This window comes from Microcaecilia unicolor, chromosome 11 (assembly GCF_901765095.1).
Source record: "Microcaecilia unicolor chromosome 11, aMicUni1.1, whole genome shotgun sequence".
Lineage (NCBI taxonomy): Eukaryota > Metazoa > Chordata > Amphibia > Gymnophiona > Siphonopidae > Microcaecilia > Microcaecilia unicolor.
This window is the reverse complement of record NC_044041.1, coordinates 199,464,446-199,589,450: the sequence shown is the minus strand read 5'-3', so window position 1 is coordinate 199,589,450 and position 125,005 is coordinate 199,464,446. Positions and strand designations below refer to the sequence as shown.

General features: G+C 43.6%; 3 protein-coding genes across 4 annotated transcripts; 2 read left to right on the top strand and 1 right to left on the bottom strand.

Moving 5' to 3' along the window:
* The first annotated feature begins 16,182 nt into the window (after positions 1–16,182).
* Positions 16,183–41,572, top strand: GNL2 (G protein nucleolar 2). Its single transcript, XM_030219313.1, has 16 exons — positions 16,183–16,379; positions 17,533–17,617; positions 20,289–20,383; positions 21,157–21,296; positions 25,361–25,545; positions 27,251–27,317; positions 29,530–29,688; positions 30,761–30,874; positions 31,013–31,141; positions 32,253–32,357; positions 34,316–34,474; positions 35,733–35,840; positions 37,795–38,252; positions 38,527–38,606; positions 39,503–39,594; positions 41,379–41,572. Exons 1-16 carry the CDS (start codon positions 16,316–16,318, stop codon positions 41,520–41,522), a joined length of 2,184 nt encoding a protein of 727 aa, XP_030075173.1. The 5' UTR covers positions 16,183–16,315; the 3' UTR covers positions 41,523–41,572.
* Positions 41,573–44,771: 3,199 nt separating this feature from the next.
* Positions 44,772–62,561, bottom strand: DNALI1 (dynein axonemal light intermediate chain 1). Its single transcript, XM_030218663.1, has 6 exons — positions 62,394–62,561; positions 55,860–55,990; positions 54,504–54,673; positions 53,485–53,663; positions 52,193–52,357; positions 44,772–45,107 (listed from the first exon to the last, which is right to left on the bottom strand). The coding sequence occupies exons 1-6, from the start codon at positions 62,472–62,474 to the stop codon at positions 45,072–45,074; spliced, it is 762 nt and encodes a 253-aa protein (XP_030074523.1). The 5' UTR covers positions 62,475–62,561; the 3' UTR covers positions 44,772–45,071.
* A 311-nt stretch (positions 62,562–62,872) lies between these two features.
* Positions 62,873–91,074, top strand: CDCA8 (cell division cycle associated 8). Of its 2 annotated transcripts, none has more exons than XM_030219103.1 (11): positions 62,873–62,949; positions 70,246–70,361; positions 75,175–75,303; positions 76,111–76,151; positions 76,521–76,587; positions 77,894–77,973; positions 78,271–78,356; positions 79,222–79,305; positions 89,060–89,183; positions 90,137–90,232; positions 90,768–91,074. In XM_030219103.1, exons 2-11 carry the CDS (start codon positions 70,262–70,264, stop codon positions 90,810–90,812), a joined length of 852 nt encoding a protein of 283 aa, XP_030074963.1. In that variant the 5' UTR covers positions 62,873–62,949; positions 70,246–70,261; the 3' UTR covers positions 90,813–91,074. The 2 variants fall into 2 exon arrangements, with proteins under 2 accessions (XP_030074963.1, XP_030074962.1); XM_030219102.1 differs by having other exon boundaries at positions 79,219–79,305.
* The last annotated feature ends 33,931 nt before the right edge of the window (positions 91,075–125,005 follow it).

The window sequence follows — 125,005 nt, the reverse complement described above, 5'->3', positions numbered from 1 at the left end:
CATAAGGGCAGTTTTATTACTGGGTCACCCACATTTACGCATCCCATGTGTACGTTAATGTACAGGATACCGGCTATTCTCTAAGGGCACGTGGCACAGTGCATAAATAAATGCACATGGGCGGGGGTTCCCCTTACACAGGGAACTTCCAGAACACTGAAACTTCCATGAGCTTTTCCCGCATTTAAGGCGCCCGTAGTTACGTCAGGTCTGCGGCTGGTGTAAATGTAATCACTCACCGCCATTCCTCATTCAGCCACGTATTTGTCATTTCTATAGTTCCTTAATTTGCACGTCTTAAACATTCCAAGTCTATTTAATACTTCAAAAATTCAAAACAGGCTTGCCAAAGGCCCGCTGGTCTTTTTAGCGCACGCTAAAAATTAGCATGTGCTAACCGTGTAGATGCCCACGATATTCCTATGGGAGTCTAGACAGCACGCGTTAAAACACTAGCGTGCCTTCGTAAACAGGGCCCTAAGTTTGTTTTGAATTTTTTGAAGTATTAAAATAGACTTGTACCCCTTGATATGCAAAGCTATTTAACTGCCCAGACACGGCCGCTGGCTGGTTAAATAGCACATTGGCACCTAACCACGGATACGGAGCGGGAGATAAGCGGTTATCTCCCGGTAAATATCCGTGGATAGTGGCTAGCTGGTTATGCATGGATATTCAGCGCTTAACCGGCTATGTTTAGCGGTTAAATAGGCTGCATAATTAGCAAGCCTATCTTTAACCGCTAAAACGTTAACCAGTTAGCGCTGAATATGGGCTTAACGGTTAACTTTTTAGCAGTTACATAAGATCATAAGTGTTGCCATACTGGGACAGACCGAAGGTCCATTAAGCTCAGAATCATGTTTCCAACAGTGGCCAATCCAGGTTACAAGTAGCTGCCAAGATCCCAAAACAGTACATTTTTATGCCGTTTATCCTAAAAATAAGCAGTGCATTTTCCCCAAGTCCATCTTAATAATGGCTTATGGACTTTTCTTCAAGAAGCTATTCAAACCTTTTTTTTTAAACCCCGCTGAGCTTACTGCTTTTACCACATTCTCTGGCAATGAATTCCAGGGTTTAAAACCCTGGATAATCAATGCTGGTCACCAGAAATGGCCTGGCATTGAATATCTGGATTTAATGCAGGCGGTGAACAGCAAATGCGCTGCCTGACACCAGCTGAATGTTGGGCCCAGAATGTTTAACATGTGCAAATTAAGAAATTATAAAATTTACCAAATCAATGGATCAATGAGGAATTGCAATGACAGCTTAGTGAGAAAACTGATTCAATTCGGCCTATCTTCTGATGATCCAATTTATAAAAAACTAAACCCCCTGTTTACTAAAGCCATGTGGCAATGCAGCATTAGCGCATGGCAGCCGCTAGCGTGGCTCAGGACTGCCGAGAGATGCCGCCAGGCCTGGGGCTGCCACTGCACCCCTGCCTGGTTCAATATTTCTCTTCTTTCCCTCTTCTCCTCAGCACTGTTCAATAAAGAAGGAACTTACCTCTGGCTGGCCTCCAAAGTGTTTTCTCTGCTATGTGTCTCACCTGTGCGGACACAGGAAGTTGTGTCAGAGGAGGCGGGACAAAGCAGAGGGAACACGTCTGAGGCCAGACGGAGGCAGGTTGCTTTCTTTTTTGATGCTGCCAGTAGCTTGCAGGAACACTGCCGAGGGGAGGACGCTCATGGCCGGGCCCCCCTTGGAGGTTGGGCCCAAGGGAATTTTGCCCCCTCCCCGCCCCCCTCTCAGCGGTCGTGGCACAGCTTAGTAAACAGGGTAATATAGAAAGGGGTTGTGTTTTTGTTACTTTGAAGAAGATCAATATACAACCTAAATAACTCATTGGTGTAAATGTTAGGCACAGCCTACACCGTGTTACACGAGTATTTGATACTGGAATCTGCACACTGTATGACAGTATAGAACAGGCTTTCACCATGCAGCACTGGGGTGCCTAAATGAAGGCCCCACTTAAAGAATTACCCTCATATTGTCCAGTTTATCCATATGAAGACTGCATGGGTGAAAAAGAACGAACGGAAACACACACAGTTGCCTATTATACGCTGTGTCTGGAAAAAAGTGAGCCCCCTAAACATTTTGCAATAACATGCTCGAACCTGCACCGAATTAATTAAAAATGTACATGCACAAAGTGACATCTATTTACATCACTGACGTCAAATTGCACAGGAATCCCTCGTCCCTTTTTTAATTTGTAGTCACAAATGTCAGTTTCCGACATGACTTAATTACTTACTCGCTGACATCATCCGTGATGTCATTGCGTGTTGATAAAACTGTTGTCAAAAGAAGATCGAGTTTTAATTAAAATACTCAAGAGTTGAAAAAGGATCAGATTTAAACATTCGGACTGTTCAGGTTGACATTAACTATGTTAGAAATTCTAATTTGGGGGCATTTATTTAAAATTTGACATCTCAGTAACGCTAAGCTGGATTTCTATGAAACCACACAATATTGTTTGAAATAGATGTAAATTGTGCATGTAAAACGTTAATTAATTCGGTGCAGGTTTGCGGCTGTAATTGCAAAATGTTTAGGGAGCTCACTTTTTTCCAGACACAGTGTATATAAAGGATAGCGCATATCTTTGGAGAGTAGCCATACTGGGTCAGTCCAATGGTCCATCTAGCCCAGTATCCTGTCTCCAACAGTGGCCAATCCAGGTCACAAGTACCGGGCAGAAACCCAAATCGTGGAAACATTCAATGCTACAAATCCCAGGGCAAACATTTTGCTTCCCCATGTCAGTGCTGCAGAGACAAATAAAAATAAAGTGTATTTGTAACAGACAACCAACAGGTTGTACAGGACATTGCCAGCAAAGAGATTTACTCTCTAAAAACAGGTCATGATGATGGAGCAGGAAGATTCAGGTGAATGATAGAGGCACAAGGCATATTTTCAAAGCACTTAGCCTTCCAAAGTTGAACTTGGGCAGTACTTTGGTCAGGGTTTCTTTTAGCACTTTGCCACTCTGCCCCTGGTGATTTTGCTGTGTGTTTGTGATAGTGAAATGTTTTTCAAAGAAGGTGGAAGCTTTGTACCTGAGAAGCAGAGGAGTGTGGTAGCCGTGTTAGTCCACTCTTAAGGTTATCAATAGAAATCAAACAAAATAAAACATGGAAAAGAAAATAAGATGAGACCTTTTTTATTGGACATAACTTAATACATTTCTTGATTAGCTTTCGAAGGTTGCCCTTCTTCCTCAGATCGGAAATAAGCAAATGTGCTAGCTGACAGTGTATATAAGTGAAAACCTTCAAGCATTACTATGACAGTAAAATAGATACTATTGGAGATTCTACATAGAATGTTGCTACTATTGGACATTCTACATGGAATGTTGCTATTCCACTAGCAACATTCCTGCGCAGGCTTCTGTTTCTGTGAGTCTGACGTCCTGCACATACGTGCAGGACGTCAGACTCACAGAAGCAGAAGCCTGCGCGGCCACATTGGTGATCTACAAGGGCCGACTTCTTCATGGAATGTTGCTAGTGGAATAGCAACATTCCATGTAGAATCTATAGAAATCAAACAAAATAAAACATGGAAAAGAAAATAAGATGATCCCTTTTTATTGGACATAACTTAATACATTTCTTGATTAGCTTTCGAAGGTTGCCCTTCTTCCTCAGATCGGAAATAAGCAAATGTGCTAGCTGACAGTGTATATAAGTGAAAACCTTCAAGCATTACTATGACAGTAAAATAGATACTATTGGAGATTCTACATAGAATGTTGCTACTATTGGACATTCTACATGGAATGTTGCTATTCCACTAGCAACATTCCTGCGCAGGCTTCTGTTTCTGTGAGTCTGACGTCCTGCACATACGTGCAGGACGTCAGACTCACAGAAGCAGAAGCCTGCGCGGCCACATTGGTGATCTACAAGGGCCGACTTCTTCATGGAATGTTGCTAGTGGAATAGCAACATTCCATGTAGAATCTATAGAAATCAAACAAAATAAAACATGGAAAAGAAAATAAGATGATCCCTTTTTTATTGGACATAACTTAATACATTTCTTGATTAGCTTTCGAAGGTTGCCCTTCTTCCTCAGATCGGAAATAAGCAAATGTGCTAGCTGACAGTGTATATAAGTGAAAACCTTCAAGCATTACTATGACAGTAAAATAGATACTATTGGAGATTCTACATAGAATGTTGCTACTATTGGACATTCTACATGGAATGTTGCTATTCCACTAGCAACATTCCTGCGCAGGCTTCTGTTTCTGTGAGTCTGACGTCCTGCACATACGTGCAGGACGTCAGACTCACAGAAGCAGAAGCCTGCGCGGCCACATTGGTGATCTACAAGGGACGACTTCTTCATGGAATGTTGCTAGTGGAATAGCAACATTCCATGTAGAATCTATAGAAATCAAACAAAATAAAACATGGAAAAGAAAATAAGATGATACCTTTTTTATTGGACATAACTTAATACATTTCTTGATTAGCTTTCGAAGGTTGCCCTTCTTCTTGGTCAGATCGGAAATAAGCAAATGTGGTAGCAGATAGTATATATAAGTGAAAACATTCAAGCATTGCTATGACAGTAAAATAGATACCGTTGGAGATTCTACATGGAATGTTGCCACTATCGGAGATTCTACATGGAATGTTGCCACTATTGGAGATTCTACATGGAATGTTGCTACTATTGGAGATTCTACATGGAATGTTGCTATTCCACTAGCAACATTCCATGTAGAAGGCTGCGCAGGCTTCTGTTTCTGTGAGTCTGACGTCCTGCACATACGTGCAGGACGTCAGACTCACAGAAGCAGAAGCCTGCGCGACCACATTGGTGATCTGCAAGGGCCGACTTCTACATGGAATGTTGCAAATGGAATAGCAACATTCCATGTAGAATCTATAGAAATCAAACAAAAGAAAACATGGAAAAGAAAATAAGATGATACCTTTTTTATTGGACATAACTTAATACATTTCTTGATTAGCTTTCGAAGGTTGCCCTTCTTCCTCAGATCGGAAATAAGCAAATGTGCTAGCTGACAGTGTATATCAGTGAAAACATTCAAGCATTACTATGACAGTCTGACAGGGTGGGAGGATGGGGGTGGGTCGGAGGTATGCATGGGGACATCAAAGCATATCATTGATATTCTAACAGGATGGGTGTGGGTAGGTGAGGGAAGAGGGAGATAAACATTTTTTATTTTGTTTGATTTCTATTGATGACCTCTAAAAGTGAACTAACACGGCTACCACACCTCTGTACTTAAGATCAACGACATGGGGAAATGTCAGCCATGTATCCGTGTCATTGCAAGTTATTATCAAACGAAAATGAGCAGGAAAAACACAAAAATTCATATTGTGCTGTTTGCTGATAATAGTGCGCACTCTTTCAAGAGAATGCGCATTATTTGCAATGAGAGTGCCCACTGTGGATGCGCAAGACACTACGCATGTGCTCATAATGTTCCCTCTTTCAGAAAGAGTGCACACTCATCCCCTAAGGTTAGGCACAAAACTGAGAATTTAGCCTAATATTCTACAATGGCAGGTTCCACATAGAAATGCCAGTATAGAATTCAAACTCAGCACGCAACGTTCCAGCGCCGAAATTTCAGAACCATTTGTTGAATTTACCCCTGAACAACTTTGTTCCTGGGATAAAAAATGGCCAAACGAAAATGAATAAAATGAACATTCCTGGAAAACAGCAGGAAACAAAATGTTTTGGCTGCCCCATTCCGCCTTGGCTCTACCCATTAAAATCAATGCTGCAGGACCCATAATGCATTAGGATGGGATTGTCAGAAATCCAGGACTGGCTTAAAATCTTCCCCCTGGAACTGGGCAATTTGGCAGCTCTAGTTGAAGGTTTAAATGTAACAAAAACAAACACATCAAAAGGTGACTGAAAATAATATCCAGACGATGTGAAAGTGAAAAATGTTCATTAGCATCCAAGACTCGACATGGGCCATGTTTCGGTCAGATGAGCCTGTATCAGGAGTCTTAAGGGAACGTTAGCTAAAAGATCTGTCTGGAATCAAACTTGTCAATAGTTGGAAACACACCGCACACAAGCTCTAGCGGTTAGAAAATCGAGAATACAGTGCAATCCGCTTAAGTGCAAGGGGGTCTGGGACCAAAGAAATACATGCAGTTAACCGGAGCGTGCACTTAACCGTTGTGACCCAAAGAAGCTTGACGTCTGATAAACATATGTACAGTACTGTTTATTATACGTACAGTATACAGTCTCCGTAAACTGACGTTATATAGTCTCCGTTAACTGACGTTAGGCTTACTTGAAGTAATCAGTCATAGTCCTCTGTACACTCTTGTGTCTGTGAGTTCCATAGACTACGTCTGCCAGATGGTAAAAACTGTCATAGCACTGACATCCAGTGGCCTCCAGATAGACCCGCACGGTGTTGAGACTCTCCAGCGCTCTTGCAAAAGTGACAGGAGGTTGCTGAATTTCGTCAGCGTGTGCCTCGCTGCTCATTTCATCATCTGCGGTCTTAAACCATGCATATAAGCGAATCTTTCACTTATCAGTGGTGCGCTAAACCGAAGTTTGTCCCCATAGAAATTGATGGCGCCAAAAACGGGACCGAAGTACGGCATGCAGTTAAACAGAGCATGCGCTTATCCACTTAAATGGAGTGCACTGTATTTTGCTTTACAGTACCTTTGAATATTGGATTCATCCTATAAACTGCCAGTCACCAAAACTTTAGTTTGTGTGGGGTGTGTTTCCAACTATTGAAACGTCTTATACTTTCTTATCATCCGGGTATTATTTTTAGTCGTCTTCGCTGTGTTTGTGTTTGCCTTGTTGACTGTGAAGGTTTCTTCTGTTTTCACGTCGAGGTTTAAACATAACCAATACCTAAATATTTGCCTTCTTTGAGGCTGTTATTTAAAAGCTTTGCCTGGCTAGCTTTGGGAGCTAAACAGACAAAAGTTAAGCGCTTGAAAACCTTCGCTCACCCTCCTCCCCCCATCCCCAACCAAGGGGTAAATATTCTTCGGGCTGCCCTCACAAAATGTACCTCTATCCAAAGAGTCAGCGGTGGAGGAATTTCCAAGCTGTAGTTCGATTCAATTCAAGTATACCGCTAATACCCCCTTTCCAGGGTTCAGTGCAATTTACAATCTAGGTGAGACAAAAGCAGGTAGTGTTAGTGTGAGGTTTGAGACCATTGGTGTAGTGCATGAGACTAAACTTTTATCAGCACTGACTGGCTAAAGTTAAGCAGTTAAGTCTGGTTAGGGAAAGAGACATCTGGAGAACAGAGTGGAGAAAAAGACTGCTTTACAATGAGGTTCTAAAGGGACACCTGAGATGCCCCAAATCCATGACCAGCTTCAAATCTCCCTCTTGGAACTGGGTAAGGCAGTAACTCAGCAGCTGTGCTGTTAAAGCTGACACGAGGCTTTCTGGGCCCATCCACTTTGCGTTAAACTAAATAGAGCACAGCTCTGTTCTGCCCTGTTTATATAACAGAGACCTCCAGTGGTTCTGTTAGTGTATTGCATGGTGACCCGTTTATACCCTTACAGTTTCCAGAACAAGGGAGGATCTTCTGATCAGGGAACTAAGGATAGGAGGAGACCTCATTTGCAGGGAAATTGGTGTACAATACTAAACCAAAGGAAATATGGGTCTTTGAGCTAGCTAAGCCATTGCACCAGGTTAGGCCTGTGTCCCTCCTCACCATTGCTGTTCAGTAGCTGGAGTACAAGGCCAGTGCTGGGCAGATTTCTATGGTCTGTGTCCTGAAAATGGTAAGGACAAATCAAGATCAGGTATACATACATAGTATCACATCATACCTTATCAAAAGAAAAAAAGCAGATCAAAAAAGACAAAAAAATAGAACAGGAGGGTAACAGAAGAAGTGGTTTATTACAAGTTACCCGACGTGGCCACGTTTCACCCTCAGGCTGCGTCAGGGGTAAAAATATCTACAAAATAAAAATACATGAGTAAAACATCACATTGTATATTTGATAATAAAACATATCTAAAAACACTATCACATCATATAAAATAAAAACAGATCAAATCTAAAAACATAATACAATAAAATATAATATCAAATCAATATCAGTTAAAAACATTCAGATTAAATATGCATGCAATAAAATAATAATTTGATATCAACACAAAATATAATAATATCAACACTAAATGCATATCAATAGAACTGCATCGGACAGATAGGTGGAGATATACAACACTAAAATAACTGAATGACCATACATACTAAATATCACCTACCTAATAGGGGTAAAAAGCAAAGTGAACCCCTAAAAGTAGTCCTACAACCACCTAAAAAATACAAAATGAAATAAATAAATAAAATCTCACAATGCTTGGCCTCAATTGCCGTCTTTTACACACATTCAATGATCTAAAGATATTGAAATTAATATTCACTTTGTTAAAAAGTAAGAATCAGTGGGTTTCCATGTTCTAATAGATAACAACTCAAATCAATAGAAATCGATACAAAGTACCTAAAAACATCATATTGTTCTATGACAATCACATGTATCCTGATGATGATATCATTAAAAAGAACTCCACAGTGGCCATGAAAAAACCTGATTACAACTCACAGGCAATCCAGCACCCATTACTGTTGTTTGAATGTACAAACATCAATTGAAATTGTGCTGTTGCAACGCACCAAACGTACTTACCCTGATACTTGTGTCATTAGAAAAAACTTTGCAGTGGATGTAGCAATACTGATTCAGAGGCGCTCAGCCAAACTCACAGGCAATCCAGTGCTCTATGCTGCTATTTGAATGCTCACACCTTTTTCATTAGTAGCTCAAGGTGAGTTACATTACTACTACTACTACTTAACATTTCTAGAGCGCTACTAGGGTTATGCAGCACTGTACAAATTAACAATTAAGGATGGTCCCTGCTCAGAAGAGCTTACAATCTAAAGGACGAAATGTCAAGTTGGGGTAGTTAAGATTTCCTGAGAAGAGGTGTAGTGATTAGGTGCCGAAGGTGACATTGAAGAGGTGGGCTTTGAGCATTGATTTGAAGATGGGTAGGTAGGGAGGGGGCATGGCGTATGGGCTCAGGGAGTTTGTTCCAGGCATGGGGTGAGGCGAGACAGAAAGGATGGAGCCTGGAGTTGGAGGTGGTGGAGAAGGGTACTGAAAGGAGGGATTTGTCTTGAGAGCGGAGGTTACGGGTAGGAGCGTAAGGGGAGATAAGGGTAGAGAGGTAAGGAGGGGCTGCAGATTGAGTGCATTTGTAGGTGAGTAAGAGAAGCTTGAACTGTATGCGGTATCTGATTGGGAGCCAGTGGAGTGACTTGAGGAGAGGGGTAATATGAGTATATCGGTTAAGGCGGAAGATAAGACGTGTGGCAGAGTTCTGGATGGACTGAAGGGGGGATAGATGGCTACCGTGGGACATTCAGGGACTCTGGATATTTCTCTGTCCCAGGAGGGCTCACAATCTAAGTTTGTACCTGAGGCAATGGAGGGTTAAGTGACTTGCCCAAGATCACAAGGAGCAGCAGTGGGATTTCAACCGGCCACCTCTGAATTGCAAGACCGGTGCTCTAACCACTAGGCCACTCCTCCACTATTTATGTAAAATCTGGTTCAGAAAAAAATCAAGTCTGGAACTTATTTTTGTGCAAGTGAAGGTACACAGAGAGAGTGAATCCAGCTGCCACAGGCCTCCTGGTATTACTAGTTCCAACCTGAATCTGTGAAAATCCCAGGGAACTAGACCTGCAAATTATAGCAATATCTCCCTGCACCCTACGCCTGGAATAAACTTCCTGAGCCCCTACGTCTTGCCCCTTCCTTGGCCACCTTTAAATCTAGACTGAAAGCCCACCTCTTTAACATTGCTTTTGACTCGTAACCACTTGTAACCACCTGCCTCCACCTACCCTCCTCCTTCCTGTACACAATAATTGATTTGATTACTTTATTTTTTGTCTATTAGATTGTAAGCTCTTTGAGCAGGGACTGTCTTTCTTCTATGTTTGTGCAGCGCTGCGTATGCCTTGTAGCGCTATAGAAATGCTAAATAGTAGTAGTAGTTATGCTACTGGTCCATCATACAGCAATTATAAAAAGCTGCTGTTTGGGACCCCAGACCGTCAGGGGTTACACTTTTAATAATGACTAACACAACAGGCAGAGAGGTAACGAGGAAGATGGCTCAGAAATAAAATCATTCTCTAAACTGTTTACAGTGTGAAATTTTATCCATGGCCTTTCTTTCGCAGCATATATCAACAATATAACATTTTTAAACACAATGCCAGTTTAACTTTTTCCTTCCTAACAGCGCCTCAGACTTGAACACCTACATTTTGCAGAATGAGAAGCAGTTGAGCTTTCAAAGTTTGAAAGTTCCAAGACATTTTAGTGAACCAAGGGAAGGTTTATCCTCAAATGACTTTGCACATGAGCTTTCGAGACCACACAGGTTTCTTAAATGGTCTCAAAGGCAGATGAAGGTCAGCTTTGAATAATTAACTTAATTTAATGTTAAAAACTTATAGTCTAGCTTTAGTAATCAATAGAACATCTAAAGCAGATTACCAAATCCCTTATATATGTGGTATATATCATTCAGTGTAAAAAATGTAACGAAGGATGCTATATTGGAGAAACAGGCCAGATGCTTAAGACAAGATTCAATTTACATAGACATCATATGAACAATACTGGTGCCAGCAGGGTTCCCACGCCTGTTGGTCAACATTTTACAGGACCAGGACACTGTACCAGTGACTTCACAGTGAGAATCCTCAAAGGTAACTTTAAAACCATACAAGAACGTAAGACCTTTCAGAATGATTGAATATTTTAACACCCAACAGAAAGGACTTAACAAGGATCTGGGGTTCCTAGCCCATTATAAACCATAAAGCTGTATGTCTCTGTTGATCACCCTCCCCTCACCTATCCACACCCATCCTGTTAGAATATCAATGATATGCTTTGATGTCCCCATGCATACCTCCGACCCACCCCCATCCTCCCACCCTGTCAGACTGTCATAGTAATGCTTGAATGTTTTCACTTATATACACTGTCAGCTAGCACATTTGCTTATTTCTCATCTCATTTTCTTTTCCATGTTTTATTTTGTTTGATTTCTATTGATAACCTTCCATCTTAAGTAGAGAGGAGTATGGTAGCCATGTCAGTCCACTCTTAAAGGTTATCAATAGAAATCAAACAAAAGAAAACATGGAAAAGAAAATAAGATGATACCTTTTTTATTGGACATTTAAAAAAAAGCTAATCAAGAAATGTATTAAGTTATGTCCAATAAAAAAGGTATCATCTTATTTTCTTTTCCATGTTTTATTTTGTTTGATTTCTATTCATAACCTTAAGAGTGGACTAACACGGCTACCACACTCCTCTACAAATCCCTTATACAATGCAATTATAATTCAGAATAAAAATATCAGATAAAATAAACTTTACAGCCCCCAAGAGGTCTCTACAGGATACATTCTTTAAATATGTTTTCAAACCACCATATTTAAAGCCATATAATTTTCTACCAATTTTAATTCCACAAGCGATTTTTATGCTGGCTCAACAGGTGTCCCCACCCGTAACCTCCGCTCTCTAGACAAATCCCTCCTTTCAGTACCCTTCTCCACCACCGCCAACTCTAGGCTTCGCCCTTTCTGCCTCACTTCACCCCATGCTTGGAACAAACTCCCTGAGCCCATACACCGGGCCCCCTCCCTACCCATCTTCAAATCAATGCTCAAAGCCCACCTCTTCAATGTCGCCTTCGGCACCTAATCACTACACCTCTTCTCAGGAAATCTTAACTACCCCAACCTGACATTTCGTCCTTTAGATTGTAAGCTCTTCTGAGCAGGGACTGTCCTTATTTGTTAATTTGTACAGCGCTGCGTAACCCTAGTAGCGCTCTAGAAATGTTAAGTAGTAGTAGTAGTGTTATTGCAAACTGTAACAAATGCAGTTTTTCCAGGATGTATGCAGCAACTAAGGACCATGTTTACTAAGCTGTGATAGAGGCCCGCTAGCATTTTTAGCGTGCACTAACCGTGTAGATGTCCATAATATTCTTATGGGCGTCTAGACAGCGCACTCTAATTTTTAGCACGCGCTAAAAATGCTAGCGCACCTTAGTAAACAGGGCCCTAGGTTTTCTGTACGCCTAAAGAAATAGTGAAATCGTGCGACAGCAACCTGAAATTGTCAAACCTCCCCCATGCTGTGAAAAGAAGGTGGTCATGCATGCTGTATGATAAGGCTTAAGCAACTTTGAATGGCAAAGACAGTGTCAGAGAGGCAAGTCGTGCCCCAGAGATTCTGAGCAGGTTACAAATTACAGGTCGGAATGAGTCAACAGTAGCCAAGGTCATAGTAGTTTAGTTAATAAAATAACCAGAGGCCTGGCTGGTGTTTTGTGCACTGAAACACTTCCCCGGCATCCCTATGGGATTTTCACAGCTACCATAAACTAAACACCAGCTGTAGTTTAACATCAGAGCAGAAGAGACGGTAATGGGAATACATTTGCACAGTGACCACCTGCTTCTCTTCTGTGCAAAACAGAAGGGGTAACGACCAAAGTGAATGTTATTAGGACTGACCACTGCCTTCCCAAACACAAGGGCAGTGCAGTGAAAATAAGGAAAGGGTGTGTTGTCATTACCTCATAATGGGACCTAAATTAAAATGTACCTCTCTTACCTATAAAGAACAATCCATTGTTTCCTCCAAGGATACCAGCAGTAACCTTAAAAAATTTAGAATCACTGGAGAGTTAGATATAAAAGAAATCTAAGGGTTAAAATTTAAACTCTGTGGCAGGGGCGTAGCTACGTGGGGCCATGGGGGCCTGGGCCCCTGTAGATTTGTCCTTGGACCCCCCTGCCGATGACCCGCTCGACCCTCCCACCGCCAACTCGTCGTCACCGTCTGCTACCTTTGCTTGCGGGGGACCCCAACCCCCACCAGCTGAGGTCCTCTTCTTCCTTTGTTCTGTTTCTGAGTCTGACGTCCTGCACCCCCCCCCCCCACCAGACCAGTGGTTAAATGATTACAATCAAAATTGGATGGACCGTGCAGGTCTTTTTCTGCCGTCATCTACTATGTTACTATATGTTACTATGTTAGCAAGCCAATCAACATTGTTAACAGCACTTAACAAGCAATAATGAGCATTAATTGGTAATAATTAGAATTTATAAGCATAAGTCGCTAAGCGTATTCTGTAATGAACTGCGCCTAAATTTTAAAGTACACAGTTCAAAATGGGCGTGGCTATTGCCGGGGAAATGGGCATTCCATGGGCATTCTCAAATTTATGCTTGTTACAGAATATGGGACACTGCACGTAAATCTACACGCAGGATTTATATCATGGTTTCGTTGGTGTAAATGGAGGCGCATAGTTTTAGGCGCTGGGATATCAACTAAGCGTATTTTATATACCGCGCCTAAATCTTATAAAATACGCCTAGGCGTAATTTTACTCAGTGCGGATTTTTCAGGCACCATATGTAGAATCTCCCCCTAACTGATGTTAATTGGTGATAGCCAGCGCTAATTTGTAATTACGTATAACTGTACTTAGGCGCTATTCTATGAAGTTAGAACTAGATGTACGCGTTGAACGCTATTCTATAAAGAATCCGTGCTCCAAGAGAGAATGATAATGTGCTTTTCTTTTTTATTTATATTCTTTATTAATTTCACTTTATACAAAGATAACTATCTTTGAAAAGATACAGCAATATTTGAATAACATCTACATCAAAAAAAGAAAGAAATATAATAATAAGTAATCATAAAAATATTGGTTTTAACAGTCCACTATATCGGAGAGAATCCAATTTATACCAAAGGAAGTTGGTCTTAGAAGAATCATTATAAAACAAAGAAAAAGAGCAGAAGGTTACCCCTTCAATTCAATTAACCATATCTATCAGTCAGTCTTTCTTGTTACCTTGCATATTTAAAATATTACGTAATTGTTCAGGTTCATAGAAAATAGATAATGTGCTTTTCTCTGAAGGAAAGATCTAAATCAATATTATCACTAAATCTGTCAGAGCTACATCATCGCTAACAGTAATTCATACCATGCAAATGGGAACAGAACATCTTGTCTGCCTTTCATATGGCAGCAACAGTCTTGTCTGCTGATCAGACTCCATCTGCAAGGTCCTTCCATCACATGCTCAGGTGCTCAAGCATCTCTCACTGTTACTGCAACAGATTTGTTCATTGCTCCTGGCATCAGGGAGTATTTACGACAATTAATTGACACTTATTTTCCTGTTCATCCATTACACGGTGTGGGTTCTTTGCTACGCCCACGTCTGAAAGACAATTCAATTATCTTCCCAGATGATGTAAAAACACAGGCAACTGCATCTTTCAGAAGGCTGTACCAAAACCAGATTCAAATGAATCTTTGAAAAGGTTGTATTAAAACCAGATTGAAATGGAAGGCTTGAGTCCATCAACATCGACAACTCAGGATCCCTCAGAATCCACATTCCCAGAAAGCATCACATCTGTGGAAAAGCCCTCCTCCAAAAGAATGAAAATGGATGTTAACAGTTTTTATGAGTGACTTTTATGGAACAACGCCTCCATTGAAACCTATTCTTAATGAATTGGGCAGTTACTTATGTTTGAATAATTTTTTTGGAAAAACAAGCAAAAATGCTGGCCAAAACTTGCACGGAGGATCTTGTGCATTCCTGCTACCAGCATCATGGCTTCTGAGAGGACATGTTCTATTGTGGGAAGGACTAGGACAGGTAGACTGAATCCTGAGATTGCTGATGACTTCTTATTCATCTACATATTTAAAATCATAACAGTGCTTCATAGGGCATATTTCTCCTTCACTAGGCAGACCGAGCGGGTTGTATTTTGTCCCCTTGGACATTTTAACAGGGTGGATTAGGGTTCCTTGAGGTAGTAGAAGTCATATATTATTGGGGTTGGAAGGATAGAGGATGACTGGGGGGAGAGGGTGTTATTTTGTTATTATTGTTTTCTATTTGTGATTTATAAACAACAGCTGTACACAAAATTGTTCCTTTTTATACTTTAATAAAAACATTTAAATATAAAATTGTAAGTGTTGAAGGGCTTGTGCAGATTAAGAGACAGCCCACGGGGATTGTCCCCATGTCATTCTACTACTACTACTACTTAACACTTCTAAAGCGCTACTAGGGTTACGCAGCGCTGTACAGTTTAACAAAGAAGGCCAGTCCCTGCTCAAAGGAGCTTACAATCTAATGGACAAAATGTGCAGTCAAACAAATTGGGGCAGTCTAGATTTCCTGATTAGAGGTATATTGTGCCGAAGTAGGCTTCCATTGCCTCTTCCCGTCAAGGGGTCTCTGCTGAGCAGGTGCATGTAGGAGAGTCACTCTTGCAGAAGGACCGTCACCCGGGAACTTTAATTTCTGGGGAGGACGAGGAGAGAAAGAAAAGATAAGGAGGAAGCAAAGAGAGAAGGGGACAGAGGCAGAGCTGCCAAGTTACTCATTCCAGGAGGGAGACTCTTTGGCCGGTCCTGGTTTTAAACTTACATCCCAAAGCAGTGTGGGACTTGTAGTCCATGATTCTATCCATTGAAATCAGTGCTGCAGGTACCATAATGCACCAGGATGAGGCTGGCAGAAATCCAGGACCGGCCAAACAGTCTCCCTCCTGGAATGGGGCAGCTCTGCGAAGGAATGCAGACGATGTCAAGTTGCGCAGTTCTAGGTGGAAGATTTGGGGGCATCCTGGACTTCTGACCACTGGCAGCACTGATTTCAATGGGCTGGATTCAGACACTACAAATCCCACACTGCTTTTAGGATGTAAGTTCAAAACCAGGACTGGCCAAGAAAAAAGTCTCCAGCCTGGACCTGGGTAAGCTGTCATTTCTGGGAAAACTGAGGGTGGGGGAGAAAGCAAAGAGGGAAGTGGGACAGAAAAAACTGAGGGGATAAGGGTTGCCTCAACTGGTGACACCTGACACCGCTGGGTACCACAGTAATGGCGGCATTTCACTGCCGATGACGTATGCAACGTGCGTCTCGCTCTGTCCGGTCGCGCTGCTGATGACGTAAGCGCCAGCCGGGCCCAACTCTTGTCTTCTTGTTACACGCGGCGCTGCTGCTGCGGCCTCGGGATCTCTGGTCTTCCAACTCCTTCCTCCCTGGATCCGCGTCTAGTCCCGGTCCTGGTTTCGACCCGTTCACAGCGACAAGATGGTGAAGCCGCGCTACAAAGGGAAGAGTACCATCAACCCGTCCAACTCCAGCAGCAACCCAGGTACCCCCCCCTCCAAATCATCCATAAACTCCCCTTGGAGCCCCCCCCCACCCCAGTACTGATAGGCATAGGAGACAGGTTTGTGGGTGCTTGAGCACCCCCCAATATTGAGAAAATTCCTTGTATTTGTCCAAAGAAGGATTATGTCCACTGGGCTTAGCACCCCCAATAATTTTGGAAAAGTTGGCTCTTATGCTGATAGGTGTTCCCCCCCCCCCCCCAATCTACTACCCCCACCTCTTCTGGCACTCCTGCACCTTCTGCTTTAATTTCCTGCCTGCAGCCTATATCAGAAACACAGAATGTGGTGGGTATGTGCGGAAGATAGAGCCATTGTGGGGGTTTTTTTGAGATTCTTGGTGCCAGAGCAGTTTCTGTATTACATACAGGTGTAGTAGTAGTTATGTATTTCACTGTTGTGGCTCTGCTCACAAACCTGCAGCTGAACATCCGGACACTGGCTCCAATTCATCCATAAATGACGGGGGTCGGTTTGGTCCTGGGTTTGTAGCACCACACGCATAGACTGGTATTTAATTGGATTTGGTCTGTTCATCTCCAGCCAGTAATCCCACCTAGATACCCTGACCCCCAACTTATCCATTAATTCTCCCAGCAAGTACTTCCCCTCAGGTAAAAGGAAAGGGGATGGGCTTACATATTATATACAGGTATTTATTTTGTACCGGGGACAATGGAGGGTTAAGTGATTTGTCCAGACTCACAAGGAGCTGCAGTGGGAATTGAACCCAATTCCCTTGGTTCTTAGGACGCTGCACTAACAGGCTACTCCCTTCACTCCACCAGGTATTGATACCCCCCCCCCCCATCCACTAATCTTTAGCCAATACTCCCACACCCTTTCCCCCACCCCACCAATTACTCATAATCTTCTGCAGCCATGGAAAGCACGTAACCTCAGGCTGTTCAGGTTAGTGTTGTCCTATGAGGTGCCTGCCCAGGTTATGACCCCAAATGTAGGTTTCTTGGCTCCATTTGCAGTCCCAACCCACAGTTTGGGAAGCTCTGTTATGGACCATCGCAGAAACATGTTGTCTTTTCGTCTCTCTACTGGGTAGAGTTTTCACTACAGTTCAATGCTCTGCCACCGTCTGTATATTTTAAGCTTCAGATGTGCTTTTTTTTTTTTTAGATCGTGTTAAGGGAGCTGGAGGCAACAACATGAGAGACCGGGCTACCATCAGGCGCCTTAACATGTACCGGCAGAAAGAGCGCAGGTAGGTGCCTGATCCTTTCGGACCTGGGCATGGAATCGAGCACAGAACATTGATTACATTAGCCACAGCCTTTTTACAAAGTTTGTCCCCGTGGGTTCTGTCTCCGTCCCCACCCTGTCCCTGCAGGTTCTGTCCCCGTTCTCGCCTCGTCCCCGTGGGCTCTGTCCTCATCTGCAGAAGCCTTGAACACTTATGATTTTATATTTAAATCTTTTTATTAAAGATAGAAAGGAACAATATGCTGTGCAACTGTTGTGTTTATAAACCACAAATAGAAAACAATAATAACAACGAACAACTATAATAGCCCGCACCCTCTACCCTTTCAACTGACTTCTACTACCCCAAGGAATCCTAATCCACCCTGTTAAAATGTCCAGGGGTACAAAATACAACCTGTTCTGTTTGCCCTAGTGGGGGAGAATTATGCCCTATGATGCACTGTTATGATTTTATTTATTTATTTGTTGCATTTGTATCCCACATTTTCCCACCTATTTGCAGGCTCAATGTGGCTTACAATTTTCCGTCATGACATTTCAGAGTACAGATACAATTGGTAATATATATATAGAACATGGATGATATAATAAAATTAGACGATATGATATAGGGAGAAAATAATCCGATGGCGAATTACGGTTCTAATTGTGAGTCATTATGGTATGTCATGTTAAAGAGATGTGTCTTCAGTGCTTTACGGAAGCTGATTAGGTTGTGAATTATTTTCAGGTCAAGTGGTAGAGAATTCCACAATTGCGAACTCAAATATGAAAAGCTGGACGCATATATTACTCTATATTTTAGACCGTTACAGCTGGGGAAATGAAGATTTAGGAACGTGCGAGCTGATCTTATAGCATTCCTGGGTGGTAGGTCAATGAGGTCTAACATGTAGGTTGGGACATCACCGTGAATTATTTTACGCACCAGAGGAAGCCAGTGTAAGTTTTCTCTTAGGGGCTTAGCACTTTTGTATTTTGGTTTTCCAAATGTAAGTCTAGCTGCGGTGTTTTGGGCAGTGTAAAGTTTTTTTTTTTTTTTTAATGATTTGTTCTTTACAGCCAGCAAGAAGACCATTGCAATAGTCTAAGTGATTGTACTAATCTGTGGATGAATAAGTAGTTTTCCACAGTCCTTCATGCAATAGAAGTTGTGCTGGTAGCAGGAATGTACAGGATCCCCCTCGTGCAAATTTCGCTAGCTGTGGCCAGCGTGTTTGCTTGTTTTTTCAAAAAAATCCAAATATTATCGTCTGCATTGCTTAAACATAAGCAGTCCATTTCATTAACGGACTTCAAAGCAGAAGATGGCACAGGGACATCGTTTGTCCCCGTCCCCGTCCCCGTGTCGTTCTCTATGGAAGATCAGAGAATGTGTAACAAAAGCCCTGCTCTGTTGCATACGGTCCAGCAATGAAAGACTTGTGCAGGTGCTAATGTGTGAACCAGAACGTTTCACTGGTGCGGTGGATTACCTGCACAAATTCAAACGGGGTTTTGAGGGCATGATATCAATTGGTGAGCTTTGTCAGTCCATCTGTGCGGACGAATAGATTGTTTCTGAACTTCCACCAATCCTACCGCATTTCATTCACCTCCGTCCATAGAAAGAGCCCCTTTAAGTGCTTGAATTTATAGGAGCGGAGATTCACTTTAGGGCACCCTCCGAGCCTGTAATTTCCCAGATTGTTTTAATTTGTTTACTGTGTGCTTGAGAGCCTCTGTTGTGTGGTAGCTGTTCGGAGAAGGTCCACGTCCTACAATTTCTGTTTTGACCTGTCCCACTAGCCATTCATGACGCAAAGTTGCTCATATCTTCTCCAGTGTCAACTAATGCTAACCCAAGTCTGAGTGTTAAGCTTCAGTCTGTTCTGTGGTTTCGCTGCTTATTGTTATAATGACTTATTTGTTTAACAAAGCCTACCCTGAAGTCAGCAATGCTGTTTAACCCTCTTATTCTTTTCCCGCTTTGTTTATCCGCTCTTTCCCCTCTGTCAGCTTCTCTTATCTTTGTACTTAATTTGCAAGCTCTTTTAGTGGATCAAATTCTTCTTTTTTTGCTGTTGTTAAATTGTACAGCGCTGCGTAACCCTAGTAGCGCTCTAAAAATGTTAAGTAGTAGTAGTAGTACTGTTGTATTTTGTATCTTACATAGTAACATATAGTAGATGAAGGCAGAAAAAGACCTGCACGGTCCATCCAGTCTGCCCAACAAGATGAACTCATATGTGCTACTTTTTGTGTATACCTTATCTTGATTTGTACCTGTCCTTTTCAGGGCACAGACCGTATAAGTCTGCCCAGCACTATCCCCGCCACACCGGCTCTGCCACCCAATCTCGGCTAAGCTCCTTAGGATCCTTTTCATCTGAACAGGATTCCTTTATGTTTATCCCACGCATGTTTGAATTCCGTTACCGTTTTCATTTCCACCACCTCCCTTTTTATGGTAACTTTGTTAGCCACATTGAGCCCGCATAAGCTGTGAAAATGTGGGATACAAGTGGACAAATAAATAAGTAATGTTATATTGTATGATGTTTATTGTTATAATATTACGATGTAAGTTGCATTGAACCAAACATGTTTTGGATAATGCGGGGGTACAAAACAACAAATAAATAAAAGGAAAAATGAAATTTGTTGCTAACAGGCTTTATCGATTTCAGAAACAGACGTGGGGCAGTCATTAAGACCCTGCAGTACCAGTCCTCTGTCGCTTCTGGCACCGTGGCCCGAGTGGAACCCAATATAAAATGGTTTGGTGAGTTGCTGTAATCCTCAGTGTTTTTGAAATCCCAGGGCAGGTTTAAATCATAAGGGACACTTTCCTGGGCCTTAATATTGCTGCACTCTTAGACGCCCTTTTACTAAAGGGTTGCCGCACGGCAACCCAGAACTTCCACCGGCCCAACGCGGGTGCCGCAGGTAGATTCGCCCCCAGTGCGCGCCAATTTCGGCGTTTACGGGAATATTGAAAAAAAATATTTCTGCAAGCTGGTTACCTGGTGGTAATTGGTCAGTGTTGTGTGTTTCCCGGTTACTGCCAGGTTAGCGCCTTTTTTTTAAACCCCGCTAAGCTAACCGCCTTTACCACATTCTCTGGCATTACATGTTGAGTGAAGAAAAAAATGTCTGATTACTTTTAAATTTACTACTTTGTAGCTTCATCGCACGCCCCCTAGTCCTAGTATTTTTGGAAAGCGTAAACAGACGCTTCACGTCTACCCATCCCACTCCGCTCATTATTTTATAGGCCTCTGTCATATCTCCCCTCAGCCGCCTTTTCTCCAAATCGCAGAAAAGGTACGCTAAGCGCACTTTCTACCGCTGCTTTATAAAAGCACAGCAGAGTGTATCATCATTAATTGCAGATAACTAGCAAGGCCTTGCTTTCAAGCGGGAATTTGGGTGGAAGCTGTTTGTAATACATTGTAGAGGGCTAGAGGCGTTTATATATATTTTTTTTCTTCCTATTGATGATGTGTCGGCGCATTTCACTTTCTGATTTCCTCCATCCCTTTTTCAAATAACCAGGAAACACGCGCGTGGTCAAGCAGTCCTCTCTGCAGAAGTTCCAGGAGGAAATGGAGACTGTCATGAAGGACCCCTACCGAGTCGTCATGAAGCAGAGCAAACTGCCGATGTCTCTCCTTCACGACCGCATCAGACCTCACGTGAGTGCAGCCGCTCATTTCAAGGCTCCATCTGTTAGCTGGGTAGAGAGTTGAATCTGAAGCCCTGAGGGCGCAGCCAGGCAGTTAACCCAGGTAGGACGACGGAGCTGGTTTTTTTGTCCACAGATAGAAAGGAATCGGAGAGCTGTGAAGTTAGTCAACTTTGAATCGCAGGGAGTTCCTCTTCCGTTAGTAACAGCAACAGAAAACAATCAAGTTTTAAATACAAATATTTAGCCTTTACTGAAAGTAATGAAAACCAGGGCTCGTGTCGAGCTTTAGAAATTGTGCTGTTTGAAAAATCTGTGAAAGTTTCGTGCGCTTAGCTGATGGATTGATTTCCTGTGGAGAAGTAGAAAGGGCCAGAAGTGGATTAATGAATTGCAGATGGCTCACTAATTGCCTGCGTTCAGTTCTTACTCTTCTGCATAACATTTAGCTCCCATAATTTTCTTAACTGGGCAAATTGGTCTTTATTTGCCATCATCTACTACAGTACGTTCTGTGCATCTCCTGACCAGATGGTCCCATCATGTGATTATAGGCCACTTGTGGCCAGTGAGGTAAAGTGGTCTTTCCCACCCACCACTCACCAGACAGCAAGCCTGGGATAGGCAAGCTCCGAGCTGTCTGACTTGGAATTGCAAAGTTAAGTCTTTTGGCGATGAAGTCTTTTGATGCTTCTGTTCTGAAAATAGGGCACAGTTGCCGTAGTAGTGACCCTTCCCAGGGTGCACAGGGCCTCACCTCCACAATGTGACAGAGCCCAGTTGTCCAGGAAGTGTAAACCAAGGCACAGTGCTGTGACCAAATCAAGATTTTAGTGTACACCAAGCGGACGCATGAATGTAGCACTGGTGGAGGAGTGTGAGTTATTCATTGCTACTTTCTAATGTTTGTTCATGATTTGGGTTAGGGCACTTCAGCTTGGGAAAAGAGATGCCTGAGAGGCTGATTGAGGTCTACAAAATCCAGAGTGGTGCAAAACGGGTGAAAGTGAATTGATGATTTTTTTTTCACTCTTTCAAAAGTACAAAGACTAGGGGACACTCGATGAAATTACGTGGAGGAAATATGGTTTCACTCAACAAATAGTTAAGCTCTGGAACTTGTTGCCAGAGGATGCGGTTAGCCTATCTGGGTTTTAAAAAAGGTTTGGACAAGTTCCTGGAAGAAAAGTCGATAGTCTGCATTTGCGATAGACAATTTGGGAAGCCACTGCTTGACCCGGGATTGGTAGCATGGAATGTTGCTACTTTTTGAGATTCTGTCAGGTACTTGTGACCTGGATTGGCCACTGTTGGAAGCACTGGGCTGGCTGAACCATTGGTCTGACCCAGTATGGCTATCCTTAGTTCTTATTTATTAAACTAGATTTATTTGGTGTACGGTTTCAGTTTTGTTTTGTTTTTTTACCTAGAATATTGTGTTCAGTGCTGGAAGTTGTACTTCTGAAAGGATAGCGACAGTCTACAAAAAACAGTAGAGCACACCGAGACTAAATATGTACATCCTATAGAAAAGATGGCGGGTATCTGAATGAGGGCGCCCCCGACATAATAGCCCTGACAAAACAGTGTTGTAACAAAATAACCTTTGACAAATCAGCCTCTAACAAAATAGCCCCCTAGAAAAAAAAAAAGCACATTACAAAAAAAGATGATAAACTACAAGTGAAATCTTCACTGATAAAGGCTCCAACCAGCATTACATAAGTGCATAAGTAATGCCACACTGGGAAAAGACCAAGAGTCCATCGAGCCCAGCATCCTGTCCACGACAGCGGCCAGTCCAGGCCAACGGCACCTGGCGAGCTTCCCAAACATACAGACATTCTATACATGTTATTCCTGGAATTGTGGATTTTTCCCAAGTCCATTTAGTAGCGGTTTATGGACTTGTCCTTTAGGAAACCGTCCAACCCCTTTTTAAACTCTGCTAAGCTAACTGCCTTCACCACGTTCTCCAGCAACGAATTCCAGAGTTTTTAATTATGCGTTGGGTGCATTGTATAAAGCATCTACTATAATAAAACTCACCCTCAACGTTCTGAGGACACTGACGTCAGTGAAGCCAAGCTCTGACTGCCTTCAAAAAGGTTCGAAGGTTCGTGGTGGTGAAGCCACCAAAATCGCTCCGGGCCCCGCCCTCGAGGGCGGAGCAATGGCAGAACAACGAAGGGGTTGGCAGGGAGGGAGGCGGGGGGTGGGAAATCGCTCCGGGCCCCGCCCTCGAGGCGGAGCAATGGCAGAATAACGAAGGGGTTGGCAGGGAGGGAGGTGGGGGGGTGGGGAATCGTTCTGGGCCACGCCCTCGCATCAAACATCATGACATTGGGGGCGGAGAAATGCCAGAACAACGAAGGGGTTGGCCAGGGAGGGAGGGATGGGGGTGTTGGCAACGAAAACCTTGCTAGGGCCCGTTTCATTTGCTCTGAAACGGGCCTCTTTTACTAGTATATAAATAAACAAGAGCTACCAACTGGTATTCATGATCTGTTCTGCTGTTTGAGGAAACTATTCTTCCATCAACATGCTAATTAATAAAAAAACAATATTGCCATCATTTTCATAGTCTTACCAACGTTATCTTGTTTGGCAAAGTAAGATTATTAGGGAAAAAAATGGAGTGTCATATTCTGGGTAGCCTGATCGGACCCTTTTGTCGGGGGGGGAGGGGGGGCTATATTGTGGGCAGGCTGTTTTTACAGTGGCTGTTATGTCAGGGAGCTTTTTTGTTTGGAGTCCTTTTGTCGGGCCCATTTCGACTGGGTACCCTGAATGAGACGTTCAGGTACCTCAGTGGTAGACAAATATTTATCAGAGGAAGTACTGCTGTAGTTCAGAGGTCATGGGATGAAGGTTCATGGGGTAAACTCGGGCTTCTTGCATCAGGAAAGAATGGAAGAAGCATGGAATGACCTCTGAATGGGGGATAAGAACAGAGGAGTCCTGGTTATAAAAAGAACTGAGGGCAGAGTCGGAATCAGGTCTCAGATATTGCACCGGAACTGAAGTTGGCCTAATGGCCTTTGTTTCCGTGATCCCTGCAGAACAGCGTAAACAGGCCAACTTGTCAATTCTTGATGGTGTCCCACGCCGTGGCTAATGTCTTTCATTCGTGGTCCAAAATTCCTGTAGTCGGTAAACGTCAAGGTTCATTTCTTTAATCACAAAGACTGGTATTTTAGGCATCCAGGCTCGACAGTTTTTTCATGTGCATTTAATAACTACGTTGTCTTGAGTTGAGCACAGTTATCTGGAAGTAAAAGGCATTTGTAGAGCAAGCCTGTCCTTCATCCGTGAAGAGAGTCCGCATCCAAAAGGGGGCTCAGCTTACAAAGAACTTGTGTTCAAAAACAGCCCCAGCCTCCCTCCCCCATGACAAATCTGTATGTTTGGCGGGGTTTGCGCCTTTATTGGCAAAACAAAGGAAGATGGAGAGCGAAGATAGTGAATTTGTTGTTGTTGGATGTCAGTGGCTGATAAAATAGACGGGGCACTGGGGTTTGGCAGGAGGCCCTTCTCTTGCTGTGGATTGTTTAGACTTTGTTGCCATGCTTTTTTGGATTTATGTGGCCGTTTCTTTTGGAAGTATTTCCCGGGTTTCTCAGCACTGACAGGAGAAATGCTTCTGGTGCGCTGAAAAGAGACAGCCCTGTCCACAGACTGAGCAGCTCAGTGATGGAAGAGAAATGGCTTCCTGGCTTCTTCCGGTGATCAGCGTTAAGTAGGAATCCACGCAGCCAGTGGCCTTGTGTTTTGCTGTGGCGCTGTGCTTGTGCTGTTTCTGCAAAATACCACAGTCATGGTCATTTAGGGGAAAAAAAATAGGCCTAACGTTAGGACGTGCAAGCATTTTTTGTGTTTAGGAAAGTGAAAACATCATTCCAGGCATCCAGATTTGAAAGTTATCCTCTTGTTAGAGAAAGTCAAAACAGTGACAGCTCATTTTGTTTGAATAAGGCACGAACAGTGTTGTGGGCGTTTTCTACTTTTTGTTGGTAAGTTCTGTAAAAATGAGAAACTTGTAAACTTGTTTTTTTTTCTTTTCTTTCTCCACAGAATGCCAAAGTGCATATCCTAGACACGGAGACTTTCGAAAACACATTTGGCCCGAAATCCCAGCGGAAGAGGCCTAACCTGACAGCGAGCGACCTCGTGGGCCTGGCCGAGCACGCCGAGGCGTCTGCAGAGGGTTACAGCCAGGAGAAAGATCGGGATCTGGTCACTGAGGACACGGGAGTCAGGTGCCGAGTCAGGAAAAGAGCGCGCACCCATACAGCGCAGCAGCTCTGAAGGGGCAATTCTGTAATGTACACACTGACGTTTATGCGCATAAATGTTTGCAATTCTAGCGTATTACGTGTATACGTGTACAGTTAACCATATATGCGCCAGCATGCCGCCTAAGCTGTATTCTGGGAATAGAAACAGAGAAACATGACAGTAGATAAAGGCCATAGGGCCCATGCTCCATAACCTCTAACTCTCTTCCTTTTCCTAAGGGATCCCACATGCCTGTCCCAGGCTTTCTTGAATTCTGACACGGTCCTCATCTCCACGACCTCCACCGGGAGGCCATTCCACGCATCCTCCACCCTTTCCGTAAACGATTACTTTCTTAAATTCCTCCTAAGCTTGTTTGCTCTTAACTCCATCCTATGCCTTCTCATTCCAGAGGGTTCCTTCATTTGAAAAAGGCTCTCCTCCTGTACGTTAATGCCCCGAGATATTTAACCATCTCTATCCTATCCCCTCTCTTCCAGTGTATGCATGTTGAGGTTCATAAGCCTGCCAGCTTAACGTATATAGCATATTGGCAAGGGGGTGTAAATATTGGTTAGAGGCCAACCAAAACCAAATCTGTGGCTAGAATTTGCTGCCGGATTGTGGCCAAAACCGAAACTGCCCCCTCCCCCCCCCAAAAAAAAAACAACAACACCCAGTCCCCCTCCCTGCAGCCATTCAGAGCCCCCCCCCCCCCCGGACCCTACCCATGAGCCAAGAAGGGGGGGCTCCTCCTGTTGGGGGAGGAGGGAGGGACGGCTCTTCAGGGAAGGACGGACAGGGCTCCTCCAGGGAGAGGGGGAGGGATACGGCCCCAAAAAAATGCACCAACATTTTTGGCTGGAATCAAAACGAGGCTGAATGTGGATTTTGGGCCTGAAATTCGGCCAACGTCTACACATCGATGGGGCATAGGCAAGGCTCTGGCTTATGTGCATAACGTACAGAATGCTGTTAAATCACTTGGGTACCAACCGCACTCATGTGCTTTGCCGCTCTGTGGCTGGCACAAGTGGCCACTCCTAAACGGTAGGCGTGATAATACTCAGGTATGTTTTTTATAAAGGAAAGTAGGTGCCTTTATAGCACAGATTCGTACCATGTTCCTTCCTTGATGCCTGATTCTAGACACCCTGTTACAGAATTGCCCCCGGGCTAAAGTCTCGACTACAATAAAGAGTTCATTTGAAAATTGCGAAAGTGAAATGTTGGGAGGTTTTAGCACTTTCAGACACAGGGCTGAAAGCGTGGTAACAGCAATTCAGCGTCTCCATCTGCTTCTTCAGAAGTCCACCAGTTGGGCCAAACTTGGGAGGGTGAAAAGTGGATTTAGGCCTTATGCAAATCCCCAGCCAAATATCGGCCGGGATCCACATAAGACCTGGTGGCTAGTGCCTGAAGATTTAGCCCCAGAAATTCAATGCAAGTGTCCGGACACGGCCTGACAATGAGTATCTGAGGCTAATCCTGACCACCGTGGTCTGAATATTGGCTTTCATTTTCTCTGTTTCTACTTGTGCATGAAGCCAGCGTGACGGCAACCCATAAGTGGTGTACTCGAGACTCCTAGTGAAAAGCGTTTCGTGACTCTCCTGGTTAAGCATGAGTAAAATCTTAATTTAACCCCACAGAAGTCAAACGTCGTCCTGTTTGTGTCTTGTTTAGAAATGAAGCTAGAGAAGAGATTTATAAGAAGGGCCAGTCCAAAAGAATCTGGGGCGAGCTCTATAAGGTATGTTATATCTCTCCCCACCCCCCACCCCCCCTTCATGCACTGGTAACTGTAGATATGGTAACTTTTTTAGCAGCAGCAAAGAATCTAGGTTTCCCCAGGACCAATGCAGCTACTGGTGCCCAACATAGATATTAGGAGAATTCATAAGGAGGAGGGAAGGGGGGGTTGTGAACACATGATCCTCGTGGAATGATGCATTGCTGAGCTGCTCAGACGGAGAATATTTCCAGGGCAGAAAGAGCTCAGTAAGACGCAGCGTTTTCTCCGGACCACTAAGGGGGAGGGGCAACTTGAGAAAGCGTTTTCCATCTCTAAAGTGTGTCTTGCACACGAAAAATGGCTGTTTTCAAATTATATGGAGCCTCCAGTGCCACAGCAGACTGGGCTTTGGAGCTAGCCCAGCATCTAAAAATGGTCTTTTAACTATTTCTTTGCCTCCATGTCTTGAGAATAGTGTGTATATGGAACAAAACGTCTCTTGAAGTACCTAGAACAGTGGGTGTGTGATAGATTTAGTATTCCAGTCTACCTCATGAATAGTCATTGTGGATATCCTGAGAACCTGACTGGCTGAGGGTGCCCTGAGGACTGGATTGAAAAGCACTGTCCTAGAAGGGATGGAGCACCTCGTGGAGATGCCTGAGCTCCTGCAGCAGTCTGCCGCTGAAACCTTTGAGCGCATGTTACCTTCCAGCATATGCACGCCTGTTTTAGAACGGGGGTTCTCAACCCATTCCTCGGGACACACCAAGCCAGTCAGGTTTTCAGGATATCCACAGTGAGAGAGTGCATGCATATTCATTGTGGCTATCTAGAAAACCAGACTGGCTTGGTGTGTCACGAGGACTGGGTTGAGAACCCCTGTTTTAGAGCAACTTAACAAAATAGATTTATTTTTTATTTTTTGTTACATTTGTACCCCGCGCTTTCCAACTCATGGCAGGCTCAATGCGGCTTATATGGGGCAATGGAGGGTTAAGTGACTTGCCCAGAGTCACAAGGAGCTGCCTGTGCCGGGAATTGAACTCAGTTCCTCAGTTTCCCAGGACCAAAGTCCACCACCCTAACCACTAGGCCGTCCGGAAATGACCAACCAGTTAAATCACTATCTAGAAAACCAGACTGGCTTGGTGTGTCACGAGGACTGGGTTGAGAACCCCTGTTTTAGAGCAACTTAACAAAATAGATTTATTTTTTATTTTTTGTTACATTTGTACCCCGCGCTTTCCAACTCATGGCAGGCTCAATGCGGCTTATATGGGGCAATGGAGGGTTAAGTGACTTGCCCAGAGTCACAAGGAGCTGCCTGTGCCGGGAATTGAACTCAGTTCCTCAGTTTCCCAGGACCAAAGTCCACCACCCTAACCACTAGGCCGTCCGGAAATGACCAACCAGTTAAATCACTCGTTTGCGGCTATCCAGTCATTTTCAGCAGCACTTAACCGGTTACCTTTGCTGAAAATGATTGGTTAGCGCCAAATTCGAAAGCGGCTAACTTGTGGATGTTCCAAGGCCAATATTCAGCCCTTCACTGCATAAGTAGCCTGCTTAAATCAGGCTGTATAGAGTCCTATCTTTAAGCGGTTTGGCTTATGAGGTCATGGGCTGAATATTGACTTATCCAGCTGTGTGTTAAATGGCTCAAAAAGTCACTTAACCCTCCGTTGCCCCTGGTACAAAATAAGTACCTGAATATATGTAAACTGCTTTGAATGTAGTTGGAAAACCCACAGAAAGGCAGTGTATTACGTCCCATTCCCTTTCCCTATTTGAGATTCTACATGGAATGTTGCTATTCCACTAGCAACATTCCATGTAGAAGCCTGCCCTTGCAGATCAGCAACGCAGCCGCGCAGGCTTCTGTTTCTGTGAGTCTGACATCCTGCACATACATGCAGGACGTCAGACTCACAGAAACAGAAGCCTGCGCGGCCGCATTGCTGATCTGCAGGGGCAGGCTTCTACATGGAATGTTGCTAGTGGAGGAGTAGCCTAGTGGTCAGTGCAGTGGGCTTTGATCCTGGGGAACTGAGTTCCATTCCCACTGCAGCTCCTTGTGACTCTGGGCAAGTCACTTAACCCACCATTGCCCCAGTACAAAATAAGTACCTGAATATGTGTAAACCGCTTTGAATGTAGTTGCAAAAACCTCAGTATATCAAGTCCCATTTCCTTTTCCCCTTACCATCCACGTGTCTCGATTTTGCAGGTGATTGACTCTTCCGATGTTGTTATCCAAGTACTCGATGCCAGAGATCCAGTGGGTACACGCTCCCCTCACATAGAGGCCTACCTTAAGAAGGAAAAGTCATGGAAACACTTAGTGTTTGTCCTCAATAAATGTGACCTTGTCCCTACCTGGGTCACAGTAAGTATGACCCTGCTTAACCCCTTGTTTATACACATATGCCTCACAGAATGTATTTCTCTCTTATTTTTATTGTGGATGGTTTTTTTTTTTTTTGCTGTCTGGAAGTTGGAAGAGATTGAATCTTTGTGCAAAAGCAGTGCCAGCTGGTTCAAAGTTGTGTACATATGACTGACCCGTGGGTATGTTGTAATATTTATTTCTTTTGGCCTGAGACTTAAGAGGCCGGATTTATCGGGGTGGCCAGTGCCCTGTCAAAAGGTGTTTCGGCTACTTGGTTTGGGAAATTGGTTTCTGTCCATGGAGCCTGAGGTGGGTGACATGTGAGGTTCTTTGGTGCTGAAGATGAAAAATGATCTTTCCTTTATGCGCTGCATATTATGATGAGGGCTCGTCTGCAGTCACCGAGAGAAATCTGGTTTGTATTAGCTCGTACTAATTGAGTTTAGCTGGTAACAAAAGCCTTCGTGGTGGATTGTTTTTTGGGATTTAGAGAGTAATAGTCCAAACATGCATTGTCATATTTGAGAGAGTTTAAATTCCTTGGCTTGTTGGTTTTGGACCACTGTGGTTCATTTGTTTTTATTTTGGTTTTATTTATTTATCGGGTCATTCGGGTTAACTGGAAGTGTTTTGTAGATACGCTGAGCTCTCTTCTCTGTAAAGAAAAATAAAAGCAGAAATCTTCTCTTCCATCTCGTTTCATCTTCTGCCATGCCTCGCACGGCATTCTGGTTGGAACCTGCTCCCTTCTCACTGGGGGGGAGGGGGAAGGTGCACAGCTGAAGCGTCCCGGCCGTCGAGTCGCAGCTGCTGAGACTTTTCTTTCTTGCTCACACACCCTCCTCTTCACCTTTAGAACCCAGTTATTGCAGCATCACCTCTTAATGGGGCCCACAGACTGCAGCTTCCTTCGTAGCCTGGTATGCCTGCATTCTGAATCTCGCCAGTAGGTGTCGCTGGTCAGGTCTCTCTTCATAATGAATGTTAATGGTAACAAGTGTGTGTTTTCCTATGATTTTATCATAATTGTTGTGACTAATTTTTTTTTTTGTTTGTTTGTTTTCCCTAGAGACGTTGGGTTGCTATTCTATCCCAAGAATATCCCACACTTGCTTTCCACGCCAGTCTCACAAATTCCTTTGGGAAAGGTGCTTTCATACAGCTCTTGCGACAATTTGGGAAGGTAAATAAATGTCCACTAGTTCTTTTTTTTTTTTTTTTTTGCCGAACAGAATTCTACCAAAATCATCTTGAGTGAATTGTGCTCCGTTCGTTTTGAAGAGCATGTAAGTGTGATTCTCCGTCTGTCATGTTCCCACAGCTGCACAAGGACAAGAAGCAGATCAGTGTAGGCTTCATCGGCTATCCAAATGTCGGAAAAAGCTCGGTGATAAACACACTGCGATCGAAGAAAGTCTGTAATGTGGCTCCCATTGCGGGAGAAACCAAGGTAAGTGCGCACGTAAGAATGTTGTTGTATCGTGTCGGTGGAGGAAGTGAGCTGTTTGAGGGTTAGCCATCTAAAACCACCTTGACATGCGCCACCTGCTGCCCAGGAGGTGCAAGTGACACTTAAACAGAAGACGTTCCTTGTGACTGCTTTACATCGCTTCATTTGAAAGTGCAGCAAGTCGAATAGAGCTAATGGTTTTAACGAGCCTTTTAGAAAGGACGTCAATACAGAATGTGGCCGTCCCAGTCAGTTCGTCACAAATGGACGTCCATCTCGCTTTGTAATTTAGTACAGTCTGTTCTAAAATACAGCATGAACATCCGTTTTACAAACTGAAATGCCCAAATTGTGAACGTGGAAAAATGAGGGATGTGGACCTCTATTTATTTATTATGAAGCTTAGATTCTGTATTATCCATCGTTCTAAGCGGATTACAATAAGAACATTCATAATAAAACAGAACACAATACAATATTTTATTTTATTTATTTATTTAACACATTTATATCCCACATTTTCCTCAGTCCCGGTGGACCCAGGGAGCAAAGGTCCAATGGAAGCATCAAATCGGGTCCTCCAGCACTTGCCATCAAGCCAGCCCTCCTTTCTTTTGGTTTTTGTTTTTTTTTTTACCTGTGTCTGGCAGTGAAGAGTCTCGCGCTCACCACCACCTCCTGCCTGCAAATACACACAAGCCACCAGTTGCTCGGCTTTGAAAAGTACATAGGAGCAGTGGATTCTCATGCATAGCAGAGGTCTGCTTAATTCAGGGGTTCTCAGTCCAGTCCTGTCAGGTTTTTAGGATATCCATAATGAATATGCATATAGTGGAAGCTTGGTGTGTCCTCGGGACTGGATTGAGAATCTCTGGCTTTACTCGAAGCACATTAGAACTCTTATAGGAATGGTGCAGGACATTAATTCATAGTTCATCGGGGAAACCGTCTGGAGGGGGAGATATTGGCGCCATGCTTGAGCAGAATAATTTGGAATGAGCATGTGGAATGGCAGGGACACTGGACGTGTTCCTCCTTTGGTATTACTACAGCTTAATACTATGATTTAACTCAAGTCATGTGGTGTAACTAACCCTTTGGTCCTTGGCAGGTCTGGCAGTATATCACGCTGATGCGTCGTATCTACCTTATTGACTGCCCCGGAGTGGTTTACCCTTCGGGAGACAGTGAGACGGACATCGTCTTGAAGGGAGTCGTAAGTATTTCAGCAACATATGTACCTATCAGGTTTATAATACCTCCTCACCCGAGATTTGCGTCTTGTGCTGGCATTGCGCAGAGCATATGACTGCTGGAGGACCCGCTTTTCATACCTTTGTTAGGATAAGGGCTTTTGTTTAAACACATGTGTACAGATGATTCCAAAAGTGTGGTATTTTCAGCAAAACAGGTGTTCACAGGCTCTGCAGGTGTAAAACAGTTTGACAAGAGCATAAGAGTGGAGTGGCCTAGTGGTTAGGATGGTGGACTTTGGTCCTGGGGAACTGAGGAGCTGAGTTCGATTCCCACTTCAGGCATAGCTCCTTGTGACTCTGGGCAAGTCACTTAACCCACCATTGCCCCATGGAAGCCGCATTGAGCCTGCCATGAGTGGGAAAGCGCAGGGTACAAATGTAACAAAAATAAAATAGATACTATTGGAGATTCTACATGGAATGTTGCTACTATTGGAGATTCTACATGGAATGTTGCTATTCCACTAGCAACATTCCATGTAGAAGGCTGCGCAGGCTTCTGTTTCTGTGAGTCTGACGTCCTGCACGTACGTACATGCAGGACGTCAGACTCACAGAAGCAGAAGTCTGTGCGGCCACATTGGTGAGGGCCGACTTCTACATGGAATGTTGCTAGTGGAATAGCAACATTCCATGTAGAATCTCAAATAGTAGCAACAGTGGAGGAGTGGCCTAGTGGTTAGGGTGGTGGACTTTGGTCCTGAGGAACTGAGTTCGATTCCCACTTCAGGCACAGGCAGCTCCTTGTGACTCTGGGCAAGTCACTTAACCCTCCATTGCCCCATGTAAGCCGCATTGAGCCTGCCATGAGTGGGAAAGCGCAGGGTACAAATGTAACAAAAATAAAATAGATACTATTGGAGATTCTACATGGAATGTTGCTACTATTGGAGATTCTACATGGAATGTTGCTATTCCACTAGCAACATTCCATGTAGAAGGCTGCGCAGGCTTCTGTTTCTGTGAGTCTGACGTCCTGCACGTACGTGCAGGACGTCGGACTCACAGAAGCAGAAGCCTGCGCGGCCACATTGGTGATCTGCAAGGGCCGACTTCTACATGGAATGTTGCTAGTGGAATAGCAACATTCCATGTAGAATCTCAAATAGTAGCAACAGTGGAGGAGTGGCCTAGTGGTTAGGGTGGTGGACTTTGGTCCTGAGGAACTGAGTTCAATTCCCACTTCAGGCACAGGCAGCTCCTTGCGACTCTGGGCAAGTCACTTAACCCTCCATTGCCCCATGTAAGCCGCATTGAGCCTGCCATGAGTGGGAAAGCGCAGGGTACAAATGTAACAAGAAAAAAAAAAAAGACTAGCCATACTGGGTCAGACCAATGGTCCATCTAGCCCGGTATCCTTCTTCCAGCAGTGGCCAATCCAGGTCACAAGTACCCGGCAGAAACCGACAGTCTCTGGGAAAACATAACTAAAGTCTCGGATCCAAACTTTTGAGACTGGCTACTTTTTCATGTCATGGGTCCGTAAGCAGTCTGCAAAAATTACACTGGAACTTCTGTAACTTTTTCTCATTTTTTTCCCACATAAAAGGATAAAGTTTGGCCTGTTGTATTGCAAATTGTTGGCTCTAGTGGAATTCATTAAAACCTCATTTTTGTTTCTGTCGACTTTAGTTCACCTTTCCCCAGAGATGGTCCAGCTTTTTTTTTTTTTTTTTTAAATGGCGATGCATGACTACATAATTTTGCTGACAAGGAAGTGACCTCTAGGTTATCAATGTTTTATTATCCTTTACCCTACGCTGCCCTAGCCTGCTAGGGTGAGATTTAAGACAATTTCAAGCCCAATGACAATATATCAAAGGGAAAATCAAAATTAGAGGGAGTCCCTGGTCAGATAGGACCGACAAATACACCACTTTCTTGCAAAGCAGTTTTACGACATCTGTTTGTTCTTTAGGTTCAAGTTGAGAAAATTCAGACCCCAACGGACCATATTGCTGCTGTGCTGGAGAGAGCAAAGCCGGAATACATCAGTAAAACCTACAGGATTGAGTCTTGGGAGCATGCTGAGGATTTCCTGGAGAAGCTCGCCTTCCGCACAGGCAAATTACTGAAAGTGAGCAGTTCAGCTTCATGTTAACACGGGGAAGGAGGGGGCTGGAATACCAGAGGATGACGTGAAGAAGATTAGAGTCCCTGGATGATGTCATCTGTGATGTGCCACTCTCTTGCCCCATGGGACTGTAAGCACAGTTCTGTGGTGCCTGGAGTGGAGGAGTAGCCTAGAGGTTAAATTTAGCGGACTTTGATCCTGGAGAACTGGGTTCAATTCCCACTGCAGCTCCTTGTGACTCTGGCCAAGTCACTTTACCGTCCATTGCCCCAGGTACAAATAAGGACCTGTATGTACTATGTAAACCGCTTTGAATGTAGTTGCAAAAACCTCAGAAAGGCAGTATATCAAGTCCCATTAAAAAGATTCCATGCACAATCTCAAAGAGTGGCAACATTCAGTGTAGAACCCAAAGAACAGCAAGATTCTAGAATCCCAGCCTAGTTCAGATTCTACATGGAATGTTGCTAGTGCAGGAGTAGCCTAGTGGTTAATGCAGTGGACCTTGATCCTGGGGAATTTAGTTCGATTCCCACTGCAGCTCCCTGTGACTCTGGCCAAGTCACTTAACCGTCCATTGCCCCAGGTACAAATAAGTCCCTGTATATACTATGTAAACCACTTCATGTAGTTGCAGAAACCAGTATAATCAAGTCCCACTTCCCCTTCCCTATTTGAGATTCTAGATGGAATGTCGCTAGTGGAGGAGTAGCCTAGTGGTTAATGCAGTGGCCCTTTGATCCTGGGGAACTGGGTTCACTTCCCACTGCAGCTCCTTATGACTCTGGGCAAGTCACTTAATCCTCCATTGCCCAAGGTACAAGTAAGTACCTGTATATACTATGTGAACCGCTTTGAGTGTAGTTGCAAAAACCGCAGAAAGGCGGCATATCAAGACCCATTTCCCTTCCGTTCCGCGCCTGTGGAGTTCAGTCTCAAACCCAGACCTCCTGCCTGGCCAGAGTATGAGCTGTTAGACTTCCCAAGCCGGTATGGGAGTTGGGGAACTATGCTGCTCATTTTGTGGGCATGCCTTAAAGCGAAGGTCTTCTGGAAAAGTACTTAATTTCTGATGTGCTTGTATCTTTTGGTTGGACAGGTTTATACCTGGATTCTCCAATGCCTGGTCTTCTCTTATACACCATTGCTTAACTGTAGGGAGGTTGGTACCGGAAGGAACCTGGGGTCCCTCTGATGCATAGATGGTTACAGAAACTTTCAGCGACTCTACTGGGCCTCTGTATATTTGTTTTTTTTTCAGGGTGGTGAGCCCGACGTGCAAACTGTAGCCAAAATGGTGCTTAACGATTGGCAGAGGGGCCGCATACCATTTTTCGTGAAACCGCCAAATATGGAGCCAGTTACTCAGGTAATAATTCGCATGCAGGCTGGCCACTGATCACCCTGAAGTCGGAATTTGTCCTGGTTTTAAACTGGTTCAGTTTAGGGTTTTATGCAAAGTAAATTTTGTGAAGAATTTAATCTTTTGAAATAAGAAACTACAAATGTGTTTTAGTGGAAAAAGGAAGTGTATTAATATGACGGAATTTGTCTAATCAGGACACTGGGGGCGGGGGGCTTCATTTTCAAACGAGAAAAATGTCTAAAAAGTGGCATAAAGCAGCATTTGCATGTTTTGCTCACTAAAACGTTCAAATCAGTATTTTCAAAACCCGTTTTTCAGTGCAGTGTGTCCAAATCTCAAGGGGGTGTGTTGGGGGTGGGATTTTGGGCGTTCCTAAGACCTGGGCATTTTTCAGCCATAATGGAACAAATTGAAAACGTCCAGGACTGAAACTGGCGTTTTGAGCTAGACCTCTTTTAATGACTAAGTCCCCAAAAAAGTGCCATAAATAACCACAGAAGGAATGACCCCCTCTCATCCCCCCCAAAAAATGTAAAAGACAGTACGTATCAGCCTCAGATGTTATAGCCATTCCTATTAGAGGACCAAGCAGGTCCCTCTTGAGTAGCCTAGTAGTCGGTGCAGTGCACTGTGGAGAAGGGGACCCAGGCCAATAATCCATTCTGTTACACTTTTTTTTTATTTTTTTTATTGCATTTGTATCCCACATTATCCCACCACTTTGCAGGCTCAATGTGGCTTACAATTCATCATGGATACTGGAAATAGAAGAGAATATACATTTGGTTTTACAGAGGGGTTTGGGTTACATGGTGGTGAAATACATGATAGTGTTAAAGCAAAAGACATTATAAGACATTTCTGGTTATTTTAAAGATTATACAGTTACACGTGGATTTATTTATTGCATTTGTATCCCACATTTTCCAACCTATTTGCAGGCTCAATGTGGCTTACAATGCATCTTGGGTACTGGAAATATAATAGAAAATAGACATTGTGTTACAGAAAATTTTTGGCAACGTGATAGTGATAAGAAAAAAAAAGGAAGGAATGAATAGAATAAAACCGAGCGAGAAGGGCCCTTTCTCCCTATCCACGACTAATCTGTGCGCGTCACTCCACCACGAAGCGGGAAATCCCATTAACGCGGTTTCCAGCCAGGCCCTGCCCGGGTCTAGCAGCCGTTACTCGACCTCGTGGCCAGCAAAGCCCGCCGCCGCGCCATCCTTACCCCAGGCGGCGCCTCACCGCTACCGCCCGCTCCGTGCTCGCTGTTATCCGTTTTCTGTCTCTTGGGTGCCCTGCCACCTTCGTTGCCGTAATATCGACCTCCAGCCGCTGCCATCTTCACCATATCCACCACCCTTGCAGCCTTGTGGTGGAAAGTTCGAGGCCACCAAAAACCTACTGTACCCACATATAGGTGACACCATAAGGGCAATTGTAGCGGTGTACAGTAGGTTTTGGAGGGCTCACTATACAATATAAGAGCGCAACAGTGAGCTGTGTACCTGGGAACTCTTAGGTGAAGTCTACTGCAGCGCCCCCTAGGGTGCCCCATTGCTTTCCTGGGATGTCTTTGTGGCCAGTCTACTAAGAATGCTGGCTCTTCCTACATCCCAGTGGCTTGATTTTGTGCGTTTTTTATTTGGTCTTTTTTTTGTTGTTTTTTCTGAAAATGGACCCAAAAAATAAACGCACAGAGCACAAAAACATCTAGCAAGTGGCCATTTTCGAAACAAAAATATAGACGTTTTACTGGACATTTTGAGCAAAACGTTCAAAGTCGGACTTAGACGTCACACGAAAATGCCCCTTTGTGCGTATTTTGCACATCTCTTAAGGAAAGCGGGGGTAAAATTATTATTGTGTGGCTTGCTGTGGTCATGACAGAGGTTTATTTTGATTTGTTCTTTCTCCCTCCCCCCCCCCCCCCCCCCACTTTTTTTTTAAGCCCTCAGAGACTGCCAAAGTTGCTACAGTGGCCGTTCAGAGTGACACAGGCACAGAAACGTTGGAATCTGCAGAGGTCAGCGTGGAGCCAGCAGATCCCAAAGGAGACGCTCGGTCCCTAAACACTGAAATAAAGAAACTCCTGTCAGGGGTCCAACAGCACTTTGGCAAAATTCATGTGGCGCCTGAATTCTCAGGGGACGACCTGGTACCACTGGAGTGGTCAGGTGATGAGGAGACAGAGTCCTTGGGAGAGGAGGAAGAAGAAGAGGAGGAGGAAGATAGTCGTGTCGATGAACTTGAGGAGTCTGGTGACGCAGACAGCAAGACCAAGCAGCTGTCGCATGGTAGAAAAGATGACCAAAGCTCGAAAGCTGTAAATCGGACTCTGGATGATAAGATCGCAAAATGTAAAAAATTCCTGAGCAAAGCCAAAGCCAAGAGATTTTCTGCCGTCAGGTATTTATGCGACAGAACACATTTCCATTGATCCGTCTTACAGGATATTTGCTTATCTCCTCACATGGTTTTCAAATTATGTTTTCATTTTGGAAAATGATGGTGGTAGACCAGCGCCTCAAAACCAAGGAACTGGCACATATTGGCCTGGCGTGGTGAGGGGGCTAAGAGCTGTGCCCTGTTATCACCACGTAGGGAAGAAAGTTACAGTTTAAAAAGATTTACTTGTTCACTAGCTATATTGCAAAATTATCCTTCTATATCTGTGTTGCAGGATTTGTAAGGGACTGAGCGAAAAGATTTTCATCAAGTCTGGGCCGAAGTTAGAGGGCCAGCAACAGCAGAAAGTCCAAGGTATGGTGAAACTCAAATGACTTGAGCCTAGAGGAGAACGTGGTCATGAAGGGAGTCTGTCTTTTCTGTAGGTCCGTGATTTTTTTGAGGAGTGGCCCTCTTTCACTCGCTGGTTGACCATGTACTGACCCTACCCATTAGCCTCTTCTGAGAGTTGGACAGGGGAAACATTAGTGCTCCTTTCCGTACCCACTCCCCGATTTCATAGACCATTTACTGGCTGTGGATGAATTCACTGCCTATCGTGTCTCATCTTCCTTGTGTTGTCCTTTAATCTGTGCAGCTGCTGCAGCCTAGTGATCTGTACCGAAATCCAGGCGTATTTTATAACAACGCGCGTAACTTAATTGGCTTAACAAGCTAATCAGCATTGCTAACAGTACTTAAGCAATAATCACTAATTGGTAATAATTAGAATGTACGCACACAACTTGCTAAGATGAACTGCGTGCAGTTCAAAAGGGGTGAAGGTATGGGCGTTCCAAAATTTACACGCGTAGTTATAGAATTATAGCCCAGCGCGCCAAAATCTATGCGCAGGGATTTGCACCAGGTTTTCGTTTGTGTAAACGGAGGCGTGTCGTTTTAGGTGCTGGGATATCAATTGAGTGTATATACCGCAGCTAAATTTAGGCACCGCTTATAGAATACGCTTAGGCGGAAGTGTTTTTCACGTGGATTTTTTTTTATGCGCCTTATATAGAATCTGGCCCGTAGCCTGAGAAACAAATAGATCCGTGTGGTTTGTCGATGTTTCTCAGATTCAGCTGCTTCAGTACCCTGCGCCGATTTCGGTGCCTGCTTTGGAAAGAGACAACTGTTTTATCCTGAGTAACAAGTTTGTTGGTCTGTGCTATTCGACAACATTTCCAAGGTGTGTTTTTCTGCATCTGTAGGGTACAGAAAACAAGGAAAGAAACGGAAAATCAATTATGACAGCGATGATGATGGAGCTGTAGCGTCCCAGCAGAAGCTCACGTCAAAGGAGGTGAGTATCCGATGTGCCCTTCAGATTCATGCGAGGCCGTCTCATTTCAAAAGCTGACTGGGAAACATCTGAAGAAAAGTAGAGGTGATATTTTGCGGCAAGGGGGTGACTCTGCTGCTTTATGTCACAATGACTTGATTGTCCTATACTTAGCTCACTTTTATTATATGTAGCAGTGATTTTCATTTCTAGGAGGCATTTCTTTTTTCTTTAATTAAGGGGAGAAGTTAGTGTGGGCTACCGTTAAGATGTGTTATTTTACTGTTAACCCCAGTTATTAGTAACTAGGTCTCACTGTACAAAACGGGACCTGTGCTAAAATAGCATGTTAGTGGTAACATAACAATTCTTAACAGTAGCCCACTTTGACAGTTTCCCCCCCTTTAATGTGAAGAGTTTGTCTCCGATAACCAGAACTGATGTTGTGCCTCATTCCACCAATGAGCCAACCTCATCAGTGATGTCACAATGGCTTCATTGTCCTGTACTTGGCTCACTTTTATTACATATAGCAATGAACTTCCCTCCTTAGTGTGAAGGGTTTCAGTTTCTGGTAACGAGAGCTGATGTTGTGATGTCATAATGCCTCATTCCACCAATAAGAGCCAACCTCATCAGTGATGTCACAATGGCTTGATTGTCCTATACCTGGCTCACTTTCCCCCCTTAGTTTGTCTGATGAGTTGATATTGTGATGTCATAATGCCTCATTCCACCAATAAGAGCCAACCTCATCAGTGATGTCACAGTGACTCGACTGTCCTATACTTGGCTCACTTTTATTAAATATAGCAGTGATTGTGATTTATAGAGACACTACTTTTTTTCTTTAATTAAGAGAAGTTATCAATTTGGGCTGCCATTAAGATGTGTTATTTTAATGTTAACCTCAGTTATTAGTAACTAGGTCTCACTGTACAAAACGGGACCTGTGCTAAAATAGCATGTTAGTGGTAACATAACAGTTCTTAACAGTAGCCCACTTTGACAGTTCTCCCCCCCCCCCCCCTTTGATGTGAAGAGTTTGTCTCTGATAACCAGAACTGATGTTGTGATGTCATAATGCCTCATTCCACCAATGAGCCAACCTCATCAGTGATGTCACAATGGCTTCATTGTCCTGTACTTGGCTCACTTTTATTACATATAGCAATGAACTTCCCTCTAGTGTGAAGAGTTTGTCTCTGGTAATCAGAGCTGATGTTGTGATGTAATGCCTCATTCCACCAATAAGAGCCAACCTCATCAGTGATGTCACAGTGACTCGACAGTCCTATACTTGGCTCACTTTTATTAAATATAGCAGTGATTGTGATTTATAGAGACACTACTTTTTTCTTTAATTAAGAGAAGTTATCAATTTGGGCTGCCATTAAGATGTGTTATTTTAATGTTAACCTCAGTTATTAGTAACTAGGTCTCACTGCATAAAATGGGACCTGTGATAAAATAACCTGTCTTAATGGTATCCCACGTTGACAACTACAATCTTTGTCATGATGGGCTTAATTTACAGCTTCAGGAGTGCGACTCTGACTGAGGGGTAAACCCAGGGTTACATAAGGTTCCTTTTTTTCTCTATTGTACAGCGCTCTGTTGTTGCCTTAAGGAACAGTGGTATATCAAAGTAACCGTAAAGCATATGGTCATCTTACATAAAAACAAGCTTGATGATTTAGTTCATCTGTACGTACAGGGTTAAAACCAAGAAATAACTAGTTTGTAGGGTGAAGGTTTTGGGTCGTCACATGGCCACGTTGAAATCTTTATTGCCATCTTTGCAGAGGAGAAGACTGGAGCGAGAGCAGCGCGTGCGGAAAGTGGGTGTGCGATACTACGACACTCACAATGTGAAGAACAGAAACAGGAACAAGAAGAGGGAAGGCTCAGAGGGACAGAGAACAAAACAGATAAAACTCGGACAGTGATCCTACAAATCCTATTTGATATTAAATTTATTTTTAAAAAGACACAGGAATGTATAGTATCAGTTTTATTTCTTTATAGATGTTTATGATACTTGTTTTTACAGCTCTACTGGATGTACACAGCAGTGTACAGTGGTGATGAATATGCACAATATGTTCCTGCCTGAGAGAGCTTACAGGCAGCTGGAGATAACATGATGTGCCCAAGGTCACAAAGAATGTTGGTGGCAGAAGTGGGATTTCAACCCTGGTTTTCCTGCTTCACAGCCCATTGTGCTAACCACTGGGCCACATTTTCTTTAAAAGGGTGAAGAACTTGTCATACGTTGGGGAGCCTAAAAATCTCTTGCTATCTTTCCCACCGCCCGCTGGCTGTTCTCTGTCCTTTCAGGTTGACGTTCCAGTGTAGTTCCTTGGACCACTTGGTAAAGGCAGAGCAGCCTGGCCTGTAGAGGTGTGACGGGGGGATTGTTTCAACCACAGTGAAGGTATAGCATTGGTGGCAGTTTATGTCTTCCTCCCATGTAGAGAAAACGTCCGCCACTTTCCCCGAAGACAACGTCAAGAGTCTGAAAGAGGTTTTTATAAGAGAGCACTCGCATTTGATTCACACTGCACATACCATAAGGGCTCGGATTGCGACTGTAAGGTTTTTGTGTATAGGGAAGCTTCACAGCTGGCCTATGACTGGTGTGGAGTACATTATAGACTTTTGGACGGCAGCCCAGCTGTTGTATTATGTATACACCCTAAGGCCCCAAGTTCAAATCTGATGCACAAACTTGTTTTTATTTCTTTACAGCGTTACATGCCGCTTGTTTGTCAGTTTTCTGAAATGTTGGCTGGCCGGATTAAATTACCTTCCTCTTTGTTGGCAGAAAAGCTGGCTAAAATTCTGTAAAAACTTCAAATGATTTCCTGCCTCCATTATAACAAGGTTATAGGGAAATGTAATTCAATTTTCTCTTGATTTCTGTGGCAAGAGCAGTGACCAGAGAGTAACTTCTCCAGTTTTCCAAGGAATAAGGGGTCCCAAACGGGTTGCCAGATTCGGCCATGCCTAGTTCCAGTTGCACCTTTTTTTTTTTTAATGAGATGCTGCTGTAGCTCAGACGAACAAAGGCAAAGTCACTGCCTTCCCACTTCCAGTGCTATATGGGTAGTTTGCATAACAGAATCAGAACTGGGGAAGATGAGAAGTTCTCAAACGTCGTCCAGCTGAACTGCAGCCATGTGCCAGCAAAATAAATGCAGCCAGCAGCAGCTCGAACTCTTGATTTTTACAAAAACAAGACCCGAGGATGAGGCAACTGGTTGTAAAGCTGAATCTCTTAATAGCAGTGCGTTTTCCTTTTCTTTTTAAGTCTTCTAATGTGGGCATGTGGAAGGCAACATAGCCGTGCCATTTTCATCTCAGACCCAACATAAAGGGGAGGGGAGGTAATTATGCTAATAGGGTGACTTTATAAACAGGGCAGTGTTCCATAAAGGTGTTTATTTGATCTGATCTAGCATATAAATTCTAACATAGAAACTTACACCTTTTGACAAAGGAATAAATGTGGCCCTGGGAATTTGTACAGGAGATCCTGGTGGCCTGTGTACTTAGCTCCCCATTGAGTTTACTGTCACATGACCCCTATTTTGCTGCTGTAGGAAAATAGCCCATGTCTCACCTGGCTTTTTTTGCTGGTTCAGTCCCTTCTTTACCTTTCAATGAAAGTGATGTGAACAAAGCTGAAAAGGAAATATTTCTGGGTATTTAACATACTGCTGCTGCTAACGTGCTCCCCTTTCTTTTCAAAATGCTATAGCCACTTGTAGTTTTTTTGTTACATTTGTACCCCGCGCTTTCCCACTTATGGCAGGCTCAATGCGGCTTACATGGGGCAATGGAGGGTTAAGTGACTTGCCCAGAGTCACAAGGAGCTGCCTGTGCCAGGAATCGAACTCAGTTCCTCAGTTCCCCAGAACCAAAGTCCACCACCCTAACCACTAGGCCACTCCTCCACTGTTGCTACTATTTGAGATTCTACATGGAATGTTGCTATTCCACTAGCAACATTCCATGGAGAAGTCGGCCCTTGCAGATCACAAATGTGGCCGTGCAGGCTTCTGCTTCTGTGAGTCTGACGTCCTGCACGTACGTGCAGCACGTCAGACTCACAGAAACAGAAGCCTGCGCAGCCTTCTACATGGAATGTTGCTAGTGGAATAGCAACATTCCATGTAGAATCTCCAATAGTAGCAACATTCCATGTAGAATCTCCAACAGTAGCAACAGAATCTCAATAGTAGCAACATTCCATGTAGAATCTCCAATAGTATCTATTTTTGTTACATTTGTACCCTGCGCTTTCCCACTCATGGCAGGCTCAATGCGGCTTACATGGGGCAATGGAGGGTTAAGTGACTTGCCCAGAGTCACAAGGAGCTGCCTGTGCCAGGAATCGAACTCAGTTCCTCAGGACCAAAGTCCACCACCCTAACCACTAGGCCACTCCTCCACTGTTGCTACTATTTGAGATTCTACATGGAATGTTGCTATTCCACTAGCAACATTCCATGGAGAAGTCGGCCCTTGCAGATCACCAATGTGGCCGTGCAGGCTTCTGCTTCTGTGAGTCTGACGTCCTGCACGTACGTGCAGCACGTCAGACTCACAGAAACAGAAGCCTGCGCAGCCTTCTACATGGAGTAGCAACATTCCATGTAGAATCTCCAATAGTAGCAACATTCCATGTAGAATCTCCAATAGTATCTATTTTATTTTTGTTACATCTGTACCCTGCGCTTTCCCACTCATGGCAGGCTCAATGCGGCTTACATGGGGCAATGGAGGGTTAAGTGACTTGCCCACAGTCACAAGGAGCTGCCTCTGTGCCTGAAGTGGGAATCGAACTCAGTTCCCCAGGACCAAAGTCCACCACCCTAACCACTAGGCCACTCCTCCATTGAATCACCCTTTGGTTTTTGCCTTCAACAACGTACGGACACAGGCTCAAGCTGTGCACTCTGGTTTTTATCTTACAGTTCTGTGCTGTACAGGCTTTTTGCTTAAGGTTGCAATCTGATGTCTGGATCAGAGCCATCAGACTGGTTGGTGGTGAACATCTAGGTAGAATGAGGAGGAGAGCAGAGAGATTACGGGCATGAGTGAGCTGCCACCTTTCATAGCAAAGATGGCAGCCAGGGTACAGAATCATGATGAGGGATCCTATGTGAGCACAAACAGGATATCAGGCAATATTCAGTTCAGCAGGGAATTCACTTTTATTTTTTGACGGTGGTCGAAATCTACTGCCACTCCTGGGAAAAGACAGCCAAAGAAGAAAGCCAGGGAACTTGGAAAAATACTATGAAAAATTTGATCATTAACCTTAATTATGAAAATGATATATTTCAAGATTTACAGTTGCTCTCATCTCTGTGATAAATATTGGAGGAATAAACTTTATGAAGAATGCAAGTTGGCTGGCAATGACCATTACAAAGTTTTAGTAAAAACAAGAATCCTGGCAGGCGTATCGGGCCAAAGAAGAAACTCCATCATTTCTTTGGTGCAATTATACCTTCCAACTGTGCCTGAAAAACAAACAAGACAAATATTCTTAAAAATGATTATGAAATGTTCACTCAAAAAGAAAGACCTAAGGTTGAGAGAGGTCGTGTCTTTGCTGGGGCTGTTGTAAGACATATCTTTATAGCGATTCTATAAATAAAGGAGAGCTGACCTAGTTTCTATACAATGAAAATCACACTTTTGTAAATGTACAACATTGAAAAAGAAATAGAAAAAACTGTGGTTTTGGCTCTTGGGTTCTAAGCCAGAAAACATTTTACTTTGCATAAAATCACTTGGCCTTCCATCATGTCCCATGCTGGGGTCCAGAGCTCTCTGGAACAGCAGCGTTGTAATTTCGTTGACATTTGCTAATGCTTTTACAAGAGCGGTACTAGGAAAGGCACATACAGAGCCTTCACCTTCTAGAATATGCAACCTTCATTGGCAAAAACAGGGCGATCGTAACGAGAGGAACTCGATATTCAAAGACAGCAGAGCTCATAAATTTGGCTGAAAATAACTTAGGAGTATGCACCCTTCTCCATCGCTAACTCCAGACTCCGTTCCTTTTATCTCGCCGCACCTTATGCCTGGAATAGACTTCCTGAGCCATTACGTCAAGCTCCATCCCTGGCCACCTTCATATCTGGGCTAAAGGCCTACCTGTTTGATGCTGCTTTTAATTCCTAACTTGTCGCCTGCTCGTAACCTTATCTTGTCTTCCTCTCTTCAATAGTCCCTTTTCCCTATGTGTCCTGTCTGTCCTACCCTCATCCCTTATTTGTCCTGTCTGTCCGTCCTGATTTAGATTGTAAGCTCTTTTGAGCAGGGACTGTCTTTTTCTTCATGTTCAATTGTGAAGCGCTGCGTACGACTGGTAGCGCTATAGAAATGATTTATAGTAGTAGTAGAAGCCTGCCCTTGCAGATCAGCAACGCAGCCGCGCAGGCTTCTGTTTCTGTGAGTCTGACGTGCAGGACATCAGACTCACAGAAATAGAAGCCTGCGCGGCCGCGTTGCTGATCTGCAAGGGCCGACTTCTACATGGAATGTTGCTAGTGGAATAGCAACATTAACATTCCATGTAGAATCTCAAACAGTAGCAACATTCCAGAATCTCAAATAGTAGCAAAAGAATCTCCAATAGTAGCAACATTCCATTTAGAATCATTCCTATGTGTCCTATCTGTCTGTCCTACCCTTATCCCTTCTTTGTCCTGTCTGTCTGTCCTGATTTAGATTGTAAGCTCTTTTGAGCAGGGACTGTCTTTTCTTCACGTTCAATTGTGAAGCACTGCGTACGACTGGTAGCGCTATAGAAATGATTTATAGTAGTAGTAGAAGCCTGCCCTTGCAGATCAGCAACGCAGCCACGTAGGCTTCTGTTTCTGTGAGTCTGACGTCCTGCACGTACGTGCAGGACGTCAGACTCACAGAAATAGAAGCCTGCGCGGCCGCGTTGCTGATCTGCAAGGGCAGGCTTCTATATGGAATGCTGCTAGCGGAATAGCAACATTAACATTCCATCTAGAATCTCCAATAGTAGCAACATTCCATTTAGAATCATTCCTATGTGTCCTTCTACCCTTATCCTTATTTGTCCTGTCTGTCTGTCCTAATTTAGATTGTAAGCTCTTTTGAGCAGGGACTGTCTTTTCTTCATGTTCAACTGTGAAGCGCTGCGTACGACTGGTAGCGCTATAGAAATGATTTGTAGTAGTTTTATGCTTATAAATTTAGGCCTGTCATTCACTTACCTAAATTTATAAGCCTAGTATTGAAAATCATTGTGACGCTTTATTTTGTTTTCCCTATCACCACCCACTTTTTAAGATCCTCCATTTATCTAATGATAGGCACTTAGTCCTAATAAATTTTCAGATACCGATGTAGGATCATAAAACCTTTGCATATTGGGCCCTGTGTTTAACTTCACATGGGAGACCTAACAAGTCACAGATTTCAGGGGTAACAACCTCAGCGCCTCCTTTTACTATTTAGAAGTGATACCTCTAAAAGCTGAATTTCTGGTGCACAGGGATGAATGGTGTTGTTATAGTATTAAAAATTACAAATAGCTGTCCATAAAACAGGTACCCCCCCCCCCCCCCCCCTCCAATTCACTGTCCCACCGGCTTGTTTTCATTTTCTGGCACACACGGACCAGGTTATCTTGCAGCTTTTCCCAGTATCCAGCAGCAGGTGTTGAATCCTGCTCGACAGATTCTCCACCCTGTCTCCTTCCAGCCCAAGAGGCATCAGTTGGAGATACACAGGACATATACCGTTGACTCCAAGAGGCAGAAACCACTTCTGGAGATCTAAGTTCATAATTTACTCCTGCCAGAATTCTGTGGTGCAGAATACCCTAGCCGCACAGAATCTGGATGGTGGGCCCTCCCCAGGCCTACCTTCACACTCCCTAGTGGTCTAGTTGCCTCACTCGTTCCTGCCTGCTACTGCCACTCTCTGGCCAGTGCTTCGCTTCTTCAAAATGGCCAAGACTTCATGCGGTAATCTCGTGAGGCTACCGCAGGAAGTCTTGGTGGCCATTTGCAAGAAGTGGCAACAGGCAGAGAGTCAAGTTTTTTCCTGCTCCAAAGAGGTACTCCCGATGCAGCTGTTCCTGATTGCAGCTCCCTAGTGAGTGCGAATGTGAGTGAAGGTGGATGCGGGGGAGGGGGGCTGGAAACAAATATGGCTAGTGCGGTGGGGAGCCTATATAAAACTATGGCAGGTGTGTGGGTGCTGGGGAGGGGCAGTAAAAAAAGATGGATGATATGCTGGGAAGGGGGCTGGGCAAAATATGGATGGTATCTGTGTACAGGGAGGGGGCTTTAATATTGTTTTAAAATATGACAAACTTTGAGAATTTTGCAGAATTTGTACATTTTGTGAGCAGAATTTTCCATTTTTTTGGCTCAGACTTCTGCAGAAGTAATAATTTTATGTTGATGCACAGAGATAGATGGAACACAAGTCAAAGTAAGCAGACAATGGGCCTGATGCCTTAACATATGAAAATGTCTGTGGGTTAGTACCAGGTTTTGCAAAATTTACCTACAGGATGCAAGTGAGTTCTGGCTAATCTGCATCAGTGGGTACATTTCAAAAGAAACGTTCACGTGCTGCTATAGTCATGAACTTTGCACATTCTTGGTCACAGCAACGTGCAAAAACATTTATTAAAGGCCCCGCCCCTACCACCCACTAATCAGAAAGCTGGCCCTCCGCTCCCTACCTCCTAGGACCCCGACTCATGCTCAGGGGTCCAGAGAGAGATGATCTCCACTCGCTTCTGCCTCTTAAAAAGAGCACCCCCTGACCCCTAGTGGGAGACAAGCAGCAACTACCAGGGCAGAAGTGAGTGGATGTCAGTTCTGCCTCAACATTACCCAGATCCCTAGCGTGAACTGGGATCGTGAAGGGAGAAGGATAGTTAGCCTGGCTACCAGTACTAAATAATTCAGTAGGTCCTTGTTACTTATCAGTGTTATTTCTTACTGCCTACTAACCCCCCAATTAAGATTAGGTGGCAAATGAAAGGAAGCTTCAGCCCAGTATTCTTAAGGGCCATTGGCCACCTCCCACAAGGGCCTGATCTGTCACATTTCCACCAGTTGTACGCAAATGTGCCTTTACAACCACAATCTCTCCAGCAAAGATCTGTGACCTCCTAAAACGTCTCACGGTCTTACTGGGGTTAAATATGTTGGAGACAGGATTTTGTATTGCCTATCCTGATGACTTGTGCAGGAGGAGTCCATCCAACACTGTCCCAAACCTTCTGTCAATGTTGCGCTATCCACGTTTGTTTCATGTCTCTCTCTGATAGGGAAAAGATAGGGAGCTTTTTCGTCTGCCAAAATTCTGTACATCTTTGCTGTCATCCCTTTAGTTTAGGGAGTTTTTAAAAACAAGGTCTCAGTTGGGGTCACTTCTCTCTGAAATAACTTATAATTGAGGCATAGGAAATCTTCCACTTGGAACAGAGATAAAGGGTACGGAGGCCTCTGGCATCTGTCCCAAAATTTCTCCCCTAGTTACCCTCTTGAACAAAATCTATTATTATCTAGGTTAGACTGTTCTGCGCCTATCATTCCTTTCATCATAACCTGGGGGGGGGGGGGGGGGGGGGGGGGGGGGGAATCTAGGGTTTAAATATGTCAGGGCTAGCAGAGCATCTCATCACCCTTTCCCAAACTTGGAAAGTTAAATGAACTAAGGAGTTTCCTTCCACAAACTTGTGCACATCGTTAAGCTTCAGGAAAGGCAGTGAACTTCATTGGAATGACTAATACAATACGCTTCCAACTCCCTCCAATGCTGTCTCTATTTGCACCCACCAGAACGACGATGGTCTCCTCTGGGGCTGCCCAATAGCAATGCTTTAAATTAGGCAAGGAGAATCCTCGCTGCTTCTGTATCATCAAAGAACTGAGTTTATCCAAGGCCACTTGTTATTCCAAAATATATGCTGAAATTAATCTATTCAGTTTCTATTCTGCAAAGGGGCATCGCAAATTATTGAGAGCTAGAGCTTGATTATATTAATTCTTGTTGAAATGATGAGGAAGCAAAGATCCACCTGTTAAGGTCTGCCTTTACTCACTCTAGTAATGGTGGGTCATGGATCCTTTAAGATTGCTCATCTGGGCCAGTACAGTGATCCTTAGATAGTTCAGCTTTCCAGTTACACCACAGCCCACGTGCTCGAGGAACTCTTTGGGGCATGTTCCAGAGGGAGCCCCGTACAGACAGCACTTAGCTCGGTCAGTGGGTATTTTGGTCCCAGCAGCCTCTACGAGTGCCAACTGTGAAACAAGTCAGGAGCCAACTTCCCAGCTACCTTTTGGGTTAAAAACTGTTTTTTTTTAAGTGACATTGAGTGGTGCTTTGCTATCCTGCAGGTCCTGGATATAAATGCAGGAAGAGTGGCCAGCTAAGACAATCTCCTGAAGTAACTCCAGTCTCCGAATCTTTATCAGAGCAGACCTATTGCCTGCCTTCGTTTTTTGTTGCTGATTTTTAACGGAAGGTCAGCTCAATTCTGATCTCAGTGATCTCTGACTACCATAAACAACAGTGCACTGAAACCTGCGTTTCTCCGTGGATAAGCCGGATAAGGGCAGCCTCACATAGGTGACGTCATCACCTAACGGTTGACAAGTGCCCTCTTGCCACAAACTGTCACCCTAGCCAGTCTTTTCTTGTCCTCAGATAGGTCCACGCTCGCAGCAGCTATATCCTGCGCACAAAACAATTGTACTGGCACTCTAAGTTACATGCATATGCTGGAATGCTATTTTGTGTGTCAAGTGTTTGCAACTCCAATTATCTATGCAACTCCAGGTGCCGATGCAATCTTTTCTGCTCAACCCTGTATGCCTGTGCAGTTCTCAAGAGTCTTCTGCTGCATGTTTTGTGCGTGTACTGCATGTGTTCTGTCTGTGCAGTTGTGTGAAGTAGTTTTTTTGGGGGGTAGGGCAGTTGTGGGGATTAGTTTTTGGAAGAGAGGCAGTCTGCAGGATGGTGGGGTCATTTGGAGGGGATGGGGCTCCTTACAGCGTGGTAGTGGTGCAATTGTGGGGCTAGGACAGTTGTGTGGTGGTTGTTTGGGGGGGGGGGGGGGGGTTGTTAACAGGGCAGTGTTTTTTGGATGTGATTCAATTAGAATGGTGGGCAGCTAGGGAAGAAGAAGTTTGCAGGGTGATGCAACATTATCTCACGAACTGCCCCCCTCTAGTGGTAAATTTTCCTGAAAATTAGTTGGCAGAGTTTTGGGGGCTAGGTATCAGCAGAGCGGTATTTTTTGGGGTGGGACAGTTTGCAGGGTGCTGGGGCATTTCAGAGGAGTAATTCTTGGCAAGGGGGCAGTTTGCGAGGGGTTGGGGCAGTTGTTGAGAGGTAATGGGGGGGTTTGTTTTTGGGGGTGGCAGCAATATGTGGGGTATTATTTTTTGGGATGAGATAGATTGGAGGGCTGGGAGAGTAGAGAATGGGCAAAGGCAGTTTAAACCTAACTGCTGTGTTTCACTGTATGTAACTATCTATGCTAGAGAAACTAGAACCGCATTAGGCCATTTGTTTTTTTTTTTTGGGGGGGGGGGCTCATTTCTTTGGAACCCTCAGTCCAATCTGGCCCATTTTCAAACTCACATCATTTTACCTATTTTTCCTTCATGCCAAGTTTCTTCCCACTTCATTAAATTTTTAAGGAGTTGTTTTGCCCTTAAACAGACAAACATTTTCAACCCTTTTGTATACTTCTTTCTAACTTCCATTGGGTTGGAAAGAATAAAAAAAGTTGTGGGTCTTATAAGCTTGCAGTAAGCAGAAGAAATGGCCATCAAATTCCCACTAAAGCTGGTCTTCAGTTTTTAGTCTCCTGCACATTTTTCTGCATCTGCACTGAACAGCTAATAGCCTCATTACGTGATTTAAAAGTGCTGTGAACTGGTGTCTGTACAGAGCTTTGCACATAGGGGGCCTTTTGCAAGGGTATGGTGAAAAATGGCTTGTGGTAGTGTAGCCGCGGGTTTTGGGTGCGCGCTGATCCATTTTTTCACGCTCCTGTAAAAAAGGCCTTTTTTTGCCAAAAATGGGCGTGAGACAAAATCAAAATTGCCACGCGTTCATTTTGGGTCTGAGACCTTACCCCCAGCCATTGACCTAGCAGTAAATAATCCAGGCGGTAATGACCTACGTGCGTCAAATGCCCTGGACACGCGTCAGAAAATAAAAAATATTTTTCAGATGCGTGTAGCGAATGTGGACCAAAATTGAAATTACCACAATGGTAACCGGGCGGTAACTCCAATTTGGCGCATGTTAGGTGCGCTTAGTAATTTGGCGCCTATGCAGCTTAGTAAAAGGACCCCATAGCTCATGCGCAAAACCCATTTTACATAAGGCACCCAAAAAACTGTGTACTAAAGCTGAGCTAACCAGTGCACAATATCGCATCGCTGCCCCCCCCCCCCCCCCCACTGATTAGAACCACGTGAAGACTCTCTGGTTTTACACTAGAGCAGGACTGGGCCGTCTGTGCTTGTGACAAGATGGTAGTGAAATTGTGTCCTTGGAGAGAAGGGGGGTTGCTAACCTTCAGCTGCTGATTGGTCCGTTTAAGGAACTGGATCTCCTCTGCATGTTTTTTCTCTTCTACTTGTCGCCTTTCAGCCTCCCGCTTCTCCACGGCTTCACACTTGGCTTTCTGTTCATTTACTTGTCTCTCCAACTCTTTCTTCTCAATTTCTAGCTCTAAAACCTTTAAGAGAATACAAGCAGCAGATTCCATAAAAATATTAGTAACCTCCAACATTCACCTTTGCACCCAGTAGTATTCAACTTTCCCCTGGAGTACTGGGGATAAAAGCATCAAAAACAATCTGAAACAAGTGTAGCTAGTGATGTCTGAATACAAGGAAGCATGTAAGAAGCTGACAAAACTACATTATTATAAAAAAAAATATATATATATGCCCCTCTGGAGACAGGTGGTAGTGACCTGAATATATCATCAATGAGAAATAAAATCTCAACACATTTCAGGCTGCATCTTTCAAATCATCTTTTGATAGTGTGAGGTGTGGTAGCCGTGCTAGTCCACTCTTAAAGGTTATCAATAGAAATCAAGCAAAATAAAACATGGAAAAGAAAATAAGATGATACCTTTTTTTATTAAGTTATGTCCAATAAAAAAGGTATCATCTTATTTTCTTTTCCATGTTTTATTTCTATTGATAACCTTTGATAGTGTGAGAAATAGCTTTGAATATTTCAAACGCTTCACTTTATTGTATTTTTCTGTAATTAATTGAAAATCTATAAAAAATAAAATAGAAAAACTGTCGGTGTTCCAGAAATGATCTGGGAATTGGTGTTAAAATTATTTCCTTAATCAAGATCATGTGCGATTTAATAGCATCGGCAGTATTTCTGCAATTTTTACCGCCATCTAGTGGCAACAGGGTAAGGATGGCCTGCAACCCATGCTGTTTGTGTATTTTGTAGGCTGAATATGGAGGGATGTGGGGTAGGACCTTATCCGCAAATACTGATCTAGAAATGAGTTTTTACTTGAATGCTGAACTGAATAACTCAACTGGTCCTGGTCCGAGGCCTATACTTTGTTTGGATCTGGTCTTAATGGGAAGGTAAAATAGCCAGACGCTCCACTTTCTAGACTAAAAAAGATATGCCATAGGAAGGCAATCCTTGGTGATAGCGTATCAAAACAAGTAGAATGTTGATCAATAGAATTTGCGATGTTGCCTAGATGGTTCCAGCCCATTCAAGGAAGCCTACTGCTGTGATAATGACATAACATTATCGTTAAAACCTGAACAGACAATCACATCAAAGATCAGGCACAGACTTCAGAACGGAGCTTACTCGCTTCTCCATGTCGGATTTGCCATGCTCAGCTTGCAAGGCCTTCCTCATGCCGAATGCTACGCTGCTCTCATAAAGGGTCTGGTAGGCCGCGATGGTCATGCGGATCTCGTCTCTCACTCGCAACAGAAGCACACCTCGCTCCGCACAGTTAATGGTGACCTCCCTGATCAGCTCATCTAAAAAGGATGGCAGCAGGTTTTAAATACCCTCTAAACACTCTGCGGAGCAGGAGCTGTCTCTTACATGGATCTGGTCTATTAATGCCACAGAAATGAGAAGTAATAACCAGAACTGCTATCAAGAAAGCCAAGCATAGGATCATGCAACTGGCATCTTACTCGGACACAGTATACAATAGTAACACACAATGCATTTTTGCATATTTCAATAATTCAGAATTTAGGGCAATTTGGAATCTAAATCTATAGGGATATTAAATCACTTTAGACAGCTCAGGAATACCTCACCACATCTGCTTTTCTAACCAGAAATAATAGGCTTCCTAATAGCAGAAGGTATACTATACATGGTTCCATGATAACATATATATTGTTTAAAAAGCAAAGAGAATTATCCAAAAGGTTCAGCAACTGAGAATTTTACCATAGCTACAAAGTGGCAGAGACCTTTTGCACTCGGTCTGTAATAAGTTGAAGGCCTTGCATGCTTCCATTGCCCAGAAATTTACATCAAAGTATATATTTTAATTTGGGACATTTAGAATTCTGGAATGCACTTCCAAACGTACATGTGTCATAGTATGTCAAATAGATAACAGCAGTGGTTTCCTAGCTTTATACCACCCAGGACTCCTTGCATTTGTATGTGGTTATCAGGAATAGCAGCAGTGTGGTCCCTCTTGTAGGCTACTCAGTAAACTTGGAACTCTCATCCCCCTAATTTCATGCATGGCCCAAAGAGGTCCTCGGGAACACCTGAGAACTACTACACTATAATTTTATCACCTACGGAAGAAGTTCTTAGCTCCTTCTGCAGTACACGGTGAAATTACTCACCAAAACACTGGGAGTAAAGCTCCCTGCGCACAGGACAGATCCCAGTCTCTCGAGCCTGCCTTTGCTGCAGTTTTATATCCAGCTGTTCCTGCAGATGAACCACATCCATACGGGTGCTTGGTGTGCTGGAAACCTGCTGGATCCAGAGCTGATTACCTTCCACCCATTCTCTGTACAATGACAACACAACATTGTTTGTCAAATTTTAAAAGTAGGCCCCTGTTTACTAAGTCGCGCAGTAGACGGGTAAACGTTTTAGCGCGTACAAAAACAGTGCGCGCTAACGCCAGAGACACCCATAGCAATATAATGGGTCTCTCTAGCATTAGTGCGCGCGCTAAAAAGTTAGCACGTCTACAGCTCCCAGGTACACATCTCACCATTGCTCCCTTATCTTGTCTGCTGAACACTTCAAAACACACTACCCCCAACTGCTCACCGGTACAATGGGTGAAGGGGGTGCCTATATGTGAGTACAGTGGGTTTCTGGTGAATTTTGGAAGGCTCAGTTTCCACCTCAAGTGTAACAGGTAGGGGGAGGTATGGGCCTGGGTCCACCAGTCTACAGTGCACTACAGCCACCACTTACTCTACTCCGGGGACCTGCATGCAAGAAAGAAGAAAGCGCTTTGTCTAGCTGACTCATAACGAGGAAGCCTAGGTCCAGGGAGGACGAGGAGATGATCATTCAAAGAACGCAACATATGGGCTGGCGTGTAGGGAATTGTGAGGCTAAACATTCAGAACACTGCAGCTCGATTAGCGTGTGGCAGTGTAGCTGCGCTAACTGATCAGCGCAGAACACGCCCACTCTCCGTCCCCAGCTTACTGCAGCTTTGTAAAAGGATCCCTAGGATTTTAAATAGGTTAAAAATAAGGCAAATGAAATCAAATATACAGCAATAACTTCATGCAGTGTGCCTCTAATCATGTAACACAAATGCACGTTTAATACATATAAAACAAAATGCCAGTATTCATCCAAAAATGATACAATATTGAGTTACAGTTGGCATCCAGTAGTAGCCAATAGGTCAACATTACAAACAAGAAAGTGTTTTTTTTTTCTTTTTCATGTCTGCTTTGATTTGCACTATGCTGTTTATTTCACCAAAAAACTCATAAGATATGTTAATAGCAAACCACTGTGGTTTGATAATGTACAAATCCAATAGACATCTGTTTGTTGCTTCACTGCAGGAGGTATAATCTTGCTTTGGCAAAGGTTATTCTAGCTGGAGGTAGGGTATTTAACCCCTAATATTGTACCGGTTTTCAGTTTCAGTCAAAAGGCCAACCTCAGCTTGTAGCTCAGCTGAAAAGCTTGAAAAATGTACTTTAAGACAGAGTTCTTACCTAGGAGGCAGGATTGCATTTAAAATTTCTTCAGGTTGTTTACTTGTATCTACAGTAGGCGACTTGGGCTTGTGAGGGGGAACTGGGCCGGATATAGCAGGCTGTTGCGGACTCACTTTCAAAGGACGGGCCTGAAAAGTATAAACATGATCCAACATTTACAATCACTGCACAGAAAAAGATGCAAATGCGGCATTCTGGTCTCAGCCTGGAGGTGCATTGACTGAGGAACCAAGGAAATCCCATTCTCTTTCTTTTCAGTGGACCATAACTGGATTCACAACCTTTTCTTCCCGGGTTTGTGTTTGATTCATTCTAGGTACATAAGTACATAAGTAGTGCCATACTGGGAAAGACCAAAGGTCCATCTAGCCCAGCATCCTGTCACCGACAGTGGCCAATCCAGGTCAAGGGCACCTGGCACGCTCCCCAAACGTAAAAACATTCCAGACAAGTTATACCTAAAATGCGGAATTTTTCCAAGTCCATTTAATAGCGGTCTATGGACTTGTCCTTTAGGAATCTATCTAACCCCTTTTAAACTCCGTCAAGCTAACCGCCCGTACCACGTTCTCCGGCAACGAATTCCAGAGTCTAATTACACGTTGGGTGAAGAAAAATTTTCTCCGATTCGTTTTAAATTTACCACACTGTAGCTTCAACTCATGCCCTCTAGTCCTAGTATTTTTGGATAGCGTGAACAGTCGCTTCACATCCACCCGATCCATTCCACTCATTATTTTATACACTTCTATCATATCTCCCCTCAGCCGTCTCTTCTCCAAGCTGAAAAGCCCTAGCCTTCTCAGCCTCTCTTCATAGGAAAGTCGTCCCATCCCCACTATCATTTTCGTCGCCCTTCGCTGTACCTTTTCCAATTCTACTATATCTTTTTTGAGATACGGAGACCAGTACTGAACACAATACTCCAGGTGCGGTCGCACCATGGAGCGATACAACGGCATTATAACATCCGCACACCTGGACTCCATACCCTTCCTAATAACACCCAACATTCTATTCGCTTTCCTAGCCGCAGCAGCACACTGAGCAGAAGGTTTCAGCGTATCATCGACGACGACACACACTCTTAGGTACACACACTCTTCTCCCAGGGAGCAGTCTCTCTCTTTCTCTCAAGAAGGAATGTCTCTCCAAGGGCCTGGAATAGACCCATCTTATTTGGATAATCAGTATTAGCCACCGTCTAGATAGTGGCGTTGAATATTTTTACCGCTGCAATCAGCATCTTAAAAATTGCTGATGCAGCAACTAAACCTTGACCTGAAAAATTTGCTAACATGATGGATCATCAGCAACCAAGCATTATCAACAGAGCAGAAACAACCATCATTCCCCACGCAGAAAAATATGCTTTTGTCCACCTTCCTAGCCCTGGATCACAGCCAGTGACTTTATTTTTTTTTTTTGTTCTTTTTTTATCACTGAGCCTCTCACAGTTCTACTCTCCTTGGTCAGCCAGTTTGTTTTCAACAAATAATTTAAGGAACTAAGGGACCCTTTTACTAAATTGTGTTAGAATAAGTACATAAGTAATGCCACACTGTGAAAAGACCAAAGGTCCATCGAGCCCAGCATCCTGTCCACGACAGCGGCCAATCCAGGCCAAGGGCACCTGGCAAGCTTCCCAAACGTACAAACATTCTATACATGTTATTCCTGGAATTGTGGATTTTTCCCAAGTCCATTTAGTAGCGGTTTATGGACTTGTTCTTTAGGAAACCGTCTAACCCCTTTTTAAACTCTGCTAAGCTAATCGCCTTCACCACGTTCTCTGGCAATGAATTCCAGAGTTTAATTACGCATTGGGTGAAGAAAACGTTTCTCCGATTTGTTTTAAATTTACTACACTGTAGTTTCATCGCATGCCCCCTAGTCCTAGTATTTTTGGAAAGCGTGAACAGACGCTTCACATCCACCTGTTCCACTCCACTCATTATTTTATATACCTCTATCATGTCTCCCCTCAGCCGTCTCTTCTCCAAGCTGAAAAGCCCTAGCCTCCTTAGTCTTTCTTCATAGGGAAGTCGTCCCATCCCCGCTATCATTTTAGTTGCCCTTCGCTGCACCTTTTCCAATTCTACTATATCTTTCTTGAGATGCTTAATGTGGGCTTAATGTCTGGTAATGCAGGACTTTACAAGCTAAACCCAGATTTAACGCAGCAATTTTGGACTAGATGGACCACTGGTCTGTCCCAGTGTGGCTATTCTTATGTTCTTAAAAATATTTTATCGCAGGACATGTGTACAGAGCTAACGCGGGGGCACTTACCACCTCCTATTTAGGAGTCTGCATTAACCAGTTAGTGCATATTCACCCATATTCTAAATAGTGCGCCTAGCATTTTACACTGAAATCCAAGTGGATTCTATAACAATGCGCGTAACCTAATTGGCTTAACAAGCCAATCCGTGTTGTTAACAGCACTTAACAAGCAATAATGAGCACTGATTGACAATAATTAGAATTTACATCCACAAATCGTTAAGCGTATTCTGTAATACAGAGCAACTAAATTTTAATGCGCATAGGCAAAAAGTGGTGTGGTTATGAGCGGGGAAATCGGCGTTTCATGGGTGTTCCAAAATTTATGCACCTAAATCTATGCACTGGAATTTACGCCATGTTTTCGATGGATGCACATAGTTTTAGGTGCTAAGATACCAACAAAGCGTATTCTATATACCACTCCTAAATCTACGCACCACTTATAGCATATGCTCAGCCGGAAATGTTTCCGCGTGGATTTTTTAGGTGCCATAAATAGAATCCCCCCCCCATTATGTATAACAAGCTAGCTCAGTGATTCCAAAACCTGTCCTGGGTTTGCATGCAGTGGAAGAGCTGCATGCAAATCTCTCTCATGAATCTTCAATGTGGATAGCCTGAAAACCTGCCTGGCTTTTTTGGGAACCACTGTGCTAGCGGGTTAATGCTGCCATGCCCTCTTTCTGTCCATGACATGCCTCCTTCCACAAATATATATATTTTTTAAATCAGTAAAGCATGGGTTAGCACATGCAAACAGAAAGAAAACCACAAAATGCTTTAATGTGTTTCTGCGGTAGCCTACCATGTGTTAAGGGCTTAACATCCTTTAGCATAAAGGCTCATGAAGCAGGGGTTCTGAACCCAGTCCTCAGGACACACCTAACCAGTCAGGTTTTTAGGATACCCACAATGAATATGCATGAGATAAATAGCTGACGACAATGATAACTCCTTGCAAAAATGACCTATGTTGAGACCAAGGGATTGTGAGATCAAGTGACTGTGAAAATTTATACAGTTTGCGAGGAGTTCATCATTGTCATCAGTGTTCATCAATTCAAGTGTGTCTTGTGGGCGGAACAGATAACAGAACTGTGCAAGATAAGAATTTTGCACAATTATCAGTTTAAAGAACTTTTTGTGAATCTACGGTTTTGAATCCAGGAAAGGAACAACAAGATTTGTAGCAGTTTTCTTCTAAAGGCAGAGTGTCTGGTTAATGGATTTGCCAGGACTGAACTTTGAGAATTCCAGCAAGAGATAAGTTCAACTTTTAATATAGGGTTTGCATTTTTGGATGTGGGATGTGCTTTAGTGTGTATTTTAGGAATGTTTTTGTGCTCTTAAATATTTGATATGTTATTTTTGACATTTTTCAAAAAAATGCTGTTGTAATCATTTTAGAGGGTCATCAAAATACAAGTAATTAGATAGAAACAGAAACATGACGGCAGATGGGCCATATGACCCATTCAGTCTGCCCATCCTCTGTAATCCCTAACTAACCCTTAACTGTCCCTTTTCGTAAGCGATCCCACATGCTTATCCCATGCCTTTTTAAATTCTGGAACAGTCCTCTACTCCACAACCTCCTCCACCGGGAGGCCATTCCATGCCTCGACCACCCTCTCCGTGAAATAGATCTTCCTTAGATTACTCCTAAACCTATTCCCTCTTAATTTCATCATATACCTAATCATTCCAGAGCTCTCCTGCATATTCATTAAAGGTATTCTAGAATCCTGACTGGTTAGTTGTGTCCTGAAGACTGGGTTGAGACCACAGAACTAAAGGATGGGTTTCAAGATTTTGTTTTGGTGGTAGGGGGGGGGGCTCCAAATAAACCACCTCCAATAGGAAGCAATACCCCAGTAAACTAAGTTCTTTACAAGCTGGTGGGAGACCCTGGGTGCTCCCGACCCTCCTCCCACTGCCAGTGCATTATGGCAGTGATTCCCTGCCCAGTCCTTGAGGCACACCACACACACAGCCAGTCAAGATATCCACAATAAAATATGCATGCATTAGATTTGCAACCGTCTCGCCTTCCGCGAGGGTCGCTTTACTCATACTACCCCCTCTCCTCAAGTCGCTTCACTGGCTCCCTATCCGTTTTCGCATCCTGTTCAAACTTCTTCTACTAACCTATAAATGTACTCACTCTGCTGCTCCCCAGTATCTCTCCACACTCATCCTTCCCTACACCCCTTCCCATGCACTCCGCTCCATGGATAAATCCTTCTTATCTGTTCCCTTCTCCACTACTGCCAACTCCAGACTTCGCACCTTCTGTCTCGCTGCACCCTACGTGTGGAATAAACTTCCTGAGCCCCTACGTCTTGCCCCATCCTTGGCCACCTTTAAATCTAGACTGAAAACCCACCTCTTTAACTCACCTCCACCTACCCTCCTCTCCTCTTTCCTCTACACATTAATTGATTTGTTTGCTTTATTTTTTGTTTACTAGATTGTAAGCTCTTTGAGCAGGGACTGTCTTTCTTCTATGTTTGTGCAGCACTGCGGACGCCTTGTAGTGCTATAGAAATGCTAAATAGTAGTAGTAGTAGTATATATGCTTTATGCAATGCAATGCAATGCTGGTTGGAGCCTTTATCAGTGAAGATTTCACTTGTAGTTTGTTTATCATCTTTTTTTGAAATGTGTTATTTTTTTCTAGGGGGCTATTTTGTTAGAGGCTGATTTGTAAAGGGTTATTTTGTTACAGGACTGTTTTGTCAGGGCTATAAGTCAAAAGGGGTGTGGCCATGGGAGGGGCATGGGTGTGTCAGGGCGTTCCAGAAACTTACGGGCTCTGGACCCCCCCCCCCCCCCCCGAAGTCTGGCTACGCCCCTGCCTGGACATTTTAACAGGGTGGATTAGGATTCCAGTTGGGGTTGTAGAAGTCAGTTATTGACACCCCTTCACGTGCACTCCGTTCCCTGGATAAATCCTTCTTATCTGTTCCCTTCTCCACTACTGCCAACTCCAGACTTTGCACCTTCTGTCTCGCTGCACCCTACGCCTGGAATAAACTTCCTGAGCCCCTACGTCTTGCCCCATCCTTGGCCACCTTTAAATCTAGACTGAAAACCCACCTCTTTAACTCACCTCCACCTACCCTCCTCTCCTCTTTCCTCTACACATTAATTGATTTGTTTGCTTTATTTTTTGTTTACTAGATTGTAAGCTCTTTGAGCAGGGACTGTCTTTCTTCTATGTTTGTGCAGCACTGCGGACGCCTTGTAGTGCTATAGAAATGCTAAATAGTAGTAGTAGTAGTATATATGCTTTATGCAATGCAATGCAATGCTGGTTGGAGCCTTTATCAGTGAAGATTTCACTTGTAGTTTGTTTATCATCTTTTTTTGAAATGTGTTATTTTTTTCTAGGGGGCTATTTTGTTAGAGGCTGATTTGTAAAGGGTTATTTTGTTACAGGACTGTTTTGTCAGGGCTATAAGTCAAAAGGGGTGTGGCCATGGGAGGGGCATGGGTGTGTCAGGGCGTTCCAGAAACTTACGGGCTCTGGACCCCCCCCCCCCCCCCCCCGAAGTCTGGCTACGCCCCTGCCTGGACATTTTAACAGGGTGGATTAGGATTCCAGTTGGGGTTGTAGAAGTCAGTTATTGACACCCCTTCACGTGCACTCCGTTCCCTGGATAAATCCTTCTTATCTGTTCCCTTCTCCACTACTGCCAACTCCAGACTTTGCACCTTCTGTCTCGCTGCACCCTACGCCTGGAATAAACTTCCTGAGCCCCTACGTCTTGCCCCATCCTTGGCCACCTTTAAATCTAGACTGAAAGCCCACCTCTTTAACATTGCTTTTGACTCATAACCACTTATCCACTTGCCTCCACCTACCCTCCTCTCCTCTTTCCTATACACATTAATTGATTTGATTATTTTTGTCTATTAGATTGTAAGCTCTTTGAGCAGGGACTGTCTTTCTTCTATGTTTGCGCAGCGCTGCGTATGCCTTGTAGCGCTATAGAAATGCTAAATAGTAGTAGATTTGCATTCATTGCACAGCCTCCTTTGCATGCAGATGTGATTCAGATGTACTGACGTTTAAAAACAGACGCAAGACTACAAATCCCACCATGCACTGGGATTTCAGTTTGGTGATCCACGTTTCTGACCGTTTGTGCCGGGGCCTTGGGAGGGGAGGGGTGTCTGCCTGCCTGCCTGGGGTTCAGGGCTACGGCCGGGGCCGCCCCTCCTCCTCCTCCTCCTCACCTTGGGAGATTTCCTGTCCGTGTTGCGGCTGATGAGCGTGGGGTTGTCGTACTTGAGCAGGGAGTCTGCCGGCGGGATCATGGCTGCTGGGCCGGGATTAGCCCGCTGCCTCCGTCTTCCTCAGGACAGGCTCTTTGTTTATTACCGTTGCCCTGGAAACTGCTGCCGGAAGTGAGCGAACCCCGGAAGCGGATGTGGCCAACTGGGAGATTGCCGAAGAGATGGTGGGAGGAGTCTTGCAGACTAATAAGCGACAGCGACTAAAAAAAAAAAATGCAGAAGACCAGACATAGGGGACTGGAATGGGCGGGCGTTTAAAAACGATATAGGGCGGGGAAGGGAGCAGAGGTGGTTTTCATTGGCCAGAACGAATTACTGTTACTTCCTCATTGGGCCGTGGAGGTTGACAACACCTCCTCCGATTGGTCCTGTGGCGCGCGTGCGTGGCCTCCGCCTTCACTGATTGGCTGTGACAGCGGAGCTGCTTTGAGTTTGAAGTTTGTTGCGGCGGGCGGGCGGTTACTAGTGCTGCGGGATTTGCCGGCGTTAAAGCGAGGTGAGAGGGGGAGGGGGAGGGGGGTTGTTGAACCGCCGTCGGTGTGTGAGCTCCGGGGGCCCAATTTCAGGTGCTGTGGGGGAGGCTCTTTGTATTGTGTCATCTCAAGAGTCTCCTGCGGGCGTTCAGGAGGCCTAATGTCCACAGGCCAGTTTCCCTTGACAGGGTTGATTGTATTTTATTTATTTGTTGCATTTGTAGCCCACATTTTCCCACCTATTTGCAGGCTCCGGTGTAAACAAACAGGAGGAATGGATCCTCAGAAGCTTAACTGAGATTAGGTGACAGATCACACCCAAAGCCCGCACAAAGTCAATTTGCGTGTGAATGGAATTAATAAATATTAATGAGGCCGTTTGCATACAAATGACATTAATAAATATTGTCGATTTGCATATGAATGGAATTAATAAATATTAATGAGGCCGTTTGCATACAAATGACATTAATAAATATTGTCGATTTGCATATGAATGGAATTAATAAATATTAATGAGGCCGTTTGCATACAAATGACATTAGGAAATATTGTCGATTTGCATATGAATGGCATTAATAAATATTAATGAGGCCGTTTGCATACAAATGACATTAATAAATATTGTCAATTTGCATATGAATGGCATTAATAAATATTAATGAGGCCGTTTGCATACAAATGACATTAATAAATATTGTCAATTTGCATATGAATGGAATTAATAAATATTAATGAGACTGTTTGCATACAAATGACATTAATAAATATTGTCGATTTGCATATGAATGGCATTAATAAATATTAATGAGGCCGTTTGCTTACAAATGACATTAGTAAATATTGTCGATTTGCATATGAATGGCATTAATAAATATTAATGAGGCCGTTTGCTTACAAATGACATTAGTAAATATTGTCGATTTGCATATGAATGGCATTAATAAATATTAATGAGGCCGTTTGCTTACAAATGACATTAGTAAATATTGTCGATTTGCATATGAATGGCATTAATGAGGCCGTTTGCATACAAATGACATTAATAAATATTGTCGATTTGCATATGAATGGCATTAATGAGGCCGTTTGCATACAAATGACATTAGGAAATATTGTCGATTTGCATATGAATGGCATTAATAAATATTAATGAGGCCGTTTGCATACAAATGACATTAATAAATATTGTCAATTTGCATATGAATGGCATTAATAAATATTAATGAGACTGTTTGCATACAAATGACATTAATAAATATTGTCAATTTGCATATGAATGGAATTAATAAATATTAATGAGACTGTTTGCATACAAATGACATTAATAAATATTGTCGATTTGCATATGAATGGCATTAATAAATATTAATGAGGCCGTTTGCTTACAAATGACATTAGGAAATATTGTCGATTTGCATATGAATGGCATTAATAAATATTAATGAGGCCGTTTGCTTACAAATGACATTAGTAAATATTGTCGATTTGCATATGAATGGCATTAATAAATATTAATGAGGCCGTTTGCTTACAAATGACATTAGTAAATATTGTCGATTTGCATATGAATGGCATTAATGAGGCCGTTTGCATACAAATGACATTAATAAATATTGTCGCTTTGCATATGGTTTGGCATTAATAAATATTAATGAGGCCGTTTGCTTACAAATGACATCATTAAGCCCACCTCCATGGGGCTTCTACTGGCCGCGGGGGGGGGGGGGGGGGGGAACCGCAATTGTCAAAAAAGTGGGCGGGGCTTTAAAAAGCCACCCAAAATCCTGCAACCCGCACGCAGCGTGAAAAAGCCACAGCGGCTCGCAGAAAGGAGCCCAATTGGGCGAGAAACCCGCAGCCCTGGCAACACTGGCAGAGCCTGTGGTGGGAGGCGGGGCTGGTGGTTGGGAGGCTAGGCAGACTTCTGTTGTCTGTGCCCTGAAAATGGCAGATACAAATCAAGGTAAGGTATACACAAAAAGTAGCACATATGATTGTAAGCTCTTTGAGCAGAGACTGTCTTTCTTCTATGTTTGTGCAGCGCTGCGTACGCTTTGTAGCGTTATAGAAATGCTAAATAGTAATAGTAGTATCTTGTTGGGCAGACTGGATGGACCGTGCAGGTCTTTTTCTGTCGTCATCTACTATTTTACTATGTAATTACAAAGTGATATTGTGGTAAGATAAAGTTCATGTGGCACAGCCACATTAGGGAATCGTACAACGGAAGAGTTGTGTTATGTCCATTACGTTCTTTAGTTTGTTGTGTTGCAAAGATCAGGCATTTATGTTGGATCGGTAGGGTATGCCTTTTTAAACAAGTTGGTTTTTAGTGATTTCCGGAAGTTTAGGTGGTCGTTCGTAGTTTTCAAGGCTTTTGATAATGCGTTCCACAGTTGTATGCTTATGTAGGAAAAACTGGACCTAAGTTGGTTGTATTTGAGTCCTTTGCAGCTTGGGTAGTGCAGATTAGGTACATCCGTGTTGATTCGGATGTGTTTCTAGTTAGTAGGTCGATTAAGTCTGTCATGTATCCCGGGGCTTCACTGTAGATAATTTTGTGAACCAGAGTGCAGATTTTGAAAGCAATGCGTTCTTTGATTGGGAGCCAGTGCAGTTCTTGGTGGAGGGGTTTCGCGCTTTCAAATCGCGTTTTTCCGAAGATAAGCCTTGCTGCAGTGTTTTGAGCGGTCTGAAGTTTCTTTAATGTTTCCCTCGGGAAGAATTGTTTCACGTGTTTGAGTTTGGGTCTTCTAAGTGAAAGTTGCAGAGCCCGATGTGAAGCCAGCCAGCCAGTCTTTTTTGTCTTTGATCCAGTGTTCTGGGTTCACCGCATTGCATGCAAGAGTTTGTGGTCTTGCTTTCTTAGAGAATGCAAATGGAGAAATGCAAGCCCATAAATTCCCTGCATGCAATGGGATAAAACCAGGACTGGATCAATCCTGTTAGGTGAATCTGGAGCCAGTTGGCAACCTAGAACCGTCTTTTTCGATCAGTCCAGGGGTTGTCAACCCAGGTTTTCAGGATATCCACAATGAATATGCATGAGAAATCTGCATGCACTTCCTCCATTTATCTCGTGCATGTTCATTGTGGAGTGGAGGAGTGGCCTAGTGGTTAGAGCACCGATCTTGTAATCCAGAGGTGGCCGGTGCAAATCCCACTGCTGCTCCTTGTGATCTTGGGCAAGTCACTTAACCCTCCGTTGCCTCAGGTACAAAATTAGATTGTGAGCCCTCCTGGGACAGAGAAATATCCAGAGTACCTGAATGTAACTCACCTTGAGCTACTACTGAAAAAGGTGTGAGCAAATCTAAATAAATAAATATATTGTGGATATTCTGAAAACCTGACTGGGTTGAGAACCCCTGGCCTACTTGCACCAAATTTGGAGGTGATTTACAAAATTAACTTCCCTCTCGGAATTAAATGCTCTCACAATGAAATCACATTCCATTAACAAACTTTACTATCTTACCAACTCCCCACCATCACCATCATATGACCACCTTAAAAGCCTGTGCACCATAATGTTACAGTTCAGACAGCACCTGTCCAGACAACCAAATGCTGACAATTGGTACAATATCTGCCTTTTTCTTGGCCTCTGGTTGCATTGGTTGATGCTTGAGAATCTTCTGTTTCTCCATTCATGGTGTACAGTGGTCATTTTGCACTGACACTTCTGTCAATAAAAGTTGCTCTTCTACTTCTCCTTTACCACAATGGCTGCTTTTCTTGCATCCAGCTTTTTATTTATTTGTTACATTTGTATTCCACATTTTCCCACCTATTTGCAGGCTCAATGTGGCTTACATAGTACTGGAGAGGCGATTGCAGATTCTGGTGTAAACAAATACACAGTGAAGTTGTGGTAAGATAACGTTCATGTGGTATAGCCACATAAGGGAATCGTATTCAGAAGGGTTGTAATATGATATGGTAGGTGCTATGTTATGGTGATATGATATGGTAGGTGCTATATTAATTTCAAGCCTTCTTAAGAATCAAATGCCTGGTATAGACTGGAGGCACAAGTTGTAACAGAATTTCACCAAGCTCAGGACAAGGATGAAACAGGAGGGAGGGGAGAGGTGTTCTAGACCCTGTAAGTGCAGTAATCTTGCAATACTACCTCTTAAGTTGCCCCCACATTGATTTAGTGTGAAGTTCAGTTATGATTTCCACACCAGTAGTATGGTTCTTTTGTGCAATTGATTGTTATTTAATGCCTGAGTTGCTGCATGCTTACAACTAAGTCAAATTGTAACATATACATTTTACAAAAAACTGTAGTGAAACTCAGTCTAAATGTTAGATGTACATGAATAAAGTAACAGCAGTTTGTTATTGTCCATATTGGTGTGCTGTGGAAGTTTCCTGAATTTAGCTTTTATTTCCATCACCCTTGATTACCTGCTGTTTTTCATAAAACGTAAAAAAACAGGGTGTGACAGTAAAGTGAATCATGTACATAGATTAATCATGTTTTCTTGATCCTGTGGTTTCCTTCTGCTCCTTTTAACTCTTCTGCTCAGTCAGAACCAAGGGCTAGGATCTGGTGTGACAAACATTTTGATTTGTAACACGCACACACCTTTCATAGGTGATTTAATTTCATGGGCCCTGATCTTTTCTTATCCTATCCATATATGTGATGATAGGTAACACAAAAATCATTATAGAACCTTGCAAAGTTAGCAGTTATATGATAGATTCTCTATCTCCTCCGATAACAAATTGTCGCCTGAAAACGAAAGTGTCAATTTTTGCATGAAATGAGATACGTATATTTCAGTAAGCTGTTGTAAGATCACTTTAATTCCAAACTGTTCTTTTCATATGTTGCTGTCAAAAGATTAAAATTTGATATATTATTGGTGATAAGACATTCAACTTCATTTCTCATTTTCTGTGTTTTGCTTCAAGCACACATACAATAGTTTTTAAGCGACAAAATAAATATCTGAGTGGAAATGGAGTTCATCTTCATGAGTTTAACCACCAGCTAACAGCTGGTGGTATATGAAATGCAGGGCCTTTTTTTTTTTTTTTTTTTTTAAGGAGTTCTGTAGTTGGTCTGAATGACACGATTAATGTTTAGTTTTTACATACTCTAACCCTAATCCAGTGGTTCCCAAAGCTGTCTGGGGGGAACCCCCAGCTAGTCAGGTTTTCAGGATATTCCTGAGAGAGATTTGCATGTAGTGGAGCAGGTGCATGTATGATCCATCCAGTCTGAACAAACCACAAAAAATGGCGGAAGATAAACCAAAACAGACCAGAAAGGGACTTTTCTGGTGCTCTTACTCCCTTGTTTTTCTGGTCTGTTTTGGTTTATCTTCCGCCATTTTTTGTGGTTTGTTTTGATTTTATGGGAGATTTGGACCTTTCTTTTGTGTGTTCCATCCAGTCTGAAATCAGCCCCAGTACTTTTTTGGGATCTTGTGACCTGGATTGGCCACTGTATGGCTCAGGGGTACATAAGTATTGCCATTCTGGGACAGAGCAAAGGTCCATGAAGCCCAGCATCCTGTTTCTCTCTAGTACTACTCACCTTCCTTTCCTCTGAACAGATTCCATCCTCTTTTGCAGCCTGTTGGTCAACCAGTTTCCAGTTCACTTCCCTCTCAGCTTATTCAGGAGTCTTCTGTGAGGAATTGTATCAAAGGGCTTTGCTGAAATCCAAGTAGATTACTTCTAGTGCATGTCCTTTATCCTGTTCTTTGATCACGCAGTCAACGAAATCGATCAGATTCGTTTGGCAGGATTCTCCTTTGGAAAAGCCATGTTGACTTGCGTCCCGCAACCTTCAGCAGCGACTCTGTTATTTTTCCTACTACCAACGTGAGGCTTACTGACCTGTAGTTTCTCACTTCTTCCCTGTCCCCGTTTATGTGAAGAGGGACCACATCCGTTCGTTGCCAATCCCGCGGAACCTCTCCCGTCTCTGAAGATCTATTAAATGAATCCTTAATAGGTTCACCCAGAATTTCTGTGAGTTCCCTCAGTATCCTTGGAGCTTTGTACACTTTCAGATTTTCCAGTCGGTTATAAACGTACTAGCCGTTGAGCCCGTTAAAATGGGCTGGTATTGGGTTTCGGAGGTCGACGCTGCTGTTTCTCCCCCCCCCCCCACCGGAGTCGCCACTGCCAGCCCTCAACCCGTCCCAGGCCCTCTCTCCGCTACTGAACTTACATCCATTCGCCGGAACGCAGCACGCACATCAGCTGAGCTGCCGTCGGCCTTCCTTCTCTGCCTGTGTCCCACCCTCGTGTGACGTAACGTCAGCGAGGGTGGGACACAGGCAGGGAAGGAAGGCGGACGGCAGCTCAGCTGATGTGCGTGCTGCGTTCCGGCGAATGGATGTAAGTTCAGGGAGAGAGGGCCGGGTGGGGGGAGCGGTAGCGGCGACCTCAGGCGGGGGGGAGCGGTAGCGACCTCGGCGGTTTTGCGCAGTTTCCCTTTCTGTCCCGCCCCCGTCATCATATATTGACGCGGGGGCGGGACAGAGAGGGGAGTCTCTACTTCGCATTTGCGAGTGAGTCGGTCACTCGCCATTTATATGTTTGATTCTTCCATGAACGACACAGAATCCACTCCATTTGCAGATATAGCCCCGGCAGCCCGACCACTGTCCTCCAGGATTTTCTTCTGTGAACACCAAAAAAAAGTATTTGTTTAGCACATTCACTTTATCCTCATCACTTTCCACACAGCTATTCTGAACATCTTTGTCTACCAATTCCATTCCTAGCTTTTCTCCTTTCCTCAATATATTTGAAAAAGGTCTTGTCACCTCTCTTTACATCTTGAGCCATTTTTTTTTCTTCTGCTTGTGCTTTCGCTAGCCTTATTTTCCTCTTCACTTCTGTAAGAGAATCTCTCTCATGAATATTAATTGTGGATATCCTGAAAACCCGGGGACAGGATTGGGAACTACTGTCCTAATCGTTTATGTTGCCTCTTGGGCTTTTATCATTCTTACTTTGAAACTGTTGAAGCTAAAAATTGCTTATTTCCCAATTGTCAATCATTCCCTCAACCTACGTAATTTATGATAGTCTTTTCCTTGCCTCCTGCCAAGTGATACCGATACTGAAAGAGGATAGGGAAGACATTATGTCTGTTGTCAAGCACCTTCATGCTTTGCACCAAGTTTAAATGTGAGTGGCATAAAGAGAGAAGCTGCAGGCATAAAGAATTTATCCTAACTGGATTCTCATGAAGAAATAGTGATAACTCCGTTCTGGTGAAATTTGATGTTCTTATTGCCTTTGATTTATTTTTTTAAGTGTATTTTATTGTGTTTTAGCAATTATATTTGCACCATGGCACCAGCAAAGAAGAAAAATGCTAATGGAGGACGCAAAAATGCCAAGGTGAAAAATGAAAAGCTGGCTGCTTTCTTGAAGGATTTTGACAGTCAAGGTAACGGGACTAAGTTTATCTTAGTCTCTGTTTAATTTGAGACTAAGCTAAAGTTGTCAAGAAAATTGTTAATCTTTAGAATTTTGGTTTCTTTTTCAGCCCCAGCTATTTACTGAGCCCTTTTCATACTTGAGCCTTGCATAAATGTCTCAGCCCCATTTTACAAAGCCAGGATATGCCCATATCGAACCCACGTGCACGCAAGTGGCAAGGGGATGTACTCTGGGCATGTTTTGGGCAAGACTAAGGGCTCTGTTTACTAAGCAACGCTAAGGGCGCATTTAGCGTTTTTAGCACGCACTAATGATTAGCACATGTTAAAGGGCGACTAGCGTTGAGTGCGTGATAAAAATGCTACTGCGGTTTTAAACAGGGCCCTAAATGTCAGTGTCCTAAAAGATCGACCTCAGGAGTTACAGCTGCTTCCAAGCATGTGTAGGATTTTGTAAACAGCTGCTAATGAGCAGAATTCCACTGGAATGATTAGGGGAGGTTGCCTCCTTCACTTCCCAGTGTTGCCCTGCAATGGCAAAAAGAATCAGGCATCTACCTTTAATGAGGCACTTGCTTCTTTTTGCCATTGCAGGGCAGAGTGGTCTCCCCTCCCCCTCACACACACACACTTAATACCAAATTAGCAAGGAAAACAGTCTCTGTGACAGCGTCAGGATGATACAGTTATGTTTCTAAAGTTGCAAAGGTAAACAAGTAAGTGATGGCATACTCGGTTTATGGTGCTGGCTTTCAACCCGTCACTGTTGTCTACATCCACTTCTGTGTTTTAGAACAGGCCCTATGATTGCAGATTCCGTTCTAAAACGCTTACGAAATTTTAAAACGTACTGACCTTGCATATCTCAATTCCTGTCTAGCATGAGACTGCCTGTATTTGTTATGGATGGTTTTTGTGAACAATTTTAACCCAAATTAGTTTATAAACATCAACAGTATTTGCTCGTCATCAGAGCAGATGAATCCAGACACTGATGGATTATGACCATCTGCCAGCAGGTGGAGATGGAGGAGGAGTGGCCTAGTGGTTAGGGTGGTGGACTTTGGTCCTGAGGAACTGAGTTCAATTCCCGGCACAGGCAGCTCCTTGTGACTCTGGGCAAGTCACTTAACCCTCCATTGCCTGCCGCATTGAGCCTGCCATGAGTGGGAAAGTGCGGGGTACAAATGTAACAAAAAAAAAACTCTGTCATATAGGACGGTTTGCATTCTGGTCAGTTAGTCTTACTCTATCTCCAGCAGGTGGTGGATGGTCTCCCAACAGCTTCTGGTCTCTTGTGAGGATTTTGGATCATGTTCTGTTTTTGGTTCAGTTGAGCCCAGGGGTGATTATGGTGCCTTTTTGGGGTACACTTGGTGGTGCTAGGTCCCTCCTTGCCCCCCCCCCCCTCCGCCACAGGCTTCTTCCTCATTAGCAAAAAAAAAAAAAAAGCAGATCCAACCATAAGTTCTCAATGAGTTTGTCTGCTGAGGGTGGCTAAACATTAGAGGGGGGTTGGGAAACACTAAAATCCAGCACTGCTCAGCTTTTCCCTTCACAGAAAAATTATCAGCATTGTTCTTACCAGCCCACGGCGAGTACTGCTTTAAATCTTTAATTAGTGTCTGCTCTGTGACTACTGTAGCTCTCTTTCACTTCCCATGCTTGCGGCTGCAGTGGTACTTTTCGGCTCCTGCGGGGAAGAGTTATTTTTAGTGGCCAAGGTTTTCTGCACAGTTGTTTTCCTTGTATGGCTTTGGGGGTAATGGCGGGCGCTTCTGGTTCCTACGCGGCGCTTGCTCAGTCCTCGTCAGCTTCTGCAGCAGCAGCCATCTTGGAGTCCCACTGGTCCATCTCTCTTACTGACTGCTTCTCACGCGTCAGCATCTGTTTCTACAGGGGATCCAAGGCTTCCACCCTGAATTCTTTAGAGGCAGTGGGTCAGGTACCCTTTACTCCTGAATTTGCCCTTCTGATGCATCAGGCCTATTTAATGAAGAGGGCTTTCCCTGTAGCTGAGTGTAAGAAGCAGTTTTCATTGTCTCAGGCAGCTTCTGCTTCAAAGAGGATGCGTGTGGAATCTGTTCCTGACATGTACTCTTTCTGTCCCCAGTCCCCTCCTGTCTCAGAAGGGGGGAGTCTGTCGGTGGTGTCTGTACAATTCTTTTCTACCAGAAGCTCTTAAGGAAGGGGAGTTGCCTATAGATGAGCTGGATGTTCCATAGGGAAGAGCTTCCTGCCTTTATCACTAAAACTTTGGAGGTCTTTAACATTTCCTGTCCTCAGCCCGCAGCAATCCTTAATCCCATGATGGCTAGTACAAAAAAGCCTCCTAGGTCTTTTCTGGTTCATGAGGCTATGCATGAGTTAATTTCTGCGCAGTGGGATTCTCCAGATGCAAGCCTTGGGGTACAAGCATGCCATGGCTCTGTCCACCTTATCTACCCAGATGATTTGGAGAAATTGCCGAAGGTTGATGCCTTAGTGGCAGCTGTGGCCAAAAAGACAACCCTCCCGGTTGAGGGAGATATAGTGCTTAAGGATGTTCAGGACAGGAAATTGGAGTCTGCATTAAAACTTACATTTGAAATTTCCAATTTGTTTCTTCAAGTGTCCATCTGCAGTTGCTACGCAGCCAGAGCCTGTTTAAGCTGGGTTCAGCCAGCTGCTGATACCTTCTCTGAGGCAGATGATCTCTTCTTTCCAGGAAAGCCTCTCGAGTTATGGTTCTTCTTCAGTCGCTAGGTTGGGTAATCAACCTTCACAAAAGTCAGTTGCAGCCATCTAGGAGTCCGGCGTATTTAGGGGCCCGTTCAACACTTTACAAGGCAAGGTTTTCTTTCCAAATCTCAGGAGAATCAAGATTCAAGAATAGATTCATTGCTTGCTTCAGATCCAGAACCCTCGCACTTGGGATTATGTTCAACTCTGGGGTCTATGGTGGCAACTCTCAGTGTTGCTCCCTGGGCCGGAGCTCACATGTGACCTCTTCAGCAGTTGCTCTTATCCTTCTGGTCCCCGATATCTCAGGATTACACTTTGTTTGTTTTGGACCCGTCAGCTGAAGGCCAGCATGATGTGATGGCTGCAGTCAAAACAACTTTTTCCTTGGAGCCAAGTTGTCGATGCTACAATGGATGTTGGTGGTGATGGATGCCAATCTGTGGGGGTGGAGAGCTCATTGTCTTCATCTCCATGCACAGGTACTTTGGTCTGCAGTGGAAGCCCTGTGGGCCCTGGCTGTTTGAGTCTTTCAGTCCACTCTGAAAGGAAACCTGGTACGGGTCCTTTTGGATAATTTAACAATGGTAGTCTACATGAACGGGCAAGGAGGCACACAAAGTGCATGTCTCGTCTTGATTTCAGTGGGCAGAGAAGTATGTGCCCGTGCTTTCAGCAGCTCACATTGCCGCTTGCTTGAATGTCCAAGCGGACTATCTCGGCAGGAACTCCTTAGACCCAGTGGAATGAGTGATGTTGGAAACAGCTTTCCACGTGATTTTTGCAGAGATGGGGGACCCTGGCGCTGGACCTGATGGCATCCTTTTTCAAGCTGACAGGGCTGCTTATCTTAATATTGTTGTTCACTGCGCACAGCACAGTTTATATTAATTGAATTACCATATACAGTACATATTAATGTATGCATATCTGTTGTATCGTTACCAGAACATGGTTTACAGATACCCTTGTAGGGCCAGATAAATCTTCAGCTTTCTGGTTCTGTATTTTCAAAGTGGAAAATGATGCAACTTCAGGATTGTGAAAAATTTACAAGAGGACCTTACGAGACTGGGCGTCTAATTGGCAGATGACGTTTAATGTGAGCAAGTGCAAAGTGATGCGTGTGGGAAAGAGGAACCCGAATTATAGCTACGTCATGCAAGGTTTCACGTTAGGAGTCACAGACCAAGAAAGGGGATCTAGGTGTCGTCGTTGATGATACGTTGAAACCTTTGGCTCAGTGTACTGCTGCGGCTAAGAAAGCAAATAGAATGTTAGGTATTATTAGGAAAGGAATTGGAAAGAAAAATGAGGATGTTATAATGCTTTTGTATCGCTCCATGGTGTGACCGCACCTTGAATATTGTGTTCAATTCTGGTCGCCGCATCTCAAAAAAGATATAGTGGAATTAGAAAAGGTGCGGAGAAGGGCGACGAAAATGATAAAGGGGGTGGGACGACTTCCCTATGAGGAAAGGCTAGGGCTCTTCAGCTTGGAGAGAAGGCGGCTGAGGGGAGATATGATAGAGGTCTATAAAATAATGAGTGGAGTTGAACAGGTAGATGTGAAGCGTCTGTTTACACTTTCCAAAAATACTAGGACTAGGGGGCATGCAATGAAGCTACAATGTAGTAAATTTAAAATGAATTGGAGAAAGTTTCTTCACTCAATGTGTAATTAAACGCTGGAATTTGTTGCCAGAGAAGGTGGTAAAGGCGGTTAGCTTAGCAGAGTTTAAAAAAGGTTTGGACAGCTTCCTAAAGGAAAAGTCCATTGACCATTATTAAATGGACTTGGGGAAAATCCACTATTTCTGGGATAAGCAGTATAAAATGTTTTGTACTTTTGGGATATTGCCAGGTATTTGTGACCTGGATTGGCCACTGTTGGAAACAGGATGCTGGACTTGATGGACCTTTGGTCGTTCCCAGTATGGCAATACTTAACGTAGGTTTGATTGTTATCCTGTAAAGTGTTTTAGGCAGAGCTTGTGGAATATACATCTTTAAATAGAAAATCCTGTTCAGCAATTTTCAACTCAATACTAAACATTGAGAACATATCTGCTTATGCCTAAACCTATCTTTTTCTTCCAGTCAAAACTATAGTCGAACAGATGAAAACAGCTGGTTCAAGAATGCTAAAAGAAATAGATGCTCTCTATAATTTGGAAATTATCAAGCTTCCAGTGTCGCTGAGGGAGATGAACTGGCTGGAGTACTTGGGTATGATACAACATTTTTTTTTTCTTTTGTCTGTGTAAAGTGTTGACCATTTCTTTATAGTCACTAAGAGGCATATTTTCAAAGCACTTAGACTTACAAAGTTCCTTAGGTTACTATGGAACTTTGTAAGTCTACGTGCTTTGAAAATACACTTCCACATGACTTTGTAATGTCTAAGGGGCTGATATTCAGACTGCGAGAGCAGTCAGTGCTAACCCCAGATATTCAATGCCGGGCGGTTTCCGGTGACCGGCATTGAATATCTGGTTTATTTTTGTCTGGTTTGAACATAACAGGCTACGCCGGTTATGTCAAATCGACCAAAGGTATCCCAAGTATTCACATGGCCAAATGTAGCTGCTAAAGTGGGGCTGAAAATTGGCAGATAGTCAGTTATGAGGTGCTGATCTTGGCTGATTAAATGCTTTTGAATATCGGGGGGGGGGGGGGAGTGCCCTGAAAATGAGCCCCTAAGTGTCAGATAAGTTTGTTTCTGAATCTGTCTTAGGCGAAGTACAGATCCTTAGATCATGTTAAAACAGTGAGCCCATGAAATGGAATGATCGTACAGCACCCTAACATATAATGGCAGTCTTCTGGCTGCTGTGCTTAACCTTGAAGGGAGAGTCTGTGCGATATGAAAGCACTATAGCCTTTGTCTGTAAACCATCAACTTCTTTGTCCTTTCTAAGTACAGAATTAAATTTTTTTTTAAAAAGTTCTAATATCTTTCTAGGGTTATATTTATACAGTAGTAACATAATTCTTGTTGTGCTGCTCTTGAATAATGCTCTTGTACTTTTCCAGCTAAGGGAGGGTGTAAGAAGGCCTTGGCAGAGGCGGCAGAGGTAAGATGGCATATGCTGAATGTATTTCCTCATACCTATATGACTTGTGAAGATATAGTATTTCTTTGAGATAATCAATAGGTGAAAGAGGGCCCTGATCTGTATAATATGCTAAAGTAATTTTGTTCAGTCTATTTTTTGTGGTGTCTGTTGTGTATTGTATAAGTTCAATTGTGGTTTGCTTTGAACTTGAATATAAAACGTCAGGGTTTTCTTTTCAGTTTGCAACCCATATATGTGAACAATAGATGAGGTTAGATAGCTCCAGGCCTATTCAAAAGGGAACGGAAACCCAGGAAGCTCACAAGATGGCATTTTTGTGATGTTCTAGTAATCTTATTTGCTGGTTTTGTGACTGATTTATTTCAGGCTGATTTGGATGTTGAAGAGATAATAACAAAAGTTTCTCAGACACCTTTCAAGTCTGTCAAGAAAGGTCAGTGTGCATATTATTATTTTTATTTTATTTTATTACGTTTGTACCCCGCGCTTTCCCACTCATGGCAGGCTCAATGCGGCTTACATGGGGCAATGGAGGGTTAAGTGACTTGCCCAGAGTCACAAGGAGCTGCCTGTGCCGGGAATCAAACTCAGTTCCCCAGGACCAAAGTCCACCACCCTAACCACTAGGCCACTCCTCCACTCCAGTGCTTCAGTGAAATTTCGGCCTTTTTTTACCCGATTTATATTTGTGAAACGGATCATGTATAAAATCTAAGCGGTTTTCATTTTAAGCACCAAACTGGATTTCAGCATTTGTTAAAAGTTGATAGCTGCCTGGAGCTTCTCATTTCTGGTCCTGGTCTGAATCCAGTTAGTGCTTAGATTGTCTTGTTAGATTCTAAGAGCTTATTCCAGATGAATTGCTGGTTTCTGACCACTTCCTAGGAACCAGGAGCTTGCTTCACTAAACCCACTATTACAGTTCTCAGCATATTTGGTAATCTGGGCAAGTCTTTGGGGATTGTGTTGACGTTGAAACTAGGCTGTACTGAATATTCGTATTTGAGTCAATTGAGCTCCACATACATTATTCATATTCGGCCAAATAGTGATTTCAATTTGAATACGAATAATCCGGGGTTGTATTGTTCTAAATCTTATTGAAATAAACACTTGTTTCTGATTTCACGTTGCTTTGTTTTATTATTTATGTTAAAGCACAATGCCTGTTGTTCGTATTCGGCCGAATAGTAAAATATGCAATTCAGTGCAGCTGTAGTAAAATCCAAGTTCCCCTTTCATCATTCAAGATAGTATATTGGGAGGTAAATTTGCAGGGTGTTTGTTAGTGGTTCGCTATACTGGCAGTCAATTGCAGCTTTGTTTAATTTGAGAGAAGAAATTCTTCTCTTCACCTTCCAAGACTCAACAATCAACACCACTCCTCCCAGACCAATCCTGTAAACATGCATAATTGGGTTCTTTCCAAAAATCCAGGGGAAATAACTGCTTTGAGTTGGTGTGCCTGTCAGTACCTATTGTTTTGGTTTGATTACAGCAGCTCTCCGTTCCCTAAGTCATCATGTAGTTTGCTTAATTGTTATCCCGGCCCTAATTACTTTGTAATACATGAGAGAGAGAGAACTTGTGTCAGAGTAGACCATAATAGAATTTTGGAAGTAAGAATGATTCACAGTTCACCCAGGTTCCTTTTGAATGGAGAACTACATGGCTATTAGTTTTTTTTTCCTGGACATTTCATTTTATTGTTAAACATTTATTTGTTGTCTTCCCTATAGCAAAAGAAACAAAGAATATGGAAGCAGTTCAAGAAGTTGTCTGTTTAACTGAAAAGACAATTCAAAAAACCAGAACAAAGGTAAACCACGTCTGGAGCTTTGGTAGGTAGGAAGTGCAGTGAGCTGTGCTAAATACTGCAAAGAAACAAATACTGATCATCTACTTTAAAGAGCCTCCTGGGAATTCTTTTGATGTGTACATTCACCTCTCAATTTCTTTACTTCTTGATCGGTTTGAACATCGCTGCCTTTTTGACAACATGGTGTCTTCTCTGACAAATATTCAGTAGTCCACTGTTGTCTTGCAGTTTTAAATTGCACAGGGCCAACAGTACGTTCAGAATTCCATGAACATGTTTTCTTAATTGTTTAAATAGGCCAAGCCAACTGCAAAGAGAGTCCCCGCTGCTACCAGGAAGAACAGAGCATGCTCCATCACCAACTCCATGAACAGAAGTAAAAGGTAGCGATTCTGTTTTTTGAAGCTTTTGCATAGAAGAACGGGTGTTTGCCTGTGATCTCGGTCAGGGGATGGTAGCTTCTTATAAAGCAGTACCATGTCTTTAGATAGTAGGTTTCTGCTAGGAACTAAGACGTTTTTCATACCCAAGAACCTTTCTCTGTTAATACCTGTTATTGGACTAAAATAAAAAATTTTAGCACATTTAAAACTATGTAAAGAGGCTCATTTTCAAAGCACTTAGACGTATAAGGTTCCATAGTAACTTTATGTGCTTTGAAAATGAGCACCTGAAGGTTCATTCTGAGATTAGAAAGCATTTGGATTTTTAGAATTTTCATAATAGCTTGTGATGTGTATTTTGTGAAAATATACTACTACTACTTAACATTTCTAAAGCGCTACTAGGGTTACGCAGCGCTGTACAATTTAACATGGAAGGACAGTCCCTGCTCGAAGAGCTTACAATCTAAAAGACAAATGTACAGTTAATCTGATAGGTTAGGTTCCGAATGCAGCATTGAAGAGGTGAGCGTTAAACAAGGATTTGAAGATGGGTAGGGAGGGGGCTTGGCGTAGGGATTCAGGAAGATTGTTCCAGGCATAGGGTGAGGCAAGGCAAAATGAGCAGAGCCTGGAGTTGGCAATGGTGGAGAAGGGTACTGAGAGGAGGGATTTGTCATGTGAGCGGAGGTTACGGGCAGGAACGTAGGGGGAGATGAGGGTAGAGAGGTAGTGAGGAGCAGCAGAGTGAGTGCATTTGTAAGTAAGGAGGGGAAGCTTGAATTGGGTTGACATGACTGCATTTAATCATAACACTTGCAAAAGTTACTCAGTTTCTTTTCTTTTTGTTTTCTGTTATAAGCAGATCAAGCCGAAGGAACTTAGTGACCCCGTTGAATAACAGAGTAGCAGATGTGTCAGCAAGTGGGTCAATGCACATGAAGTCCAGGTAAATAGTCATTTAATTTCAGGAATCCCCCATTTATTTATTAACAGCCTTTCTGAAGAAATTCATTGAAGGCAATGTACAACAAGTATAGTTTAATATAAACAACTTACATTTGTATTAACTGCATAACAAATGTAAAATGATTTCCATTTCCCAAAAGGGTCAATGAATAGTAAAGTAATAACATCTTGACATCCTAGGAATAAGTGAAACCTGGCTAAATGAAAGTGGGGGTTTACCACTGGCTGAACTAAGCCCGACAGATTTCAATATCCAACATTAACCAAGACCAGGAACACGGGGTGGAGGGGTAGCAGTCTTGATTCAGGATACAATCAAACTGCGCAGAATCTCCATCCCCCATCTAAATGAATCAGAATCTCTTTTAATCCAGCTTGAAGAGGAGAAACCAATCTGGCTACTCATGATATACTAAGCACCTCATAACAACTCATTATCTGTGCAAGAACTCCTAGGCCTGGTTACTCGAGTGACCCTAGGATGGTGATCTTGGGAGATTTCAATCTACACATCAAATCCGCAGATACCACTACAGCTGCTTTTCTGGACACAATGACAGCACTAGGATTCACACAGGTGATCAATTTTCCAACCCACGAAAAGGGTCACATACTAGACCTGGTATTCTACAAAGGGAGTTGACATCCCAAAATTCTGGGATGGCAGTATTGAAACACCCCTATCATGGTCAGACCATTTTCTAATTAAATTTTCCTAAGTGACCACCTGAAACAAATGGCAGCTCCCAGAGTTTGGAAGGAGATTAGAGACAAAAAAAAAAAAAAAAGCTGACGGTTAAGAATTTCCTAGAGGCCTTGGACTATCCACATGTGGATGAAAAGGCAATTACAGTTTCAGAACAGGTTGACATCTGGAATACACACTTAGCCAAGACCTTAGAGAAAACAGTACCACTAAAAAAGATCTTATACCCTACTCCAGAACTTCAGATCCTTAAACATAAAGGACAAACTGGAAAGGAGATTCATAAATCTCGCCTAGATGAAGGCAGGCTAAACGGTAGGAATGCCCTCCCGCGGGAGGTGGTGGTGATGAAAACGGTAACTGAATTCAAACATGCGTGGGATATGCATAAAGGAATCCTGTGCAGCAGGAATGGATCCTCAGAAGCTTAGCTGAAATTGGGTGGCGGAGCAGGTGGGGGGAAGAGGGGTTGGTGGTTAGGAGGCTAGGATAGGGGAGGGCAGACTTATACGGTCTGTACCAGAGCCGGTGATGGGAGACGGGACTGGTGGTTGGGAGGCGGGAAATACTGCTGGGCAGACTTATACGGTCTGTGCCCTGAAAAAGACAGGTACAAATTCAAGATATGAGTTTATCTTGGGCAGACTAGATGGACCATGCAGGTCTTTTTCTGCCGTCATCTACTATGTTATGTTACTATGTTATATAATAAAGTATCGCCAAGCCTTAACAGCAACCAAAAAAACAATAGTTCTCTCAATGCATTGCGCAGGATGCCAAATCAACCAGGCAGCTGTTCAGTATAGTAAACAACCTACTGTAACTCCCACAATAGAACCAGCCTGCCCAGTTAAAACTGAACTGCAATGATTTTGCTGCATACTTTGCCAACAAAAAGTCTCAGTCAGGATTCACAGGCAATCCCACCCAGCCTCCAATCAGTTAACCAGGAGTGCACAAACTCACCCCCTCCTGACAGAGATAGATGGAACACTTTTAACCTAATAACAGAGGAGAGTTTTGACAAAATCCTAAGAGACCTTCGACCAACTACCTGCTCCCTTGATCCCTGCCCATCAAAGATAGTGCAGCAGACAAGTATGGGCCTCATAGAAGGCGCCACAAAAATCGTGAACTCCTCCTGTTCTAATAGGCAACTACCAACAACATTAAAAAGGGCAATGGTTCACCCTTTGCTAGAGAAAAAGAAACTTGAAGGTTACCAGCCAGTATCCAACATCCCATTTGTAGGGAAATTTATAGAACAGTCTATGTTCAACTCAGTGATTGACTAGAAGAGAGAAACTGGTGAGATCCGTGTCGGTCTGGATTCAGACACAGTTATGGAGCAGAAACAGTCTTCGTATCCCTACTAGGTGATCTTCATAGAAACTGAGACAGGGGATTCACCTCGGTGTTAGTACTGCTAGATTTCTCGGCAGCTTTTGACACTGTGGATCATGGTAGCACGACTGGCAGAGACAGGTATCAATTGAACAGTACTTGCTTGGTTTACATCCTATCTATCAAACAGGCAACAATCCGTTATGTTTGGCAGCACCTCATCGCCACCATGGGTGCTGACCTGTGGGGTACCACAAAGGATCAATACTGTCACCCATCCTATTCAGTATCTACCTGAAGCTACTAGCCAAGCTGATTTGGTCAATGGACACTCTCTGTTCTACATATACGTGGTTGATGTGCAGCTACTCATACCCATTGAACCTGACTTACTTACAGCCCTGAATAAACTGATTACCTGTCTAACATCAAGTCAAGAATGGGCTAAACACAACAAACTTTGCCTGAACCCAAGTAAAACAGAGCTTGTCTGGGTCCCTAACAAAAGTGGACACACCTGACATCAAAATCTCTTTTGGGAAGCATAAACTCCCCCTCAAATCAGAAGTCAGGAACCTTGGAATACAGAGATTCAACACTTACTCTTGATTCCTCAAATCCAAGCAGCCTTCAAGAGCTGCTTCTACAGTTTGCGAGAACTACGCTGCTCCTCTCCTTACATTGAGAAGGAAACTCTTATCCCAGTTGTGCATGCCATGATAACATCAAGACTGGATTACCGTAATGCAGTCTACAAAGGGTCTGCACTAGGCCCAATTGATTCAGAATGCAGCAGCAAGACTCATAGAAAGTTGCAAGCGATGTGACCACATCACACCATTTTTGCAAAAACTTCACTGGCTACCAGTACAATACAGGGCTAAATTTAAAACACTGTTCCATATCATCAAGCTGATCAATCCATAGACTGGTGGGTTGTGTCCATCTACCAGCAGGTGGAGATAGAGAGCAAACTTTTGCCTCCCTATATGTGGTCATGTGCTGCCGGAAACTCCTCAGTATGTTCTCTATCTCAGCAGGTGGTGGTCACACACAGCAGCAGCTCTGGCTAGGCCTCCAAGCCTAATCCTTAGGTTTTGTTGAGGCCTGGGGTTGAGGGCTCTTTTGAGCAAGTGCAAACCTGGTGGTGCCAGGTCCCTCCTTTTCTCCCCCCTCCCGCTGGCTCCGTTTAAAAAAAAAAAAAAAAATTTTTTAACGTCTTTAAAGGCGTTTAATTCGACGTTTCTTTAAACGTTCATTGCAGCTACTCACTGGGACACCAGTTCGTTACAGCTCGGAGCGGCAAGCAGGTAATTTTACCTTTTTATAGCGGGCAGGGGGTTCCCCGATTCTTCTCCTCGTGGCAATGGCGTCGGAGGGCGAGGGCGCAAAGGGTCGCTCCCCGGATCGCTGGAGCGCTTCTAGAGGGGATGCGGGGGTTTTACAACCTGATTCGCCCTTGATGGGTGATAGTTTAGTGACCGATGAATGTCCCGGTCGTTCCTCCGGCGTGGCGGTTTTTTCCCGCCATAAACGCCCATCCCCCGCTCCTCGCCTCCGCCATCTTGGCCGGCCACGCGGCTCGGACGGCTTCTTCGGGGCCGCCCTTGAGGTTGGAGACATTAATGCCATGAACGCCCTTAATTTGGGCGACGGCACAAAAGCGGCTAAAGTTAAGCGCCGTTCTTCCCGCGCGGCTCCTTCACGGAGTTTCGCGCCGGACGCCATTTTGGATGCGCAGCATGTCTCTCCCCCGCTATTGCGAGCGCCGGTTGAGAGTGCGTCTAGGGCTGTTGCCCAGGCTGCGGAAGTGCACAGTCTGGGGGGTTTCTCCCCCGAGTTTGTTTTGCTGCTGCATCAGGCTTTCCTCATGCAAAACGCTGCCCCTGCTCCCTCTTCTGATAAAGAGGTTGAGGTTCCCAGAGGTAAACGCCCTCGGGTTGATTCCAGGCCTTGGAGGACTTTTGTCTCCTCCGATGTAGATGAGGGCAGCGTGTCTGAGGTCTCCCAACGGTCCTTTGCGGATTCCTTGGAGGAGATAGATCCCCGCTCGGATGGAGCGGATGACCCCTCTGCAGCGCGGCTTTTTAGCCCAGAGGATTTGCCCAACCTGTTGTTACAGGCCATGGACACTTTGAAGATTTCCTCTCCGGAGGACGTCTCTCCCTCAGCCCCTGTTGGCTCTGCCATTATGCTGGGGACGAAGCGCCCGCCTAGAACCTTCCACGTGCATGATGCCATGCACACCTTAATTGCGGCTCAATGGGATGTCCCGGAAACGAGCCTTAAAGTGGCTAGGGCTAGGTCCCGCCTCTATCCTTTGGCTGTGAGTGAACGTGAGGCCTATCTGTGGCCTACCGTGGATTCTTTAATCACTGCGGTGACTAAGAAAACGGCGTTGCCGGTGGAAGGTGGCACGGCCCTAAAGGACGCCCAAGACAGAAGATTGGAGGCGGCCTTAAGGTCGTCCTTTGAGGCAGCTGCTTTAAGTTTGCAGGCCTCAGTTTGCGGCTCCTATGTGGCCAGGGCGTGCCGGACTATGGTGCAGCGGGCTTCCCCCTCGGATCATTCCTTGAGGACTGATTGGCCGGCCCTGGAATCGGGCTTAGCCTATTTGGCAGACTTGCTGTATGATGTCTGGAGAGCCTCAGCTAAAGGCATGGCTCAGACAGTCTCTGCGCGGCGGTGGCTTTGGCTGAAACATTGGTCTGCTGACCACGCCTCTAAATCCCGCCTGGCTAGATTGCCTTTTAAAGGCAAGCTGCTCTTTGGGGTCGAGCTGGACAAAATCGTGACCGATCTTGGCACGTCTAAGGGCAAGAAATTCCCAGAGGTCAGGGCTCGGGTTAGTACTCGTCCCGATACCTCCAGAGGACGGTTGCAGGAAACCCATCGGTACCGCCCGGGCAAGTCGGGTTCCTCTGCCCCCTCTTCCTTCAAGAGGAATTTCTCCCCCAAGCAGCATTCCTTTCGCAGAGACCGCCGTCCCGGAGCTGCTCCCTCCGGTCCTCCCCCAGGGTCTCGTACCCAATGACGGGGCCTTGGTCCACGCCCCAGTGCAGATTGAAGGACGGCTGTCCTCGTTTCTGGGCGAGTGGACCACTATAACTTCAGACGCGTGGGTGCTGGAAGTCATCAGAGACGGCTACAAGCTAGAGTTCTGCCAACCCTTAAGAGACGGGTTTGTACTCTCTCCCTGCAAGTCTCCGGTCAAGCTGTGGTAGTGCAGCAGACCTTGGACAACCTGATCCGCCTGGGTGCGGTCGTTCCAGTGCCAAAAAATCAGATTGGCAAGGGACGTTACTCCATTTACTTTGTGGTTCCAAAGAAAGGAGGTTCTGTCCGGCCTATCCTCGACCTCAAAGGGGTCAATCGGGCCTGGAAAGTGAGGCACTTTCGCATGGAGACTCTCCGCTCTGTTATAGCGGCAGTGAAGGCAGGAGAGTTCTTGGCTTCCTTGGCCATCAAGGAAGCGTACCTGCATATTCCCATCTGGCCTCCTCTCCAACGCTTTCTGCGTTTTACAGTCCTGGGACGACACTTCCAGTTCAGAGCCCTCCCTTTCGGGTTGGCTACTGCTCCGCGGACCTTTTCCAAAGTAATGGGGGTCATAGCGGCCTTCCTGCTAAAGGAAGGAGTACAAGTCCATCCTTATCTGGACGACTGGTTGATCCGAGCCCCCTCTTATGCAGAGTGCGGCAAAGCTATGGACCGGATAGTGGCTCTTTTGAGCTCCCTGGGATGGATCATCAACTGGAAGAAGAGCCAGCTGCGCCCGACTCAGTCCCTGGTGTATCTGGGAGTTCGATTCGACACCCAAGTGGGCAGAGTGTTCCTGCCAGACAATCGGATTGTCAAGCTTCAGGCTCAGGTGGACTAGTTCCTAGTAGCCTCTCCTATTCGGGCTTGGGACTACGTGCAGCTGTTGGGCTCTATGACGGCCACGATGGAAGTAGTGCCCTGGGCCAGGGCTCATATGAGACCACTACAGCTATCTCTGCTGCTGCGCTGGACTCCGATGTCGGAGGATTATGCTGTGCGCCTTCCCGTGGACCCAGCAGTACGCAAGGCGCTGAGCTGGTGGACGCAGACAGACAAGTTGTCTGCAGGATTGCCTCTGGTGACCCCGGAGTGGATTGTCGTCACGACAGACGCCTCTTTGATGGGCTGGGGAGCCCACTGCTTGGGAAGGACAGCGCAGGGGCTCTAGTCTCCTGCAGAGGCAAGTGGTCTATCAACCTCCTGGAACTCAGAGCCATTCGGTTGGTGTTATTGGAGTTCATCCCGGTACTGGTGTTGAAGCCTGTACGGGTCCTGTCGGACAATGCCACGGCTGTGGCCTATATCATCCGCCAGGGAGGTACCAAGAGCGCCCCTCTAGCCAAGGAGGCTATGAGTCTTTGCCAGTGGGCGGAAGCGAACCTGGAGCAGCTTTCAGCGGCCCACATTGCCGGAGTCATGAAGGTCAAGGCGGACTTTCTCAGTCGCCATACCTTGGAGCCCGGAGAGTGGCAACTATCTGCTCAGGCGTTCTTGGACATCACGAAGCGCTGGGGCCAGCCGAGCCTAGATCTGATGGCGTCATTGGCCAATGGCCAAGTGCCGCGCTTTTTCAGCAGAGGACGGGACCCTCGATCCCTGGGAGTAGATGCTCTTCTCCAACAGTGGCCGACACAAGAGCTCCTCTATGTGTTCCCGCCCTGGCCCATGTTGGGCAGGGTGCTAGACCGGGTGGCAAAGCATCCCGGCAGGGTAATCCTGGTGGGTCCGGATTGGCCCAGACGTCCCTGGTATGCGGACTTGTTCAGGCTCTCAGTCGACGATCCTCTGCGGCGGTCAGTGGAGCAGGGCCTGTTCCATCAGGGTCCCGTGGTGATGGAGGATCCCTCTCCCTTTGGTCTTACGGCCTGGCTATTGAGCGGCAGCGTCTGAGGAAGAAGGGCTTCTCAGACAAGGTCATCGCCACTATGCTGAGAGCGAGGAAGCGCTCTACTTCTACTGCTTACGCCAGGGTTTGGCGTATCTTTGCAGCATGGTGTGAAGCAGGCTCACTTTCTCCCTTCACTGCTCCAATTTCTTCAGTGTTGGCGTTCCTGCAAGAAGGTCTGGAGAAAGGCCTGTCGCTCAGTTCCCTTAAAGTCCAGGTAGCGGCTCTGGCTTGCTTCAGGGGCCGCCTGAAGGGTGCTTCCCTGGCTTCGCAGCCAGATGTGGTGCGCTTTCTCAAGGGAGTTAATCACCTGCGCCCTCCTCTGCATTCAGTGGTGCCTGCGTGGAATCTCAACCTGGTGCTAAGAGCATTGCAGAAGCCGCCTTTGAAACCCTTGTCGAGGGCATCTCTGAAAGACCTGACGTTGAAAGCAGTCTTTTTGGTGGCTATCACTTCAGCCAGAAGAGTTTCCGAGCTCCAGACGCTCTCATGTCGAGAGCCTTTTCTGCAGTTCACTGAGGCAGGAGTGACTATTCGCACAGTGCCTTCCTTCCTGCCCAAGATTGGTTCTCGCTTCCATGTGAATCAGCAGCTCTGTCTCCCTTCCTTTCGTAGGGAGGACTACCCAGAGGAGTACTCCGCTCTTGAATATCTGGATGTGAGACGAGTCATCATCAGATACTTGGAAGTGACCAATGATTTCCGGAAATCGGATCATCTGTTTGTCCTGTTTGCAGGTCCTCGTAAGGGTCTGCAGGCTGCTAAGCCTACAGTGGCAAGATGGGTCAAGGAAGCCATTGCAGCGGCTTATGTGGCCGCGGGGAAGGTGCCGCCTATCCAGCTGAAGGCTTACTCCACGAGAGCTCAGGCGGCCTCGATGGCAGAGGCCGGATCCGTCTCCTTGGAAGAGATATGCAAGGCGGCAACGTGGGCTTCGGCTCATACATTCTCCAAGCATTACCGTTTGACTGTGGCTGCACGGGCGGAGGCCCGGTTTGGAGCTTCAGTGTTGAGGTCAGGGATTTCTATGTCCCGCCCTGGGTGAGTACTGCTTCGGTACATCCCACCAGTCTATGGATTGATCAGCTTGATGATATGGAAGGTAAAATTATGTATAATCATACCTGATAATTTTCTTTCCATTAATCATAGCTGATCAATCCATAGCCCCTCCCAGATATCTGTACTGTTTATATTCTGGTTGAATTTTAGGTTCAAGTTTAGCCTTCAGTTACTTCAGGAGGACTTCGTGTTCAAGTTCTTCTTTCACTTGGATTCTTCAAGAGTTGAGACGAGTTTGTGTTACAGTGAGCTGCTGCATTCCTCTCCCCTCCGTTTTACGGGGCTGGATTGAGACATAAATTCTGCCGGCACTCCCTCCCGCTTCGTGCGGCTGTAGGGCAGCTTTGTACCCCTCCCGCTTCGGCGGTGTTAGGGTCAGTCAGCTCCTCCCGCGGTTGCGGTTGCAGGATAAGCCAGATCCCCCCGCATCGGCGGGTGTGGTGTCCCTCCCCCGCTCCGCGGGGATGAGCTGGACGGATTCCCCTCCCCCACTTGTGTGGGGATGAGCTGGGTTAATTCCCCTCCCCCGTTTCGGCGGGTGGTGAGCTGGGCAGAGTGTCCCTTCGTGGGTGTAATTCTCTAAGTGCTGAGTCCTGCGGATGGAGCTTTGATATCGACATACTGAGGAGTTTCCGGCAGCACATGACCACATATAGGGAGGCAAAAGTTTGCTCTCTATCTCCACCTGCTGGTAGATGGACACAACCCACCAGTCTATGGATTGATCAGCTATGATTAATGGAAAGAAAATTATCAGGTATGATTATACATAATTTTACCTTTGATCGTCAAGGCCCTTAAAGGAAATGGCCCAGAGTACTTGAAGAATAGGATGACCCTCTACATACCTCCAAGGACACTAAGGTCCTCCCAAGGGGTATCCATAACCACACCCTCTTCAAAAGAGATTAGTGATACCCACAAGCGCGTTTTTTCTGGAGTAGCCCCCACACTCTGGAATGCACGCCCCAAAAGGCTCCGCTTAACCCAAGACTATCTGTACTTCAGGAAGCAGGTGAAAGCTTCGCTTTTCAACCAGGCCTTTAATGGAAGACGTAACTAACTTGTTAGTCTCACACACACACAAGGATTGACTCGGGCTGCACATACTGCAGCAGGACATGTTTATCCACTCCTACCCTAGCTGCGATAACATTTAATCATCTCTCTGACCTCATGTGCAACTTTCTTTAAATTAGTCACCTTATTTTCTAACTCCTCTTATCTGTATGTTCCATCTTTGCTTATACCCAATCCTGTCTATTAAAATGTTCTGTTACGTATTGTGTTGACATTGTAAGTAGTATACTATGCCATACTTTGTTTTGCTTGAATATTTTTACTGCTGTAATTGTCTATTGCTTTGTTTGATTTATTTTTACTGTACACCTCCTTGAGTGAATTCTTTCAAAAAGGTGGTAAATAAATCCAAATTAAAAAAGAAAAAACAGTAGTATTAATAAATAGATGACAAGATTTTATTTTTTGTTTGTTTTGATTGCTGTCATGTACAATTAACTGATACTAAAATTTTGTTTAGGACTTACTCTCTTTAAGTGATAGGCCACATAAGGAAGGCAGTGTAATAAGTGAATCTTGTGCGAACCTGAAAGCTAAAACATGCTGTAAAACCTAATTAATGTAGTGTAAGAGTGCACAGATGGCATTAATTACAAGCAAGACCATTTTTGGCAGGCTCTACAAAACACCGTTTCGTACACCGGGTCCCCAGGAACAGGTGTACTCCTGCTCAGCAAATGGAAGCCCTCTTACAGACTTTCAGAATGTTTTTGTCAATGTGCCGGTTGGAGATGGAAAGGTAAAGGAGACTTCCCCCCCCCCCCCCCCCCCCAATCCAAATTTGTTTTGAACCAATGCAATCCTGAGTTTGGCGCATGCCGAATCCCGCAGTAGAAATAATGTTCTGTTTTTCTACCGCAGAGAGTGGGGTAGCGTGTGAGCCCTTACCGCTAGGTCAATGGGTGACAAGTAAGGGCTCAGGCCGTAAATAGGTGTGCACTAGTTTTAATATTAGTGCAGGCCTATTAAAAAAAATAGCCTTTTTCTAAGCTGCGGTAAAAAAAAAAAAAGGCCCAGCGCGTGCCTAAAAGATGTGCCCATGCTGCCGCAGGCCTGTGTGCTTTAAAAATGCTTTTAGTAAGTCATATTAACTCGGTTATAGCTCATGAAGTAAAGTTTCTGCAGAAATTTGTTTGAACTTTGATTCATCACGTGATGTCCTCCAGCATTGTGTTAACATTCCCATTGTTATAAAACAGGATTAAATGTTGCCTGCTTCCTACAGCCCAGCATCTGTTCCACTGTAGCTACAAACACTATACGTAAACTGTGTGTCTGCATTCCTAGATTTTCTTCTGTAGGCCAGGCAATATTAGTGTCTATACTAACCTGGGTCTGGACAGATTCCTGAAGGAAAAGTCCATTGATATTAAATTTTGGGTTTTTGCCAGGTTCTTGGGGCCTGGATTGGCCGCTATCGTAGACAGAGTGCTGGGCTTGATGGACCTTTGGTCTTTTCCCAGCGTGACAGTGCTTATGGCAGTGCTTATGTGACCTGCAGATTTACATTGCACTGTATCAAAGGAACATCTCTTTTACATACTACAAACTTACGTCATGGCTTTCACCATTTAGGTTCACTGTAGTGGTAGCTAGTGAATGAAATTTAGCATCTCCGATCATTGTCCGATATGCAGGCAGTGAAAGGTACTAGGACCAATAGCTTATTAATATCAACATTTTTTTGTACAGAACATCCGATTATTGCCCAATGAAATGGACACAGAGGATCTTAGTAACCTTAGAAACCTGAATCATGAGACCTTTCAAAGTATTCAGCTGTTATCAGTAAGTCCCTTTTTTTTTTTTTTTAAATCAATATAGCAAAATGGAATGCATGTGTGTTTTGGGAGGACCCATAGGTTGCATGTATTTCTAGATACAGTGATATCAGGCATACTTACTTTGCATATACAGATGTTACATCTCTAGCAGTAACTGTTACTCTGTCAGCTAAGTATTTATTATATCATTGTTTGCTGTGATTTCAAAAATCTACATAGTGCCAGAATGCGTCAGATCCATTCTGTCAGGTCATTCATGATCGTTGTGACTTGTTTTTTTTTGCCAGGTTAGAAAGTGTTTTTCACTGTTAATTCAGTTGATGATAAATGATCATTACTGTTTGCTGTGTGTTCTGTTGAGATGCATGGACCATGCTATAAGGAGGTGGGCTCATCTGTTTCTGCAGGGTATATGACCAATTTAGTCCCTTTTGTATTCATTCTAATATGGGATAATTTTTTTTTTAAGATGAACCTACTTGCATTGTACAAGTCTAACTTTTTCCTTTTTTTTTTAATTTGTTTTTGTTTTTTTCAAGAATCGACTTGCAAAAATATGCAAGAAAATACAGGACAAAAGTTGATTCCCGGGCTGGCAACATTTTACCTGAAGCTTTTAATTCTTCCTTTAATAGATGTACTTTAATTGTTAATATTGTTTAATGATTATCTGTACAATGGTGTGCCTTGTACATAAGACTGGGACGGGAAACAAATCTTGTGAAATATGTGCTTTCACTGCAGTTTGTACAGTACCCCTCATTGTTAAAAACAGCTTTATATGGACTTGTTGGTGTCTTATGTTGTACATTTATAATAAACTTTTATTTTCCTTGTTTTATCATACACGAGTATAGTGAAATTGGACACTGTCTTCAGCTGAAAAATAGCAGGGGCAGGGGAATATTAGCAGATCCTCTTGGAATGTTGGGGCTGTTCAGTACATGCACTGTGTCTAAAACCTGTTTTCCAGTGAGAGCTACACAGGTGCAAATGGACGATTTCTGAGTTTAAAATAATCTGAACAGCTGGTTTGAGCACATGGGCTGCTGTGCTGCTAAGTGCTTCTGAATCCAGTCTCTCTTCCTGAGCTAGCTAATGAATACTGTTCAGGTTTTTTTTTTCTCTCTGCCTCCATGTACCCTCTCACCAAATAGGAGAAAGGAATTTTAAAAATTGCATTTAATTTGTGTGACAAACTGTTTACCATAGCAGACACATTCCCAAAATGCACTTATTTTTAACTGAGAGAGTTTATTATGGACTCGGTAACATTTTCCAGGGCAGGCCATAATGTCTCAAATTGCTGTCAGTATGTGCAGGAATGTCAGCAAGAGCACATTGCTTCAGGACCTTAAAACATAGGTACCCCACTGTTGCCTAAGCTACAAAAGTGAGAGGAGCGATTCAGATGGTTGGGCCCCTACCCCACTGGCTGGTTGGGATAGCAGGGCCACTTTGTCCGTCCTTGAAGAAAAATTAAGCTGTAGGAGTTCTTCAAAAAGAAGATTAGATCCCAGCAGCTCCTTGTGCAACGTATCCTGTGGAACTAGATGTGATTGCAGGCTTGTCAACGCAATCATGTTTGTCACAGTGGCTGTAGTTAGCATGTTCTGTTCCAAAGCTCTCTGCTGAATTCTTAGAACATGTAATACTCACCTAGTCCTTCATGACTTCCTGACATCTTTCCTGAGTCTGCCCCCCTTCAATCTCAACGAGAGGACATGAAATGAGATTGAAGGGGGGCAGACTCAGGAAAGATGTCAGGAAGTATTTCTTCACGGAGAGGGTGGTGAACGCTTGGAGGTGGTGGAGATGAAAACGGTAACGGAATTCAAACATGCGTGGGACAGGCATAAAGGAATCCTGTGCAGAAGGAATGGATCCACAGAAGCTTAGCTGAAATTGGGTGGTGGGGGGAAGAGGGGTTGGTGGTTGAGAGGCTAGGATGGGGGAGGGCAGACTTATACGGGGTCTGTGCCGGAGCCGGTGATGGGAGGCGGGACTGGTGGTTGGGAGGCGGGAAATACTGCTGGACAGACTTATACGGTCTGTGCCCTGAAAAAGACAGGTACAAATCAAGGTAAGGTATACACACATGAGTTTATCGTGGGCAGACTAGATGGACCGTGCAGGTCTTTTTCTGCCGTCATCTACTATGTTACTATGTGAGACCCACTACAGTCAACTTGGATAATCATTTGTCAATGTCTGCTTGTGTATGAGGGTTATAGTTCTTAACTCTTGGGCCATCTGTTTTAATGTACAAAGTGAACATGGCAGTTTTTCCACCTTATTTTACTGTGTTGAAAAGAATTTTCTATAAAGCTTTTCTACAGTTTTAAAGATTCAGCCCAGTTCCAATAAAGTGGTCTTTCTCAGATAATCTAGGGTACAGCTGAGCTCCATGATGCAGTACATCACTGCTGGAAAGACGTTTTATAAACGCTACTACTACTACTTAACATTTCTAGAGCGCTACTAGGGTTACGCAGCGCTGTACAATTTAACAAAGAGAGACAGTCCCTGCTCAAAGAGCTTACAATCTAATAGACAAGTGAACGGTCGGTCCGATAGGGGCAGTCAAATTGGGGCAGTCTGGATTCACTGAACGGTAAGGGTTAGGTGCCGAATGCAGCAATGAAGAGGTGGGTTTTAAGCAGAAACTTGAAGATGGGCAGGGAGGGGGCTTGGCGTAAGGGCTCAGGAAGGTTGTTCCAAGCATAGGGTGAGGCGAGGCAGAATGAGCGGAGCCTGGAGGTGGCGGAGAAGGGTACTGAGAGGAGGGATTTATCCTGTGAACGGAGGTTACGGGCGGGAACGTAAGGGGAGATGAGGGTAGAAAGATAGTGAGGGGCAGCAGACTGAGTGCATTTGTAGGTAAGAAGGAGAAGCTTGAATTGAATGCGGTATCTGATCGGAAGCCAGTGAAGTGACCTGAGGAGAGGGGTGATATGAGTATATCGGTTCTGGCGGAATATGAGACGTGCAGCAGAGTTCTGAACAGACTGAAGGGGGGATAGATGGCTAAGTGGGAGGCCGGTGAGGAGTAAGTTGCAGTAGTCCAGGCGAGAGGTAATGAGAGCGTGGACGCTGCCCTGGACTTGTCTTTTATTCTCACAGAACAGCACAAAGTTGCAGAATGGGTTGTTTTGCTGTGCATTGCCGATCATTTGAACTCAGAGCAATTGCTCATCAGAAAGATACATTCATTTGTACATTTAAAATGCAAGTGTAGCCAAATCAGGAAAAGCAGCAGCCCATCTACTTCCCCAGCACTATTTTCCTATCCCTTTAATTCTGTTCTGAAAACCACTTCAGAAATCATACAGTTTTCTGATTGGTTGCTGTGTGTATTGCCCACTGCTATCTGTTGCTGTGGACAGGGCCAGATCAAGTCACTGGCAAACTTTGCATATATTTACTACTATACTTACCTTGATTTGTACCTGTCCTGAGTTAGTTAAAAAGTAGCACATATGAGTTTATCTTGTTGGGCAGACTGGATGGACCATGCAGGTCTTTTTCTGTCGTCATCTACTATGTTACTATGTATTACGGGGGCCATAACCAATTCTGCTTGCCGTTACTGCGGTTTTAATTATGAGTCCCCATAAATCTGCCAATTTTCTGGACTCCTGGACAAGGTCTCCGTGCACTGGTCTGTATATCGGCCAGTATGCAGTTAGCTTCCAGGTTGCTGCACTAACCCCTATCACGGTCTTATCTGAATCTCCACTACCCTAATTGCAAAGGACTAAAATACAAGACAACCCATGCGTCCAACTTCTCTTACATAAGCACGCGCTTGTGGAACGCACTGCCACAAGTGGTGAAAACAACTTACGATCACCTAAAATTCAGAAAATTATTAAAGACTCACCTATTCGGAAGGGCATATCCGAATGACCCAACTTAAGTGACTCAACCCTGCAACACTTCACTATCAAAGATCGTGTTGAACATTGACAAACCCTTTTACCTCAAACCCAACTTGATTGAATCTTATCTTCCCTATCCCACTATAACATTTTGTAGTATTCCCATACTGGACTTGGCGAATGCCTTCATGGTATTATGTAAGCCACATTGAGCCTGCAAATGTGTAGGAAAATGTGGGATACAAATGTAACAAATAAAAAATAGACTATCTCCACAATAATTTTTTTGGGTAGGGGGAGGAGGCTGTGAGATGTCAATCCTAACCACCTGAGCACAGTTGTCTTCAGCAGAATTTTATATTAATGTCTCAGGTAGAGTGATAGGTGGTACTGTATATACGGACATTCTTGGAAGTGAAAGGAGAAGGTAATATGGAGGAAGCTTCTAGTAGGAGGCAGAAGAGAAATGAACCCCCCCCCCCCTCCAAAAATACCACAATACAGTTCTGTAGGAGACACAAATGAAGTGTATATACACTTGTAGCACTGTGATTTAAGAAATTTCATCTTTAAACCTGCCATCTCCTCGCCTGATCCCAGAAATATGGAAAGTACACACACACCCCACCCCACATATAGAGGGGGTTGGAAAGAATTTCAAGAGCTGTACGCTGCATACTTTCCCCACTTTGCTTAAAAAAAAACAACGTATATTTCAACTTACCAATATCCACTTTTCCCACACCAGTCATCTGTATGTAATAGTGTAGACTTTGTGGTTTTAATTGGGCTAAGTAAATTAAGTTCTCTGTTGTTAGCAGTACGTAAGACACCGAATTTTCAATAATGTTTTTAAAAAGGGCAGAAAACTATTCAAGCAAATATATATAATAAGGCAACATGTCAATCTGATACTATACTTAATTTTTCATGCAGCAAATGTAAGCCTAGCACACAGTGGTGGGCAGCCAGAAACTGTGTCTTCCCCCCCCCCCCCCCCCCTCATTCTGGAACAAACATTGTCAAGCGTATGCACTCCAGCGCCAATATTATTGGCGAACAATATTTCTTCACATAATGAAAGCCCGTCCCTACTTCCAATAGTCAGAAATGACACTCATACTACCCCTCTCCTCAAGTCGCTTCACTGGCTCCCTATCCGTTGTCGCATCCTGTTCAAACTTCTTCTACTAACCTATAAATGTACTCACTCTGCTGCTCCCCAGTATCTCTCCACACTCGTCCTTCCCTACACCCCTTCCCGTGCACTCCGCTCCATGGATAAATCCTTCTTATCTGTTCCCTTCTCCTCTACTGCCAACTCCAGACTTCGCGCCTTCTGTCTCGCTGCACCCTACGCCTGGAATAAACTTCCTGAGCCCCTACGTCTTGCCCCATCCTTGGCCACCTTTAAATCTAGACTGAAAGCCCACCTCTTTAACATTGCTTTTGACTTGTAACCACTCGCCTCCACCTACCCTCCTCTCCTCCTTCCTGTACACATTAATTGATTTGCTTGCTTTATTTTTTGTCTATTAGATTGTAAGCTCTTTGAGCAGGGACTGTCTTTCTTCTATGTTTGCGCAGCGCTGCGTATGCCTTGTAGCGCTATAGAAATGCTAAATAGTAGTAGTAGTAGAGGAGTAGCCTATTGGTTAGTGCAGTGCAGCTCCTTGTGACTCTGGGCAAGTCACTTAACCCTCCATTGCCCCTGGTACAAAATAATACCTGAATATATGTAAACCGCTTTGAATGTAGTTGCTAAAACCTCAGAAAGGCGGTATATCAAGTCCCATTTCCCTTTCCCCCTTTCCCTTATGACATCACAATATCAGAAGTGAGCCAAGTATCAGGCAATCAAGCCATTGTGACATCACTGATGAGGTTGGCTCTTATTGGTGGACGGAGCCTCCACCTACCCTCCTCTCCTCCTTCCTGTACACATTAATTGATTTGGTTTGCTTACTTTATTTATTTTTTTGTCTATTAGATTGTAAGCTCTTTGAGCAGGGACTGTCTTTCTTCTATGTTTGTGCTGCATACGCCTTGTAGCGCTGTAGAAATGCTAAATAGTTGTAGTAGTAGTAAGTGAGCTTTTCAGTAAAACATCCATTGACTTACTGGGGCTCAAGAAGAAAGAGAATTTCATTAAAAAAATCATACTTTGTATTAATATTCTGGTATGTTACTGAAAAAATATGCCTGCTAAAGTTATGTAGAGTTGATCAAGTAGTGGTGAGATTTCCATAGCTAAAGCTTTTACTTGGTTTAGAGGCACCTTTTCATGAATGATGGTTGACATCTTTCCTTTCTGGACAACATGCGCTTGGTTTTAGCATACACGTTCCCTATTTTAAGGTTTCTTATGTGAAGCTCTTTGAGCAGGGACTGTCTCTCTTTGTTAAATTGTACAGCGCTGCGTAACCCTAGTAGCGCTCTAGAAATGTTAAGTAGTAGTAGTAGTAGTATTGCATATAGCAGTGATTTAACCAGAGCTGAGATTGTGATGTCATAATGCCTGATTCCACCAATGCCTAAGAGCCAACTTCATCAGTGATGTCACAATGGCTCGACTGTCCTATACTTGGCCCACTTCCCCCCTTAGTGTGAAGAGTTTCAGTCTCTGGTATCCAGAGCTGAGATTGTGATGTCATAATGCCTCATTCCACCAATGCCTAAGAGCCAACCTCATCAGTGATGTCACAATGGCTTGATTGTCCTATATTTGTCTCACTCTTATCTATTAGATTGTAAGCTCTTTGAGCAGGGACTGTCTCTCTTTGTTAAATTGTACAGCGCTGCGTAACCCTAGTAGCGCTCTAGAAATGTTAAGTAGTAGTAGTAGTAAACCAAAAAAAAAAAAAAAAGGTGGGAATCGCCTCCACCTCAGGTAATAGTATCTTGAAAAAAATGTTCTAGGCCTCCCTCCTTTAACCCTCAAAATAAATTTTTGAAGACAATAGACAGGCAATATTGAGCGGAGAGAAGAAGTCTCTAACACTTCTAAATATTGCACCAATAACTTTTGAGCCAGTGTAATTGTAAATCTGCCCAGAAATGGCTACTGCTGAAATAATTATACATTAGTAGAGGCTGAACAATCGACCCAATTAGAATGAAAATATTAAACTCAACTACACCAGCTACAGCATGGTTGATTTTTTTTTTTTTAATCACAGTGCTGCTCAACCTCCTGGAGGCACATCCTGCCAGTTAGATTTGCATACAACAGGCCTCTATGGAAGTTCATGTCATACATATTTATGGTGGTGGTCTTGAAAACCTATCTCATGCATATTAATTGTGCAATCCTGAAAATGTGTCTCTGAGAGAGGTTGAGAAGCTCTGTTTTGTCATGGAACCTATGAAATCCCAGAGAGCTTCAGCCAATCGTGAGTGCTCTATTTACGTCCCTCCACAGGCTATGGGGGAACATGTACAATTATTTTTCAGCTACTCTTTTACCATAAAACATTTACTAAATTTCCTTATGTTGTGTTTTAGCATGTTCTCTGTCCTAAAATAAGAGCTCATCTCCGCTGCCTCATTTAAATGGATACTTTCAGCCCTGCTGTGGATGATGGAGGTCTGACTCAGTAGAGATCAGAAAACAAGCATACTTTATCCTGTAGGGAAATAGACTATACAGATGCACCCTTCACATTTTTAAACAGTATGCATATACAGATAGACATTTACTATTAAAGTAGTAACATGCACTGTGTGACAAAGGATTGATGTATTAAGGATTTTTTTCCCCAAGTTTGTGTGTCTGAAGAAAAAAATGCTTTCTATTTCAGCCCCATAGCAGATTAACAGTGTCTGTATTTATGGCGAGGATACACTAAACCAAATAAAGTGAAGGATGTGGAAATGCAAGATCACTAGACTAAATAATAATCAAAATCTACTAAATGAAAATGTCTCATGAAAGGAAGGAAAAAGGCCTCAAAGAGCTCATGAATCATATAGATATTTTTTTTAGAACTGAACAGATCAAAAGATCTTCTCTTTATCATTGGCCAAAAAACCTTCCTTGTTGATATCCTTATCTTTTTTTTATTTTTGTTACATTTGTACCCTGCGCTTTCCCACTCATGGCAGGCTCAATGCGGCTTACATGGGGCAATGGAGGGTTAAGTGACTTGCCCAGAGTCACAAGGAGCTGCCTGTGCCTGAAGTGGGAATCGAACTCAGTTCCTCAGGACCAAAGTCCACCACCCTAACCACTAGGCCACTCCTCCACTGTTGCTACTATTTGAGATTCTACATGGAATGTTGCTATTCCACTAGCAACATTCCATGTAGAAGTCGGCCCTTGCAGATCACCAATGTGGCCGCGCAGGCTTCTGCTTCTGTGAGTCTGACGTCCTGCATGTACGAAGCCTGTGCAGCCTTCTACATGGAATGTTGCTAGTGGAATAGCAGCATTCCATGTAGAATCTCCAATAGTATCTATTTTATTTTTGTTACATTTGTACCCCGCGCTTTCCCACTCATGGCAGGCTCAATGCGGCTTACATGGGGCAATAGAGGGTTAAGTGACTTGCCCAGAGTCACAAGGAGCTGCCTGTGCCTGAAGTGGGAATCCAACTCAGTTCCTCAGTTCCCCAGGACCAAAGTCTACCACCTTAACCACTAAGCCACTCCTCCACTCTTTTTTCTTTTCTGTGATTATGATATCCATCAAATTTTAATTCATTTTTTTTTGTTTTTCTATTTTTTTATGAGTATAATGTCCATCAAAAAAAAACTCAGTGATACGATTGATACTATATCGAGCTACAGTGACTTGACAAGAAAAAGTCAATTCGCAGTGACAGCTAAGAGTTGGACTTTTTTGGCCAATGATGAAGAGAAGATCTTTTGATCTGTTCAGCTCTAAAAAAAAAAAAAAAAAATCTATATGATTCTTGAGCTCTTTGAGGCCTTTTTCCTTCCTTTCATAACACATTTTCATTTAGTGGATTTTGATTATTATGGAGAGCATAGCCACCTACTGTATTTCTTTTTTCTCATTGTAAATCTGACTTGCTAAAATGAAGCTAAGCCCTCTCTGCATTGCCCATCACCTTCCTGCAAGTGGCAGCGTTTGCAAACATATTGTACTTTCTTGTGCCCGCTTACCCTGTATGTCTGGTGAATGTCACTGAGCTAAGAAATGGATCTTTTAGTGACTTAAAAACATATTTGGTGCCAAAGGCAGCACCTTTCACTACCAGTGTCAGAACAGTCACCCTGAGCGTAGTTCACTTTCCTATATTGGCTTGTGCTCTCTGATTGTTCAGTACCAAACAATTGTCACTTTTTTTTTTTTTCTTCTTTAGTTCAGTTAGGTGATCACAGAACTGGGAAGAGTTCTGTGCGGATCACAAAAAGAGAACCAGGCCTACCTGGAAATATACATAAAATTTCTCCTACATTCCAACATCTACCACTTTCTTTACCCACAACTTAAGACAAATATTCTTAACCAGGTTTTTAAACCTCTCTGAAAATAACAAGTAATTGTCATCCAGTGTACCTGAATGTAACTCACCTTGAGCTCCTACTGAAAAAGGTGTGAGCAAATCTAAAATAAATATTGCTGAATAAATACTACTACTTATCACTTCTATAGCGCTACAAGGCATACGCAGCGCTGTACACCATACACGAAAAGACAGTCCCTGCTCAAAGAGCTCACAATCTAAAAATGGAATGTTGCTAGTGGAATAGCAACATTCCATGTAGAATCTCAAATAGTAGCAACATTCCGTGTAGAATCTCAAACAGTAGCAACAGAATCTCCAATAGTAGCAACATTCCATGTAGAATCTCGAATAGTAGCAACAGAATCTCAATAGTAGCAACATTCCATGTAGAATCTCAAATAGTAGCAACATTCCAGAATCTCAAATAGCAACAACATCCCATGTCCCAACTGCACTAACCACTAGGCTACTCCTCCGGTAGCAACATTCCATCTAGAAGCCTGCCCTTGCAGATCAGCAACGCAGCCGCGCAGGCTTCTGTTTCTGTGAGTCTGACGTCCTACGTGCAGGACGTCAGACTCATAGAAACAGAAGCCTGCGCGGTCGCGTTGCTGATCTGCAAGGGCAGGCTTCTACATTACCACTACTACTTATCACTTCTATAGCGCTACAAGGCATATGCAGCGCTGTACACCATACACGAAAAGACAGTCCCTGCTCAAAGAGCTCATAATCTAAAAATGGAATGTTGCTAGTGGAATAGCAACATTCCATGTAGAATCTCAAATAGTAGCAACATTCCATGTAGAATCTCAAACAGTAGCAACAGAATCTCCAATAGTAGCAACATTCCATGTAGAATCTCAAATAGTAGCAACAGAATCTCCAATAGCAGCAACATTCCATGTAGAATCTCAAATAGTAACAACATCCCATGTCCCAACTGCACTAACCACTAGGCTACTCCTCCACTAGCAACATTCCATCTAGAAGCCTGCCCTTGCAGATCAGCAATGCGGCCGCGCAGGCTTCTGTTTCTGTGAGTTTCTGTGAGTACGTGCAGGACGTCAGACTCACAGAAACAGAAGCCTGCGCGGTTGCGTTGCTGATCTGCAAGGGCAGGCTTCTACATTACTACTACTACTTATCATTTCTATAGCGCTACAAGGCATACGCAGCGCTGTACACCATACACGAAAAGACAGTCCCTGCTCAAAGAGCTCACAATCTAAATAGGACAGACAAACAGAACAAGTAAGAGGTAAGGGAATTAAAGAGGTGGGGTAAAAGGGTACAGGGCAAGTGAGTAGTGGTTAGGAGTCAAAAGCACTGTTAAAGAGGTGGGCTTTTAGCCTGGACTTGAAAACGGCCAAAGTTGGGGCTAGACGTATAGGCTCGGGAAGTCTATTCCAGGCATGAGGTGCAGCGAGATAAAAGGAATGGAGTCTGGAATTAGCAGTAGAGGAGAAGGGGACAGACGAGAGATTTATCCACGGAACAGAGTACCCGAGGGGCTGGGGGGGCGTAAGGAGAGAAGAGTGGAGAGGTACTGGGGAGCGGTAGAGGGAATGCACTTATAGGTCAGTAAGAGAAGTTTGAATTGAATGCGGAAACGGATAGGGAGACAATGAGTTCCGTATTTTAACTCCAATTCCACATGTGTTGTATTATTCAGTTCAAACTGCTAGCTGCACACCATTTCCACAGTGAAACTGAATAATCTCAGTTTTTAAGATACTTTATAACAGATATCAGGTCTCAAGACACTTGTTAGGTATTGTATGTGATGTTTTGGGGGTTTAGCTGGAGGGCTGTCAGCCAAACCTGTCTGCATTGACCATCTTAATAGGTATTGCTGTCTATTTCATTATAAGTGTTTGCAGACATGCCATGTGGAAGAGACTGCTTGTTGCTTGCATTTGTAGACTACCTGAAATCTATTGGCCCATTGACCAGTCCAATTGGCGAAATGCTACTGGTACTAAATAATTAAATTAGATATATTAATAGCCCCCCCCCCCCCCCCCCCGCCTAGACAGGTGCATAGTAGCAGAGCCAGTCCCTTTTAAGATAAGGCTACCAACTGGACCCAGATTTGCAGGACACTTGATCCAGTCCTGGATTTACCCCATTGCATGCTGGGACTTGTCTTGCCTTTTTTTTTAGGGAATGCAATGGGGATATCAGAACAAGGCCCTGCATGCAAAAGGATTAATCCAGGACTAGCTCAACCCTATTCTGTGCATCTGGGTCCAGTTGGCAGCCTTACTTTTACCAGCAGGATTTTCTAGAGGTGTACCCCTAAATATTTCTTAAGTGATTTTCACCCTAAGACACACATTGCTGTTGCAGTTGTCGGCATGGCCAATGTGCTGGTGGCAGTCTGGGAAGTTACTGAACCATCTGAGACTTCACAATGCCCATGGAGTCAGACAGCTTCTAATGGTCCTATATCACCATATTTTAAGAAAGGACAAGAACCAGTTGTAACCCAGATGAGAGTCTCCAAGGTTACAACATGCTCAGCCTTCCCAATCTTAGCAGAAGTAGATAGGAAATAGGTGTACCCAGGTGTAACCCAGATCTGAATACATTTTGACCTTTTCAGTATTAAAATTACATTTGATAATTTACAAACTGCACGTTTTGGCCAGTAGGTGGAAGTCCATGATCTAGCCCTGTAGGGGAAGGAACAGCCATTGATCACAGCAAGTGGAGGAAAGAGTAGAAAGGTATTTTTCCAATCTATTCATCTTTTATTTTATTTATTTGTTACATTTGTATCCCACATTTTCCCACCTATTTGCAGGCTCAATGTGGCTTACATAGTACCAGAGAGCCTTTGAAGTCTCCGGTGAACAAATACAAGGTAATGTTGTGATAGGATAGAGTTGATGTAGCACTGTCACATTAGGGAGTCGTACAACGGAAGAGTTGAGTAATGTCCATTATGTACTTGAGTTTTGTGTAGCAGAGTTCAGGCATTTAGTTGGGTCGGTAGGGTATGCCTTTTGGAACAAGTTGTAGTAGTAGTGATTTCTTGACGTTTAGGTAGTTGTATGTCGTTTTCAAGGCTTTTGGTAATGCATTCCATAATTGCGTGCTTATGTAGGAGAAACTGTATGCGTAGATTGATTTGTATTTAAGACCTTTGCAGCTTGAGTAGTGAAGATTTAGAAATGTTTGTGTTGATTCTGATATGTTTCTGGTTGGTAAGTTGATCAGATGTGTCATGTATCCCGGGGCTTCACCGTAGATGATTTTATGAACCGGTGCAGATTTTGAAAGCAATGCGTTCTTTGATTGGGAGCCAGTGTAGCTTTTTGCGGAGGGGTTTTGCGCTTTCAAATCGCGTTTTTCCAAATATAAGCCTAGTTGCCATGTTTTGTACGGTCTGAAGTTTCTTTGTTTGTTCTTTGCATCCCGCATATTCTAAACCTAGGTAACTTCAGTTTAGTTAACTAATCAGTGCTACAACAACTCACAACTGGAAGAAACATTTAGTTATTGCACATTTCTAGCTTGCCTAATAACTGGGCGGGGTACAATTCACATACATAAAACCAAAGCCAAATATAAAACAAGAAAAACTCAACAAAACAGACACAAATACAGATCCAAACCAAAGACATCCTCTTCCCCCTAGTACTGTTGCCAAACTATCACTGCCCATCATATGTTCGTACAAAGTTTTCAACCATTTTTTTTTAACTGGCACCATCAGGCGCTTGTTCCGTTCAAGGGGTCCAATCACAGAAAATGCAGATTCTGTCATCTCCACTAGACATCTCTACAACAAGCCGATAGGAACCTTGTGATCTCAAGGCTTGCATAGGACAATAAAAATCTGTTACATATACAATGGAGCCTCACGTCCAAACAACCACAAGCGAGATGATTGCTCGTAGGGATTGAGTGTCCCTCCACTTTGAGTGCTTTTGCTTGTTGTATGACCAGTTCGTTAGACATCAGTTTCCTCCCTGTATCTTTCATTTGATGGAGCAAAAAATTAAATCTTCATTACAGATGTGCTGTGATTTAAATTGTTAAGCATATTTAGGCCTACCCATTCTCTATTCTGAGCAAGTAACATTTGAAATCATATGGCATGTTCGAGACTGTCTCTGCTCAGTGTGCATTTTCCAAATATCTCACAATATCCAAATTATTGTTCATGAAGATCTCGCATTGTAGATAACAGCAGGGCCTAGCATAAGACCAACTAGACACAGTGCTCTGATGATGCACCTCACATCCAGGCTCGACACAATATGTTTCACTGCATGGTGCCTTCAGGAGCCAGAAACCCTGCCCAGTAGGTAGTATGTCCCAGAGCCACTGACACATGACATTAGTGACTCTAGAGCACTGTCACCGGCTGCACAGCTATTGGATGCTCCAGTGGGAAATCTAGTGGGGCTGGGAGAACATGTTTTCTGTGTATTGTGGGGGCTGGTTTTAAATATTTTTTTTTTGTTACATTTGTACCCCGCGCTTTCCCACTCATGGCAGGCTCAATGCAGCGGGCAATGGAGGGTTAAGTGACTTGCCCAGAGTCACAAGGAGCTGCCTGTGCCTGCAGTGGGAATCAAACTCAGTTCCCCAGGACCAAAGTCCACCACCCGAACCACTAGGCCACTCCTCCACTCTGAGAAGCAGGTGCGCCCGAACAGGATTTGATATGTATTTTGTGTAATTGTAAGGTGGTATAGATAGAAACATGACGGCAGATAAAGGCCAGTCTGCCCATCCTCTGTAATCCCTAACTCTTCCTTTTCCTAAGCGATCCCACGTGCTTATATCCCTTGCCTTTTTAAATTCTGACACAGTCCTGCTCCACCTGGAGGCCATTCCATGCCTCCACCACCCTTTCTGTGAAATAATAGTTTCTTAGATTACTCCTAAGCCGGTTCCCTCTTAACTTCGTCGTATGGATGTATATTCATTGGGGAAATCCTGAAATCCCAACTGGGTTGCAGCCGTCAAGGAGCGAGGCTACCCTTTTCAGTTACTGCTCCTACACTGTGCTGGAGTAGGGATTCTCAACCTAGTCCAGGGGTCAGGATTTCAGGCTACCCCACAATGAACGCGTACGTGAAACATTTTCATACAAGGAGGTAGAGCATGCAAATTTCTCATTCATATTCATTGTGGATATCCTGAAACCTGACTGGCTAGGTGCGTCCTGAGAACCTCTTCCTGGCTTTTTAATGGAGAAATTGAATTAGATTTTTTTTTTTAATGTTTAAAGACCTGGTTATTTTTCATCTCTTTTTAATTGTGTGGCCTTCTTGCTGACAGTCTTACTACGTATGGTGCATTTTGTTTTTCCAAGAAGACAGGAGGAGCCTCCACGGAGAGTCAAAGCAAAACAGCAAAAGTAGAGGCTGACAAATGCGCAAACCAATAGGGAGATAATATTTTTTTAAAAACTGTTTATTCAGAATATCTGTGTTTGCTGATCGGTTGGCCGGTCTTTTAGTCTCTCTGTGGATTAACTTGTTTTTATAACCACGTGCATATATAAAGGAATTATTCAAGCCAATCAGCTTCTTCTCAGAGAAAGTTGTTTGTGACCCCTGAGGCAGGTGCTTTGGCACCGAAACACGGACCGTGTCGGGTCCCCGATATGAATATTCTGAATAAACTGTTTTTTGATATTATCTCCCTATTGGTTTACGCATTTGTCAGCCTCTACTTTTGCGGTTTTGCATTTTGTTTTTAAACGTGTTGGTTTCTTTATATGATTTTAATTGCATTGTTAAGTTCACTGCCTTATGACTTCTTCTTTGACTGCTGGTTTATAAATTCATTAAAAATTCTATTACGGTGCTCTAATTCTTTAATTTACTTATGTTAGATAACTTGTGTTCTGAAAGGCAGAACACACAAGCTTCAAATCAGTTGTATTCCCCCCCCCTTAAAAATAGCTTTGATCCACTCAAACAATTCCCCAATATCACTACAAGACTATTTTCCTCTTACAGTGGACTGAGCTGCAGGCTTCCTTCCATTTTTCATTAGATGCATGAAGTGTGCAATCCATCTGCTGGTACAACTCATTATAAATTTCAGTTACCAGCACATTACACAGCATTAAAGCACATTGATAAAATATGCTAATTACTACAAATTGTTTTACTATTCTGTATTTAAGTTTAATATTTGAGGCTTTAATTGAAGCAGGATTAATTTAATTGAGAGCCTTTGAATCTCTACCTTGGATAGGTTTGTTTACCTATGTCTGAGTCTGTAGCAGTGCCAAAAAATGTCCTGCATTTCATATTCTTTCTCTTGCTGTCTTGGTCTGCCCAGATAACAGTCGCAAAAGCACATTTCAGTGTATTATGTGTACATATCACTCACTTGGGAGCAAAAAGTTAAGTATTTGTCTGCCACAGTAGAACACTAAGGAATTATTGTCCCACATGCGTAGGGTATCTGTGCTTCCTTTCAACTGAAGCTGGTATTCTGTGGCCACTTTCTGTAAGCATCAGTTTGATATAAAAACATTAAAATAAAACATATATCAAAATCACTAAACAACACACCACAGGTGCCCTTGGCCTGGATTGGCCGCTGTCGTGGACAGGATGCTGGGCTCGATGGACCCTTGGTCTTTTCCCAGTGTGGCATTACTTATGTGCTTATGTGTACCATTTGCAGAATACAGTAAATTCAACATCAAGAAAAAAAAAACAGCTGACAAATATATAAGTTTTCAATTGTTTCTTAAAAGCAGATAAATCTGAATGCTTTTATGACCGAGCAGCCAGCTTATTCTACAAAACTGGCCACAAAGAGAAAAAGCTGTATTTCTCATGACTGTATAGCATCATGGAATATGGTTCATCCATATTGTCTTCCTGGCACAGGAAGCCTCGCACAATCAGGTCCTATGTAATGAATCTTACTTTGGGAGGGGGGGGGGGTTACTTCACAGACTTCTGACATAGGGCCCTCTGAAATGGTTGCTGGGTATTCCAAGTACTTTACTGATACATAAAAGGTCATCCCTGTTCAATAAAGCTTACACTAAAACATTTTGCTTATTAGCAGAAAGGATTTGTTTTTTAATTCACGTTTTAAATATAGTAAGTACAGCAAGCACTCAAAGAAAACAATCTAGTCCACATCAAAGAAAGGAGAGACAAGCAAGGAAACCGAGGCAAAGAAGTCAAAGACACCAAATTCTACCAGGTCAATACTTAAAGCGATCTAACGAATCTTCCACCTATAGATATACTATTTCACTTCCTTATCTAATAATCTTTCTAACTGATCTGGCTCAAAGAAGAAATAAATAGTATTAGTAAAAATGATTATACATTTGAAGGGGAATTAAGAAAATGTAGGCCTAAGGGCCAAAATCTTTGCCTTAAACTTATCTACCCCAACTTGACATTTCGTCCTTTAGATTGTAAGCTCCTCCGAGCAGGGACCGTCCTTAATTGTTAATTTGTACAGCGCTGCGTAACCCTAGTAGCGCTGTAGAAATGTTAAGTAGTAGTAGTAGTATTACATATAGCAGTGATTTAACCAGAGCTGAGATTGTGATGTCATAATGCCTGATTCCACCAATGCCTAAGAGCCAACTTCATCAGTGATGTCACAATGGCTCGACTGTCCTATACTTGGCCCACTTCCCCCCTTAGTGTGAAGAGTTTCAGTCTCTGGTATCCAGAGCTGATTGTGATGTCATAATGCCTCATTCCACCAATGCCTAAGAGCCAACCTCATCAGTGATGTCACAATGGCTTGATTGTCCTATATTTGTCTCACTCTTATCTATTAGATTGTAAGCTCTTTGAGCAGGGACTGTCTCTCTTTGTTAAATTGTACAGCGCTTCATAACCCTAGTAGCGTTTTAGAAATGTTAAGTAGTAGTAGTAGTAGATTGCTTACATTGAGACTGTGTAACTAGAAAGATCTGAAAAAATTTGCAATTTCCTTCCACAACATAGGAAATCTTTCTTTCTAAATTAAGTTTTAAGAATCATAATTTCATCTTCTGAAAAGAAAGTTGCCAAGACAGTGGGCACGCTCTGATAGATCAGGGTAGTTTCCTAAAACTCAGATTAAGAGAGACATTTTCTCTACCCGTTAGGACATCAGGTACCTTCTCATCTTGACCTCCTGAGGTAAATATTCACATTTAATAAGTACATAAGTAATGCCATACTGGGAAAAGACCAAGGGTCCATTGAGCCCAGCATCTTGTCCACGACAGCGGCCAATCCAGGCCAAGGGCACCTGGCAAGCTACCCAAATGTACAAACATTCTATACATGTTATTCCTGGAATTTTGGATTTTTCCAAGTCCGTTTAGTAGTGGTTTATGGACTTGTCCTTTAGGAAACCGTCCAACCCCTTTTTAAACTCTGCCAAGCTAACCGCCTTCACCACGTTCTCCGGCAACGAATTCCAGAGTTTAATTATGCATTGGGTGAAGAAACATTTTCTCTGATTTGTTTTAAATTTACTACACTGTAGTTTCATCGCATGCCCCCTAGTCCTAGTATTTTTGGAAAGCGTGAACAGACGCTTCACATCCACCTGTTCCACTCCACTCAATATTTTATATACCTCTATCATGTCAGATATTGAATCAGTATTACACTTCCTTGAGATATTTCCTCAACAGTATCTCTGCATGAAAACTCGGACGTCTCAAACTGGTAGCTCTAACCTGAGTTTCTATTATTTCCGTCTACGCAGGATTAAACTATCTTTAATCCCAAATTTTCTAATTTCTTGTAATGGCCCAACTTATAGCAATTATCTGAATGCTGCAATTTATTGTCCATTTCAACCACTTTATGGATAACCTTTTTGTGAAAAGGCACAAATTTGTTGTGCCTGCACCACTGAGACAGGATTTGTTGTGGGAGAAGATATGGAATAGGTTTCTCTTAAGTCCATTATTTTGCCTCTAATATCTGTTGCCCTTAAAGTCATCGTTAATCATTGGAAGGATAACTCACCTCTTTCCACATGTGGTGGAATTGGGTTATATTGTATAAAAAAATATGAAAATAACTTAAGTTGTACTTTCCAGAAATCTCGTAAACTGTTAAAATGGAAAACGTTAGATAATTATTTATCTAGCATATAAATCACAAAGGTCGGCCATTTTGTTATCTGAGAATATTTATACTTTAGTCCTGGATATTTACTCATTGTACTCATGCTTTCTTTAAAGGACTTGTTCTACTGTTCTTGTAAATATTATACATTTGTGACTTGCTTGTACCTACTCATTTGCCCTCCTCCTCCCCTGTTCCTCTTTACCCTGTATTTCCCTTGCCTTAATGTCTTGTCTGTCTGTTTTACTTAGATGGTAAGCTCTTTGTCAAATGTTCAGCGCTGCGTGCGTCTGGTAGCGCTATATAAATGCTAGTAGTAGTAATTTAACTATATATTTTTGTATTTTCAATTATACTCAATAAAATATTAAAAACAAAATACAGGGTCTCTTAAACTACTTTCTACAATGCATTCTTGCTCCTGCTTGCATTTCCTGTTGGAAGCAAAGTCTAGGACCTTGGCTGAAAAAGCAGTTCTGGTACACAAAGGTCTTTAAAAAACAAAACAAAACACTATTTCCTCTCTAAACAATCAGACCGGTGGTTTGTATAGACCACCAAATAGGATGAATTGGATCCTGTCTAAAGTCCAAATTAATATATCGGATTCGTGCATTGATTTATTCAGCACAACCATGGGGAAAATAGAGCCAGCCGTGTCTGCATTCAGCTGAAGCTCATTTACAACGAGATACTGGTTCTACATTCAACCGCAGCACTGTGGAATTGCTCTGACAGCCTAGATGGTGGAAGGCAGATACAACTCTCTCTACCTGCCATCCTTAAAGCAGAGAGGCCATGACTGGTGTGATTATATTACTGTAGGTCTAATGATGCCGAGACGGAAACTCTCATTTTTATAAAATACAAGTCCCCATCTCAAAACTGAAAGCAGTTATAGTTACTGAATAGTATAGAAATTAGCCGCTTAGATTGAGTCGTGACCATGTGTAGTCCATTGATGTAGATTTATCCTAAGTATGAATTTATCACACCCCTCTCTGAGCCTTTACATTTTTAGGCAGATATTTCCCTATCTGAAAAGTCATATGTAGATGAACATAACTTTAAAAATAATCGATATCCTTCTGGATTTTTAAAACAATTTTGGACAAAGACCACTTTATAACAATCACAGATGATGGTAAAAATAACTTATTTTTTTCCATTTTGTGAAAGAGCATTTCAAACCTATGCATCTGTTTTAAATATAGGCTTGTAGGAGGGTTTTGATAATCTACATTGCCTCCAAGATCCTATTAACAGTATGAACATGCCTCATTATATATTAAACTAGTTTAAAACACCTCAAAAGTGTAGAAATTTCACAGAACTTTGGGTGCCTCAGTGTTCATTTTTAATGAGGTTTGATTTCACTTTCAACGTGTTTGAAAACGATTTAGAATAGTAACTCTGTTACCTTATATATGTCAGCAGCCTTTGAAGTTACAAGTCATAAACTCTCTCTGTGGCTTGTCTGACAGCTGTCCATCAGCAGCAACCTTGACAGTGCACAATGTGTGAAAGATTAAGAAAATTACATTGTAGCACTGAAGAAGCTAGGAGGGAAAGTCACCTTGAAACTATCACTGAATACTAAAACCAAGAATTTTGTGTCGTTTAGTTGTTAGTGAAATGCTATCAAATATTCTTTTTTTGGTTTGCATTAACTGATGCTTAAGAATTTGTCAAGATTTTGATTATTGAAGCCTTTTACTGATGCCAGACAGTAACTATCACCTCCTCCTACTACTACTACTATTTAGCATTTCTATAGCGCTACAAGGCGTACGCAGCGCTGCACAAACATAGAAGAAAGACAGTCCCTGCTCAAAGAGCTATGTAATAAAAGTGAGCCAAGTATAGGACAATCAAGCCATTGTGACATCACTGATGAGGTTGGCTCTTATTGGTGGACTGAGGCATTATGACATCACAACATTAGCTCTGGTTACAAGAGACTACTACTACTACTACTACTATTTAGCATTTCTATAGCGCTACAAGGCGTACGCAGCGCTGCACAAACATAGAAGAAAGACAGTCCCTGCTCAAAGAGCTATGTAATAAAAGTGAGCCAAGTATAGGACAATCAAGCCATTGTGACATCACTGATGAGGTTGGCTCTTATTGGTGGACTGAGGCATTATGACATCACAACATTAGCTCTGGTTACAAGAGACTACTACTACTACTACTACTATTTAGCATTTCTATAGCGCTACAAGGCGTACGCAGCGCTGCACAAACATAGAAGAAAGACAGTCCCTGCTCAAAGAGCTATGTAATAAAAGTGAGCCAAGTATAGGACAATCAAGCCATTGTGACATCACTGATGAGGTTGGCTCTTATTGGTGGCCTGAGGCATTATGACATCACAATATTAGCTCTGGTTACAAGAGACTACTACTACTACTACTATTTAGCATTTCTATAGCGCTACAAGGCGTACACAGCGCTGCACAAACATAGAAGAAAGACAGTCCCTGCTCAAAGAGCTATGTAATAAAAGTGAGCCAAGTATAGGACAATCAAGCCATTGTGACATCACTGATGAGGTTGGCTCTTATTGGTGGCCTGAGGCATTATGACATCACAATATTAGCTCTGGTTACAAGAGACTACTACTACTACTACTATTTAGCATTTCTATAGCGCTACAAGGCGTACGCAGCGCTGCACAAACATAGAAGAAAGACAGTCCCTGCTCAAAGAGCTTACAATCTAATAGACAAAAATAATCAAATCAATTAATGTGTACAGGAAGGAGGAGAGGAGGGTAGGTGGAGGCTCAGTCCACCAATAAGAGCCAACCTCATCAGTGATGTCACAATGGCTTGATTGCCTGATACTTGGCTCACTTCTGATATTGTGATGTCATAAGGGAAAGGGGGAAAGGGAACTGGGACTTGATATACCGTCTTTCTGAGGTTTTTGCAACTACATTCAAAGCGGTTTAGATATATTCAGGTATTATTTTGTACCAGGGGCAATGGAGGGTTTAGTGACTTACCCAGAGTCACAAGGAGCTGCACTGCACTAACCAATAGGCTACTCCTCTACTACTACTACTACTAATTAGCATTTCTATAGCGCTACAAGGCATACGCAGCGCTGCACAAACATAGAAGAAAGACAGTCCCTGCTCAAAGAGCTTGCAATCTAATAGACAAAAAATAAAGTAGCAAATCAAATCAATTAATGTGTACAGGAAGGAGGAGAGGAGGGTAGGTGGAGGTGAGTGGTTACAAGTGGTTACGAGTCAAAAGCAATGTTATAAAGAGGTGGGCTTTCAGTCTAGATTTAAAGGTGGCCAAGGATGGGGCAAGACGTAGGGGCTCAGGAAGTTTATTCCAGGCGTAGGGTGCAGCGAGACAGAAGGCGCGAAGTCTAGAGTCAAGCAAGCATCATCCTGGTACATGTAGAACAAAGAAACAGGTGTGGCCTGCTTCTGTTTCATTGCAGGACCGCTGAGAGACTGAACCAGGGCAGGGCTGCCGGGGCAGGGCCGCTGCTGCCCTCCCCTCCCATTGCTGCCGCCCCCCCCAATCTCTGCCCCAACAGGATTGAAGTTTGAAATACCTTGGCTGGCGGGGATCCCGAGGCCCCACCAGCAGAAGATGTCTTCCTCCAGCGTGGGACCCCCTTTGGAGACCCGGGCCTTGGTGAATTTTGCCCCCTCCCCCCACCTCTCGGCAGCCCTGTTTCATTGGAAGAAAGTTCATGAGTTTCAATTTTACCAGATAAAGGTCAGATTAAGAAAAGACGAGGCATTAAAACACAGGTCCGGATTCTGGACGTGGTTGCCGGAAAAAGATTAGCACTAAGCACGATTCTATAAAGGGTTTTGCATGGTAATCGGCACTAAGGGGGTACATAAGTATTGCCGTACTGGGACAGACCAAAGGTCCATTGAGCCCAGCATCCTGTTTCCAACAGTGGCCAATCCAGGTCACAAATACCCGGCAAGATCCCAAAAAAGTACTAAACATTTTATACTGCTTATCCCAGAAATAGTGAATTTTCCCCAAGTCCATTTAATAACAATCTATGGACTTTTCCTTTAGGAAGCCGTCCAAACCTTTTTAAAACTCCACTAAGCTAACCGCCTTTACCACATTCTCTGGCAACAAATTCCAGAGTTTAATTACACATTGAGTGAAGAAAACTTTTCTCCGGTTTGTTTCAAATTTACTACATTGTAGCTTCATTGCATGCCCCCTAGTCCTAGTATTTTTGGAAAGTGTGAACAGACGCTTCACATCTACCCGTTCAACTCCACTTATTATTTTATAGACTTTTTACAAAGGCGCACTACCGTTTTTAGCACATGCTAAAAATAAGTGTGCACTAAACGCTAGATACACCCGTATATCCCTATCAGCATCTCTAGCATTTAGTGCCCCCTAATCATTAGTGAGTGCTAAAAATGCTACTGCGCCTTTGTAAAAGACCGCCCCTTAGTACCGATTCCCATGCCGTAACTTTGGGTGCTTACTGAAATGTGGTGTAAAATACCAACACCCAAGTTGGCCGCGCCGATCCATTATTCTGTAACGTGTGCAACTTTTCAGAACACCCCTCCCATGGCCACGCCTCCTTTTGAGTTGCACACTATAGGGATTTAGCCACCCGGCATTATGTAATCGTGCGTAGCCAGATGCGCGCGCAAATCCTAATTGGTGCCAGTTAACATCAATAATTGGTTGTTAGTAGACAATTATTACCTGTTAACAGCTCAATAGTCAATTAAGTTGTGCGCTGATCTCAGGATCGTACTCAAATCTGGGTACCATATATAGAGTCCAGGGTAGAGTGTAAATATCTTTTTTTTTTTTTTGCATTCTTATGAGGTCATTGGCCAAAATACGCAGGGAAATAACAAATGAGAATTATATGCTCCCTCATTCCATAGCGTTAGCAGAATGTGCATGCCCAATATCCGGCCACCATCAACCTACTACCATCAACAGTAGTGGTTTCTAAGAAGATGTAGCCTGCTACTCCTGATCCAACTACCCTATGGCCTATAATATTCTTAGATTGTGCTTTCTTCACTTTTTGTCCATACATCTCCCCTTGCTTCTGCTCTTGAGGAAGTATAAGGTAGGTTGCTTGCATTAGCGTAATCTCACAACCCTGTTCCTACGACTGTCATAAAAAAATGACAGCAGATAAAGTCCACTAGATCCATCCAGTTTTCCCCACCGTCAGCTTATTCCTGGCTTTCCTCTAGCTTCTTCAGCATTAGGAGCTTAGCGGAGATTGGATGGCAGAGGTTGGGAGGCGGGGTTAGTGCTGGGCAGACTTATACGGTCTGTGCCCTGAAAAAGACAGATACAAATCAAAGGGCTGGTGGTTGGGAGGCGGGGCTAATGCTGGGCAGACTTATACGGTCTGTGCCCTGAAAATGACAGATACAAATCAAGGGGCTGGTGGTTGGGAGGCGGGGCTAATGCTGGGCAGACTTATACGGTCTGTGCCCTGAAAAAGACAGATACAAATCAAAGGGCTGGTGGTTGGGAGGCGGGGCTAATGCTGGGCAGACTTATACGGTCTGTGCCCTGAAAATGACAGATACAAATCAAGGGGCTGGTGGTTGGGAGGCGGAGCTAGTGCTGGGCAGACTTATACGGTCTGTGCCCTGAAAAAGACAGATACAAATCAAAGGGCTGGTGGTTGGGAGGCGGGGCTAATGCTGGGCAGACTTATACGGTCTGTGCCCTGAAAATGACAGATACAAATCAAGGGGCTGGTGGTTGGGAGGCGGGGCTAATGCTGGGCAGACTTATACGGTCTGTGCCCTGAAAAAGACAGATACAAATCAAAGGGCTGGTGGTTGGGAGGCGGGGCTAATGCTGGGCAGACTTATACGGTCTGTGCCCTGAAAATGACAGATACAAATCAAGGGGCTGGTGGTTGGGAGGCGGAGCTAGTGCTGGGCAGACTTATACGGTCTGTGCCCTGAAAAAGACAGATACAAATCAAGGGGCTGGTGGTTGGGAGGCGGGGCTAATGCTGGGCAGACTTATACGGTCTGTGCCCTGAAAATGGCAGATACAAATCAAGGGGCTGGTGGTTGGGAGGCGGAGCTAGTGCTGGGCAGACTTATACGGTCTGTGCCCTGAAAAAGACAGATACAAATCAAGGGGCTGGTGGTTGGGAGGCGGGGCTAATGCTGGGCAGACTTATACGGTCTGTGCCCTGAAAATGACAGATACAAATCAAGGGGCTGGTGGTTGGGAGGCGGAGCTAGTGCTGGGCAGACTTATACGGTCTGTGCCCTGAAAATGACAGATACAAATCAAGGGGCTGGTGGTTGGGAGGCGGAGCTAGTGCTGGGCAGACTTATACGGTCTGTGCCCTGAAAAAGACAGGTACAAATCAAGGGGCTGGTGGTTGGGAGGCGGGGCTAGTGCTGGGCAGACTTATACGGTCTGTGCCCTGAAAAAGACAGATACAAATCAAGGGGCTGGTGGTTTGGAGGCGGGGCTAATGCTGGGCAGACTTATGCGGTCTGTGCCCTGAAAAAGACAGATACAAATCAAGGTAAGGTATACACAAAAAGTAGCACATATGAGTTATCTTGTTGGGCAGACTGGATGGAATGTGCAGGTCTTTTTCTGCCGTCATCTACTATGTTACTAGCACACCTTGTGCTTTGTCCAGGCTTTTCAGATCAAGACATATTTTTTTCTCCGCTGGGAGTGCATTCCTTGCATCCATCCCCCTTTCTGATGCTGCGCTTACTCCATCAAGCCAAACACAATACATAACTCCCAGTGTCATGAAGCAGCGAAGATATTAGAGCTACATTTTTTAAAATACTCTCATCGCTAAAGCCATCAGCACACACTATGCTCTGGCACTGTTCATGCTTACAGCAGATGGTGATTAGCTATCAGTGAATGTCATCGGAAAAGGAATGAGGAGATAATTATGAGAAGATGGTCTAGCCTGCTGTGTAATGGAGTCAACATTTTACAGATCCCTTCTAATGTACCATTCACATTGCTTAACCTGCACACAAGGGTAGCTGCCACATCCCATGAATTCCAGAAGGAAGCCCTGCAAGTACAATGGTTAGCATTAGCAGTAAATTTGAGAGACTGAGATCATACTGCACATACTCTGGTTTAGGAACGAGGTTCATCACTGTCGTGGTATGTCCAAAACTAACCCTCTTGGAGATATTGCCCCCAGAGAGGTTGCTGTAGTTAAGCCAGATAGCATGACGTTGCATAGCAGTGGTCAAATGCTAGAGGTCTTGGAAACCATGTCTTGTAGGGTCTTAACTTAATGTCTTTGGAGGTCTTCCCAAACAAAAGCAAAATGAGTGGGAAAGTCCTTTTAAAAAAAAATCGAGCAAACAGGGTAGAGGAATGCCCCAAAGAACCAACAGAAGTCAGACATCGTCCAATAAATTTATTCTCCTTAAAAAGTCACATGAGTCATCTGGACCCGACATGGTCCGTGTTTCGGCTGTTATGCCTTCTTCAGGGGTCATAGCTGAGGATGTGTGACCATGGTTACTAGGAGAAAATGCCTCATCTTGAATGGAGTAAAATAGTGACCTTGAAAGCATAAAAATGTACGCAGACACCTCATTGCTGTTATCCCTGCATGCATTTTTATCTGACTTCTGTTTGTTCTTTGGGACATACCTTCACCCTGTTTGCTGTTTGGAGGTCTTCCCTCCATTATTAGTTACTACTGACAGTAGCTTATCTTCCATAACTAAAAGACAAAATGAACAAGGTATAAGTTTAGACAGCAAACATTTTGCCTAAACTTGTCCCGATAAAAATGGCAAAGGGTCTACATTACAGACGATGAGTTCCAAAGACTATCAAGTTTCATATTAAATATAATCTTACATAAACAATTATGCTCAACCATGTCTAGCTAGTTAATATGATGTAATGTAATATTGTTTACTGTATACTGAACAGTTTTACTGTAAGTTATTACTAATTAATGTTAGCCAATCTTTTGATAAAAAACAAAGGCAGGAAGAAACCTCTACGTCAAGAAGACCAAGCAAGGAGAAGTAGAGGTATCTCCAACGTTGGATTCGTCTTTTGGTCAGCCTCTACTTTAGCTAATCTTTTGATAATGTAAATCGCTCAGAACTTGTCGGTAAAGCAGGTTATAAATGCCAAATTAAATTAAATGTCTCCTGACTCTTCTGTCTCCTGTTGCTAAAGATAACACCAAGTCCTCTAAAATAAATAAGATGTTAATTTGCTGCTAGTTGCCTCATTGCATTTGTTCTTTTGCTGCTTAAATTCACTTAATGTTGTTATTATTGTGGGGTTTCTTTCAAACCTGACCTGAGACATTAATATTCATTGCTCCTTTGTCTGTCTCAAAATGCTTTACCAAACAACCTTGAGTTCATTTGTACCAGTAGAGATGATTTGCTGAGTCAACTGAGTCTGTAGAGCAAGGCTTCCCAAACTTGTCTTGAGAACCCTACCATTTGGATTTTCAGAATCTTCACAACAAATATGCATAAGATAAAGTTGCATGCACCGGAGAACCAGAACGTGCAAATTTATCCTGCATATTTGTTGTGAATATCCTGAAATGGACTGGTTGTGGGGTCTCTAGGACAGATTTGAGAGCTTTGCAGAAGGGTTTGAAATAGTATTCCTTTTCTGTGGTCAAAATAGAAGTTCTAAACAAAAATATATAGAAAGTTTAAGAAAAAATGTTTTTCAAAACATTATAACATAGCAATAAACAAATTGGAAATTTATTGAATCAAACAATAACACACGATATAAAAAAAAGTGTGTGACGTTATATTACCTTGTCCACTGGACAATTGGCTTTGATGCAATCAGGTGAAACTTGCATCTAAAATATTGAAGAGCAACACATGGAAGAACCATTTTGGGTTTTAATAGTTACTGAATGTATGTATAAATTCATGGGGGAATTGCTTTGCACTTTTTTTATATTGTGTGTTATTGTTTGATTCAATAGATTTTCAGTTTGTTTATTTCTATGTTATAATGTTTTGAAAACATTTTCTTAAACTTTTGATATATTTTTGTTTAGAATATTTTATTTATTTATTTATTTATTTATTTATTGCATTTGTATCCCACATTTTCCCACCTCTTTGCGGGCTCAGTGTGGCTTACAATAAGATATGAATAATGGAAATACATTTGTTACAACTTGGTTATGGGTTACATTGTACAAGTTAAGCGAGACCATCGAAGTATCATTAGGAATATAACAATGGGACATCAACATTGATACATTGGAAGGAGACAATGGGAAGCATAAAGGGCAGTATTAAGACACAAAGACATATGGTGTACATATTTCTGTGAGTAAATGTATGAGTGATGTGGAATTACGGGGGTTGAGAGATCAGAAGTGGATGCATGATGCATTGATGAACAGTGAGTGTGGACTCTTATGTGTTTTGGCTCTTTCCGTAAATTGTTTCAAACAGATAGGTCTTCAATAATTTGCGGAAGGAAGCTTGTTCGTAAATCGTTCTTAAGTTGCGCGGCAATGTATTCCAAAGCTGCGTGCTCACGTGAGAAAAGGTTGACGCGTGTAGCGTCTTGTATTTCACGCCCTTGCAATTAGGGAAGTGGAGGTTGAGGTATGTTCGGGATTATCTTTTAGCATTTCTGGGTGGTAGGTCTATCAACTCGAACATGTAGGAAGGTTTAGGCTTGGTGTGTTTATCGCGTTGAATTCATTTGTGTTGTATTGCATGAGAAAGTTATAGTATTGTTTAAATTCCTAGGTTTCTAACTCAAAATAGAAGTTTGACATATCTTTACTGAATTGTCACTGATTTTTGGTTTAAGAGATAACCTTTTAATGTATTTTTGTTTTATAAACCACAAATCCAAATTTTTCACTTTTTATTCTACAAGCTATACAGGGCAGGACATTATGTTTACATAATAATGGATGGCAGATAGAGAGATCAAGACCAGCACAATCCATCTAGTCAGCCCAGCAAGGTGGCCAGAGTCACAGCTGCCGCTCACCGCAGAACATGCAGGCTACCTTCTCTGTACCTTTGTTTAGAATTATACCTGCAACTCTGAGCACTTACACCTCTGTGGAGAATTAGCTGTTCTTTGGTCCTGTCCTCTTGCTATTCAGGGATCCTTTCTGATTATCCCATGCATTTTTGAATTCTATCACCATTTTGTCCCCACCACCTGCACCAGGACAACATTCCAGGCATCCACCATCCTTTCAGTGAACAAGTATTTCCTGATATTGTTTTTACGTTAACTTCCATACAGTTTCATTTCATGCCCTCTAGTTCTATAGATTCTATAGACCTCCTCCGTTCACGGGATAAATCCCTCCTCTTAGTGCCCTTCTCCACCGCCGCCGGCTCCGGGCTCCGCTCATTCTGCCTCACCTCACCCTATGCTTGGAACAACCTTCCTGAACCCTTGCGTCAAGCCCCCTCCCTGCCCTTCTTCAAGTCTTTGCTTGGAGCCCACCTCTTCAATGCTGCGTTCGGCACCTAACCCTTACCGTTCAGTGAATCCAGACTGCCCCAATTTGACTGCCCTATCGGACCGACTGTTCACTTGTCTATTAGATTGTAAGCTCTTTGAGCAGGGACTGTCTCTCTTTGTTAAATTGTACAGCGCTGCGTAACCCTAGTAGCACTCTAGAAATGTTAAGTAGTAGTAGTAGTATTACATATAGCAGTGATTTAACCAGTGCTGAGATTGTGATGTCATAATGCCTCATTCCACCAATGCCTAAGAGCCAACCTCATCAGTGATGTCACAATGGCTTGATTGTCCTATATTTGTCTCACTCTTATCTATTAGATTGTAAGCTCTTTGAGCAGGGACCGTCCCTCTATGTTAAATTGTACAGCGCTGCGTAACCCTAGTAGCGCTCTAGAAATGTTAAGTAGTAGTAGTAGTAGTAGTATTACATATAGCAGTGATTTAACCAGAGCTGACATTGTGATGTCATAATGCCTCATTCCACCTAAGAGCCAACCTAATGTTAAGTAGTAGTAGTAGATTCCCAGTCTTTGAAAAAGATATGTTTGCTCATTACTACCTTTCCAGAATGTAAATATCTGTATCATATCACCCTGTCTATCCCCCAGCCTCCAAAACTAAACACAGGACTCCAAGTGAGGCCTCACCAATAACGTCTACAGGGGCATTAAGACCCCCTCTCTTCTGCTTAGCATCCTTTGGCCAACACCTTATCCCATCATTTTGCCACCTTGAGATCCTTAATACACCATCTCCCCGAGGTGCATCTCCTGTTCTGTTACGGTCTGTGCCCTAAAAAGGACAGGTACAAATCAAGGTAAGGTATACACAAAAAGTAGCACATATGAGTTTATCTTGTTGGGCAGACTGGATGGACCATGCAGGTCTTTTTCTGCCGTCATCTACTATGTTACTACGTTACTTAACAGAGAAATGAGAGAAACTCTCATTTTTGCTACAAAGACACTGGCCTGCTGTAATTTGTCATCCCATGCACATTTCTAGTCAGAAAGCTAAATCCCTTCCCATCAAGGAAGATGTATTGTGATCAATTTTTTCTGTGTGTGTGTGGGGGGGGGGGGGGGGGGGGGGAGGGCTTCCTGCTGAGATAATGAGAAGAAAACCACCAAAGTCAGGGGCAGCTGGTGTGACAGCTGAGTGTGCTACAATGACAAGTGTCTTCACCTTTATCTTCCAATGCCTGGGAATTTGATTCCTTCCTTGCACAAGCTGCTCTGCAAGTCTCTGGCAGGCCAAGAAGGTGATATTGCCAGGGACCATGTTGATAGAGTAACTGAGAAATGAGCATAATACCAGGAATCAGATGTAAGCCTGAATCCCTGAAAAGTTTTTTTTTTTTTTTTTAATTGTCCATACTAATCTTGAAACTAAAATGCCTTCATATGCTAAACTCTGAGGGGGATGGGGGGGGGGGGGGGTAGGGAAGGAATTCCACAAAAGAAAGCATACTATCTGCAAAGAGCTTAAGTTCACATCATAGCATTTTCTGCAGTGCAGAGTCATTTTTATTCTTTCCGACCCAATAGTATTTAGGCAAAATTATGCAAAAAAGAGGTCGAGAATGTCTGTTCCTCTCTCTAGGGAAGAATAAATCTCTGAAAGTTTAACAGAATAGGATGAAACTCGACACGGAGGAGAGGCCACTGGACTAAAGGTATATTGAGTTTGAAAATAGGCTGTATTGGATGGGAGTTTCCAGAGAAATAAGACCCTTCCCTCCAGAAAAACAATAGCTCAATGCTGGCTTAATGTAGATATTGTTATCAGACCAGGAGAAGCCCCTTGGTGAGCTCTATATCCAGATTACATGGGGGACCTATTATAAAATGCCCACAAATCGGGTCCTGTGTGGTTCTGACTGCAGAAGAGGAAGCAACAGCTAAGAAGCACCATTAAACTATTTCTGCAGCCTGGAGGTCCATGCACAGGAGGTGGAAAGAATAGACAACCCTCTGTGGACAGCAGTGGCTCTGACCCCACTCCCTCCCCTTATTCTTTCTGTCAGCAGTTGATTTACCAGGTCACAAATTCACTTTGAGAGTGGTAACTCCTCTTCTAGAGCTGTTCAGGCAAGCAAAAAACAGCCCTTCTCCTAATGAGAGTTGGTAATCTAGAATGAGATCAAGATCATTTATAGGAATGAAGTTCTGGACTCTTACTGTTGGTGTCTTGAGGAAATGTGGAATAGAAATCCATTCATTAATTTATTTATTTGGATTTTGCTCACACCTTTTTCAGTAGTAGCTCAAGGTGAGTTACATTCAGGTACTCTGGATATTTCTCTGTCCCAGGAGGGCCTGAGGCAATGGAGGGTTAAGTGACTTGCCCAAGATCACAAGGAGCAGGAACAAGATTTGAACCGGCCACCTCTGGATTGCAAGACCAGTGCTCTAACCACTAGGCCACTCCTCCACATTAAAACTTGGCTAGTTAACCAGACACAAAAACAATTTTGATTGGAATTAGGATAGCCTATGGAAATCCAGGTTTGGGGAATGGGATCATCTAGGGAGGGTAGGTGTGGGATTCTAAATGTATTTTATTATTGATTATTTTATGTATCGTGTGTTTAGTGCATTGTGTTTTGTTTTATTGTAATCCACCATTCCAGATTTCTTTTTGTAAATTGTGAAGAAGCAGGTAGATTTAGAGGGGAATTCATCAAGCAGCATTATGGCTTTAAAACCCCTTAACACCCATTAAAGGAATTATTGCCTGCTAAATATTAAAAGCCCATAGGTATAAAATGTGCTTTTAGCATTTAGTACACGCTAATTCCTTTAACGTGCATTAAGGCCATAATGCCGCTTGATGAATTCCTCCCTAAGGGGCCCTTTTACTAAGTTGCGGTTAAAAGTGGCCTGTGGTATTATGGGTGCAAGTTTTTGGCTTGTGCTGGGCCATTTTTTTACCGTGTCATGGGAAAAAATGGCATTTTTCAATGGGGAAGTAAATGGCCATGTGCGGAAACTAAAGTAGCACGCGGATATTTACTGCCTGAGCCCCTGCCGCCACCCATTGACTTAGCGGTCAGGGCTCATGCGCTTCTCGCATGGTAATCATGCAGCGGAACTCTTACTGCATGGCCATGTGACAGGATGCCCTTACCACCACCCATTGACTTAGCGGTCAGGGCTCATGCGCTTCTCGCATGGTAATCATGCAGTGGAACTCTTACTGCATGGCCATGTGACAGGATGCCCTTACCACCGCCCGTTGAAGTGGCAATAAGGGCTCCCGTGCTAACCCAGCGGTAACCGGGCAGCGTGTGGCGATGCCCAATTACCGCCGGGTTACTGCCATGCAAGCCATTTCCGTGGGGAGTTCTTTACCCCCCCCCCTTGGAAATGGCGTGCGCTTGGGGCAGGACTACCACCGGCGGCAGTCTCAAAAGAACGAGCAGTAAGCCCACGTTGAACTTACCGCCACTCTGTAAAAGGGCCCCTTAGTGCATCTAGATTATCGCATGCTAACTGAGGGGGTCTGAATATTTGATACTCTGTTTTTGAGACATAAAGGGGCATACCTTGAAAAAGCCTATCTAGCGAAGCACGTGTCGGTATGCAGCCCCGACCTTCAGTCTGATAAGTCGTCAAGACTAAAAAGACATTTTTTGTCTTAGTGATACGGTAGAAGCAATTGAAGTAACTAAATATTCAAAAGATACATAGAGGCATTTTTGACAGGGGATGCCCATCTCTAAGGGTGCCCATCTCCGAGGACAGCGCCGCGAAGGGGCGGGGCCGACCGTATTATCGAACGAGATGGGCGTCCATCTTTCATTTCGATAATACGGTTGGGGGTGCCCAAATCTCAACATTTAGGTCAACATTAAAGATGGTCGACCTAAATGCTGAGATCGCTGGATTTAGAGATGGGTGTCTTCGGTTTTCGCCGATAATGGAAACCGATGGTGCCCATCTCAAAAACGAACAAATCCAAGGCATTTGGTCATGGGAGGGGCCAGGATTCGTAGTGCACTGGTCCCTCTCACATGCCAGGACACCAACCGGGCACCCTAGGGGGCACTACAGTGGACTTTGCAAATTGGTCCCAGGTGCATAGCTCCCTTACCTTGGGTGCTGAGCCCACCCAACCCCCCCCCCAAACCCCACTCCCCACAACTATACACCACTACCATAGCACTAAGGGGTGAAGGGGGCATCTACATGTGGGTACAGTAGGTTTCGGGTGGGTTTTGAAGGGCTCCCATTTACCACCACAAGTGTAACAGGTGGTGGGGGGGATGGGCCTGGGTCCACCTGCCTGAAGTCCACTGCACCCACTAAAACTGTTCCAGGGACCTGTATACCGCTGCGATGGACCTGAGTATGACATTTGAGGCTGGCAAAAAAAGTTTTTAAAATTGTTTTTTTGAGGGTGGGAGGGGGTTAGTGACCACTGGGGGAGTCAGGGGAGGTGATCCCCGATTACCTCCGGTGGTCATCTGGTCATTTCGGGCACTTTTTTGGGACTTGGACCTGAAAAAAAAGGGACCAAATAAAGTGGACCAAATTCTCGCCAGGGATGCCCTTCTTTTTTGCATTATCGGCCGAGGGTGCCCATTTCTTAAGCACGCCCTGGCACGCCCCTGTCCTGCCTTCACTACCCTTCCGACACGCCCCCGGGAACTTTGGCCATCCCGGCGACGGAAAGCAGTTGGGGACGCCTAAAATCGGCTTTCGATTATGCCAATTTGGACGCCCCTGAGAGAAGGACACCCATCTCTCAATTTGTGTTGAAAGATGGGCGCCCTTCTCTTTCGAAAATGAGCTGGATGGTCTAAACATCAAAGACCAATGACGAGAAAGGTGGGGGATAGTTACCATATGTGATCCGCCTCTGATGGTCTGAAGATAATATACATACATAACAGTGATCATACATGTAGTTCTATGTAGCATATAACATTTTGATTACTGTCTCTCTCTCTCTCTCTCTATATATATATATAAAGTAGGCATTGATTGATACTTGTGAAAAGCATTTAGTGAGTGGTCATCAATAGAAAATCAGTCATTTTCCACATTTTCCAGCTGTAAAAATGGCCATAGTGCACGGGAAAAACACATGTAAGGGGACACTAAGACCACATTTTTTTTTATTATTTTTCTTTTTAACTGCAGCTTAGTAGGAGTGGTGGAGTGGCCTAGTGGTTAGGGTGGTGGACTTTGGTTCTGAGGAACTGAGTTCAATTCCCACTTCAGGCACAGGCAGCTCCTTGTGACTCTGGGCAAGTCACTTAACCCTCCATAGCCACATTGAGCCTGCCATGAGTGGGAAAGTGTGGGGTACAAATGTAATAAAAGGATCCCTTAACCTTTTACATTTAATGGCCCCGTAGAAGAAGATGGCTGGAAATCGTTTCCTCCTGAACAATTTGGTATCCCAGTACTGCCGTCAGGAATCCCCAGGTAGCATGTAATAACCCTCTCTACCTTATCCTAAACTCTAATCAGGAGCAACTTCCAGGAGCCCTTCCTCCTCTTACCAGTCCAAGCTGTTCTCTTCAATTCTGCAAATCATTTCATGCACTTAGAAACCAGACAGATTGTTTCTGTTACGGTTGTAAAGTAGAGCCAGGCACACAGACGAACAAGTCCCCGTGAAGACAGAGAGGAATTGATATTTCATTTCAAATGATTGATTGAATACTATATTCAAAACCAAAAAACATTAACACCATCAGACTTAGGGCAAAACAAATCAATATTTTCAAAGGGAAAGTCAGAATGATGATTAAAGTTAAGTACAACTAGATTTTTACACGGCTGAAATTAGAACACTCAACAACTTCA

Coding starts and splice junctions, on each gene's coding strand:
- GNL2 (XM_030219313.1), top strand. CDS start 16,316: ATGGTGAAGCCGCGCTACAAAGGGAAGAGTACCATCAACCCGTCCAAC. Junction 20,384..21,156: donor ACCCAATATAAAATGGTTTG/GTGAGTTGCTGT, acceptor TCAAATAACCAG/GAAACACGCGCGTGGTCAAG. Junction 29,689..30,760: donor TTGTCCCTACCTGGGTCACA/GTAAGTATGACC, acceptor TGTTTTCCCTAG/AGACGTTGGGTTGCTATTCT.
- CDCA8 (XM_030219102.1), top strand. CDS start 70,262: ATGGCACCAGCAAAGAAGAAAAATGCTAATGGAGGACGCAAAAATGCC. Junction 76,152..76,520: donor CCTTGGCAGAGGCGGCAGAG/GTAAGATGGCAT, acceptor GATTTATTTCAG/GCTGATTTGGATGTTGAAGA. Junction 89,184..90,136: donor TGCCGGTTGGAGATGGAAAG/GTAAAGGAGACT, acceptor TTTTTTGTACAG/AACATCCGATTATTGCCCAA.
- DNALI1 (XM_030218663.1), bottom strand. CDS start 62,474: ATGATCCCGCCGGCAGACTCCCTGCTCAAGTACGACAACCCCACGCTC. Junction 55,991..62,393: donor CGGACAGGAAATCTCCCAAG/GTGAGGAGGAGG, acceptor TATACTTTTCAG/GCCCGTCCTTTGAAAGTGAG. Junction 52,358..53,484: donor AATCCGACATGGAGAAGCGA/GTAAGCTCCGTT, acceptor ATTCTCTTAAAG/GTTTTAGAGCTAGAAATTGA.